The sequence below is a fragment of the Gossypium arboreum genome, chromosome 8 (genome assembly GCF_025698485.1).
Source record: "Gossypium arboreum isolate Shixiya-1 chromosome 8, ASM2569848v2, whole genome shotgun sequence".
Lineage (NCBI taxonomy): Eukaryota > Viridiplantae > Streptophyta > Magnoliopsida > Malvales > Malvaceae > Gossypium > Gossypium arboreum.
The window spans coordinates 77632215-77776393 of NC_069077.1; positions in this window are offsets into that span (position 1 = coordinate 77632215).

Consider the following 144179-nt stretch of genomic DNA (forward strand, 5'->3'; position numbering starts at 1 on the left):
GGGATACCTCAAAAAGGGATTTGGAATTAGCCTCTTGCAACGGATTAAGTGGGTGATCCTCAGTCGATCAATCTATGCATGTGTTAAGAAACCGTGTTAATGAATGTTATAGAAGGGATAGTTGAATCTAGTTGTCAAGGGAACTAATGGTGTATTGTGTTTAAATCTAGGTTTGAAGCGCTTGAGGTCCTTTAGCACATTTTCGTAAACAAGGTGTGTAAAACACTGCCTCTACTCGTAAATCGGCAAAAGCCAATAATTGTGACTATTATCGCTACATGGGTGTACGCTCGCTCGTGTGGTAAACTGAATGCATAAATGTGGTAGTTTGATCGTAGAGGCCACCATGAGCGATTTTATAAGCTTAGGCCGTTTTGAGCTACGTTGGGCCGAAATGGGCCGTGTGGGCCCTACATGGGTAAACCACACGAATGAATGGAAAAATATTAGGCCAGGCTATGTAGTTCACACGGCTAAGGCCAGATTTGGGCTTGTGGGCCACACAGGCGTATAGGCTCACATGGGCCCTCATTATAGGCCCTTGGGCCATTTTCACTGTTTGACTACTGAGGTTGCACGGGTCGCCCGAGATGACTGTGGACCTACTGTTGGGTCGGTAAGCATACCTCGGCCCTAAAATTGATAAATGACTTTTATGCTCCTATGAGGTAAAATGACTATTATGCCCTTATGAGATGTATGACTGTACTGAGCATGCCATTTTATATATCTTGCATACATACATGATATTATGATATGTTGCATGGGGATGGGTTATTATGAGTGGAGGAAGTGAATTGTTCTGGCAGTTTTGCTGCAATTTTTGTTTAGTGCTGCAACCAGTGCTATTTTTTATGTGTAGGGATGGGTGGGTTGATTTTATCCCCACATGGTATGTAGGGTTGGACAGAGTGGTGTGTAGAGGCTGGCTGGGTAGGATTTCTAATTGCATATCTGTACTGTGACCGGTACTGAATTAGGCTAAAGCCCACACTGATACTGATACTGTAATGGGCTAAAAGCCCTAACTTAAATTGAACTATTGCTGAGATGGGCTTAGGCCCAGACTGAAATTGCCTACTGTATGACTGACTGTTGCTAAGGGATTACACACTGAGTTTTCATAAACTCACCCTTTTTCTTTTCTGCGCAGGTAACCCTTAGGCGAATCGGTGCTGCGAGGGGCTCGAAGGTGGCCACACAACCTTTTTTGCGTCCATTTTTAATATTTAATTTATAAGTAAGTTAATTTGGCGTTTTTTTTTGTAATAAGGCCTCTTTAAGTGTTTATTTTAATTTGGGATTTATTTACCTTGATTCATATCTGTTAGTAGTAGGCCGCGGATTTTAAAAAAGAGACAATGTTTTTACAAAGTAAACGCAAGCACATAACTGTTTTAAAAAGCTTCCGCTATAAAATGATTTTGGAAACAAATAACGATTTTAAAGTAAATACCTTTTGATTGGGACGTAGGTTTTGAAATGAACAACATGTTTTAAAATCATCATTAAGATCACACAACGAAGATAAATATCGAACGGTTTTTTCAACGACATCACACTTTGTGAAAAACACTTCAATGTGACAACGCCAGATTCGGCCATAATGTCAAGGCTGGGTTTGGGGTGTTACATGAATAGGTTCGGGTATTATTTTCTCCTAGCATCCTCTAGTTCCTCGTAGCTTCTTCAACTCCGTGTCGATGCCACAATACTTTCACTAATGGTATTCTCTTATTTCTCAACTCTTTAATCTCACGAGCTAAAATTTGAATCGGTTCTTCAGCATATGACATATCAAACTGAATTTTAACCTCGTTCGGGGAAATGACATGTGAAGGGTCAGATCGGTATTGTTGAACCATCGATACATGAAACACATAATGTATTTTCTCTAACTCAGACGGTAAAGATAGCCATATGCCACTGGCCCAACTCGCTCAATAATCTCATACGGCCCGATGAATAGCGGGCTCAATTTCCCTTTTTGACCAAACTGTAATATCTTTTTCCACAGTTACACTTTCAAAAACACTTTATCCCCAGTCTAGAACTCAATATCTTTCTATTTCAGGTCCACATATGATTTCTGTCGATCTAAAGTTGCTTTCAAACTATCGCATATTACTTTCACTTTTTCTTCAGTCTATCTGATCAGATCAACCCCGCGAATCTTATTTTCGCTGAGCGCAGTCCAGTACAATGGTGTTCTACATTTACGACCATATAAGGCTTCGTACGGTGCCATTTTTATACTCGATTGGTAGCTATTATTGTAAGCAAATTCAGTCAGCGGTAGATATTTCTCACAGCTACCTTCAAGCTTAAGAATGCAACAACGCAACAACGCAACATATCCTTAAGTATCTAAATAACTCGTTCAGATTGACCATCCGTTTGTAGGTGAAACGCGATGCTGAAATGTAGCTTTGTACCTAAAGCTTCTTGCAATTTCTTCCAAAATCGTGAAGTGAATCTTAGATCTCTATCCGAAACAATAGATAGGGGAATACCATATAATCATACAATCTCTGAGATATACAACTCAGCCAATTTATCAAGTGAGAAATCTGTACGTACCGGAATGAAATGAGCTAATTTTGTCAATTGTCAACAACAACCCAGATTGCATATTTATTTTTTGGAGATAAGGGCAAACTTGATACGAAATCTATTGTTACTCTATCCCATTTCCACTCAGGAATCATAATAGGCTGTAATAAACCTAGCAACACCTGATGCTCACCTTTGACTTGCTGACAAATCAAACACTTCAAAACAAATTCTGAGATATCTCATTTCATGTCGTGCCACTAATAATGCTGTTTCAAATCATTATACATTTTTGTGCTTCTCGGATGAATTGATAAACAACTATTGTGTGCTTCGTTTAGAATCTTCTGAATGAGCTTAGAATTTCTTGGTATGCATATTCTGTCATGAAACATCAAACAGTCATCAGACCCTAACCGAAATTCTAAATTAGAAATTGACTCACACTGAGCTCGTTTTGCTTGCAATTCATTATCAATTTTTTGAGCCTCACAAATCTATTGTAGAAATAACGATCTTGCTTTCAACTTGGCTACTATTGAACCATCATCAGACAAAGCTAATTGTGTGTTTAAAGTACGTAAAGAAAATAAGGACTTAGAGCTCAAAGCATCAACAACTATGTTCACTTTCCTCGGATGATAGTCAATCATTAATTCATAATTTTTAACAATTCTAACATCTCCGCTATCTCAAATTCAGATCTTTTTGAGTCATCAGATATTTCAAGCTTTTGTGTTCGGTATAAATATGAAATATCTCACCAAACAAGTAATGACGCCAAATTTTCAATGCGAACACTATCGCGGCTAACTCTAGATCCTGCGTTGGATAATTCTTTTTGTGTGGCTTTAATTGTCTCGAGGCATAAGCTGCAACTTTACCTTCCTATATCAGGCCATTTAACGATGCATCATTGAAAACTATGAATTCTTTACCCGACTCAGGTTGAACTAACATTAGTGCCTCTGTCAATAATGCTTTCAATTGCTCGAATCTCTGCTGACACTTTTATGACCACTCAAATTTAACATCTTTTTGAAGCAATCGTGTAACTGGAGTTGCAATCGAAAAGTCTTTCACAAATTATCTATAATAGCTGACTAGTCCCAGAAAACTACAAACTTCGGATACATTTCTCGGAGGCTTTCAATCTATAATAGTAGAAATTTTGCTTGGGTCAACTCGGATACCCGTAGTTGAAACTATATGTCCTAGAAAACCAACCTCTTGTAGCCAAAACTCACATTTGCTGAACTTTGCAAACAACTGTTTATCTCTCAAAGTTTGTAGCATGATTCTCAAATGCTCAGATTCATCTCGAGAGAAAATTAAAATGTCATCAACAAACATAACTACGAATCAGTCTAAGTACGGCCTGAAAATCTAGTTCATCAAGTCCATAAAAACAATAGGTGCATTTGTTAGTCCTAAAAAAGAAATTTGTAGTGTCTGTACCTTGTTCTAAATGTAGTCTTTGGCACATCTGAGTCTTTAACTTGCAACTGGTAATAACCCAATCTCAGGTCAATTTTTGAAAACAATGTTGCCCCTTTTAACTGATCAAACAAATCATCTATTGGTGGAAAAGGGTATTTATTCTTAATTGTCACTTTGTTGAGATGTCGATAGTCTATACACATTCTCATCGTGCCATCTTTCTTTTTCACAAACAACACCGATGCACCCCAGGGAGAGAAACTCAGTCTAGCAAAACCTCTATCTGTCAACTCTTGCAACTGGGCTTTCAATTCTTTTAACTCTGTCGAAGCCATTTTGTACGGAGCTATTGATATCGGCGTTGTTCCTGGTACTAATTCAATACCAAACTCAACCTCTCTGATAGGTGGTAAACCCAGTAACTCTTCGGGAAATACATCTGGATACTCGCACACAACTGGTACTAATTCAATCTTTGTTTCAGTCACTTTTGTATCAAGTACATAAGCAAGATAAGCTTCACACCACTTTCTCACAAACTTATGAGCTAACATAGACGAGATCACAACTGGCAAACTATTCAGATCATCAGATTCAATTCTAATAATCTCATTATTCTGATATTTCGGTTCAATTGTCTTTCATCTACAATTCACTATAGCATCATCCATCGTTAGGCAATCCATACCCAAAATCACATCAAATTCATCGAATGGCAACAACAACAATTACCCAGAAAATAGAAATCCCGATTCATTAAAGAAAAATACTTGCAGACTTTGTCAACCAAAACACATTGGCCTAAAGGGTTCGATACTCTTATCACAAATTTAGTAGACTCTACAGGAAAAGTCTTAATAGATGCTAAATTCAACATATATAAGAATGAGTTGATCCTGGATCTATCAATGCAATCACATTAGTATCATAGAGAGAAAAAGTACTAGTGATAACATCTGGAGTTGACGCTTCTTCGCAGTGCAAATATCATAGGCTCTAGCAGGTGCTCTAGCTTCAGACCTCACAGCTGAATCCTTTTTTGCCCCTCTACTACCATTTATATTTCTAAAAACTCTAGGCAGTCTACCTCTATTCGACGTGTTACTTGGTCTCACATTCTGAACTTTATCTTTCTTATTCAGCTCAGAGTAATCTCGGATGAAGTGATCTAGCAAGCCACATTTGTAACAAGCTTTATTATTTTTATTCTAGCATTCTTAAAAATGTTGTCTCCCACACTACTGACACTCGGGTTTGTTGCCTCTCACGCTGCCAACACTCAAAGTCATGTAGCTTGAGCTTTAGAACCTGAGTATTGTTTTCTACAATCTCTATTTGAATATTTGTTTGAAGCATTTGGGCGAGCGTACGAATCACTGGATTTCTTTAATAAAGATTGATACGGCTTATCATCGATATTTTTCTCAAGTCTCTAGGTTCTGAATCTACTTTTCTTTTTTCTTTGCTAGGATCCTCTGCTTTAGAAGCCTTTTCAACCAGGATGACAACTTCTTTCAACTCTAGAATTCAAGCTAGAAGTTTTATAACTTCGTTTAGCCTATCAACAAATTGCTTGCAAATTATTTCTTTAGTAGACACATACTTTCGAGCATACTTGCTTAATCGTACGTATTCTCTTCCATACTCAGTGATAGTCATTCGGCCTTGTTTTAACTCTAGAAACTCTTTATGCTTTTGATCAAGGAATCGCTGACTTATATATTTCTTTCGAAACTCTATCTGAAAGAATTCCCAGGTAACCCATTCTTTCAGAACCACAGATATCAACGTGTTCTACCATTGATAAGCGGTGTCTCTCAGCAAAGATGCAAAACATTTAATACATTCATCAGTAGTACAAGACAATTCATCGAATACTCGAATTGTATTTTCGAGACAGAACTCAGCTTTTTCAGCATCATCATCAATAGTAGCCCAAAACTCTTCAGCCCCATGTTTATGAATCTTATCTACCGGTAGCTTGTTCGACCGTATCGGGTCTATAACTTGAGGAACAACAGGGATTTGTTGAGGAATAGGTGGTAGTGGAGGTTGTTGAGCAGCTGGATTCATTCGAACGAACTCCGTGAACCACTCATTCATCATTTGGAAAAAGGATTGTATGCCTCTCCCTCGTGGCTACTCATTACAGGCCTAGAATCTAATGGCGCTACCCCTTGAGCGGGAGCAGGCACATTACTCTCTATATCATCGTGTAACAGTCTGGTTTAGACCTAGTCAGAATAGTGGTTTTGGGACCACAAATCTACGTCAGAGAAATATTTAAATATTATCTCCTGTGTTTATGATGTGTGAATTAGCATGTGTGAAAGTCTCGAATGAAAATATGAATGTTTGTGTGCTAAATTTAATAAAAAAGACCTAATCGCGTAAAATGTAAAAGTTGTGTGCTAGATGTTAAAAGTGCCTATTTGATTTGGCTTTATAAATGAGGGGTCCTTATGATGTAATTTGACCATTGGAAGTTAATATGGACATAAATAGGCATTACTTAATGGATTTTAAATGATATTAATAAGGCCATTTTAGTAAAATGTATATTAATATGTGATTAATAAAAAAAAGCTTAAAATTTGTTCATCCATTATCATTGATAGCCAAAAATAGTAAAGAAAAAGAAAGAATAAAAGATCTTAGGGTTTCGACACTTATGGTTGTGATTAAGGTATGATTTTTGATCTGTTTTTCATAATTTCTACATTTTTGTAATTGTTGCTTTGTATACTATCAAACCTATGCCTCAATTTCTAATTTTGATGATGATTTTGAAATGTGCCATTGATGAAATTATGATCTTTGTAAAGTTATTTGTTGATAAATGAAAATTTGATTTTGGGTTTACATGTTTTGTCTTTGGATTTTTGATTATTTTGAGTAAAATAGACTAATTTGTGAAAATGAGATTTGAAGGACTAAAATGTGAAATGAAATGTGTCAACTAGTATGAGTACTAGGAGAATTTGCCTAAGCTTGTGTACAAGCAAATTATGTGTATTTTGTAATTTTGTGTTTTAGGGACTATGTGTCGAAATGTGAAAATGTGATGGTTAGTTTGCAAAATGCCATAATTGTGTGTATATGGATTGGTTTCAATGATTTAGTGAATAAAAGGATTAATTTTAAATACATATAGATTAAGAAAAGAGGAATTCGGACTTAGACTGAGGAAAGTCGAAGATTATAGAGTAAACAGTCCGAGTCGACAATTCTGAGTACGAGGTAAGTTTCGTACATAAAACATGATGTCACAAATATAGTTTTGATGCTTGGATTTTACATAAATTGTATATATAATTGATTATGGTTGAATACAATGATAAATCAATGGTATTAGGCACTAAGTATGCGATTCAAAATAGCTTCGGCTATGCGAGGCACTAAGTGTGCGATTCAAAATAGCTTCGGCTATCTGAGGCACTGAGTGTGTGATACCGAGATAGGTTCAGTTAATTGAAATGACACCAAGTGTGCGGAATCGTTCTAGCTTCGACTAACCCTTAAAGCACTAAGTGTGCGGATGTTGAAGCATGAATAATCTCCGGAAAGTCTTAAAATATCTGAATGAGAGGTGAGAATGAAAATGAATAAACACAGGAAGGTTCAGGTATGTATGATACTTATGTGACAGATGATGTTATGCATATGAAGTTCATAGAATTGATAGATGAATTGAGAATTAATAAGTACCCCGGTGTTGATGTTTTACAATTTATAAACTGTTGATGATTTTTGGTACAATCTTACTAAGCTTTTGAAAGCTTACTTTTATATGTTTGCATTATTCTTATAGATATCGAAGCTATTGTGAGATTGGGGATTGTTGAGGATTGTCACCACACTATCAAATCTCATTTTGGTACCTTTTGAAAATGTATCTATTAAAGTATGGCATGTATAGGTTAGAAGTACTTTGGATAGGTTTTGTAATGTTTATATTTAGCCATGTGATATGGTTTGATATGGTTGCGTTTATGTTTTGATTTTGGTATATGAAATGAGATGCAGAATGATCTATTTGATGTGTTCATGAATGGCTAAGAGAAATTGTAAATTTTGCAAGTTTTGGTATGAGATTTGGTCATGAGTCTAAATATTATGAGACCATATGTTTTGATATGATTTGGTTTTATATTTTGGCACAATTGAGTTGAGTTTATAAGCATGTAAATGGTAGATAATATTATGTCATGAATGTTGTATGGTTTGGTATAGAAATTGGCTGAAATTCTTATTTAGATATGCTTGGTCTGGTACTCGTAGGTTTGACCCATTTGGGGTGGAAAGTTGGCTATTCAAATGGCTTAATTTTTGTCCACACGGGCAGGGACACTGGCGTGTGTCTCAGCTGTGTGCGACATATGGCTATGTTGCACGGCCGTATGTCCCCTAGGGTACCCTACAATCGTAAGTCAGGCTTGAGCACAGCCAAGGCACATGGGTGTGTGGCTAGCCGTGTGGCCCAAGTTTGATTCGACCACGGCCAAAGCACATGGGCGTGTCTTGTGGCCGAGTGAACAAGTCAGTATGTATGCCCTGTTTTGACTCGGTCTAAACACACGAGCGTGTCTAAAGCCATGTGAGGCACATGGCTTGTTCACACGGGCGTGTGACCTGTAATTGTTTGAAAAATGTTTAAATTTTAGAGAAATTTTGTATGTGTTCGATTTAGTCCTGACCCCTTTCTAATACATGTTTAAGGTCCCGATGACCAATATAAGAGACTCTATATTGATTATTGATCTTTAATGCTTTGATGCTTATGAAATGAATGTTAATGTTTCGATTTTGTCCAGTAATGCCTATAACCCTAGTTCAGTAATGGATACAGGTTAGGGGTGTTACATTTTATTAGTATCAGAGCCATGATTTAGTTAGTTCTAGGACTACCATAGCGTACGTGAGTCTAGCTATACATGCCATATTTATGAACTGCGATAGTGTGATGAATCCTGACATTGAAATGTGCTTTTATTTAGCAAATAGATCTCAAACGAGCCTTAGCAGACGATGTTGAAAGCAATGCTCCTACTCCCGCACAAGGGACAGCACCATCTGATTCTAGACCTACTACGAGTAGCCGTAAAGGTGAGGCTAGACAAGCTTTCTATCAGATGATGAACGATTGGTTTAGCCAATATATTAGATCCAATCCAGCTGTTCAACAACCTCCACCCCCGGTTAATTCTCCTCAAACTCCTGTTATGCCATCAGTGAATCAGGTTCATTAAGTAGACCACCAGCCGATAAGATTAGAAAATATGGGGCTGAAGAGTTCTGAGCTACAACAAGCGATGATGCTGAAAAAGCTAAGTTTTGGCTAGAGAACAGGATAAGAGTGTTTGACGAATTATCATTAAATCCTGAAGAATGCATAAAATGTACTGTTTCCCTTCTGAGAGATACGACGTACCATTGGTGGAAGACTTTGACATCTGTGGTTCCGAGTGAATAGGTTACTTGGGATTTCTTCCAAGCTAAATTCTGGAAGAAATATATCAGTCAAAGATTCATCGATCAGAAACGTAAAGAGTCTCTTGAGCTTAAACAAGGCCATATGTTTATCACAGAATACAAATGAGAACTCGTAAGATTAAGTCAGTATGCTCTTGAATGTATATCTACAGAAGCAATAATGTGCAAAAGATTCAAGGATGGCTTAAACGAAGATACTCATCTGTTAGTCGAAATTCTGGAAATCAAAGAATTTTTTGTTCTTGTTGAACGAGCTTATAAAGCTGAAGATCTCAGGAAAGAGAAAAGAAAAGCTGATTTTGAAGCTAGAGAGGTACGAAAGAGATCATCGGGCAAGTCATTTCAGTCTGGAACAAAGAAATTCAGAGATGATAATAGCCGTTTAAAGGCTATTGTAGGACATACGAATAGAGATCATGCTAGATCGCAATCGAGCTTTAAAGCTCCAGCTATGTCTGTTGCCAGTGTTGGTAATACAAAAAATGAAAAACCTGAGTGTGATCAATGTGGAAGATGACATTTTGGAGAGTGTTGGGGAAAGAGTAATAACCGAGCTTGTTATAGTTGTGGTTCACAAAATCATTTTATAAAAGATTGCCCAGATTTAGCTGAAAAAGATTGTAACATCTCGAAATAGGGCGTAAACGGAATAGTGGTTGCGAAACCACAAATCTGAGATAGAAAAGTTTATTTCGATTAATTTTTATGATTTACCGAGTGATTAGATGCATGTGTTAGAGTATTGATAAGAAATTTTATAGATTGCATGTTTAATTTGCCTATTAGGGCTTATTTGCAGAATTGCTGTAATAGCCCGATTTAGGGCCTAAACGGAAAAATGGTTTTAGAACCACAAATTCAAAGTCAAAAAATTTATTTCGATTAAGTTTTAAGGTTTATTTATTGATTAAAACATTGTGTAAAAATATCGTTAAATAATTTTACTGATAAAGTGCTTAATTGGACTTTTAGGACTAAATTGCAAAAGTTGCAAAATATGTGTTCTAATTCATAAGTATTTGATTGAAATGGGGGATTAAAAATGAGGTCCTTAAATGGTAATTAGACCATTATATTTCGTTTGGACAAAAATGGGCATGAATAGGACAAAATTTTAAAGAAAGGCCTTAAGGGCATTTTAGTCATTTGGTAATTAAAAGAAATAAAATGGGAAAATAAAGCCAAAATTGACTCATCTTAAATGGAGGCCGAAATTATCATGGGGGAAGCCATGGCTAGGGTTATTAAGCTTTCTAAGCTCAATAGTAAGTCCGTTCTAGCCCCGTTTTTCAAGTTCTTTACGATTTTGGAATCCCGGTAACTTGATTAAGCTTATTCTAGCAATAATTTAAGCTAAGGTTCATATTTGGAAAAATACCGATAGGTGAAATGTGTTTATTTTGATGTTTTATGGTAGAATATGAAGGCTGAAATTATGTTAAACAACTTTTGCTAAGCGGTTGTAACGCCCCGTACCGGAGACCATTGCCGGAGTCGAACACGAGGTGTTAACAGACTTATTTCATTTATTTACACAGTTCATTTTAAAATTTCCAGACAAGCTGGTTAACTGCATCACAGTCACTTTAAAAATCATATCTCGAGTTCCAAAACTCGAAAACTGATTCCGTAAATTTTCCCTAGAACTAGACTCATATATCCATCTACAAGTTTTTTTCTAGAATTTTTGGTCAGGCCAATTAGTACAGTTTATTAGTTAAAGTCTCCCCTGTTACAGGGTTCGACTACTCTGACCTTCATGCATTACGACTTAGATATCTCCCTGTACAGGGCTTCAATACTTATGCCGTTTGTTTCTAAAGAAACTAGACTCGAAAAGGAATCTGTACATATAGGCCATGGCTTCAAATTATCTCTGGTTAATTTATAGTGAATTTCCAAATTCAGAACAGGGGATCCAGAAATCGCTCTGGCCCTATTTCACGAAAACTTAAATATCTCATAACATACGGCTCATATGATCATTTCGTTACTTTCATATGAAAATAGATACATCAAGGTTCGATTACATAATTTATTCACTATTTAATTACATTCCAACTATTTTTAGTGATTTTTCAAACATACTACACTGCTGCTGTCAGCATCTATTTTAAGGCAAATTTTACCTATTTCATAGTTTCCATGTCACTTAATAACCATACCATAAGACCATGATGTTATACTTCAAAATATACGAGCCATTTTTGCATGGCTATATGAATATACATTACAAATGGGTACTCAATTAACAGCAAGGGTCAGCCCTATACATGCCATTTTCAAACTGAACTAAAAGAGTACCAAAAGTGGTTTAGATAGTGTGGACGACTTCGACTTTGACACTCCGAGTCCGATAGTGACGAACCAAAATCTATAAAACAGAGAATCAAAGAAACGGAATAAGCATTTAATTCTTAGTAAGTCTTAAGCAAAACAACACTCTATATATTAACATAACTTTGAATATCTATCAACTCAAATATCCAACTTAATTCCATGCGTTCGTAATATTATACAAATACAATTTAATAACTTCCATTAATGTGTATATATATATATATATATATATATACACATCATGCCTTTATATTAAACACTTTCATTTCGGCCGAATATATTCATGTACATTATCAATAAACTTTCAATTTCAAAGTTATAAACTCTTGCATCACAAGTTATTTAATTACATTCCTACCATCGCCAAATTTACTTGTATAAAATATAACCATAATTCAATTAATCACATGCTCATAGACGTTTAAGACTTAATTCCGCAAATGTTACAATTTTTCTTTTCATCTCATGAAATTTGCACTATAATCACAATAACTAATTTACAGTATAACACAAACATGAACTTGCTAAAACATACCTGTTCCCTTTAGCTTATTGTTCATATTCATAAAGCACTTCAGCATCAAAACTCTTTAACGTCAATTCCTTATAACTCACCGGCGTTAAGCCTGTTAAGTATCAATCTGAATTCATAACAGCACACAGCCTACTGGCCTATAGTTTGAATTAATAATTTTAACATTTCAAAATAAACAGATTTTATCAATGACGTTATACTTTTACTCAATCATATACTATTATCGAATGTTCAATCCCCAACTTTACATCACATAAATGTTTACCTATGTAATCATTTATACCATCTCATTTATATCATCACATAAATGTTTACCTAGGGGCCAAATACAAAGAAATAGTAAACGTTCAATGTCATCTTTAGTTTAATTTTTATATAACATCCCATTAACTGAATTTGCACATATATAACTAAGACCGCATGTTCATGTGGCCAAAATTAACATATTATATTTTAACTTCTAAAGCCAAATAGTTATTAAATCTAGTTCACATACATTCAAGTATATAAATTCATGTAATACCATATATTTTCACATACATAAATTAGCTACATAACCAAATACACATTATTACATATGCATACAATTAAGACTCATTCAGTACTATTCACAAGGCCCAATATACTTAACTAGTTCACATAATAATCTTTACATTGAGTAAATATCAAACTGGTTCATACCTGCCATTCAGCTATATACATGCTAACTATATTACTTTCAATTTATACTTACCATTCGGCCATACAAACATATCTCGATCTTACTTTCATTTCATAGTAGCCAAATTAAACATTAACGACGTACTTTAATCCCATTGAGTTAACTTGACCGAGTACTCAAAGTCAATTATACCATCATATAATTACTTACATATGTGGCCAAGTATATACAATTCACCATATATATATACATATATGTGACAGCCCTAAAGTGACCCTAGTCGGAAAGCGGTTTCGGGACCGCTAAACCGAGTCACCAAATTATTTGGATGTGATATTTATGGTCTAAAATATGTGAATATGAATGTGCAAAAATTTGTAAGCTTCGATTTAGTTAATTGCATGTGAATGGAGTACATAGGACTTATGTGAGAAAATTTAGAAATGTGCTAGGCAAATGTAAAATGGCCTATCAATACATGTGGGAAAGTGTTTGTCCTTGCATGTCAAATTAGCCAAATTGAAGCATAGTGGCGGCCATGCTATGGGTGGAAACATGTCACAAACATGTTGGGTTAGTGATGTATGTAAGGAAAAATAAAGAAATGAATGGGAGGGTGATGAGAACAAAGTTGTCTCATCCATGTTCTCCCCTTTTTTGGTTTGACTTGAGAAAGAAAGAAAAGAAGAAATTGGTTCTTCTTGCCGTGAACTAAAGGAAGAAAAGGGGGGAAAAGAAGCTAGGCATTCGGTCTTCTACTTGCTTAATTAAGGTAAGTTTTAGGTAAATTCTTTGAGATTTTAAGAAATTTTAGTTGATGGATAGGTCTTGATTGAGCCCATGTGTGAATTTTGATCCTTGTGGTGATTTGGGCATTCGGTTAAGGTAGGAAACTTAGAAGATGATTTCTATTCCTTATGTTTTATGAGTTGGGAGCTTAAATTGAAGTTGAATAAGGGGAATATGTGTATTGAGGATTTTAGTAATATGGAAATTCGGTTATGAGAATGTGTGTGTGGTCACTTGCCGAATGTGGGTGTTAAGGTTAGTAGGTTGGCTTAATTCTTGTGTTAGAAATCTATTTGAGAAATTAGATAGGCTTTGAATGGTTGAAGTAACGAAATTAGAAACTCATGAACTTGATATGAATACTTTAAATTTATGGTAGTTAAATGGAATAGAAAGGATCTATTCGGCCAAATTATTGAATATATATGCTTTGGTTGTTAATGAATATTCGGGCTTGGTATGAATCTCATTAATAACATTTAGTTATTAGATTTGCTATAAAATACTTATTGAATTGGTGGAATTGGATGAATTTTGTTGTATGAGTGCTTGAACAAACTACGATTAAATGGATGCATAGATTCAAGGTGGGAAGAAATGGGCTATTATATTTGATGCTAATGCCGAAATTAATTGTACATGAAGGTTAAAGTTTTTGTATCCGATGCTTCAATCCAAGCTGAGTGATGGTGTTCGAAAGTGCTCTGCGGCTTTAGCTTAAGAGCAAAGAGGATCAAAGTCGGATAAGGGAAAAAGAGTATGTAAACGAATAGACGTGGATACCTAATCGTCGACCACTTTCGAGGTAAGTTTTAAGAGATTAATCGTTGAGTAAATTCAGTCATAATAGGACATAATGAGTTGATTTGATAAGATATGATGTGGCCATGATGTGTCTTAAACCCAACGGTAAGTTCATAAGTGTTGGGACTTAGAAAGTTAAGAGCAAATTGTAATAAATTGCTTGGACAGCAGCGGTAATGTGATTTTAGAAAATCACTATAAATTGTTGGTGTGGAATTATAGGCTGAATAAAATGTGCAATCAAGACTTAGTTGGTCTAGTTTCTTATAAAAGAGACCGTGGAAGCAAAGAAATTTCCTATAAAGAGATATTTAAAGTTGTGCGGGACAGTGTCGGAATGACTCCGAAATCCCCTATTCTGTTTTTGGAAAATCATTATAATTTGTACAAAAATGGTTATAAGATAAGATTTATATGCTTAGACTCCTTAATGAGTCTAGTTTCAAATGGAATCAAATAGAACCCATTATGAATTCTGTACAATGAAAAATTTGATTCGTAGCGAAGAGTGGTCAGATTAGTCAAACAGTGAAACAGGGGAAACTTTAAGAAAAATCTGGTATTGATTGGCCACACCTAAAATTCTGAAAATTTTATGGATGAAAGACGTATGAGTCTATATTCAGATAAAATTAACGTCGAGTGATTTGGAGTCTTGTAGCTCCGGTTATGAATAATTTAGTGACCATTGCTCAGGAAAACAGCTCGCAGCGAATATGTGATTTTGTTGCAAACATGGATAAAACTTGTTTTAGTTGCTCATAAGCTATTGATTGAACCCATACTTGGATTCTAAATCGTGATATTGTAAAATGATATATGAGTATTAGATGGATCCTTGATACTAAAATTTGTGAAAGTGTATGTATATGTGATGAGGCCTAATGGCCGATGTGGTGAATGTGAAAGTGTATGTATATGTGATGAGGCCTAATGGCCGATGTGGTGAATGTGAAAGTGTATGTATATGTGATAAGGCCTAATGGATAATGTAAAATATATGTGTGATATGCATATGTGGTAAAGCCGAATGGCTAATGTGAATGTTGTAACATGTGATTAAATGTACATGAAACTTGGAATATGTTCCGGGTGAGACCCGATGACTACGTGTGGAGATTATGACCGGGTAAGACCCGATGACTACGTGTGGAGATTATGACCGGGTAAGACCCGATGACTACGTGTGGAGATTGTGGAGATTATGTCCGGGTAAGACTTCTTTTATAAGAATTGCTTATAAAAATACACAATGCGAAAGGTTAAACAGGTATGTACTCCAAGTTTATATGTGAGCTTGATTTAAACTAAACCATAATGTAGTTATGTGATGTATACGAGAGCAATCCATGAGACTATTCCTATGATTATGATGAGATATGCATATTTGGATAAAAGGGTGGTATGCCCGAAAGAAGAGTGAAATAAAAATACGAACAACTATGTTATAACTTGATTGTTATCTGTTGACACTGCTTGAAACTTACTAAACATTGTAATGCTTACTCCGTGTACTTTGTTTCCTCTGCCTTATAGGTCTCATTCTTGAAGCTACAGGCTCGGGATCGTCAAGAACTAGTCACACTATCGCTATCCACCGCTTGGTACTGCTATGTTTGGAATATCTTATGGCATGTATAGAATAGGCTAGTAGCGGAGGATGTTTTGGTTAATGTATATAAGCCATGCGAAAATGGCTTTAAGTATACCTTGATCATAGCATTGTAATCATTTTGTATGTCGTCCATCAAGAGGTATGGAAATGTTGGTAACGGTTAGTCATGGGAATGGTTATTCATGATCATTTTTGGTATATGTATGACAAACTCTAGTTGATCCATGGAGGATCATGAAATAGGTAAAGTTTACCTTAAAAATAAATGCTGGCAGCAGCAGTGATGTGGATGTGAAAAATCTCTAAAAATATTAGGAATGGAATTAAATAGCAAATAAATTATGTAAATGAACCTTGATGAATCTAATTTCATATGGTAGAAACGAAACGGTCATATGAGTTGTATGTTAAGAGATATTTAGGTTTTCGTGAAACAGAGCCAGAACGGTTTCTGGATTCTCTGTTCCGACTTTGAGAATTCATTGTAAATTTTCCAGAGATAATTAGGATTCATGCCATATATGTATAGATTCCTATTTGAGTCTAGTTTCTATAGAAACAAACTGCATCAGTATTGAAGCCCTGTACAGGGAGATATCCAAATCGTAATGCATGAAGGTCAGTGTAGTCGCACCCTGTAACAGGGGAGGCTTTAACTAATAAAATGTACTAATTGGCCCGACCAAAAATTCTAGAAAAAATCTGTAGATAGATATATGAGTCTAGTTTAAGGGAAAAATTACGAATCTGATTTTCGAGTTGTGGAACTCGAGTTATGATTTTTATGGTGACAGTGATGCAGTTAGCCAGGCGTCTGAAAAAAAAATTTAATTGGACTGTGAGAGTAAATGGATTAAGTCGGTTAGCACCTCGTGTTCGACTCCGGCAACGGTCTCGGGTACGGGGTGTTACAATATATTTATACGATATATCCTTACATGAAATTCAATCCTTTAATTAAATGAAACACTTCATATGACCGAATATGCAATTTCTATTCAATTCCCCACATAAACAAATATATCAACTCAATATAGGCTTATATGTTTCACCAATTCAATATAACTTACCTTCAATTTGATATACCAAATCAATATCATTTAAATCATAGCCATCATTCAATCATAAATTACATACAAAAATTCTCATAACTATTCACATGCGTACCTTATTACGAATTAATAACAATTTAACTCATACTTGGCTTTACACTCATTTTTAACTTGTTCAATAACACATCAATTCTTAGTCACTAAAAATCATACCAGCATGTAGCCTGCTAGAATTATAACCTGAATCATATCACCGGCAATATGCCTGCTAGGCTTTTAGCCCGATGTTACTATCATTCACTACTTAGCTCATTGCTAAGATTACACATAGTATGAGTTGTGACAGTCCAAAATTGACCCTAGTCGGGAAGTGGTTTCGGGACCACTAAACCGAGTCACCGAAATGTTTGAACGTAATATTTATTGTCTAGAATATGTAATTATGAATGTGTGAAAATTTCAAGCTTCGATTTAGTCGATTGCATGTGAATTCGGTTAGTAGGACTTGTGTGACACTTTTGAAATGTGATAGGCTAATCTATAAGGATCTAATAGTGCATGTAATCCAAAGGGAGGACTTGCATGTCAAATTTCCCCCCCTAATTAGTAGTGGCCGGCCATGACAAAGAGTGATGGGCAAAACATGTCATAAAACATGTTGTGACAATGGTGTATGTAAGGAAAAATAAAATAATGAGCATGGTAATTGAATAATGAAAGGGAGGAGTGATGAAAAAAAAAATGGTCTCATCCATTTCCCCCCATTTTGCCGTGAGTTGAAGAAAAAGAAAAAAAAATTGTTCATCCTTTTTCATTTCTTTGAGCCGAAAATTCTAAGGAAGAAGGAAGGAGTTCTTGCTTCATGCTTGGTTTGGAAGAGGATTAGGAGGAGGTTTGGCCATACTTGTATCTAGATTAAGGTATGTTTGAGGTTGTGCCATGAGATTCATGCATGTTTTAGTTGCTAGCTTGAGTTCTAATTAGCCCATGGTTCAAATCTTTGCTATGTCATGGGGATGATATTCGCCAAGGTGGATTTTGTGTTAATGCCATTGCATGCTAAATATGAAGCTTGATAATGATACATGTGATGGTGGATTGAGGACTCTTGGATTTTCTTTTAGCATTTTTGAGTGAGACATTAAGTTCTTTGTTTAACCATGACCAAAATTGAAATGGTATGGTGTTGTGATGTATTCGGCCATGGTATACCCATAAGTATGATTTATACTTATTGCATGGTAGGTAAGATTTGTGTTTTGGATTTATGTTCATGTTTAGTTATAATCAACTTTGAGATTCGGCTCTTGCACATATATATATATATGTTTGCACATGACGTATTGGTATGACATATACAATATCTCAAGGTATATACTTACATATGATGGTGTTTCGGTTATGGAGTACATGATGGATGCGTATTGAGTTATAATATGTAATGCATTAGTTAGTAAAAGGTATGCCATTTGTGTGTGGTATTGAGTATATAATTGGCCTCAACATAGACATGCATAATCGGCCACATGAATGAGCACATAGGTTGATGTGTTGTTCGGCCATAGGTAAGCATGTTGAAGGCTTTATCTTGACTTAGAAAATTCGCTAAGGAGAGTACTAACTAATGTGTTGAGTTTGATTCATGATTCCGTACATATGTGACTTTAATGTCTAATGAATATATGTGGGCTAAGTACCTTGAGTTCCTCTTTTCGATGCTCAAATGATTAAATCAATTTATTTGTTAAATTAAGCTCAAGAGCAAAGGGAACTAAATCCGATAAAGGAAGGAAAAAGTGGTCGAATAGCCATCGAATCGCTCGACAACATCCGAGGTAAGTTCTTGAGTAATAGAACTTAGATTATGCTTTGATTAGATCATGTTTTAAGCAAACTAAAATCATGCTTTTTGTGTGTGGCTATTGAGCCGAAATTGCAAGTGTGAAAAGTGCCTTGTGTTTGAGTTTTGCCAATGAAAATGAAATACTGAATGTGTCATGATTTATTGATAAATGTGCATGGTTATTCAATGATGTCCGGCTAAGTCCCAAGGCTTTGTGCTAAGTGACTATATCCGGACTAAGATTCAAGGCATTTGTGCGAGTTACTAAATCCGGGTTAAGTCCGAAGGCATTTGTGCGAAGTTACTAAATCCGGTTAAGTCCCAAGGCATTTGTGCGAGTTACTATAACCGGCTATGTCCCAAGGCATTTGAACGAGTAGCTATATCCGTTAAACTCCGAAGGTACGTGATTCGGGAATGAATGAACTTGCTGTAAAAATTTCAGTTAATACGCTTGTGAAATCCCAACAATGAGATATGTTTCAGTATGTGCTTTGAATTAGTTGAGCCCTTACAAATAAGTATTCGCCGGTTGATAAACGAGCTACCGCCTTTAGCTAAGTTGATCTTTTGTATGAACATAAGGGTTGGTAATGTGAAGTAAGTATGATATTGAGAATTTGTGCATATGAAATTATCCGTTTAGCTATATGAATGCTATGCTTTTGTTGTGCTGGAATCCCTTGCTCAAAACTTACTAAGCATAAATTGCTTACTGCGTTTCTTTGTTTCTCTGTTTTATAGATTTTGGCTCGTTAGCTATCGGGCTCAGGATTTTTGGAAGTCGAAGTCTCCCACACTATCAAAGCCCCCTTTTGGTACAATTTTGGTTGAACTTTGAAATGGCATGTATAGGACTACCCTTTTGTTGTTGGTCATGTACCCATGGATTTTGTGTAAATTTGGATAGCCATGCGAAAATGGCTTATATACGTTTTTAACTTAGTACTATAATCGTTTTGTATGTTGATCACTAAGAGGTATGGAAATGTTTGGAAACGATTAGCCATTGGAATGGTTAATCATGATTATACTTTGTGCTATGTATGCAAAAAGGGCTAATTGAATCATGGAAACTATGAAATAGGTAAAGTCTACCTTAAAGGCAGATGCTGACAGCAGCAGCGATGTGGATGTGAAAAATCACTAAAAATAGTAGAAATGGAATTAAATAGTGAATAAATTATGTAAATGAACCTTGATGAATCTACTTTCATATGGAAGAAACGAAACCGTCATATGAGTTGTATGTTAAGAGATATTTGGGTTTTCGTGAAACAGGGCCAGAACGGTTTCTGGATTCCCTGTTCCGACTTTGGAAATTCATTATAAATTAACCAGAAATAATTAGGAGTCATGCCATATATGTATAGATTCCTATTTGAGTCTAGTTTCTATAGAAACAAACGGCATCAGTATTGAATCCATGTACAGGGAGATATCCAGGTCGTAATGCATGAAGGTCAGTGTAGTCACACCCTGTAACAGGGGAGACTTTAACTAATAAACTGTACTAATTGGCCTGACCAAAAATTCTAGAAAAAAAATTTTAGATGCATATATGAGTCTAGTTTCGGGGAAAAATTACAAAACTGATTTCCGAGTTTTGGAACTCAAGATATGATTTTTAAAGTGACAGTGACGCAGTTAGCCAACTGCCTGGAAAATTTTTAAAATGGACTGTGAAAATGAATGGTTTAAGCCGTTAACCCCTCGTGTCCGACTCCGGCAGCGGTCTCGGGTATGGGGTGTTACATAAGTCGTAACACAACTACTTTGATACACATCCATTTCATCAATCCTTTCATTTAAAAATACTTCGGCACCTTGTCTCAATGTCTATTTCAATTCAAAAAGTATAACTACATTCGGCTCAATTTATTTATTCAAACACACATGCAGCATATTATATTTCTATGTCTATTTCGGATTAATAATTTAGCCACATTCGGCTCTAATCATTTCTCCAAACATATATCCATCACATTATATTTATACATCTATATAATCAAGCATTTTACCTTACTATGTTTATTCAAATTCTAAGCATACCGAATTGAATTTAAATTACTTAAGAACTTACCTCGACAACTTCGTACAATAGTGTCGACTACTCGGCTAACTTCGCCTTTCCCGATCCAAATCTCGGTTCTTTGGGTCTTGAGCTTAAATTAAAGTAAAGCAACTATTTAATCGATCAATTGATCCACTTAACATTACCCTATAGATTATATATATATATATATATATATATATAAAATAACACAACTTAAAATTAATTCATAATGCCCTTTATAAAATTAGGACATTAACAATTAAGCCTTAACATCCTTAACATGTAATTACTCAACATTTTATCTATTTCACTTCATCCGAATATTCCTTAGTATTTTCAAGTCCTTACAAATTAATCTAAGTTCATGCAAAATAACAAGAACTAAATTTGTCAAAGATACTCTTAACTGAATGCCATCTCTTCACATACAAGTCCCTCCAACCCAATATTTTACCACTTAGTCACTTATAATTATAGATTCATAAATTTCTCTCCTTAATTAAGACAAACAACCAAATTTGATTCAATTTTCTCTATGACCGAATGCACATACCTCAACCGAAATCAAAATTTCAATATGGGCTTTAAGACTAATTAAACAAGGATCACACATCTATTAAAAATTAACAAAACTACATGAAATTTACCTTAAATTTTTAGCTTGCTATATTGCCAAATCCTCAAAGCATATTTCTTCTTTCTTTCTCAAAAATTCGGCAAGAACAAGGCAAGGATGTATGGCTTTCTTTTTTTTTTTCTAATACTTATTTCCTATTATAAAACCATGTAGTCATTATAATATTAATACAAAATGCATATATTTTGTATCCCATACCATCATGGCCGCCACTTCCTCTAAAGTGGGGAATTTGACATGCAAGTCTACATTTTTTCCACCATGCATTATTTTCCCACTACCATTTAACCTATCACATTTCCAAAGTTTCACACATAAGTCCTTTCTAATTAATTTCACATTTAAAAGACAAAATCAAAGCATGAAATTTTCACACATACACTTTCACTTATAGCAGGCATAAAATATAACATTTAATTATTCTTGTGACTCGATTTTGTGGTCCTGAAACCACTTCTCGACTAGAGTCAAATTAGGGCTGTCACAGCGGTTTTAAGCAAAAATGAGTAAAACGGCTTAATCGGTAAAAGTTGTTATTGTTCATAACTATGTATTAGAGGGAGAATTTGATGTTGCCATATAAGGAAAAAATGATCAGCATGTCATAAAACATAAGAATAAGGGATGAAGTTTAATTCCCGAGCCTAGGGGCAAAAGTGTAAATATGCAAAAGTTTAGGGGCAAAATTGTAATTTTTCCAAAGTTTGAGTTAAGGACTTTTTTGAATAGTACATTAATTATATAAGTAAAATATGATGTTTTAGATCCCGAAAAACAAGATTTGAATATAGAATGGAGAAATATTGAAAATCGAGAAAGTTGGTAAAATGGCCGTTTTAGTATCGAGGTAAGTTCATATGTATAATAAGCATTAATTTATGCATGTTTCAATGTAAAATTGATATATTTACTATGATTGCCGAGGTGTTGAAAGTAAGTATAATTATGATGATTTAAATGTTCAATATTAATTCGACATGGAAATGAGAAAGTATGTAAGTTTGTATGTAGATAATACATTATCTTTATTATGTTTTTGTATTTCAGCATATTTTATGTATTGTATCAAATTTTTGAATCATAATTGACTATTGGAAGTATGGAATCAATTATTAGAAAGAGAGAGAAATCCCGATTGAACCTTCGAAAAGATTGGATGATACAGATGGTATGTAGCTAGGTCACATGTATGCTGAGTGCACATCATGTGTACAAGAGAGCTACGAGACATTATGATGTAGCTAGGTCACATGGGTGATACTATGTGTACACCATGTAGACAAGTGAGCTACGGGATATATGTAGCTAGGTCGCATGCGTGGTTCCAGGTGAAGGACACCATGTAGATAAGAGAGCTATGAGATAAACTGGCTAGGTCACATGGGTGGTACTAAGTGTTCACCATGTGTACAAAAGAGCCAAAATTATGTGTACAATCGAGCTAGGTCACATGAGTGGTGCTAAGTGAAGGCCACTATGTGTGCAAGAGAGCTTCGATTTTAAAGGTGGGATGTGTGCGATACTATCGCGTATCTGTTTTTATTCCGAAGCGTTCAATTGGGAAATTGATTAAATGAAATTGTGTATGACTTTGTGATGATAAGTGTAAGTATATACGTGTGTAACATATGAGCAATATGCTCGATATGTGATTGGAAATTGGAAAGATTGTTATGGGAAAGTGATGAATACTATTGAAGTGTGAAAGATCAAAATTGACAATAAAATGTTCGGATAGTTGCGTTGGCGTGAATCTAAAAATTTACCAAAATAGTAGAAATTGAATCGAGACTGAATGAGATATCAAATTAGAGCTTAATGAGTCTATTTTCATATCGAAACAGAGCAAGCAACGAATTCTATATTATGAGATATTTAAGTTTTTGAGAGATCGGTTCGAATGACTACGTGATCCCCGCCTCGACTTGAAAAACATTAAAAATTGTACAAAAATAATTAGGTGATATAATTTATATTCTTGTAATCCTTAATTATTCTAGTTTAAAATGAAATAAACGACATCCTTTGAATTCTGTACGAGGAGAAAATTAATTTGTAGTGAAGAGTGGTCAGAACAGTTGAGTAGTGAAATAGGGGTAATTTCAATGAATAAAATGTATTAATTGGCTAGACCAAAAATTCTGAAAATTTTATGGTAAGAAAATATGTGAATCTAGTTTCAAGGAAAATTAACGGTCTATAATTTGGAGTTCTGTAGCTCCAGAAATAAATAATTTAGTTGCTGGTACTCTGCTAGATAGCTTATTTTGAACCTGTTTATGATTGTAACAGTGAAAGTATGTGTTTTTGTGATGTTAATATTCCGGGAATATATTGTGACTTTGTTTAAAGTATGATAATGTATTGTTTATTAATATTTACATACTTACTTACTAAGCTATAATGCTTACTCCCTTCCTTTCCTTTTTCCTATAGTGTTGCAGATGTTAGCTCGAGTTGGAGGTCGCCGGAGGTTAAATCACACTATCAAACTATTGATCGATATATAAAAGTTTTAAAGTATTTTAAGTCTTTGGCATGTATGGAGACTCGTTTAATTGTTATTAAGTTGCTAGGAATTGGCTTAAAATACTGATTCTATGTTATTTGAAGGTCTCTATTGTATAAATTCATTTAATGTAGATACTCTTGATTATGTTATTAATTAAATGATGCAATTTATGAATGTGCATGCTTGCCTATGTGTGTGGTTGAATTAAAGCACGATATGGGCCTTGTAAGCTCTTTTTAAGGGACAATTTGAATGTGTTTGAAAAAGTTTTAAATTAGAGTGTTTTTATTCAATGATTAGTGATTAAGTCTGGTAATGCTTCGTACCCTGTTCCAGCGTCAAACACGGGTAAGGGGTGTTACATTTAGTGGTATCAGAGCTATGGTTTAGTCGGTTCTCGGACTTACCTAGTATGTGTATGAGTTAAGCTATACATGCCATATTACTACCTGTGATAGTGTTATGCCTCCCGATCCCGATGAAATAGTTCTATTGAGACAGAAGTGTTTTCCAACCGAGCTACCATCGACAGTGTAAAAAGGTGTTAAGTAAGTTCGTATAATTTGGTGGATATATTGGTGTACTTAAATTGATCTTGGTGACTTGTGATGATATGTGTGAGGTCAAGTGTAAAATGAAATAGACATAAGTGGAGAAATATAGAAAAGTGAAATGAAATGAAAGTTTACCTCGTTATAATCTTATCCATGTTCGTTTGACATTGACATGATATTATGTGTCTAACTTATTTGACTAAGTGAATGTTATAAATAGATTTACTTAAATTTGTGGAATGTATGTTTGAGTGCATTTGTTTTAAAATATGAATATGTGTGTAAGTCTATCTAAAGTGAATTATATAACTGTGATAATATTAAGATGAAATGAGACTCGTAAAAGGTAAGAATACCAGTTCATGATTTTTATGTGATAATGAATGAGTCGTGAATAAGAATTTCTCTTGGAATATGAAAGATGAGATGAAAGAAAGTTTATATTATGATAAGTGTACATGTTGATTGGCAATTGTGTGATGCTATGAGTGTAACTTGTGAAATTAAATGAATGTTATGAGTAGTTCTATTTGAGAATTATGAATGCATGTATAAGTGTATTTGTTTGTATAAGATGATAGGAGGGTTGTGTAAAATGAATATGCATGTTGAGTTATTTGAAGCAAATTATATATATTGATGATTGTTAAGTTATATGCATGAATATATAAGAGGCAAGTTAGAAGTGTTATAGCCTCACCCCCTTCCAATAAGATTAATTGACAATGTGATAGCATTTGAGAATGGTTTAATAAATGAACTCAGTTGCAGAAAAGATGTCAGGTTAATATGAAGATTTTCTGAATTCTGAAATGTTACAGTTAAAGAAAGATTAGACTTAGTTAATTAACTCATCTAGGTATGATGCTTAAAATATATGATTGCTGGATTTTTTTTTTGAAAAAATAAATTTTGATTGTGAATGAGATAATGTGGATTCAGTATTGATAAAATTAGACAGAAGAATAATGATTAAGCTGTATTAATAGTTGAATGCAGAGTTTTTGGTTAAAAAAAAAGTGAAAGCAAATGTGAGAATTGGAAATAGTTTTCGATTAATATAGAGGTCATACGGAGTTGAAACTTAGTTATATTGGATTTCAATTTGATAGTGGGGTGATTTTGAAAGTACTGCTTTGAAGAAAATTTGTTTGGAGATGTTTAAGAAATTTTGAGAAAAGATTTTGAATCTTTTTACCGGTAAGATTTTTTGGGGACGAAAATCCCTAAATGGGGGGAGAAATGTAACATCTCGAAATAGTGCCTAAATGGAATAGTGGTTGAAATGGGGGTTTAAAGAGGAGGTCCTTAAATGGTAATTAGACCATTATATTTCGTTTGGACAAAAATTGGCATGAATAGGACAAAATTTTAAAGAAAGGCCATAAGGGCATTTTAGTTATTTGGTAATTAAAAGAAATAAAAAGGGAAAATAAAGCCAAAATTGACTCATCTTTCATGGAGGCCGAAATTAGCATGGGAGAAGCCATGGATAGGGTTTTCAAGCTTTCCAAGCTCAATAGTAAGTGCGTTCTAGCCCCGTTTTTCAAGTTCTTTACGATTTTGGAATCCTGGTAACTTGATTAAGCTCATTCTAGCAATAATTTAAGCTAGGGTTTATATTTGGAAAAATACTGATAGGTGAAATGTGTTTATTTTGATGTTTTATGGTAGAATATGAAGGCTGAAATTATGTTAAACAACTTTTGCTAAGCAGTTTTAAGCAAAAATGAGTAAAACAGCTTAATCGGTAAATGTTGTTATTGTTCATAACTATGTGTTAGAGTGAGAATTTGATGTTGCCATAGAAGGGGAAAATGATCAGCATGTCATAAAACATAGGAATAAGGGATGAAGTTTAATTCTGGAGCCTAGGGGAAAAAGTGTAAATATGTAAAAGTTTAGGAACAAAATTGTAATTTTGCCAAAGTTTGAGTTAAGGACTGTTTTGAATAGTACATTAATTAAATAAGTAAAATATGATGTTTTAGATCCCGGAAAACGAGATTTGAATATAGAATGGGAGAAAAATAAAAAATCGAGAAAGTTGGTAAAATGGCCGTTTTAGTATCGAGGTAAGTTCATATGTATAATAAGCATTAATTTATGCATGTTTCAATGTAAAATTGATATATTTACCATGATTGTCGAGGTGTTGAAAGTAAGTATAATTATGATGATTTAAATGTTCAATATTAATTCGACATGGAAATGAGAAAGTATGTAAATAATACATTATTTTTATTATGTTTTTGTATTTCAGCATATTTTATGTATTATAGCTGATTTTTAAATCATAATTAACTATTGGAAGTATGGAATCAAGTATTAGAAAGAGAGAGAAATCCCGGTTGAACCTTCGAAAAGATTGGATGATACAGATGGTATGTAGCTAGGTCACTTGTATGCTGAGTGCACATCATGTGTACAAGAGAGCTACGAGACATTATGATGTAGCTAGGTCACATGGGTGATAGTATGTGTACACCATGTGGACAAGTGAGCTACAGGATATATGTAGCTAGGTCGCATGCGTGGTTCCAGGTGAAGGACACCATGTAGACAAAAGAGCTACGAGATAAACTGGCTAGGTCACATGGGTGGTACTAAGTGTTCACCATGTGTACAAGAGAGCCAAAATTATGTGTACAATCGAGCTAGGTCACATGAGTGGTGCTAAGTGAAGGCCACTATGTGTACAAGCGAGCTTCGATTTTAAAGGTGGGCTGTGTGCGATACCATCGCGTATCTGTTATTATTCCGAAGCGTTCAACTGGGAAATTGATTAAATGAAATTGTGTATGACTTTTTGATGATAAGTGTAAGTATATATGTGTGTAATTTATGAGCAATATACTCGATATGTGATTGGAAATTGAAAAGATTGTTATGGGAAAGTGATGAATACAATTGAAGTGTGAAAGATCAAAATTGACAATAAAACTATTCTGGATAGTTGCAGTGATGTGAATATAAAAATTACCAAAAATAGTAGAAATTGAATCAGAGACTGAATGAGATATCAAATTAGATCTTAATGAGTCTATTTTCATATAACAGAAACAGAGCAATCAAAGGAATTCTATATTATGAGATATTTAAGTTTTTGAGAGACTGGTTTAGAATGACTACGTGATCCCCAGTTCTGACTTGGAAAAATCACTAAAAATTGTAAAAAAATAATTATGGGATATAATTTATATTATTGAAATCCTTAATTGGTCTAGTTTCAAATGAAATAAACGAGAACATCCTTTAAATTCTGTACGAGGAGAAAATTGATTCGTAGTGAAGAGTGGTCAGAACAATTAAGTAGTGAAATAGGGGTAATTTCAATGAATAAAATGTACTAATTGGCTAGACCAAAAATTCTGAAAATTTTATGGTAAGAAAATATGTGAATTTAGTTTCAAGGAAAATTAACGGTCTATAATTTGGAGTTCTGTAGCTCCAGAAATAAATAATTTAGTTGCTGGTACTCTGCTAGATAGCTTATTTTGAACCTGTTTATGATTGTAACAGTGAAAGTATGTGTTTTTGTAATGTTAATATTCCGGGAATATACTGTGACTTTGTTTAAAGTATGATAATGTATTGTTTATTAATATTTACATACTTACTTACTAAGCTATAATGCTTACTCCCTTCCTTTCCTTTTTCCTATAATGTCACAGATGTTAGCTCGAGTTGGAGGTCGCCGGAGGTTAAATCACACTATCAAACTATTGGTCAATATATAAAGGTTTTAAGGTATTTTAAGTCTTTGGCATGTATGGAGACTCGTTTAATTGTTATTAAGTTGCTAGGAATTGGCTTAAAATACTGACCTATGTTATTTAAAGGTCTATATTGTATAAAGTCATTTAATATAGATAGTCTTGATTATGTTATTAATTAAATGATGCAATTTATGAATGTGCATGCTTACCTATGTGTGTGGTTGAATTAAAGCATGATATGGGCCTTGTAAGCTTTTTTTAAGGGACAGCTTGAATGTGTTTGAAAAAATTTTAAATTAGAGTGAAATTATGAATCGGTTTTTATATGATGATTAGTGATTAAGTCCGGTAATGCCTTGTACCCTGTTTTGGCGTCAAACACGGGTAAAGGGTGTTACAAAATAATGTTCAGCATCCGAGGCCAAGTGGCAATGCTTCTCGTGGTAGACCTCTCAGAAATACGGGAAATATAAGTGGCAGTCAGAGAGGGACAAAAGATACAACTATTAGATCAGAGGCTCGTGCACCTGCTAGAGCCTATGCTCTTTGAGCTCGTGAGGAAGCTTCGTTGTCAGATGTGGTTACGGGTACATTCACTCTTTATGATACTTCTGTGAATGCTTTGATAGATCCTGGATCAAAAAATTCGTATATATGCATGAACTTAGTGAACAATAAGACTTTGCCTGTAGAGTCTACTAAATTTGTAATTAGAGTTTCGAACTCCTAGATAGATGTGTTTTGGTTGATAAAGTCTGCAAGAATTGTCCGTTAATGTTTCGAGATACATGTTTTTTGGCTAATCTGATGCTATTACCTTTTGATGAATTTGATATAATTCTGGGTATGGATTGGTTAACTTTGCATGATGCTGTTGTGAACTGAAAATGGAAAGCTATTGATTTGAGATGCAAAAATGATGAAATAGTTAGAATTGAATCTAGTGATTTGAATGGATTGCCTACTGTGATATCTTCAATGAAAACTTTGAGTATTAGAGAGGGTTGTGAAGCCTACTTTGCTTATGTGATTGATTCGAAAGTGTCAGAAAAGAAAGTTGAATCAGTGCCTATTGTATGTGAGTTCCCTAATGTATTTCCTGAAGAACTTCTGGGATTACCTCCGATTAGAGAAGTAGAATTTGGCATTGAATTGGTACCTGGTACTACTCCGATTACAATAGCTCTGACTGAACTGAAAGAATTAAAATCTCAGTTGCAAGAATTAACCGATAGAGGGTTTACTAGACCGGTTGGGGTGCTCCGGTTCTATTTGTGAAAAAGAAAGACGATACGATAAGAATGTGTATCGATTATCATCAGTTGAACAATGTGACTATCAAGAATAAGTATCCTTTGGCTCAAATTGATGATTTGTTTGATCAGTTGAAAGAAGCTGCTGTGTTTTCGAAAATAGATCTGATATCAGGATATTATCAGTTGCGAGTGAAAGACTCAAATATTCTGAAAACTGCTTTCAGAACGAGGTACGGCCACTATGAATTTTTGGTTTTGCCTTTCGGATTGACTAACTCACCTGTTATTTTTATGGATTTGATATATAGAATTTTTAGACCGTATCTGGATCAATTTGTTGTTGTATTCATTGATGACATATTGATTTATTCACGTGATGGATCCAAACATGTAACATTCCAAAATAGGGCCTAGTCGGAACAGTGGTTTCGAGATCACAAATCCAATATTGAAATAATTGTTTTATGATTATTAGGAGGTCTAGAATATGAAAATATACAAGTGTTAAAGTTTCATGAAGAAATTCTACGAGTAAGGAGTCCAATTGGAAAATAAGGACCAAATTGAATAAATTGCAAAACTTGGATTCTAAAACCAATTTGTATGAAATTGCTTTAGATTACTTAAGGAGTAGTTTTCCCAAATTCTAAGTTTTTTGAACTAAATGGGCATGTATGGATAAAATTTGAAAGAAAGGGCTTAAGGGCATTTTGGTTATTTGGCTAATTAATGAAATAAAATGGGAAAATAAAGGCAAAAATTAGCCCATTCTCTGCATGTTGCTGCCAAAAATTGGTGTTCTCCATAGCTAGGGTTTTCAAGCTTTCCAAGCTCAATAGTAAGTGTTCCCTAGCCCCGTTTTTAATGTTCTTCGTATTTTTAAAATTTCAGTAGCGTACTCTCTCCATTTCTACCCATATTTTGAGTTAGGGTTCATGTTGCAAAGTGACTCATGTGTGACATGTTTATTCTTTAATGTTTTATGGAGGAATATGAAAGTTGGATGTGTGTTAAACAACTTTTTTTAGGTGACTTTCATGAGAAACCCCTAAAAGGACCTTTTTGCAAAAGGTGTAAAATATGTGGTAGAAATGTGAAATAATGGAAAAATGTGGGCTTCCATAAGAGGAAAGAACATTCAGCTAGGCTTGGGTAATGTAGAAAATTCATGCATTTCATCATACGAGCGTAGGGACTAAATCGTAAATAATGTGAAAGGTTAGGGGCAAAACGGTCATTTTGTCCAGGGTGAAATTTAGACTCGAAAAAAATAATTTAAGATATAGATAATTCAGTTTTATTGTTATAGACCCCAAGGAATAAATTTCAGAGGTCGATCGAGCAAAACAAAAAGTTTCGAAATAACCGAGATGCAAAACCGAAACGAATACCAGGTAAGTTCAAATAACTTTAAGTAAACTATTAATATGTCTAATTGCATGCGTTATGAATGTATGATAATTGGTTATAATGTTGGCATGAAAATCCATGAAATATGTTAATTGTAATACCCCTCACCTGTACCCGACACCAGGATAGGGTTCGAGGCATTACCAGGACTTTACATTTCGAAATGTACCAAATTTGGTCATCAAGTTTTACTCAAATTTTAAGCTTTTCATCCATGAACAACTCGTCCATTATATAGGCCTTCGAGGCCTATAACATACCTAAAGGTAGTGTAGGGAAAATTCAGGTACGTTTGATAAACCTTGGGCTCCTTAGGAACTTTTTTTTCCTTATCATAAAATGTTACACGCCAGTGTAGGTGGGCCGTGTGGACTCACACACCCGTGTGACGTGGGACACGCCCATGCCTTTTAGCCGTGGCCAATACTGACTTATCAACACGGCCATGGCACACACCCGTGCTACCTACCCTTGGACGACACTGTCTTTTTAACACGGCCATGGTGCACGCCCGTGTGACTTACCCGTGTACAACTTTGAGCTAAAATTTTAAGTGCAGGGGACACACGGCCATAGCACACGCCCATGGGAGGGAACCGTGTGTCACACACAGCCTAGACACACGCCCGTGTTTCTAACCATGTGGACTCTAACAGGCTATTTTCCAAGCCTTTAGTCACCCCTTTCTACTACTTGTGCTTAGTGGTTACCAAATTCAAAGTAAAACACAATTATACACTTGTAAATGATCTTGATTAAACTAGATGTATGGAAACCTCATATCATTGGTTTCATACATGATAGGTTATTTCCCACTTAGTGTTCTTGGGTTCCCATGTCACTTAAATTCATCCGGAATTGGCTCGTTCATGTGACTCATTGCAAATTGGTAACGACCCATCACTTGTAAATAAAACCATGCATAAATTCGTAGGTCATAGCCTACTTCAATTAAGCCAATTTTCGTGGCCATATACAAAGATATAAACATATTTTTACATGCCTTCATTTGGAAAAGCAAATGACACATAACAAAATACTCAAAAATACTTTTCAAATAACCGAAAAGTAAACTTACCGAGTAATTAGCATACATCCATATTTAAATCATGACATCATCAATTATGAAACGATTCTCTATCACATGCACTCAATCAATGAGTTAGTTACATATCAAAGCATCATGTAATTTATGTAGATGAGCTCATCATTCATCATCTTATTGACAAACATCATATTTATCCCGTTGAGTTTCTAGGAAATCTCGATGGAATACCCATTATCCGTCAATTCTTACGAATGATCATTTCACATATATGCACTCTCGCGAACCTCACATCTCATGGTAGGATTACCAGTCTAGGCTAAATCCCTTATAACGACAAACACACTTAATGAGCTCGGATCTAAATTACCAATCCAGGCTAAATTCAGACCCTAATCGGATTATCCGTCCGGGTTAAATTCATAATGCACACATATTCTTCGGGAGGCTTGATCATTTAAGGAACACCCGTTCGGGCTAGATCCTTTTCATACTTGAGATCATGGATTACCCGTCTGGGCTAAATCCTTACTGTAACACATGCAGGATCTCTTTACACATATCAATGAGGGTTTATCCATCGAATTCCCTTTGTCAACCTCATCTGAGACATTTTTCACATGTTACCATCAAATATGCATTTCTATGATATTTCATGCTAATAATAAATGCAATCATCATGCATTCATAAATCATTCAATTATGCATATTAGGGGTTTACTTTAAGTTATCCGAACTTACCTAGTATTCTTTTCGGAGTTGTGTTTCGATTATTCTGAAACCTTGCTTTTACCTTGATCGACCTCTGAAATTTGTTCCTCGTGGTTTATAGCAACAAAATTTAACTCATTAATACACTACATTATACATTTCAAGTTTAATATCTACCCCGGTCCAAATGACCATTTTGCCCCTAACCTTTCACATTTTTACGATTTAGTCCCTAGGCTCGTATAATAAAACACATGCAATTTCTATCTTACCCAAGCCTAGCTGAACACATTTCCTTCTTATGGTAGCCCAGATTTTCCATTATTTTCTCATTTCTACCACACATTTACATCTTTTGCAAAATAGTCCCTATAAGGGTTTTTTATGAAAATTAACTAGGAAAAGATGTTTAATACATATTCATCTTTCATATTCCTCCATAATCCATCAAAATACAAGCAACTCATGCATGGGTAAATTTTTAAACATGAACCCTAGCATGAAATATGGGTAGAAATGGAGAGAGCAAGCTACCGGGATTTCAAAAATACAAAAAGCATGAAAAACGGGGCTTGGGAGCACTTACTATTGAGCTTGGAAAGCTTGAAAACCCTAGCTATGGAAGCCCTTGAAGTTTCGGCTGGACAAGAAAGAGAATGGGCTAATTTTGGTTCATTTTTCCCATTTTATATCATTAAAATACCAAATGACCAAAATGCCCTTAAGCCCTTTCCTTAAAATTCCATCCATGCAAGCCCATTTTTGTCCAAAAACTTAGAATTTGGGCAAATTTTTCTCCAAGACCTTCTAATTCATAACCCAAAGCAATTTCATTCAAATTTCTTCTAGAATTCAAGTTTTTCAATTTATTCAATTTAGTTCCTAATTTCCAATTGAACACCTTACTCAAAGAATTTCTTCATAAAACTATAACACATGCATATACTCATATTCTAAGCTTCATAATAATTATAAAGTAAATATTTTGACGTCAGATTTTTGGTCTCGAAACCACCATTCCGACTAGTCCCTATTTCCGGATGTTACATTTCTCCCCCCTTAGTGACTTTCGTCCTCGAAAGTCTTACCAGAAAATAGATTCGTATATTGACTTCTCATGGTTTCTTCCGGCTCCCATGTAGCCTCTTCTACACCATGTCAATGCCATAAAACTTTTACTAGAGCCACATCTTTATTTCTTAACTGTTTAAATTCACGAGCCAATATCTTAACCGGTTCCTCTCAATTAGTCATGTCCGGTAGAATTTCAATCTCAGTCGGTGAAATTACCTGAGAGGGGTCTGATCGGTATCTCCTTAACATGGATACATGAAACACGTCATGAATCTTTTCCAGTTCAGGTGGCAAAGCCAAACGATAGGCTAATGGTCTAACTCTTTCGGTGATCTCATACGGTCTGATAAATCGTGGACTCAGTTTACCTTTCTGACCAAATCTCAATACCCTTTTCCATGGAGATACTTTCAAGAATACTCTATCTCCAACTTGAAACTCAATTTTCTTTCTTTTCAGATCAACATAAGACTTTTGCCTATCTGATGCTACTTTTAAACAATCCCGTATCACTTTAACTTTTTCTTCAGTTTCTTTAATCAGATCAACTCCATGAATCCAATTTTCCTTGAGTTCTGTCCAGTACAATAGAGTTCGACACTTCCTGCCAAACAAGGCCTCATAAGGTGCCATCTTCAAACTTGTTTGGAAACCATTATTGTAGGCAAATTCTACCAATGGCAGGTATTTTTCCCAGCTACCCTGAAATTCGAGGATGCAACAGCGCAACATGTCCTTGAGAATCTAAATCATCCGCTCAGACTGGCCATCGGTCTAAGGGTGAAAAGCTGTGCTAAAGCTCAACTTTGTACCCAAGGCTTCTTGTAACTTCTTCCAAAATCTCAAAGTAAACCTCGGGTCTCTGTCCGAAATAATCGACAGTGGTACTCCATGCAATCTCACTATCTCAAAAATGTACAAATCGACCAATCTATCAAGAGAATAATCCATCCTTACCGGGATGAAATGAGCTGACTTTGTCAATTTGTCCACTATAACCGATATGGCATCTTTCTTTTTCGGAGTTAAAGGTAATCCCATCACGAAGTCCATGGTAACTTTGTCCCACTTCCATTCAGGGACCATTACAGGCTGTAACAAACTTGAAGGCACTTGATGTTCAACTTTAACTTGCTGACATACCAAGCATTTCGATACAAATTTAGAAACATCTTTTCTTATGCCGTTCCACCAGTACATCTACTTTAAATCGTTGTACATCTTGGTACTTCCCAGGTGAACAGACAAACGACTGTTATGTGCTTCTTGCAAAATCTTTCGAATAACTTTATTGTCTTTGGGTACACAAACCCTATCTCTAAACATTAAACATCCATCAGGACTAATTTGAAAATCTGACTCAACACTAGACTCACATTGAGCTTTTTTTGCTTGCAAGTCATCATCATTAAGCTGAGCATCATGAATTTCCTGTAGAAATGATGGCCTAGCCTCTAGCTCGACCAGAACTGAACCATCATCAAGCAATGTCAAATGAGTATCCATGGCTCTCAAAGCATATAGGGATTTTCTACTCAATGCATCAGCAACCACATTCACCTTTCCCAGGTGATAGTCGATAATCAGATCATAATCCTTAATTAATTCTAACCATCTCCGCTGTCTCAAATTTAATTTTTTCTAAGTCATCAAGTATTTCAAACTCTTGTGGTCCGTGAATATACGGCAAGTCTCTCCATACAAATAATGCCTCCAAATTTTCAAGGCAAAAACAATAGCAGCAAGCTCTAGGTCGTGGGTTGGATAATTCTTCTCGTGAGGCTTCAATTGCCGCGAAGCATAGGCTATCACCTTGCCATCTTGCATAAGTACACAACCCAATCCATTTAAGGATGCATCACTGTAAACCAAAAGCTCTTTTCTCGGTTTAGGTAGTACTAAAATAGGAGCTTCGGTCAGCAATGTCTTTAACTTCTCAAAATTTTCCTGACACTTCTCTGTCCATTCAAACTTAATGTCTTTCTGTAGCAGCCTCGTCATTGGAGTTGCTATCATGGAAAATCCTTTTACAAACCTTCGATAGTAACCGGCTAAGCCCAAAAAGCTTCTAACCTCGGTTACATTTTTAGGCGATATCCATTCAACAATTGCAGAAATCTTACTTGGATCAACTCGGATGCCTTCACCCGAAACTATATGACCCAAAAATCCAACTTTTTGGAGCCAAAACTCACTCTTACTAAACTTAGCATACAGCTGCTTTTCCCGCAAGGTCTGCAACACAATTCTCAGGTGCTTCGCATGCTCTGTCTCATCTTTAGAGTAGATCAAAATGTCATCAATAAATCAAAATGTAATCAATAAACACAACGACAAACTTATCCAAATATGGCTGAAAAATCCTATTCATTAGATCCATAAACACAACCGGTGCATTCGTCAGCCCAAATGGCATGACAAGAAACTCATAATGGCCATACCTCATTTTAAAAGCTGCCTTGGGTACATCTGAGTCTCTAACTCGCAGCTGATAATAGCCAGACCTCAAGTCTATCTTGGAAAATATGGTGGCTCCTCTCAACTGGTCAAACAAATCATCAATCCTGGGCAAATGATACTTATTCTTGATATTCACGTTGTTCAGTTGCCGATAATCGATACATAACCTCATCGAACCATCTTTTTTCTTTACGAACAACATGAGGGCACCCCAAGGTGAAAAACTTGGCCTAACGAATCCTTTATCCGTCAGCTCTTGCAACTGTGCTTTTAACTGCTTCAGCTCTGTAGGTGCCATTCTATCCGGGGCAATAGAAATGGGAGTCGTCCCTGGCACCAATTAAATACCAAACTCTATCTCCCTTTCAGAGGTAATCCGGGTAATTCCTTCGGAAACACATCTAGGTACTCACATACTATCGACACAGTCTCGATTTTCAGCATTGTTTCCTTAGTGTTCAGTAAAAATGCAAGGTAGGCTTCATATCCTTTCCTCATATATCTTTAGGCAACCATTGCTGTGATTACAACCAGCAACAAACCCAATTCTTTTGATTCGACCTGTAGAATCCTACCATCCGGGCATTTTAACTTAATATACTTACTACCACAATTCACCGTTACATCATGAAAGGCTAACCAATCCATACCAAGTATTACATCAAATTCACCAAATGGTAACAACATAAGGTTAGCCGGGAAACAACGACCTTGAATCGTCAAAGGACAATTCTTACAGACTTTATCAACTAGAACTGATCTGCCTAGTGGGTTCGACACTCTAATAATATCTTCTGTATGTTCAACAGGTATGTTCATACTAGATGCCAATCTCCTGTAGATATATGAATGCGTCGACCCTAGGTCAATTAAAGCAACAACACTTATATTAAAAAGAGAGAAAGTACCCGTAATAACATCAGGAGCAGCGGCTTCCTCTCGAGCACGTATTGCATACGTTCTTACCGGGCTCAAACCTCTGATTTTGCAGCATCTTTAGTCACGACTCGACTGCCACTAGCACTCCCAGGGTATCTTGGAGGTCTACCTCGTAGAATGGGAGCACTTGACTTTGGAGCTATTTTCACTTCTTTTTTAGCTCGTTCCGGGCAGTCTCTGAGAAAGTGATCAAGAGAACCACATCTGAAGCACACATCACTCTTTATTCGGCACTCTCCGAAGTGAAATTTGTTACAGCTCTTACACTTCAGTTTTTGATCATCTACACTCCCCACACTAATCACCATCGGGGAGGAAGACTTTTGACCTTGTCGTTTAGAGCTTCTCGATCAAACCGAATATTCTACTAACGAAGTGGAGTGTTCATGCAAGCTCCTGGCTTTCTTCATGGAGAACGAGAGTGTTTTACCCCTAGACCTCTTGCTCGCAACTAAAGCCTCTCTCTTAGCTTGTTTTCTTTCATTATTAAGTTCCTTGGCCTTCTTGGCTCGATTAGCCAATACGACAAACTCCCGTATTTCCAAGATCCCAATCAACAACTTGATATCCTCATTCAGACCTTCCTCGAAGCGTTTACACATTTTTGATTCAGTTCGGACCCATTCAATTGCGTATTGACTTAGTCGTATGAACTCTCTCTCGTATTCTGTTACAGTCTTGTTCCCTTGTTTAGGTTCCAGGAACTCCTTTCGCTTCGAGTCCAAAAACCGTTGGCTAATATATTTATTCCTAAACTCTGCTTGGAAGAAATCCCAAGTAATATTTTCTTTCGGCACTACCGAGGATACGGTCTTCCACCAATTGTATGCAGTGTCTTTCGAAAGGGACACAACACACTTCAAACATTCCTCGGGTGTGCATGACAAATATCTAGCACCCGTGTTGTATTTTCGAGCTAGAACTTGGCTCTTTTAGCGTCATCATCAACTTTAGCTCTAAATTCCTCAGCCCCATACTTTCTAAGCTTATCTACAGGGGCTTTACCGACTCTCATCGGTGCCATACCTCGTGACACATCCTCATCGGGTTGGTTAGGGGGCGGGGGAGGTCTTGGTATATTAGGGCGATTTCTCAGATAACCCCCAAACCATTCATCCATCATATCAAAGAAGGTAGCTTAGGCCTTTTCTCGACCTTTCGGCATCAGCCTTCCACTATTACTAGATACAGCTCGTTGCACGAAAGTTGAAGCATGGCTCTCAGCTCCCTCGGACTCATCTTGTGCTTGATTGGAAGACATTCACTATATTCAAAACAGTTTAAACAATTAGGAGATGTCACACTATCAACATTCGAATAATGGCATATATAGCGAACTTTAACACCCTCTACGGCAGTCCTAGAACTGACTAAATTGTAGCTCTGATACCAATAAAGGTAACACCCCTCACCCGTACCCGATGCCGGGATAAGGTTCGAGGCATTACTAGGACTTTACATTTCGAAACGTACCAAATTGGGTCACCAAGTTTTACTCAAATTTTAAGCTTTTCGTCCATGAACAACTCTTCCCTTATATAGGCCTTCGAGGCTTATAACATACCTAGAGGTAGTGCAGGACAAATTCGGGTATGTTCGATAAACCTTGGGCTCCTTAGGAAATTTTTTTTCCTTATCATAAAGTGTCACATGCCTGTGTAGGTGGGCCGTGTGGACTCACATGCCCATGTGACATAGGGCACGCCAATGCCCTTCAGCCATGGTCAACACTGACTTATCAACACGACCATGGCACACACCCGTGCTGCCTGCCCATGGACGACACTGTCTTTTTAACACAGCCATGGTGCACACCCGTGTGACTTACCCGTGCACAACTTTGAGCTAAAATTTTAAGTGCAGGAGACACACAGCCATAGCACACACCCATAGGAGGGAACTATGTGTCACACACAGCCTAGACACACGCCTTTGTGTCTAACCATGTGGACTCTAATAGGCTAATTTCCAAGCGTTTAGTCACCCCTTTCTACTACTGGTGCTTAGTGGTTACCAAATTCAAAGTAAAACACAATTATACACTTGTAAATAATCTTAATTAAACTAGATGTATGGAAACCTCATATCATTGGTTTCATACATGATAGGTTATTTCCCACTTAGTGTTTATAGGTTCCCATTTCACTTAAATTCATCCGAAATTGGCTCGTTCATGTGACTCATTGCCAATTGGTAACGACCCATCACTTGAAAATAAAACCATGCATAAATTCGTAAGTCATAGCCTACTTCAATTATGCCAATTTTCATGGCCATATACAAAGAAATAAACATATTTTTACATGCCTTCATTTGGAAAATCAAATGACACATATAAAAAAATACTTAAAAATACTATACATGCCATTGAACAAAACAAATAGTCTTTATACCAAAGCTTGTCTAGTTGATAGTGTGTTGACTCACCAATCGTCTTCCAATCCTTTCGAGTCCTCGAGCTTTGTGAGACAGGGAAAAAGAGAGGGGTAAGCATTTACATTCTTAGTAAGCTCGAATAACCGAAAAGTAAACTTACCGAGTAATTAGCATACATCCATATTGAAATCATGACATCATCATTTATGAAATGATTCTCTATCACATGCACTCAATCAATGAGTTAGTTACATATCAAAGCATCATGTAATTTATGTAGATGAGCTCATCATTCATCATCTTATTGACATGCATCATATTTATCCCGTTGAATTTCTAGGAAATCTTGATGGAATACCTATTATCCGTCAATTCTTACGAATGATCATTTCACATATATGCACTCCCCCGAACCTCACATCTCATGGCAGGATTACCAGTCCAGGCTAAATCCCTCATATCATGAACTCATAAGTTGATTTCGGGATTACCAGTCCAGGCTAAATCCTTTATAATGACAAACACCCTTAATGAGCTTGGATCTGAATTACCAGTCCAGGCTAAATTCAGACCCTAATCGGATTACCCGTCCAGGTTAAATCCATAATGCATACATATTCTTCGGGAGGCTTGATCATTTAAGGAACACCCGTTCAGGCTAGATCCTTTTTATACTTGAGATCACAGATTACCCGTCTAGGCTAAATCCTTACTGCAACACATGAAGGATCTCTTTACACATATCAATGAGGGATTATCCATCGAATTCCCTTTGTCAACCTCATCCGAGACATTTTCACATGTTACCATCAAATATGCATTTCTATGATATTTCATGCTAATAATAAATGCAATCATCATGCATTCATAAATCATTCAATTATGCATATTAGGGGTTTACTTTAAGTAATCCGAACTTACCTGGTATTCTTTTTGGAGTTGTGTTTCGGATATTCCAAAACCTTACGTTTACCTCGATCGACCTCCGAAATTTGTTCATCGGGGTCTATAACAACATAATTTAACTCACTAATACACTACATTATACATTTCAAGTTTAATATCTACCCCCAGTCCAAATGACCGTTTTGCCCCTAACCTTTCACATTTTTACGATTTAGTCCCTAGGCTCGTATAATGAAACACATGCACTTTCTATCTTACTCAAGCCTAGCCGAACACTTTTCCTTCTTATGGTAGCCCACATTTTCCATTATTTTCCAATTTATACCACACATTTACATCTTTTACAAAATAGTCCCTATAAGGGTTTTTTCATGAGAATCAACTAGGAAAAGATGTTTAATACACATTCATCTTTCATATTCCTCCATAATCCATCAAAATACAAGCTTCTCATGCATGCGTAAATTTTTAAACATGAACCCTAGCATGAAATATGGGTAGAAATGGAGAGAGCAAGCTACCCGGATTTCAAAAATACAAAGAGCATGAAAAGTGGGGTTTGGGAGCACTTACTATTGAGCTTGGAAAGCTTGAAAACCCTAGCTATGAAAACCCTTGAAGTTTTGGCTAGACAAGGAAGAGAATGGGCTAATTTTGGTTCCTTTTTCCCATTTTATTTCATTAAAATACCAAATGACCAAAATGCCTTTAAGCCTTTTCCTTAAAATTCCATCCATGCAAGCTCATTTTTGTCCAAAAACTTAGAATTTGGGAAAATTGCTCTCCAAAACCTTCTAATTCATAAGCCAAAGCAATTTAATACAAATTTCTTCTAGAATTCAAGTTTTGCAATTTATTCAATTTAGTTCCTAATTTCCAATTGAACACCTTCCTCAAAGAATTTCTTCATGAAACGTTAACACATGCATATACTCATATTCTAGGCCTCATAATAATTATAAATTAAATATTTTGATGTCAAATTTGTGGTCCCAAAACCACCATTCCGACTTGGCCCTATTTCAGGATGTTACATTAATAGTAATGATATGATAATAAATGTCCCGGTTGAAGCTAAAAAGGGAAATTCGATGGATAAACCATGGCTTTCATGACTTGAGATCTGCATGTGTTGCAGAAAAGGATTTATCGCGGAAAGGTAATCCGTTGATCTCAAATATAGAAAGGATCTAGCCCGGACGGGTGTTCCTTGAGTGATCGAGGCTCTCAAAGAATATATGTGCATAATGAATTTAGCTCGAACAGGTAATCTTACTAGGGTCTGAATTTAGCCTGGAATGGTAATTCAGATCTGAGCTCATTACGGGTGTTTATCGCTACAAGGGATTTAGCCTAGACTGGTAATCCCGCTATAAGATGTGAGGTTCGCGAGAGTGCGTTCTTAAGATGATCACTCTTATGACTTGACGGTAAATGGATAATGCATCAAGACTTCCGAGAAACCCAACGAGATTAACATGAGATATAAAAATGAAAATGTTGAATGATGAGCTCATCTAAGACAAATTTACATGGTGTATTGTTATGAGACTAACTTGTTAATTGAGTGCATGTGATAGGGAAAACTAATTCATATTTTTTTGTTTCATTGCCTGATATGGATGTATACTAACTAATAGGTAAGTTTACTTTCCAGTTATTCGGGTCTACTAAGCATGTAAATGCTTACCCCTCTCTTTTCCCTGTCTTACAGAGATCGAGGACTCATAGATGTTGGAAGACGGTTGGAGAATCAACACACTATCATCTTGTCTAGCTTTTGTATATAGATACTTTTATTTTGTTCAATGGCATGTATAGGGCTTTTGTGATTTTGATATATGTGTCATTTGATTAGCCAATATGAAGGCTTATAAAAGTATACATTTTTACTTGTATATGGCCATGTGAATTGGCACATTTTGGTGTAGGTTACAACCTACCAAATTGTGCATAATTATGTTCCAATGTTCTTGTGATGATTAAATATGGCATATCACAATTAAGTATATGTAATGTGACCAAATCACAAAGGATGACTAGGTTATAATTGGAAATGAGTTAAGATAATGAGCCACTCTTAAATGTGTTATAAGACATAGAAATCCCTAATACAAAAGGGAATAACCTAGCATGTATAAAACCGATGAGATGAGGTTTACATGCAATAAGATATATCAAGGTCATTTGGGATGTATAATTAGGCCTTTTATGTATTACAATAGTCTATAAGAGTATGGGGTGATATAGGGTGACCAAATGTAACGCCCCCACGCCCGAGACCATCACCGGAGTCGAGCTTGAGGGGTTACCGAACATAATTTATCAATTTAAGAACTTCAAATCATTTGTTTCTACATTCACAGCTTTCTAGCTACTCGCGTCACAGTTACAAGAAAAATCATATCTCGAGTAACAAAACTCGAAATCAAGATCCGTAAATTTTACCTGAATCTAGACTCATATATCTATTTAAAAAATTTTTTCTAGAATTTTTTATTGGGCCAATTAGTACAGTTTATTAATTAAAGTATCCCCTATTTTAGGGTTTGACTGCTCTGACCTCTGTGTATTACGAATTAGATATATCTCTATACAAAATTTCAATGACTATGAGGTTTGTTTCTATTAAAACTAGACTCAATAAGGAATCTGTAAATATAAATAAAAACTTATAATTATTTTAGTAAAATTTATTATGAATTTTTAAAGTCAGAACAGGGGATCCAGAAATCACTCTGGCCCTATTTCGCAAAAGTTTAAATATATCATAAAATATAATTTATATTCCTGTTTTGTTCAATCCATATGAAAATAGACTCATTAAGCTTAAATTTCATAACTTACTCATCATTTAGTTCCATTTATACTATTTTTAGTGATTTTTCAAATTCATTTCATTGCTGCAGCAATATTCTGTTTTAAGGCAAATTTCATCTTTTCATGAGTTGTTATGAACTACATAACCTATTAAACTTCCATGATATCAAACATGATCTAAATTTAACCATCACCATGACTTATCAATATCATACATTTTCTCAACCAAACATGGCCATATCATAAAATTATTTACACAAAATAGGTATATTGCTATACATGCCATACTTAAGTAGTTGTACAAGCCATTTACCAAGATAAAAGTCCTTTGGATAGTGTGATCGAACTTTCGACCTGTCCCGATTCCTGAGTCGGCTTGTTCAAAACTACAGTGAATGAAAAGGAAGGAGTAAGCATAAATGCTTAGTAAGTTCATATGTAAATAACAAGTAACATAACAATACAAATATACCAAACAACTTTAGCATGGTACCACCAAAACATATATCACATCTTTAAACATCATTCATCATCTTACCACCTTATCGTTGTTGTATCTATTTTCAACCCGAGGGTTGAGAACATACCTGTCCAAAGTGTCCATTTCACAACACTTACCCAAAACGTCACTTATATCTTAAGTGCTCTTCCATTAAACTAGAAATTTCACCCGTTGAACACATCGGAATATAACTCGGATACATGGATAATTTGCACATAAGTGCCACATATGTAATCAAGAAATCATGTAACCCGCCCCTAAGTGAACTAGGACTCAACTCAATGAGCTCGGGCGTTCGCATCCATAAATGAACTCGGATTCAACTCAACGAGTTCGGATGCCTAGTTACATCTCACGAACTCGGACTCAACTCAACGAGTTCGGACATTTGCATCCATAAGTGAACTCGGACTCAACTCAACGAGTTCGGATGCTCAACCATCCTAGTGACATGTTACTTGCATCCTAATATATTCCTAAGGTTCAAACGGGCTTTTTCCCTCGATCTCACATTTGCCGTCTTCCATGGAATATCGAAACCGATACTCGGTAGCAATTCATATTTATCAAGTAGTAAACATAATTTGCATATTACTCAACATTAACCACAAAGCATAATATTTCACGATTAAAAATCAGCATATCATATAATTAACATTAATAACTTAAAATAACATTTATGCTACATTATTTACACATGAACTTACCTTGGCACCAAAATATAAAGATTTTGCAATTTAGTCCACAATCTTTTCTTTTCCTCGATCACGACTTGAATCTCGTTTTCTTGATCTATAATACCAAATTAATCTTATTTAATAAATACATTTATCAAAACAGCATTTAATACTGAACTTTAAAAAATTACACTTTTGCCCTAAACTTTTGCATAATTACACTTTTGCCCCTAGGCTCGGGAATTAAACTTTATTCCTTATTCTTATGTTTTATAACATGCTGATCACTTTTCCCTTCTATGGCAACATCAAATTCTCTCTCTAACATATACTTGTGACTATTAGGTATTTTTGCCGATTCAAATTTTTACTCGCTTTTCACTAAAAACCGAGTAGCACAAGTTGTCTAACATAATTTAAAACCCCATATTCTATCATAAAACATCAAAATACACAAATTTCACCTATGGGTATTTTTCCAAATATAAACCCTAGGTTGAATTATTGCTAGCATAAGCTTAATCGAGCTTAGAGATTCCAAAAACGTAAAGAACATTAAAAGCGGGCTTGGAATCACTTACTATGGAGCTTGGAAGCTTGAAACAAACCCTAGCTATGGAGAACCCTTGAAATTTCAGCCTAATGAAGAAGATGGACAAAATTGGCTTTTAATTTTGTTTTTAATTCATTTTAATAACTAAATGACCAAAATACCCTTACTACTAAACTTTCCAAAAATTCCTTCCATGTCCTAATTTTTCCATGAACTTAAAATTGGTCAAATTGCTATTTAAGACCTCCTCATTAATATTCCAAAACAATTTCATACTAAAAACTTCTAGAATGCAAGTTTTGCAACTTATTCGATTTAGTCCCTACTTTCAATTTAAGCACTTTAGGCATAGAATTTCATCATGAAATTTTCACACAATCATGCAATCATATCATAAACATCAAAATCATTGTAAAATAATTATTTCTATCTCAAATTTGTGGTCACAAAACCACTATTTCAATTAAGCCCTAATTCAGGATATTACACTAAAGGCTTGGAAAATAGCCTAACAAGGTCCACATGGGTAGCCACACAGGCCAGTGTCTAGACCGTGTGTGACACACGAATAGCCCCATAGGTGTGTGATATGGCTGTGTGTCCCCTTTACCTAAAAATTTTAAGTCAGAATGCATGGTAGTAAACACAAGGGTAGAGACACAGCCATTGTCTCAACCGTGTGGAGGGCACGACCTAGTACACGAGCGTGTGTCTTGGCCATGTGCCCTTAAATGCTTGGTGATGTCATAAATAGAATACTCAAGCTTTTAGGCACGGGCGACCACACGGGTATGTCTAGGCCATGTGAAGGACACGGGCCAAGGACATGGGCGTGTGCTCGGCCGTATGAAAACCCCTGTAGGCTTGAAATAGGAAATAAATTCAATTAATTCTACACAGGTAAGGGACACTGGCATGTCCCAAAGCACACGAGTGTATGCATTGTCTCCACACGGGTGTGTGAGACATTAACCTAGAAATTTTCTTAAAATTTTCTTACGTCCTTGATGTAGTCCCGGACTATTTCAATGTATGTTTTGGGCTCGTAGGCCCATAATAGGGACATTAAGATGTTGTTTGATTGGGTTCAAATTGGAACAAAATTTTATAACCCGTATTGCCCGAAAATATCCGAGTATGTGTCTGGTAATGCCTCGTGCCTTGTCCCAGTCTCAAGAATAGGTAAGGGGTGTTACATTTAGTGATATTAGAGCTATGGTTTAGTCAGTTCTAGGGCTACTGTAGAGTGCATCGAGTTTAGCTATACATGCCATTATATGAATGTTGATAATGTGACATATCCTAACTGTTTAATCGTCTTTGAATATAGTAAATGTCTTCCAATCAAGCACAAGATGAGTCTGAGGGAGCCGAGAACCATGCTCCAACTTCCATACAACAAGCTGTTTCTAGTAGTAGTAGTAGAAGGCCTATGTCTGAAGGCCGAGAAGAGGCCAGAGCCTCCTTGTTTGACATGATGGATGAGTGGTTTGGGGATTATTTAAGGAATCACCCCAACATACCACGACCTCCCCCGACCCCTAACTGACCTTATGAGGAAGTACCATGAGGTATGGCACCTGTAAGAATTGGTAAAGCCTCTATAGATAAGCTTAGAAAGTACGAGGCTGAGGAATTTAAAGCTAAGATTGATGATAATGATAAACGAACCGAGTTCTGGCTCGAGAATACTACACGAGTATTGGACGAATTATCGTGTACGCTTGAGGAGTGTTTAAAATGTGCTGTATCTCTTTTAAAGGATACTACATACCACTGGTGGAAGACTGTATCTTCAATGGTGCCAAAGGAAAAAATCACTTGGGAATTTTTCCAAGCAAAGTTTAAGAAGAAATACATCAGTCAAAGATTCTTAGACTTGAAGTGAAAGGAGTTCTTGGAACTCAAATAAGGAAATAAGACGGTATTAGAATACGAAAGGGAGTTTGTAAGACTAAGCCAGTATGCGACTGAATAGGTCCAAACAGAGTTAGAAATGTGTAAATGCTTTGAGAAAGGTCTGAATGAGAAAATTAAACTGTTAATTGGGATCCTTGAGATACGAGAGTTTGTTGCATTAGCTTATCAGGCCAAGAAGGCCGAGGAACTCAATAATGAAAGGAAGCAAGCTAATAGGGAAGCTCGAGTGTCGAGCAAGAGATCTAGTGGTAAGACGCTCTTATTTCCCAAGAAGAAATCAAGGAGCCAACATGAACGCTCCACTTCATCAGTAGGATATTCGGGTAGAGCGAGAAGCTCCAAACAACATAACCAAAAGTCTTCCTCCCCAATAGTGACTAGTGTGGGGAGTGTAGATGACCAAAACCCAAAGTGTAAAAGCTGTAATAAATTTCACTTCAGAGAGTGCCGAATGAAGAGCGGTACATGCTATAGATGTGGTTCTCTTGACCACTTTCTCAGAGATTGCCCAGAGCAAACTGATAAAGAGATGAAACTAATCCCGAAGTCGAGTACTCCTATTCCATGAGGTAGACCTCCAAGATATCCTGAAAGTGCTAGTGGTAGTCGAGTTGTGGCCAAAGACACTGTGAAATCAGAGGCTCGAGCCCTGGCAAGAACATATACAATACGTGCTCGAGAGGAAGCCTTTACTCCTGACGTCATCACGGGTACCTTTTCTCTTTTTAATAGTTGTGTTGTAGCCTTAATTGATCTAGGATCGACGCATTCATACATTTCCATGAGATTGGTGTCTAGTATGAATATATCCATTGAACCTACAGAATTTATAATCAGAGTGTCGAACCCATTAGGTAAGTCAGTCTTGGTCGATAAAGTCTGTAAGAATTGTACTTTGATGGTTCAAGGTCATTGTTTTTCGGCTAACCATATGTTATTGCCATTTGATGAGTTTGATGTAATACTTGGCATGGATTGGTTAGCCCTGTATAATGTAATTGTAAACTATGGTAGTAAGTATACTGAATTGAAGTGCCTAGATGGTGAGATTCTACGGGTTGATTCAGGAGAATTGGATACACTACCGATTGTAATTATATCAATGATTGCTCAAAAATATATGAGAAAAGTGTATGAAGCCTACCTTGATATTGTATTGAACACTAAGGAAACGGAGTTGAAGATTGAGTCTGTACCAATAGTATGTGAATATCCAAACGTGTTCCCGGAAGAATTACCTAGACTACCTCCTAATACAGATATAGACTTTGGTATTGAATTGGTGCTAGCAACAGCCCCTATTTCTATTGCTCCATACAGGATGGCACCAACCGAGTTAATTAAAAGCACACTTGCAAGAACTGACGGATAAAGGTTTTGCAAGGCCAAGCTTTTTGCCTTGGGCTGCTCCCGTATTATTTGTAAAGAAGAAAGATGGTTCAATGAGGCTATGTATAGATTATCGGTAGCTGAACAAGGTAACTATCAAGAATAAGTATCCTTTTCCAAGGATCGATGATTTTTTTGACCAGTTGATGGGAGCCACTGTATTCTCTAAGATAGACCTGAGATTCGACTACTATCAGTTGCGAGTTAAGGAGTCAGACGTGCCAAAGACAGCTTTCAGAACAAGGTATGGCCACTATGAATTCCTTGTCATGCTGTTTGGTTTAACGAATGCACCGACCGTATTTATGGACATAATGAATAGGATATTTCGGCCATACTTGGACAAGTTCATCGTTGTGTTCATTGAAGACATTTTGATTTATTCCAAGGATGAGATAGAGCATGCGAAGCATCTGAGGACTATGTTGCAGACCTTACGGGAAAAGTAATTGTATGCTAAGTTTAGCAAGAGTGAATTTTGGCTCCAAAAAGTAGGGTTTTTGGGTCATATTGTTTCGGGTGATGGCATCCGAGTTGATCCCAGTAAGATCTCTGCAATCATTGAATGGAAACCACCTAAAAATGTAATCGAGGTTAGAAGCTTTTTGGGCTTAGCCGGTTACTACCGAAGATTTGTGAAAGGATTCTCCATGACAGCGACTCCAATGACGAGGTTGCTACAGAAAGACGTTAAGTTTGAATGGACAGAGAAGTGTCAGCAGAGTTTCTAGAAGTTGAAGACATTTCTGATTGAAGCTCCAATTTTAGTATTGTGACAGTCCTAAATTGACCCTAGTCGGAAAGTGGTTTCGGAACCACAAAATCGAGTTAAAAAAATAATTAACCGTTATATTTTATGCTTATTATATGTGAAAATGCATGTGTGAAAGTTTCATGCTTCAATTTTGTCATTTGTATGTGAAATTTATTAAATAGGACTTATATGAGACATTTTGAAATATGATAGGTTATTTTTGTAGAGGCAAAATAATTGATGGTGTAAATAAGTGGATTTGCATGTTAAATATCCCACTTTAGTTATAGTGGCCACCATGATAATGATGGTAAGTAAAATATGTGTTGTATAATAATATTATATGGTAATGGTTTAATTTATGAAATAAAAAAAATTAAGTAAATTAAGAAAGGATAATAGAAAAACAAAAGAAAAACAAAATGTTGGTTTCATCTTCTTCCTTAGTAGCCTAACTTTAAAGAAGAAAAGGGGATATAACATTCGGCCATCTTAAGCTTAAAACAAGGTTAGTAATTCATGCTAGATTTTGAAATTTTAGCTTATTTTAAGTTAGTAACTAAGTTTCTTACTTAGCCCATGTTAAAATTTTGGATTTGGGTGGTGAATGGAGCATTTAGCCATGGTTGTTAATGAAGAGATTTGATTATTTTCTTTATGTTTTGATGAATAAATGTTGATGAGTGAAGCTTGAACTAGTTAAAAAATTAATTTGATAGTATTTATATGTGTAATAGCCGAACTTGGACTTGTTTAGTTACTTGAATAAATGTTTTGTAGTTAAATGCTAAAATGTGAGTATTGTCGTTTAGATGATTTGAAAAGAATAGGGTAGATGTTTGAATGTCTAAACGTTTAGTATTGTACATGAATTCTAATGGTATGATTTTTGTAAATGCCGAATGAGCTATAGGAGTTCGAAAATGGCTTAATTTTCATGTTTAAATTCGGTTATATCCAATCATGGTTGGAGTTATTTTGATATCACTACAGGAAAATAGGGCTTTAGCGGCGTTTTTAGTGGCGTTTTACAAAAAAACGCCGCAAAAATTTTAAAATTGAGCAATAGCGTTCAAAAAAACGCCGGTAAAACGAGCATTAGCGGCGCTTTAGGTAAAACGCGCTAAAAACGAGCATTAGCGGCGCTTTAGGTAAAACGCTAAAAACGAGCCTTAGCGGCGCTTTAGGTAAACGCATTAAAACCCCATAACCCTAAACCTAAAAAAGAATCATAAACACTACTAATCTCTAACCTCTAAAACAATAATTATTAAAATTTATGATTATACAATATATTGAATATTTTCTTATATAATCATAAAAGAGATAGTATTGAATTTAAAATATTAAATTAATTATCATTATATTTTAAGGATTATGGTTTAAGATATATGGTTTAAGCGAGTTCAATTATGATCGTTAACTATGGTTTAAGGTTTAGGAGTTAACTAATATTTGAAGGTTTATGATGAATTCGGGTTTATGGATTATGATTTAGGGTTTAAAGGTTAATTAGGGTTAAAGTTTAGAGTGGGACAATTATTATTATCTTCTTAAGAGATAATTTCCTTTCGATTCTTACTTAGGATGCTATATATTAAGAAAGGGTGATTTTGAATGTGGAATTAGCATTTTTGTACTATGTATAAATTCCAAGCTTATATAACATAGAAATATCTTACAGAGTGGACATTATAACTAGAGTGTTCCAATAGAGAATTAATTGTTTTATTAAAGTTATGTAACTTAATTTGTATAAATAATAATGCTATTGTGTATTTTTAATTATCTATTTTTTTAAATATATTTAGATTAAATAGAATGTCTGAAATAAAATATGTTAAAAATTAAGTTTAGGTTAAGGGTTTAAGGAAATTATGATACTATTAGCTAGATATTAATCAAGAACATAATTTGGATTTTACTAAGATTCATGTTATTTTGTATATACGTACTCATAATATTATTTAATATAAGAATATAAACATATATATATATATGTGTGTGCGTGTTTTAATAATTTGTACTACATTAACATTGGCCACACGAATTCCCAAAAATATGTTTATTATGGTTTAGGGTTAACATTTTTTTAGAGTATATATACTTTATAGTTTGGGCTTTATGGTCCAGGAGTTATGGTTAGTTTAGGGGTTACCGAATGGTTTTGGGGTTTAAAGTTTGGGGTGATGGGTTTTTGTTTGTGGTCTAAGTTTAGGGTTTAGAGTATCAGGTTTAGGGTTTCAAATTTAGAGTATAATTTTGGATTTTATTTTAGAAGATAAATGTATATAAGATAAATATATATAAAATATTATTTTAAAATATATATAAATATATATATGGAAAGTGGTTTAGTGTGCAATTGTGTACATGAACTGTAATTTGATCTAGATCTTGTAAAATATTAATTTACACGTTATTGATATAATAAATGACATCATGTTTTTATTTAATTAATTAATTTATATGCATACATAATATGTATTTTAAAATGTGTATTAAATCAAAATTAAAGTTTCAACTATAGTTAGGGTTTTAGGGTTTATATATATTTTAAAAGAAATTCTAAATATATAGTTTTAAAATTTGATCAATTTCTATAAAATATTCAGTATTAGCGGCGTTTATACATAAAACGCATAAAAGATAGAAAATAGCAGTTTTTTAGAAAACGCCACAAAATTTCATTATACATTACAAGAAAAGCGCGTTTCCTCGTAATAGTAGTGGCTTTAGCGGCGTTTCTATAATAAACGCCACAACGCCTATTAGAACGGCGTCGTTTTATTGTGTATATAAATAGGTATTAGTGGCGCTTTCTTTGAAAACGCATAAAAGATAGAAAATAGCGGCATTTTTTTAGAAAACACCACAAAATTTCATTATACATTACAGTAAAACGGTGTCGTTTCCTCAGAATAGTAGTGGCTTTAGCGGCATTTCTATAATAAACGCCACAACGCGTATTAGAACGGCGTCGTTTTATTGTGTATATAAAATAGGTATTAGTGGCGCTTTGCTGAAAACGCCGCAAAAGGTCTTATTAGCGGCGCGTTGCTAAAAACGCCACAAATTTTGCTTATTTGAAACGGCGTCGTTTTTTCTCTCCTGAGGTTTATGCCCTTTACCCGAAATCAGTTTCATTTTTTTGCTAAGTCCTTTTCCCCCATCTCGTCTTCCTTCCCCAAATCCCTAAAACAAAACCTCTTTTTTTTTCCCCAAATCATCCCCTAATTCCCCAAACCCGAAATCCCTAACATTTTCCCCAATCCCCTTTTTTCCCTTAATCTATTCCCCCCATTCCCGAAATCCCTTACTTGCTTTCCCTTTCCTGTCGTCGACGGTCAGATGGTTCATGGGTTTTAAATGGTTAGTTTTTTAGTCCCCTTTAGATTAATGTGTAGTTACTGTTTTAGTTGGCTTTTATTTTTTTTGGGATTTTAGATTAATGATGTTGATACTGATGTTGATGTTGATCTCGATGATTATACCCTTGTTTTAAGTAAACCCAATACCGGTCCGTGTTTCGGTGTTTTTTTGAACTGAACCACCACAATTATTGGTGCTGGAATCATGGCTTTACCTGCTAATATGAAGGTTCTGGGGCTTGTTTTAAGGATTCTCGATCAGTGGTTAGGACTGGTTCGGTTCGTCATGTCTGGGTGATGTTATGTCTGGTTCGGTTCGTCATATTGGGGTTCTCGATCAGTGGTTAGGACTAGTTTTGGGGATCATAGGAAGTTATTTGTTTTGGTTGTTATGGTTGTTTTTCTTGCTCCACTTTGCATGTTAGATAGGATTGATTCATTGAGCATGACTTTTACTGCTTCGATAGTTCTCGCCGTTGTTTTAATTGTGGTTTGCTTTCTTTTTGCATTCATTAAGCTTATTGAAGGAAGATAGAGGCTCCAAGGAGGAGCCTAGATTTTGGATCGAAAATGGCAATTTTGGATTTACTAGTAGTTATCCCTATTATGACTAATGCATATGTTTGCCATTTCAATGTTCAACCTATATACAATGAGCTCGAATGTGATATTTTGACCAATTTTGATAGGAATCTGGGAATTCGTTTTAGCACTGCTTTGAATTATATTTGGTCTTCATTTGGTTCTGGTTTTCCCTGTTATTGACTTTTCTCTCTGGCAAACCGTGGATAACTTGGTGTTTGAGGGATCAGCTCCTCTCACGGAGAGTAAAAAACGGTCTTTGGCATTAACAGTAACAAGCTTATATATATTTGATCTACTATGTTCCCAAATATATGGACAGCTTTCAAATTCTTTCGAGCAACAACACTTCTTGTCTTTTAATATGTATACAATGTAACTTCTTCGTCTTTTAATGGTATTGAGCTTGGTCCTATTTCTTCTATTAATGTTATACCATATTGTCGGCTGTTTTTTTAATCATTTTATTTGTTTATTCCCACCTCTTATTATGCAATATAATTAATATTATACCAATCATTAAATGTTGTTTATTTTAGAACTCATTTGATTGTTTTGTCGACCGAAAATGACTTTTGTTCTTCAAATGCAATGAGTAGGAAGTCTCTCGACATTATTAGAGATCAATCCCAAGCATCTCTAAATAAACCCTCAAGAAAACATTTCCATTTCAATCAAGGTAACATTTTTTCCTAACATTTATGTTTCTTTCAACATGTTTTTCCTTTTTGTTTTCAATGTTTAATTAACATTTAATTACATTCCTAAAGTTTTAATGTTTTTCCTAACATTTAATTAACATTTTAATTACATTCCTAAATTTTAAGCTTATTTCATCCACTCTTTTTGTGTTTTGTCTCGATTTGGCTTCCTTCGTTAAGTTTCTGTAGAAGCTTACTTATCTTTTATTTTCAAGAAATGATTTAGGTAATGGAAGATGTATGCCTCTGTGTTTGTGTCTCTATATATGTATGTATTTGGTACTAGATGAAAGCTTTATTCCAGTTTTGAAATATAGACCAAGTTTTGCATACATTGATCAATTCTCGCTCTTTTCCTTTGAATACATGGTTCTCTTGATACTAAATACTCGGTACTTTCGCATATTCTGTGATTCTTATTAGATAAGTTATATATCAATGCTTATGTTAGTTTCCATCAAGGCCTCTGTAAATATAAAGTTGGTATTCGTTAGGAGAAGTTAATGTTTATGAGTTTTGTGGAGTATGATTACGCACATGCAAAGTTGGTTTGTTTCAATCATGCATTTTCATGTTTACATAATAATGGTGATTCCATCTTGGTTATTTAGACGTTATTTTGGTCTGTTTTCATGCTTCTATCCAACTTATGTGTTTAGTGTGGACTTAGATTGATTTAAGAGTTTATTGCTGTCTTGTTGCTCACGTTTTATATAATAAAATTGTTATATTTTGGTTATTCAGATGTTCTTTTGGTCTGCTTTTTCATGTTTCTATCCAACTTATGTGTTTAGTGTGGACTTAGATTGATTTAAGAGTTTATTGTTGTCTTGTTGCTCACGTTTTATATTGTTGAATCCTCTATTCATTTTCTTTCGCTTATGTGAAGAAATTGGTCGTGCTTTGACCGCTTTCTTATCCATTTGTTTATTATTTTTATTGTTTGAATTGGAATTGTCCTGGGTAGTTCTGCATTTATTTGCTCGGTATTGAATGTTAAAAGCGCATTTATCGCTCAAGCGTCCGGAAAGGGACCTTTTCGCTTTTGAGCTTCTTGGGTCATTGTTTGGTTTTTCAATCTCTCGCAGAAACCAGTTTATATGAATTTACGCTTTATTGACATTATGTTCTATTTCACCATTCTTGAAATTATGTGAAGATTTTTTCTAATTTTCTCCTCGGTGTCTCCGAGTCTAGCCTAATATTGATTTTTCCTTTTCATGCATTTTGAATCAAATAAAGAATTTTAGCATGCAAGAAAAAGACACTTTACTTGCTTAAGTAGAGTAATTTTTCATGTTCTTTTGGGAACCTACACATTGGGTTGTTAACTGTTCATGTCTAGTTCTGTGTCAATCATTTTATCCTTACTTGTTTCCTGTTGGATTCTTTTTAGTTTCATACCCTCCATAATACCAAAAGGAAGTGCTCGTGAGACAAAGTCAAAAGTTCTAAGATATTTTTTCATTATATTGTTTTGTTCACCAAACCTAGAACTTAATAAAAATGATGGTTGTGAAATTTTATAAATAATGCTCCTGAAATGTTGGTAATGAACCAAAAAAGAAGAGAATTGCCTGCCATGCTGAAAATTCTAGATGAGAGTCAAGAGAACAAGAGGTGCCTGTTGTCCTTAAACGAAATTGTTAGTATTGGAGTTTTTTCTTATGCTTTCTGTCTTTAGAATATTGATATTATTTCCTATGATGATCGATTCATGTGTGAGTGGGAATGAGCATGCTAGTATTTGCTTGTACTTATTCTCAAACCTGCTTTCGGATGTAGGATAATGTGTTCGATTTGGGCAGTTTAGGAAAGTCAAGGTTTGAAGAAACAGCTGACTGGATTTGCTAATTGTGTTATGTGCCTTGTATTTACAATTTTTTTGCAGAGGTGGAAGTCATTTGTATGCTCATAAAAGATTTTGTTTTTTTTTTGCAGAAATGGTTTGAAAAGATGTGCGCTTTGCGATTTTCTTTGAGGGTACAACTTCATTTATCGCTTCTGCTCCCTCCTGCAAGTATTGGTTCAATGAAGTTGCCATTTAATCTTCGAATTAAAATTTGGTACTGGTATAGGTAAAGTTTTTATATTTTCTTAAACTGAAATATATTTGGTGCTACTCTTATAATCTTACATCTGTTCTACGTACTATCGAGCACCTGAAATAATATTTGGTGCAACTAAATACACCACAGCCATTGACATTTGTTCTAGGTACGTACAGGCCGTTTAGTTGCTAAATTTTTTTTCCTTATTTCTATGCATTTTCACTTTAAATTACTTAACAAATATTACTTTTTTGACTCCAACCTCTGTTTGCTGGTGATAGTGGAGTAGACCAAGTACGTTTTATTAAGGTACGTTTTAAATATTTTAAAGATTCAAAGTATATAGGCTGGAAACCTGACCTTATAGTATTACTTATTTGAAGTATGAATAAGTATGAATTAATTTTATTACCATATATGTAGCTTGCTTGTCCATTATAATTACAACAATAGCTGACCTTCTCTCCAACCTTATTTTAAATATTTTAAAGATTCAAAGTATATAGGCTGGAAACCTGACGGGTTGCCTTATATCGAGCTGCAAGATATAATGGATCCTCCCTAGGTGTAACAACGCCACGTATGATGAATCTTAAAAAATTCAAAAAGAATTGAAAAAAGTTCTATCGCTATTGAATATTTATATAACCTTAATTTATTTCCACTTTAAAAGTAAACTACGATTCTTTCTTGATATTATTATATTCAAATTACTATTTTGTTATATTAAACATGTTTGATTTTAATATTTATTATTTTTAAATGTCTTTAAAATTTATAACTAATTTTTTCAAAATAGTATTATTAATTATTATTTGAAGTATGAATAAGTTTTTATATTTTGGTTCAACTTAAGTATGAATTAGTGAGTTTGTGTCTCTATATATGTATGTATTTGGTACTAGATGAAAGCTTTACTCCAGTTTTGAAATATAGACCAGGTTTTGCATACATTGATCATTTTCTGGCTCTTTTCCTTCGAATACATGGTTCTCTTGATACTAAATACTCAGGTACTTTCTGCATATTCTGTGATTCTTATTAGATAAGTTATAAATCAACAGTTATGTTAGTTTTGATCAAGGCCTCTGTAAACATAAAGTTGGTATTCTGGTTAGGAGAAGTTAATGTTTATGAGTTTTGTGGAGTATGATTCTGCACATGCAAAGTTGGTTTGTTTAAAGCTGTGCATTTTCATGTTTACATACTAATGGTGATTCCATTTTTGTTTTTTAGATGTTCTTTTGGTCTGTTTTCATGTTTCTATCCAACTTATGTGTTTACTGTGCAGTGTTGCCATATTTTGCTAAGGTGTATAGCTTCATTGGCAGTGTCTTTGATCCTGGTACAAGTGGGCACTTGCAAAATTGATATAGGTAAAGTTTCTATATTTGCTTAAACTGAAATATATTTGGTGCTACTCTTATAATCTTACATCTGTTCTAGGTACTATCGAGCACCTGAATTAATATTTGGTGCAACTAAATACACCACAGCCATTGACATTTGTTCTAGGTACGTACAGGCCGTTTAGTTGCTAATTTTTTTTCCTTCTTTCTATGCATTTTCACTTTAAATTACTTAACAAATATTACTTTTTTGACTCCAGCCTCTGTTTGCTGGTGAGAGTGGAGTAGACCAGGTACGTTTTATTAAGGTAGGCTTTATTTCAAAATCCTAATCAATAATAGTTTTATCATGATGATTTTGGAAAAATTAATATTTTGGGGTTGCGATTTTGTAAAGATTTAATTACTAGTTCTGTTTGGAGTAGAACTATTTTGTTTCCAAATTAATTTTAAATATTTGGTTCAACTTAATTATTATTTGATTCAACTTAAGTATGAATAGGTATGAATTAATTTTATTACCGTGTAGCTTGCTTGTCCATAAAAATTACAACAATAGTGACTTTCTCTCAACCTTATTTTAAATATTTTAAAGATTCAAAGTATATAGGTTTGGAAACCCGACGGGTTGCCTTATATCGAAATGAAGATATAATGGATCCTCCTAGGTGTAACAACGCCACGTATGATGAATCTTAAAAATTAAAAAGAATTGAAAAAGTTCTATCGCTATTGAATATTTATATAACCTTAATTTATTTCCAATTTACTTATAAAAATTAAACTACGATTCTTTTTGATATTATTATATTTAAATTACTATTTTTTATATTAATAATGTTTTATTTTAATATTTAATATTTTTAAATTTCTTTAAAAGTTATAACTACTTTTTATCAAAATTACATCAATAGTGACCTTCTCTCCAACCTTATTTTAAATATTTTAAAGATTCAAAGTATATAGGTCGAAACCCGACGGGTTGCCTTATATCGAAATGCAAGATATAATGGATCCTCCTAGGTGTAACAACGCCACATATGATGAATCTTAAAAATTAAAAAGAATTGAAAAAGTTCTATCGCTATTGAATATTTATATAACCTTAATTTATTTCCAATTTACTTATAAAAATTAAACTACGATTCTTTTTGATATTATTATATTCAAATTACTATTTTTTATATTAATAATGTTTTATTTTAATATTTAATATTTTTAAATTTCATTAAAAGTTATAACTACTTTTTATCAAAATTACATCAATAGTTGACCTTCTCTCAACCTTATTTTAAATATTTTAAAGATTCAAAGTATATCTACTGAAACCTGACGGGTTGTCTTATATCGAGTGCAAGATATAATGGATCCTCCTAGGTGTAACAACGCCACGTATGATGAATCTTAAAAATTCAAATGTTTCAATTTAATATGTCCCATCTAATATACAAATATGTATATTATTTAATTAAAATAATTTTTATAAATATTATTTAATTAAATATTATTTAATCCCGCTTACTTACACAGTAGATACTTGATATTTGATATGTATTATCCATGTGATTTTCCACATCGTGAAATAAAAACTTACATAATACATAAATATATTTGATATCATAATTTACATAACTTATATAACATATATAACTTACATAACTTATATAACATATATAACTTACATAACTTATATAACCTACATAACTTATATAACTTATATAACTTAGATAAATATATAACTTACATAACTTACATAATACTTAAATATATTTTATATCATAATTTACATAACTTACATAACTTATATAACTTAGATAAATATATAATTTACATAAATATATATCATATCATAAATTACATAACTTACATAATACTTAAATATATATCATATCATACATAACTAGTTTACAAAATTTACTTAACTTACATAATACATAAATCTATAGTCGAAAATCCTCGCAACTTGCCTAAATTAGTTTATACCCATTAGAGACTTGATATTTAGTATAATGATATGATTTAAATCAATTGAGAACATTTAAGTAATCGTAATATGTTGTCAACTTTAGATTTCAAGAACTACAAAATGGATAGGAGTTGGATGAAATTGTCAAGGGTAAGCAATGCCTATCAAAATGGAGTACAAACTTTTCTAAATTTTGCATTTCAAAATGCAAGCCAAGAGAATATGATTCTTTGCCCGTGTAAGAAGTGTGTCAACATCTCTGGCATTTTCGTGAAGTTGTCTACTTAACATCTAATTGTTGATGGCTTTATTCGGGGTATAAAAATGGATTTTCCATGGAGAGTGTACATCTAGTGGAACTTCTTCAACGATTAATCCGACTTATCCGACATCTTGATTACCATCAAGATGTTAGACAAGATGACATGGAAGATATGTTGCGGGATGCATTTAATATGCGTAGTCATGGTGAGCAATCGTTTCCACGACTTTATTATATCCGAGGATTGTAATATTGGTGGAAATGTTTTTTGAAAACGGGAACAAGTGCACCTAATGAGGAGCCAAATGAAGAAGCGGCTAAGTTCTACAATTTACTTAATGAAATGAATGAAGAACTTTACGAGGATCAAAATATTCAAATTGTCCTTCGCATTCGTCTATTTCATTTAAAATGTTTGGGAGGTGGACCGAAACTCTTTTACAATGTCGCTAGAGTTTCTAAGAGAGATGTTTCCGTTTGCAAAATTCCCGATCTTGTCAAGACATGAAGAGACTAATAAAAGATTTGGGCCTTGGGTACGATAAAATTCATAGTTGCCCAAATGATCGCATGTTGTATTGGGGTGATAAAAAACCAACAATCTTGTCATGTTTGCGATAAGTCTCGTTGGATGAATAGTAATACGAAGATGTGAATACGGATGAAGGTGGGGCACGATTAAGAAAGAAGCCACCAAGGTCTTGCGATATTTTCCCTAATACCAAGACTTCAAAGGCTTTTCATGTCTTCAAAGACAGCCGAATCTATGACGTGGCATAATGATCAACGGACCGATGATGGATTATTAAGACATCCTGCGGATTCTTTAGCTTGGAAATCATTTGACAGTAAATTTCCAAGCTTTGCAAGCAATCCTCGGAATGTGAGGCTTGAGCTAACAGCTGATGGCTTTAATCCATTTAAAATCATGAGTACTTCGTACAGTACTTGGCCTGTAGTGCTTGTTCCCTACAATTTGGCTCCATGGATTTGCATGAAGCAATCTTCATTTATTTTATCAATGATTATCCCTGGAGAGAAAGGTCCCGGAAATGATATTGACACCTATTTACAGCCACTTATTGAAGAGTTAAAACAATTATGGTCGGGTGTTGAGACATATGATGTATTGAGAAAGGAGAACTTTAATTTACGTGCAGCTTTATTGTGGACAATTAATGATTTCCCGGCTTATACTAATTTATCGGGTTGGAGTACTAAAGGACGTTATGCCTGTCCTTATTGTGCTGCGCAAACTTGTTCGAAGTGGTTGTATAATGGGAAGAAGTTCTCTTACATGGGCCATCGTCGGTGGTTAGATGAAAATCATAAATTTAGATTTCAGAGGACTCTATTTGACTGCATCAAGAGTGCAGGAGCTTCGAAAGGCACCGTTGGATCTGAAATCTTGTTTATGTTAAAAGATATCAACTTTAGTTACGGGAAGATGAATCAACCACCTATCACGCAAACGAGGAGAAGATCGAGGGATGAATCTGATGATGAATCTGACGAAGAGGATGATCCTAATGAGGCGGAGTTGTGGCAGAAAAGGAGTATTTTTTTTGAGTTGCCTTATTGGGAGCACAACATTTTACGCCACAATCTTGATGTCATGCATATTGAGAAGAATGTCTGCGAGAACATAATTGGGACAATTTTAAATGTCGATGGAAAATCAAAAGACAATCTTCAGAGCCGACTTGATTTAGTTGACATGAGAATCCGACGTGATCTTCATCCTCAAGTACTTCTGAATGGGAAATATCGGTTGCCACCTTCTATTTTTTCAATGTCAAAGAAAGAGAAAGAAGTTTTCTACATGGTGTTGAAGGATATAAAGGTCCCAGATGCGTATGCATCAAATATATCTCGATGTGTGAGTTTCAAAGATAGAAGATTATATTCATTAAAATCACATGATTACCACATCTTGATGCAAGATTTACTCCCAATTTCTTTACGGTGCTGTATGTCAAAAAATGTAACGTCTTGTATAATTGAACTATCCAATATAATGAAAGCTATCTGTGGCAAAGTTTTGAATGTCGAAGAACTTGAGAAAGTACAGGATCGAGCGGCTTTGACTTTATGCAATTTAGAGAAGATCTTTCCACCTTCCTTCTTCACTATTATGGTGCACTTGGTAATCCATCTCCCTCACGAAGCAATCCTTGGTGGACCGGTTTTTTATTGATGGATGTATCCTATAGAAAGGTGCTAATTTATTTCTCAAGTATTCAACCCTAAACCTCTATACATTTAGTTACAGCTTTTGATAAATATTGTATATCGTGTTTAGGTTCCTAAGCAAATTGAAGTCATATTGTCGCAATAAGCGTTATCCAGAAGGATCAATTGCTGAAGGCTACTTCGCAGAAGAGTGCATGACCTTCTGTTCTAGATATTTAGAAGATGCTGAAACACGATTGAATAGACCAAGTAGAAATGCTGGGCTCAATGATAATGACTTGGCCGAAACTTATTTATTTCAAAGTTATGGAGAACCAATCGGCAAAGTTGAAATTGTAGAATTAGATGATATATCGTGGATACAGGCACATCGATATGTACTTTTTAACCACGATTCAATTGAACCGCTATGCAAGTAAGTTATAAAATTGTCTTACATATTCGCTGCTTTTGATTTGTTTATCTTTTAACCAATTAAACAAACTTGTTTTTAATATAGTGAGTACAAACAAATTTTGAGATCTCGTGCACGCTCTCAAGATTACAACATCGAGAGATTAATAAGTTATTCACGTAATCTTTTCATGAATGGTTAAGTCAAGCGGTATGTAACTAAAGTTAATAAGTTACATATAATCGCTAAATTTAGTTAATCAAATAAGAATGTTTTTACATAATACATTTTAATTATTTAATTTACTTTCGATTCAATAGGTTTGGAGTGGGAAGGACGTCAATGATGAAGTTAAATGGCTTTCCCAAGGTCCGAACAGAGTAATAAAAAGATATAGTGCCTTCCTCATCAATGGATACAGATTTCATACAAAGTATCGCGAGAGAATGAGGAGAACTCAAAATTGTGGAGTTGTTGTTAATTCTTCAATTACAAGTTATGCTAGTGCTAGGGATAGTAATCCTGTTGAGGGTAATGTGGAGTATTACGGACTTCTTACCGACATTATTGAGTTGGATTACTATGGCGGATGGAAAGTTATCTTATTTCGTGTGATTGGGCGATGTTAATCTTGGTCAAGAATTAAAAAGATCAATTTGGTTTTACAATGGTGAATTTCTCTCGCTTGATTCACACTGGACAACAATTGATGGACGAGCCATATGTATTTTCCTCTCAAGTGAAACAAGTTTTTATTCGAAAGATCCAACTGATGAGGGTTGGTATGTTGTACTCCTAACACCCTAGAGACTTGTTTGACATGGGTAATGGAAGTAGAAATGACATCGTCGAAAGATCGAAACATTACCTTTTCCGAACAAAACTTAGATGAAAATATCCTAGTACTAATACACAACATCAATGGGTTCGACATGATGTGGATGAAGATATTTACTGAATAATGATGTAGTAAGATTTTACAATTTTTAATTATATGTGATATTATAATTTTAATCTTTGTCATGTTATATAATTTAACTATTTTATATGTACTACTATTGTTGTAATTTGTTACTAAAACTTTAATTATTTTATGTGTATTGCGGAAAAATGCGTAGAAGAAGAGTACGAGATTTAAGTATTGTCCGAATACTCCAAATTCGGAAGAAAGAAATAGTGAACAATGCAGACAGTTGTTGGATCTTGAATGTGCCGGAGACACTTGATGAGCTGAAGAATTTCAAAGTAATATTATGTTCATTTTACATGTGTTGACTTTTATTATTGAATTATTTGTCAATTTTACTATAATAATAGTATATCATTTTACAATTTGAAAGTGGTGGGACGCGCAGAGCTCGAGGACGACGCTACTTAGAGATTTATACGACTTAGATCCCGTCGAGCGTGTTAAAGTAAGTAGAAATACTCATGGTCACTGTTGGATCTGAAGCTCGACTTTTAGCGAGCTATTTGGGCATTTTAGCACGAAATGCAAATATGTTGCCCATCAACTACGAATCATGGCATCACATGCCTGATAGCAACAAAAACCAGGCTCTCGCTAATATTAAGGTAACAAAATGTGAATGCAATTTATAATACTTTGGTTTAAGTTTCATTTATATTTACATTCTAAACTTATGTTTTTTTAGGAGAGATTTGCTTTAGAAGTCTCCGATGATTATATCAAGAAGGCATTAGGTAAAAGATGGAGAGACAATAAAAGCACTTTAAAGAAACAATATTTTAAGAAAGACATAAGCCTCGAGGAAAAACTGAGAAATGTTCCGCCAGGAATGCTGAGGTAACAATGGGAAGATGCGGTTAGATTTTGGAATTCAAAGAAAGGAGAGGTATTGCGTATTTCCAAACTCTTATATATAGTGTTTACTATATACGTAATAATAATTTTATTATGTAGGACCGTGAGCGAGTTGGAACTAGCAATGAGCAAAAACAAAAATTCACGCTGCAGCGAGGTCGAGAAGTTTTGCTTCAGAATGAGGCCGAGGTATTATGAATTTATTAATTCTTTCAAATATTAATAACTTTCTATTATTAAATAATATTCTTACTACTATATTGTAGGAAGTCAAATCCGGACAAAAGTTGGATGCCTTCACTTTTTGAGATTACGATAGGAAGAAAGATGGATCTCCTATGACATCCAAGCTGGAGAAATTATGGTATATTCACTTAATAATATTTGATTTATTCTAAATATTTATAATCTTTAATTATAATTGTTTAATTCAATTCATCATTAGTATTTTTAAAAAATGTTAAGTTATGTTGCATTTCTTTTTATTATATATTTCGTTTCTAACTCTTTAATTGATTTTTTAGGAGAAACTAAAGGAGAAGAAGGTGGAATATGAAGCGATTTGTGACAGCCTTAAAACGACCCTAGTCGAAATGTGGTTTCGGGACCACAAAACCAAGGCATAAAAATAATTTAATATTTATTTTATTGCCTATAATGTGTGTTAACTCATGTGTGATATTTTTATGCTTTGATTTAGAATTATAGATGTGAATTTCACTAGAAAGGACCTAGTAATAAACTTTGAAAGTATGAGGGAAATGTGTGATGACTAATTAAAGGATGCATGCAAAACAATGGACTTGCATGTCAAATTCCCCCATAGCTAGTGGCCGGCCATGACAAGGATTTATGGGCAAAAATCATGTCATGAAACATGTTTGGTAAATGGGTTATGATGGAAAGAATAAAATAAGGGTATGGAATAAACAATTAATGTTAGTAGATGAGAAACAAAAAAAAAGTGTCCATCTTCCTCCATAGCTTGGCCGAATGTCCTAAAGAAAGAAAGAAAAAATTTTGTTCATCTCTTTTCACTCTCTTGTTGGTAGAAAATACTAAGGATAAGGAAGGAGTTTTGCTTCATATTTGGTTTGGAAGAGGATTAGGAAGAGGTTGGCTAAACTTGCATCAAGATTAAGGTATGTTTGAGGTTCATGCATGTTTTTAGTTGCTAGCTTAATGTTCTTGTTATCCCATGGTTCAAATCCTTGTTATGTCATGGGAATGAAATTCGCCAAAGTGAATGTGGTGTTAATGCCATTGCATGTTAAATAACAAGCTTGAAAGTGATACATGTGATGGAGGATTGAAGATTCTTAGATTTTCTTTTAGCATTTTTTTTTTGAATGAGATACTAAGTTCTTTGTTTCACCATGACCAAATTGAAATGGTGTGGTGTTGTGGTATTCGCCATGATATATCCATAAGTATAATTCATGCATGTTGCATGGTAAGTAAGATTTAAGCTTTGGAAATGTGTATATATTTGGATATAAGCCACTTGAGAATTCGCCCTTGCACCTACATGAATATATGTTTGCACATGATGGATTGGTATGACATATATACTAATTCAAAGTGTATATTTGCTTGTGATGATGTGTTGATTATGAAGTAAATAAGAGATGTGCAATGAATTACGATATGTAATGTGTTAGTAGTAAAATGTATGCTGTTTTTTTGTGTGGTATTAAGTGTATATTCGGCCACATGAGGGTAATTAGTGTGCATGCATTCGGTTTGAGGCAAGCATATTGATGCCTATTCTTGGCTTAGAAAATTCGACTAAGAGGAATATTAACTAATGTGTTGAGTTCGATTTATGATTTCGTACATATGCAACTTTGATGCCTAATGTATATAAGGGCCAAGTACTTTGAACTTCACGTTGATGTTTGAATGTATTGAATTGCTTGTTGTGATGTAAAATGTGCATGACCATTGTGTATTTGAGCTAAAGGATGGCCATATGACCATTTACACTCCTTGTCATATTCGCCATAAGCTATCATGATGAGATTTTAATAAGTTAAATTTGTGTGAATTAGCTCAAGAGCAAAGGGAGCTAAATCCGATAAAGGGAAGGAAAAAGTAGTTGAATAGCAGTCGAAATCGCTCGACAACATCCGAGGTAAGTCTTGAGTGATGACCCTACTTGAATTATATCAAAATTATGCTCCTTGTTTGTGTGGCCATTGAGCCGAAATAGTAAAGGTTGATAAATATTTTGTGTTAGAGCTTTAGTAACGAAAATGAACTATGGACGTGTCTTGAATATTGATATATGTGTAAGTGAACATTGGAAATATATCCGGGCTAAGACCAAGGCATTCGTATGCGAAGTTGATATATCCGGCTAAGACCAAGGCATTCGTGCGAGTTGAAATATCCGGGCTAAGACCAAGGCATTCGTGCGAGTTGATATATCCGGCTAAGACCAAGGCATTCGTGCGAGTTGATATATCCGGCTAAGACCAAGGCCTTTGTGCAAGTCACCAAATCCGGGTTATGACCAAGGCAATCGTCTGAAGTCGCTATATCCGGTTAAATCCAAAGTATGTGATTCGAAGTGAGCAATCTTGCTGTGAAAATTTCAGCTTATACACTTGTGAAAATTCCAGCAATGAGGTATGTTTGTATGTGCTTGTACTAATTGAATTCTTACGAGTAAGTATGCGCTAAGTTGATAAACGAGCTACCGGCCTTGGGCTAAGTTGTTCTTTTGTGTATGAACATAAGGGTCGGTGATGTGAAATAAGTATGAGTATGGGAATGTGAATTAGTAAAGTGGTTTAATTAGCCATGTGAATAAAATACCTTAGTCAAAGCTGATTTCATTGCATGAGACTTACTAAGCATTAAAATGCTTACCCGTTGCTTTGGCTCTCTGTTTTATAGGTTTCGCCGTTAGCTATCGGATTCGGGATCAAAGAAGTCAAGTCATCCACACTATCGAAGCCCCATTTTGGTACAAATTTTGGTTGAACTTTGAAATGGCATGTATAGGACCATCCTTTGTTGAAGGTCATGTACCTTCCGGTTTGTGTAAACTTGGATAGCCATGCGAAAATGGCTTATATACGTTTTAGCATAGAACTATAATCGTTTGTATGTTGACCCTTATGAGGTATGGAATTATTTTGAAACGATTAGCCATTGGAATGGTTAATCATGATCACGCTTTGTGCTATGTATGTAAAAGGGCCAATTGAATCATGGAAAGTATGAAATAGGTAAAGCCTACTAAAGGCAGATGCTGACAGCAGCAGTGACGTGGATGTGAAAAATCACTAAAAATAGTAGGAATGGTATTAAATAGCAAATAAATTATGTAAGTGTACCTTGATGAATCTACTTTCATATGGAAGAAACGAAATGGTCATATGAGTTATAAGTTAACAGATTTTAAAGTTCTTGTGAAATAGGGCCAGAACGGTTTCTGGATCCCCTGTTCCAACTTTGGAAAATCATTGTAAATTAACCAGAGATAATTAGGAGTCATTCCATATATGTGTAGATTCCTCTCTGAGTCTAGTTTCTATAGAAACAAACGGCATCAGTATTGAAGCCCTGTACAGGAGATATCCAATTCGTAACGCACAAAGGTCAGTGTAGTCGATCCCTACAACAGGCGAGACTTTAACTAATAAACTGTACTAATTGGCTCGACCAAAATTCTAGAAAAAATATGTAGATGGACATATGAGTCTAGTTTCAGGAAAAATTTACGGAACTGATTTTCGAGTTGTAAAACTCAAGTTATGAATTTTGGAGCGACTAGTACTCAGATTGGCAGCTTGTCTGAAAATTGTCAATAAGTGGGTTGAAGTCATTAACACCTCGCGTTCGACTCGTGACGGTCTCGGGTTCGGGTGTTACAATTTTATTGGTATCAGAGCTACGGTTTAGTCGATTCTAGGACTACCGTAATGCGTTTGGGTCTAGCTATACATGCCATTTTATGTGATTATATGATAGTGTGGTGATTTCGACGTTTGAACTTGTGTTTATTTATAGTAATGGATCCCGATCCCAACCGAAGCGATAGTGATGATGTGGAGAGTGTGGCGCTGCTCCCGCACAAGGGACAGCGCCAAGCGGACTCTCAACCTGTTGCTAGCAATCCGAATGACGAGGCTAGACAAGCCTTTTATAGCGTGATGAATGATTGGTTCAACCAATACATTCGAACTAATACTACTGCTCCACAACCTCCATTCCCAACAAACACACCCCGCACCTACAATGCCTCCGTAATTGACCAAATAAGGTCGAATAAGCCCCAGTTGATAGAATCCAAAACATGGGGCTACTGAATTTAAAGCTACGGATAGTGATGATGCCGAGCAAGCAATTTTGGTTGGACAACACGATCCGCACTCGATGAGCTATCTTGTACACCGATGAATGCCTAAAGTGTACCATCTCCTTGCTACGTGATTACGCCTACTATTGGTGGAGTACTCGACTTACAGCCCATGAACAAGTAACTTGGGAGTTCTTCCAAACCGAGTTTCGAAAAAGTATATCGATCGAGATTTATGGACCAAAAGCGAAAGGAATTTCTCGAACTTAAACAAGGTTCCATGTGGGTTACCGACTATGAACGAAAATTCGTGAGGCTTAGCCAGACGCAGCGAGAATGCATTTCTTGAAGTGTGATGTGTAAACGCTCAAGATGGACTGAATGATGAGATAAAGCGTATGTTGGCATTTTGGAAATCAGAGTTTGTGACTCTCGTCGAGCGCGATGCAAAGCCGAGGAGTTTAGTATGGAGAAAAGGAAAGTCAAGCGGAGCAAGGGAGTTTCAGAAGAGGTATTCGGGAAGCCCTTCCAACATCATCAAAGAAACTTAGAGATGGCTTAGGCCGATCTAGAGACACTTGGGCTTTTCTAGACGAGATCGCGATCGACCCTGTGACCACACGAATCACTTCGATCGCCAAGAGTGGGAATGATCGACGAGAGAGGACTGAGTGCCGATGTTGTGGCAAATGGCATTTTGGAAGCTGTAGATTCCGTGACCGCTCTGTTACAAGTGTGGATCGTTGACCACTTCATTAAAGATTGCCCGAGGTTGTCCGAATGAATGTAGATCGGAGTGGGAAACCGGGTACTACCACCGCCGAGGTAGACCATCCGGAAATACGGGCAAGGCTAGTGGTGGTCGAGAGGATCTAGAGATCTTGCGACCAGATCCGAGGCTCGCGCTCCAGCTAGGACTTATGCTATCTGGCGCGCGAGGATGCCTCCTCGCCGGATGTTATTACTGGTACTTTCACTCTCTTTGATACTAATGTGATTGCTTTGATTGACCCCGGTTCTACTCATTCTTATATATGCGAAACCTTAGCATCCAAGAAGACTTTACCTATTGAGTCTCTCGAGTTCGTAATTCGGTGTCAAATCCTTTGGGTCGTTATGTGCTGGTCGACAAAGTGTGTAAGAAATGCCCCTAGTAATTGAGGTACTGTTTTCCGGCGGACTTGATGCTTTTGCCGTTCGATGAATTTGATGTTATTCTTGGGTTGGATTGGTTGACCGTGCATGATGCGGTTGTGAATTGCAAAAGCAAGACTATTGATTTGAGATGCGCAAACAACGAGATGATCCGAGTTGAGTCTACGAACTTGAAGGGTTGCCACCGTAATATCATCAATGTTGGCCCGAAATATGTAAGAAAAGGGTGTGAAGCATACCTTGCGTATGTACTTGATGATAAGGAGTTAGAATAGAACCCAAATCATGTTGGTGGTTTGTGAATACCCGGACGTTTTCCCAAGAATTGCCGGGTTTGCCACTGTTCGGAGATAGAGTTTGGCATTGAGCTTGTACCGGACCACACCGATTTCGATAGCTCCATATCGTATGGCACCAACGGAATTAAAGGAGTTGAAAGCTCGGTTGCAAGAGTTGATGGATAGAGGTTTTGCTCGCCCGAAGTTTTTCACCTTGGGGTGCACCGGTGTTGTTTGTGAAAAGAAGGACGGAACCATGAGGTTGTGCATCGACTATCGTCGACTTAATAAAGTGACAATAAAGAACAAGTATCCGTTACCACGTATCGATGATTTGTTCGATCAAGCTGAAGAAGCCTCGGTGTTCTCAAAAATAGATTTGAGATCGGGCTATTATCGATTCTTGAATCCGAGATTCGGACATACCCAAAACCGCCTTGAGCGAGATATGGTCACTACGAGTTCTTAGTGATGCCGTTGGGCTCACTAATGCCCTACGGTATTTATGGATTTGATGAATCGGATCTTGGATCATATTTGGATCGGTTCGTAGTTGTGTTCATCGACGACATCTTGGTCTATTCAAGAGATGAGACCGAACATGCGAGCACCGAGATTAGTGTTGCAAATTTTACGGGATAAGCGGTTATATGCTAAGTTTAGCAAGTGTGAGTTACGGTTAAGAGAGGTTAGCTTCTTGGGTCACGTGGTATCTGCATCGGGTATTCGAGTCGACCCAAGCAAAATTTCAGCCATACTTAACTGAAACCTCCAAGAAATATTACTAAGGTTCGAGACTTTTTGGGACTTGCTTTACTATTACCGACGGTTTGTAAAAGGATTCTCGATGATAGCCACACCCATGACGCTTGCTTGAAAGATGTCAAGTTTGAATGGACGGAAAAGTGTCGAAAAGTTTTGACCAATTGAAAACTCATTTGACGGAAGCTCGAAGACTAATACGGCCGAATCGGCAAAGAGTTTGTCATCTATAGTGACGCCTCCTACTTGGGTTAGGTTGCGTATTGATGCAAGAAGGTCGAGTTGTGGCCTATCGTCGAGACAATTAAAGCCACATGAGAAAAATTATCCGACCCATGATCTCGAATTGGTCGCCATCGTATTCGCCTTAAAGATATGGCGACATTACTTATTTGGTGAGAAGTGCCATGTGTATTCGGATCACAAAAGTCTCAAATATTTGATGACTCAAAGAGACTTAAATCTGCGACAAAGACGTTGGCTCGAAATGTTAAAGGATTATGAGCTGGTCATTGACTATCACCCGGGAAAGGCTAATGTGGTTGCGGATGCCTTAAGCCGAAATCACCGCTTGTTTTACGAGACGATGAATGTACACTTGTCTATCCTACCCGACAATGTGTTAGTAGCGAATTAAAGGCCAAACCATTGTTGACTCATCAAATTCGTGAAGCTCGAAAGTTGATGAGGAGTTGCGTGCAAAACGGGCCGAGTGTGTTCGAACAAGGAATCGGAGTTTCAAATTGATGATGACGATTGTTTGAGGTTCGAAGTCGTTTGTGTGTTCCAAAGAATTGAACTTATTTCGATAATTCGAGCGAAGCTCATTGTAGCCGAATGGCAATCCACCCGGGAGTACGAAGATGTACAATGAGTTGAAACGTCGGTTTTGGTGGCATGGTATGAAACGAGACATCTTCGACTTTGTTGCAAGATGTTTAATATGTCAACAAGTGAAAGCGGAGCATCAAGTGCCTTGAGGTTACTTCACCGATCACGATACCCGAGTGGAAATGGGATCGAGTCACAATGGACTTTGTGTCCGGACCGCCGTTGTCGACAAGTAAGAAGGATGCAATTTGGGTTATTATTGATAGATGACTAAGTCGGCTCACTTTATCCACGTGCGTATGGATTTTCATTGGATAAACTAGCTGAATTGTACGTTTCTCGACAGTGAGATTACACGGGTACCGATTTACATTGTGTCGGATAGAGATCCGAGGTTCACCTCGCGATTTTGGAAGAAATTACAAGAAGCATTGGGCACCAAGTTGCATTTCAAGACCGCCTTTCACCCCAAACCGATGGTCAATCCGGCGATAATTCGGATACTTGAGGATATGTTGAGATGTTGCATCCTCGAGTTCGATGGTTCATGGGAACGGTACCTACCTTTGATTGAATTCGCCACAACAATAGTTTTCAATCAAGTATTAAGATGGCGCTTTACGAGGCTTTGTGCGGGCGTAAATGCCGTACACCATTGTTTTGGACCGAGCTCGGTGAGAACAAAATTTTGGAGTGGATTTGATTAAAGATCTTGAATGAAAGTAAAAGTAATCCGTGAAAATCAAGATAGCCTCCGATCGTCGAAATCGTATGCGGATTTGAAACGAAAGGACATTGAGTATCGGTGGGAGATAAAGTGTTTCTTAAAGTTTCGCCGTGGAAAAAGATACTCAGATTCGCCGTAAGGGCAAGTTGAGCCGAGATTCATTGGGCCGTCTGAAATCTCCGAACGAGTTGGCCCGATTCGTATCGTTTGATCTTGCCCCTGAACTTGAAAAGATTCACAACGTCTTCCATGTTTCAATGCTTGACGCTATAGATCTGATCCGTCGCACGTAATTAGTCCATCGAGGTTGAAATTCAAGCCGATATGAGTTATGAAGAAGAACCGATTCGTATCCTAGCTCGTGAAATGAAAGAGTTGCGAAACAAAAGGGTTCCGCTAGTGAAAGTGTTATGGCTCAAACACGGGATAGAAGAAGCTACTTGGGAACCCGAGAACTCTATGAAAGAGCAATATCCAAACCTATTTACGGTAAGATTTTCGGGACGAAAATTTCTAAAGTGGGGAGAGTTGTGACAGCCTTAAAACGACCCTAGTCGAAATGTGGTTTCGGGACCACAAAACCAAGGCATAAAAATAATTTAATATTTATTTTATTGCCTATAATGTGTGTTAACTCATGTGTGATATTTTTATGCTTTGATTTAGAATTATAGATGTGAATTTCACTAGAAAGGACCTAGTAATAAACTTTGAAAGTATGAGGGAAATGTGTGATGACTAATTAAAGGATGCATGCAAAACAATGGACTTGCATGTCAAATTCCCCCATAGCTAGTGGCCGCCATGACAAGGATTTATGGGCAAAAATCATGTCATGAAACATGTTTGGTAAATGGGTTATGATGGAAAGAATAAAATAAGGGTATGGAATAAACAATTAATGTTAGTAGATGAGAAACAAAAAAAAGTGTCCATCTTCCTCCATAGCTTGGCCGAATGTCCTAAAGAAAGAAAGAAAAAATTTTGTTCATCTCTTTTCACTCTCTTGTTGGCGAAAATACTAAGGATAAGGAAGGAGTTTTGCTTCATATTTGGTTTGGAAGAGGATTAGGAAGAGGTTGGCTAAACTTGCATCAAGATTAAGGTATGTTTGAGGTTCATGCATGTTTTTAGTTGCTAGCTTAATGTTCTTGTTAGCCCATGGTTCAAATCCTTGTTATGTCATGGGAATGAAATTCGGCCAAAGTGAATGTGGTGTTAATGCCATTGCATGTTAAATAACAAGCTTGAAAGTGATACATGTGATGGAGGATTGAAGATTCTTAGATTTTCTTTTAGCATTTTTTTTTTTTGAATGAGATACTAAGTTCTTTGTTTCACCATGACCAAATTGAAATGGTGTGGTGTTGTGGTATTCGGCCATGATATATCCATAAGTATAATTCATGCATGTTGCATGGTAAGTAAGATTTAAGCTTTGGAAATGTGTATATATTTGGATATAAGCCACTTGAGAATTCGCCCTTGCACCTACATGAATATATGTTTGCACATGATGGATTGGTATGACATATATACTAATTCAAAGTGTATATTTGCTTGTGATGATGTGTTGATTATGAAGTAAATAAGAGATGTGCAATGAATTACGATATGTAATGTGTTAGTAGTAAAATGTATGCTGTTTTTTTGTGTGGTATTAAGTGTATATTCGCCACATGAGGGGTAATTAGTGTGCATGCATTCGGTTTGAGGCAAGCATATTGATGCCTATTCTTGGCTTAGAAAATTGACTAAGAGGAATATTAACTAATGTGTTGAGTTCGATTTATGATTTCGTACATATGCAACTTTGATGCCTAATGTATATAAGGGCCAAGTACTTTGAACTTCACGTTGATGTTTGAATGTATTGAATTGCTTGTTGTGATGTAAAAATGTGCATGACCATTGTGTATTTGAGCTAAAGGATGGCCATATGACCATTTACACTCCTTGTCATATTCGCCATAAGCTATCATGATGAGATTTTAATAAGTTAAATTTGTGTGAATTAGCTCAAGAGCAAAGGGAGCTAAATCCGATAAAGGGAAGGAAAAAGTAGTTGAATAGCCGTCGAAATCGCCGACAACATCCGAGGTAAGTCTTGAGTGATGACCCTACTTGAATTATATCAAAATTATGCTCCTTGTTTGTGTGGCCATTGAGCCAAATAGTAAAGGTTGATAAATATTTTGTGTTAGAGCTTTAGTAACGAAAATGAACTATGGACGTGTCTTGAATATTGATATATGTGTAAGTGAACATTGGAAATATATCCGGCTAAGACCAAGGCATTCGTGCGAGTTGATATATCCGGCTAAGACCGAAGGCATTCGTATGAGTTGAAATATCCGGCTAAGACCAAGAAGCATTCGTGCGAGTTGATATATCCGGGCTAAGACCGAAGGCATTCGTGCGAGTTGATATATCCGGCTAAGACCAAGGCCTTTGTGCAAGTCACCAAATCCGGGTTATGACCAAGGCAATCGTCTGAAGTCGCTATATCCGGTTAAATCCGAAAGTATGTGATTCGAAGTGAGCAATCTTGCTGTGAAAATTTCAGCTTATACACTTGTGAAAATTCCAGCAATGAGGTATGTTTGTATGTGCTTGTACTAATTGAATTCTTACGAGTAAGTATCGCTAAGTTGATAAACGAGCTACCGCCTTGGGCTAAGTTGTTCTTTTGTGTATGAACATAAGGGTCGGTGATGTGAAATAAGTATGAGTATGGGAATGTGAATTAGTAAAGTGGTTTAATTAGCCATGTGAATAAAATACCTTAGTCAAAGCTGATTTCATTGCATGAGACTTACTAAGCATTAAAATGCTTACCCGTTGCTTTGGCTCTCTGTTTTATAGGTTTCGCTCGTTAGCTATCGGATTCGGGATCAAAGAAGTCAAGTCATCCACACTATCGAAGCCCCATTTTGGTACAAATTTTGGTTGAACTTTGAAATGGCATGTATAGGACCATCCTTTGTTGAAGGTCATGTACCTTCCGGTTTGTGTAAACTTGGATAGCCATGCGAAAATGGCTTATATACGTTTTAGCATAGAAATATAATCGTTTGTATGTTGACCCTTATGAGGTATGGAATTATTTTGAAACGATTAGCCATTGGAATGGTTAATCATGATCACGCTTTGTGCTATGTATGTAAAAAGGGCCAATTGAATCATGGAAAGTATGAAATAGGTAAAGCCTACTAAAGGCAGATGCTGACAGCAGCAGTGACGTGGATGTGAAAAATCACTAAAAATAGTAGGAATGGTATTAAATAGCAAATAAATTATGTAAGTGTACCTTGATGAATCTACTTTCATATGGAAGAAACGAAATGGTCATATGAGTTATAAGTTAACAGATTTTAAAGTTCTTGTGAAATAGGGCCAGAACGGTTTCTGGATCCCTGTTCCAACTTTGGAAAATCATTGTAAATTAACCAGAGATAATTAGGAGTCATTCCATATATGTGTAGATTCCTCTCTGAGTCTAGTTTCTATAGAAACAAACGGCATCAGTATTGAAGCCCTGTACAGGAGATATCCAATTCGTAACGCACAAAGGTCAGTGTAGTCGATCCCTACAACAGGCGAGACTTTAACTAATAAACTGTACTAATTGGCTCGACCAAAATTCTAGAAAAAATATGTAGATGGACATATGAGTCTAGTTTCAGGAAAAATTTACGGAACTGATTTTCGAGTTGTAAAACTCAAGTTATGAATTTTGGAGCGACTAGTACTCAGATTGGCAGCTTGTCTGAAAATTGTCAATAAGTGGGTTGAAGTCTGTTAACACCTCGCGTTCGACTCCGGCGACGGTCTCGGGTTCGGGGTGTTACACGATTGCTTCGAGTGATAGTTCTGTTAAACTTGAGAACATTGATAACAGAATTATCACTGAAGTTTTGGGTCCTGAAAGGTACGGTCGGGTTCGATTTCAAGGATTTGGTGTTACCCCGACCCAATATTTTGGATCCGGCTCCCAGCAATACATGCCTTCCGGAAGTCAAGCTCAAGCTGAAGTTCAGAGGTTAAGAGACCAGATAGCTCAGATGCAAGCGAACACAGTTGAGCAAATTGCCGAGGTTCAACGAAAATATGAAGAACTCCAGCAACAACTTAGAGCAGAGGCAGCAGAGAGGGCGGCAACATGCGCAGCGAGAGAGGCAGAGGCACGAGCGATGGTAGCAGAACAGAGCAAAAAGAACGATGACCTCCAGCTACAGCTTCAGCAGATGATGCATATGTTTCAACAATCGCAAAAGCCACCGTCTTAGACATTAGTTTTCTTATTGTAAGAATGTTTTTAAGTTTTGTCACGTTTAACATTATTGTAAAAATATTTTAAATTATACTTTATTATTAATTATATCATATATCTTTAGTTAAATTTGAAGTATCATTTAGAATTAATATTTTTGGTTGTATTTTTTATGTTAAATTTGCTGTTTTTGGCTGCATTTTATATTATATTTGTTGTATTTGGTTGGATTTTAATGCAGGAAGGGCTGGATATTGGTGAAAAAAAATACTACAAATTTGCCAAATTTAGCGGCGTTTGTAAAAAAAGCGCCGCTAAAAGCCTTGACCTTTAGCGGCGTTTGTGGGAAGAGCGCCGCTAAAAGCCTTAACCTTTAGCATCGCTTTCACTACAAACGCCGCTAAAAGCATTGACCTTTAGCGGCGTTTGTGGGAAAAGTGCCGCTAAAAGCCTTAACCTTTAGCGGCGCTTTTCCGACAAACGCCGCTAAAAGCCTTGACCTTTAACGGCGTTTTTCCAATAAACGCCACAAATTTTGTGGCTACATATAGCAGCGTTTTTATGGCGTTTAGAAAGCGCCGCTAAAAGTTTTAGTGGCGCCTAAAAGCGCCGCTAAAGGCTAAAAAAGCGCCGCTAAAAGTCTATTTTCCTGTAGTGTATGCATAGTATAAGGTATGTATGATTTGTGTTTTGGTTGCATAACTATATTTGGTTAATGATATGAATAAATTATAAATAGCTTTAAGCAAGCTTGATATATGGACAATGGATATATTTGGATTGAGATTATGCTTAAGTGAAATTATAGATATGTGATGAAATTGATTGGTGATATACATGTTTAAATAATATGAATGCAAAGAGTTGTGAAATAGTAAACTGTAGTAAATCTGCTTGGGACAGCAGCTGTAATGTGATTTTGGAAAATCACCATAAATTGTGACAGTGAAGTTAGAAGCTGAATAAACTATGTAATTAAAGCTTAATGAGTCTAGTTTCAAATGAAATCAACGAGAACATATTTTGACTTCTGTACAATTGGAAATTTGATTCGTAGTAAAGGGTGGTCAGATTAGTCAAAAAGTGAAACAGGGGAAACTTTAAGAAAAATCTGGTATTGATTGGCCAAACTAAAATTCTTAAAATTTTATGGATAAAAGATATATGAGTTTATTTTCAGGGAAATTTTACGGTAATTGATTTGGAGTTTCGTAGCTCCAGTTATAAATAATTTGGTTACTATTGTTCAGGAAGATAGCTTATTGTGAATTTGTGATTATGTGGTAAACATTGATAAAAATTTGTTAATGAGTTGCTTAATGTTTTCTTATAAACTTACTATGATCTATATGTGTGAAATTCGAATATATATATTATATTTCTGAAGTAATGCTTGAATAGTCGAATAATGACTAGTTTAAAATTTTTGAATTTAAGCTCAAGAGCAAAGAGGGTCGAAGTTGGATAGGGGAAAAGAGAAACTAATTGAGTAGCCTTTCTGCAACCGTTCAAGTATATCAGAGGTAACTTGAATAGTCACATTTAGTACGTAATTGATAATGTCTTGATATGTGTATGATAACTGTATTGCGATTTATTGAATCTATGTGAATATAGTTGATTGACAAATAATTTATGTTTAAGGCTTAAAGCCGAGTAGACATTAGAAGTTAAGCTTGGAAAGTAAAATGGACATATATTCTTATGTATGTTATTGAGCCAAAAGTCATATGAATGGTGCCCATGTTATGCTATTATTCGAAGGGAATAAATGAACTAGGATTGTGAGATGTTATGTGAATTGAATTTTCTTGCGAATAAGTATGTATGATATTCAGTGATGTTTATCCGGACTTAGGGTCCGCAGGCTATGTGTTGGAATTACATCCAGACTTAAGGTCCACAGGCTATGTGCTGGAATTATAACCGGACTTAAGGTCCGCAGGCTACGTGCTAGAAATATGTCCGGGCTAAGTCCCGCAACCTTCGAGCTGGTATTATACCGGGTTTAAATTTCCATAGGCTTGTGCTGGTAATTAGTTTCAAGTCCTAAGACCTGACAGGCTTAATGCCAGTAAGTTAAGTAAGATTACGATATTGAATGTTCGCAGTAAACCATCGTCGAGTAAGTACTATACATTTAAGATGTTCAGGTACGTATTACTTACTCATCGGTGAATTGATTTCGAAGTGAATCATTAGCATCAAAGAAGAATATATATATAAATATGATTGATGGTTATATTTGCAAATATGAGAATGATTTAATCGGTCATGGTATATTTGTATATGAATTATATGTTAAAATTTCTTTATGTACTCATGTACATTCAGTCAATGATTTTGGTATTAAAGAATGATACTTAAGTGTGAATGATTGTTATATCTACGAGTAAAACAATGACCTATTCGGTCAAATGTTGTTAATATATGAGATTATTTGATTTAAATGCATCGTATGAACTTTAAGTAGAAGAAAAATATGTGCTAAGAAATCTATGTTTATGTTTATGTGTATTCATCTATGACGTAATTTGAATTGAGAATAAGTATGTTTAAACAAATGTTTCGATTTTCGATAAGTCTTTAATTGTTTGTGATGCTTAAAACTTACTAAGCTTTGAAAGCTTATTCTGTTCTTTATTTTTCTGTTTTATAGATTGTTGCTTTTAGCCACTGACTCGGGGATCATCAGCAGTTCATCACACTATCGATCTTTTTGGTATAGTTATATTTTGGACTCGATATGGCATGTATAGGTTAGGCTGATGATAACGATGTTTTGAAATTGTAAATATTTTGGGCCATACGAAAATGGCGTATAACTTAAATATCAGTATGTATTTCAGTTCGATCTCTGTTTATGTTTATTGACAATATGAATGAGATAAATAAATGTTTAGTTAGTTAATACATCTTAGCCTTAATCAGGCGATCGGATTCGGGTTAGGGGTGTTATAAGTATTGCCTAAGCCGGGAAAAGAGTTTGTGGTCTATAGTGATGCGTCCTTAAATGGACTAGGTTGTGTGATTATGTAAGATGGCAAGGTGATATCTTATGCTTCACGACAATTGAAGCCACATGAGAACAAAACGCATGACTTAGAGCTTGCCGCCATCATTTTTACCTTGAAAATCTGGAGGCATTACTTATATGGTGAGACTTGTCGTATATTCACAGCCACAAGATTTTGAAGTATTTGATGACTTAAAAAGAATTGCATCTGAGACAACGGAGATGGTTAGAACTGATTAAAGATTACAAGCTGATCATCGATTATCATTCAAGAAAGGCGAATGTGGTCGCTGACGCGTTAAGCAGAAAATTTTTGTTTGCATTGAGGGCCATGAACGCTCAATTGGCGTTGTTTGATGATGGTTAGCTAAGGGTTAGGCCGACATTTCTTCAGGAAATTTATGATGCTCAGACTAATGATAGTGACCTGCAAGCCAAAAGAACTCAATGTGAGGCGGGTATCGAATCAGATTTTCAGATCGGTTCTGATGGATGTTTAATGTTGAGAGATAGAGTTTGTGTACTGAGGAACAATGAAATTATTCGAAAAATCTTGCAAGAGGCTCATGATAGCGATTGTCTATTCATCCTGGAAGTACCAAAATGTACAATGATTTAAAGAAAATGTACTGGTGGAACAGCATGAAAAGAGACCTCTCCGAATTTGTATCGAAATGCTTGATATGCCAGCAAGTCAAGGCAGAACATCAAGTACCTTCAGGTTTACTACCGCCTGTGATGGTCCCCGAATGGAAGTGGGACATAATTATTATGAACTTCGTGACTGGATTACTATTGACCCCGAAAAAGAAATATGCTATATGGGTTGTGATGGATAAGTTAACGAAGTCGGCTCATTTTATCCAGGTGAGGATAGATTACTCCCTTGACAAGTTGGTCGACTTGTATATATCTGAGATTGTGAGATTACACGGGGTACCACTATCAATTATTTCAGACAGAGATCTGAGATTCACTTCAAGATTCTGGAAGAAGTTACAAGAAACCCTGGGTACTAAGTTGAGCTTTAGTACAACTTTTCACCCGAGACCGATGGTCAGTCTGAGCGGATGATTCAAATTCTTGAGGATATGTTGTGATGCTGCATCCTCAAATTTTAGGGTAGCTGGGAAGAATACTTGCCATTGGTAAAGTTCGCCTACAACATCAGTTTTCAGACGAGTTTGAAAATGGTGCCTTATGAGGCCTTGTATGGCAAGAAGTGCCAAACTCCATTATACTGGACAGAACTCAAGGAGAGTCAGATCCACGGAGTTGATCTAATTAAGGAAACTGAAGAAAAGGTTAAAGTGATATGTGACTGCTTAAAAGCGGCATCAGATAGACAAAAGTCATATGCTAATTTGAAAAGAAAAGAGATCGAATTTCAAGTTGGAGATAGGGTATTCTTGAAAGTATATCCATGGAGAAAAGTATTGAGATTTGGCTGGAAAGGTAAATTGAGTTTACGATTTATCGGACCATACGAGATCACTGAAAGAGTTGGACCTTTGGCATACCCGTTAGCCTTACCATCCAAATTGGTCGGATGTATTCCGTGTGTATTCCATGTGTCCATTTTACAGAGATATAGGTCGGATCCTTCACATGTGATTTCACTGACGTAGATTGAAATTAGATCGGACATGACTTATGGTGAGGAACTGTCAAGATTTTGGGTTGTGAGGTTGAACAGCTAAAAAATAAAGATGTGGCTTTGGTAAAAGTCTTATTGCATCGACATGGTGTGGAAAAGGCTACTTGGGACTAAGAAGAAACCATGAGAAGCCAATATCCGAGCCTGTTTACTGGTAAGACTTTCGAGGATGAAAGTCCCTAAGGGGGCAAGAAATGTAAAAACTTAAAATAGGGCCTAGTTGAAATAGTGGTTTTGGTACCACAAATATGACATTGAAATAATTGTTTTATGATTATTAGGAGGTCTAGAATCTGAAAATATGCATGTGTTAAAGTTTCATGAAGAAATTCTACGAGTAAGGTGTCCAATTGGATAATAAGGACCAAATGAATAAATTGCAAAACTTGGATTCTAGAAGCAATTTGTATGAAATTACTTTAGATTATTAATTAGAAGTCCTTAAGGAGAAATTTGCCCAATTTCTAAGTTTTTGGACAAAAATGGGCATGTATGGATAAAATTTGAAAGAAAGGGCTTAAGGGCATTTTGCTCATTTGGCTAATTAATGAAATAAAATGGGAAAATGAAGGCAAAAATCAACCCATTCTCTCTGTGTTGCTGCCAAAAATTGGGGTTCTCCATGGCTAGGGTTTTCAAGCTTTTCAAGCTCAATAGTAAGTGCTCCCTAGCCCCGTTTTTAATATTCTTCGTATTTTTTAAAATTATGGTAGCTTACTCTCTCCATTTCTACCCATATTTTGAGTTATGGTTCATGTTGAAAAGTGACCCATGTGTGACATGGTTATTCTTTGATGTTTAATGGAGGAATATGAAAGTTGGATGTGTGTTAAACGTCTTTTTCTAGGTGACTTTCATGAAAAACCCTTAAAAGGACCTTTTTTGTAAAAGGTGTAAAATATGTGGTGGAAATGTGAAATAATGGAAAAATGTGGGCTTCCATAAGAGTAAAGAACATTCAGATAGGCTTGGGTAATGTAGAAAATTCATGCATTTCATCATACGTGCCTAGGGACTAAATCATAAATAATGTGGAAGGTTAGGGGCAAAACGGTCATTTTGTCTGAGGGTGAAATTTAGACTTGAAAAGAATAATGTTAGATATTGATAATTCATTTTTATTATTATAGACCCCGAGGAATAAATTTCAGAGGTCGATTGAGGAAAACGAAAGGTTTCGGAATAACCGAGAAGTAAAATCGAAACGAATACCAGGTAAGTTTGAATAACTTTAAGTAAACTATTAATATGCCTGATTGCATGTGTTAAGAATGTATGATAATTGGTTATAATGATGGCATGAAAATCCATGAAATATGTTAATAATAATGATATGATAATAAATGTCCCGGTTGAAGTTAAAAAGGGAAATTCGATGGATAAACCATGGCTTACATGACTTGAGATCCTGCATGTGTTGCAGAAAAGAATTTAGCCTCTAGCCCGGACGGGTGTTCCTTGAGTGATCAAGCCTCCCGAAGAATATGTGTGCATAATGGATTTATCCCGAACGGGTAATTCGATTAGGGTCTGAATTTAGCCTGGACTTGTAATTCAGATCCGGGCTCATTATGGGTGTTTGTCGCTATAAAGGATTTAGCCTGAACTGGTAATCTCGCCGTAAGATGTGAGGTTCGCAAGAGTGCGTACTTGAGATGGTCACTCTTATGACTAGACGGTAAATAGATTGTCCATCGAGCCTTCCGAGAAACTCAACGGGATTAACATGAGATATAAAAAAGAAAATGTGGAATGATGAGCTCTTCTAACATAAATTTACATGGTGTATTGTTATGAGACTAACTTGTTAATTGAGTGCATGTGATAGGGAAAACTAATTCATGCTTGTTGGTTTCATTGCCTAATATGGATGTACAATAACTAATTGGTAAGTTTACTTTCTAGTTATTCAGGCTTACTAAGCATGTAAATGCTTAACCCTCTCTTTTCCCTGTCGTACAGAGCTCGATGACTCGTAGAGGTTGGAAGACGGTTGGAGAATCAACACACTATCATCTTGCCTAGCTTTGATAGATAGATACTTTTATTTTGTTCAGTGGCATGTATAGGGCTTTTGTTATTTTGATATATGTGTCATTTGATTAGCCAACATGAAGGCTTATAAAAGTATACATTTTCACTTGTATATGGCCATAGGAATTGACTCATTTTGGTGTATGTTACGACCTACCAAATTGTTCATAATTATGTTCCAATGTTCTTGTGATGATTAAATATGGCATATCATAATTAAGTATATGTAATGTGACCAAATCACAAAGGATGGCTAGGTTATAATTGGCAATGAGTTAAGATAATGAGCCAATCTTAATTGTGTTATAAGACATAGAAATCTCTAATACAAAAGGGAATAACCTAACATGTTTAAAACTGATGAGATGAGGTTTACATGCAATGAGATATATCAAGGTCATTTGGGATGTATAATTAGGCCTTGTTATGTATTATGGTAGTCTATAAGAGTATGGGGATGATAGAGGGTGACCAAAGGCTTGGAAAATAGCCTAACAAGGTCCACACGGGTAGCCACACGGGCATGTGTCTAGGCCGTGTGTGACACACGGACAGCCCTATGGGCGTGTGATATGGCTGTGTGTCTCTTGCACCTAAAAATTTTAAGTCAGAATGCATGGTAGTAAACACACGGGTAGAGACACAACCGTGTGTCTCAACCGTGTGAAGGGTACGACCTAGCACACGGGCGTGTCTTAGTCGTGTGCCCCTAAATGCATGGTGACGTCATAAACAGAATGCTCAAGCTTTTGGACACGGACAACCACACGGGCGTGTGTAGGCCGTGTGATGGACACGGGCCAGGGACATGGTCGTGTGCTTGGCCGTGTGAAAACTCCTGTAGGTTTTAAATAGAAAATAAATTCAATTAATTCCACTCGGGTAGGGGACACGAGTGTGTCCCAAAGCACACGGGCGTGTGAGACATTAACCTAAAAATTTTCTTCGGTCCTCAGTTTAGTCTCGAACCATTTCAATATATGTTTTGGGCCTCGTAAGCCCATAATAGGGACATTAAGATGTTGTTTGATTGGGTGCAAATTGGAACAAAATTTCGTAACCCGTATTTCCTGAAAATATCTGAGTATGTGTCTGGTAATGCCTCGTGCCTGGTCCAAGTCTCGGGAATGGGTAAGGGGTGTTACAAAACATGCCGAGCATTTGAGGATAGTGCTATATATTCTGCAAGATAAGCAATTGTATGCGAAGTTCAGTAAATGTGAATTCACAAGAAGTTGGTTTTCTAGGTCATATTGTATCAGCATCTTGTATTCAAGTTGATCCGAGCAAAATTTTAGCTATTTTGGATTGAAAACCTCTGAGGAACGTCTCTGAAGTTCGTAATTTTTTGTGACTTTCTGGTTATTATAGAAGATCTGTAAAAGGTTTTTCAATGGTTGCGTCTTCGTTGACAAAACTGCTTCAAAAAGATGTGAAATTTGTGTGGTTTGAAAAGTGTCAGAATAGTTTTGATCAGTTGAAAACTTTGTTAACTGAAGCTCCAGTATTAGTAAAACCTAAATCAGGTTAAGAATTTGTGATATACAGTGATGCTTCATTGATTAGTTTGAGATGTGTTTTAATGCAAGAAGACAAAGTTATTGCTTATGCTTCGAGACAGTTGAAGCCGCACGAAAAGAACTATTCGACACACGATCTTGAGTTAGCCGCAATTGTGTTTGCTCTAAAGATTTGGCGTCACTACCTGTTCGGTGAGAAATTTCATGTATATTTTGATCATAAGAGTTTGAAATATTTGATGACTCAGAAATATCTGAATCTGCGACAAAGAAGATGGTTAGAACTGCTAAAAGACTACGAACTTGTGATTGATTATCATCCGGGAAAAGCAAATGTTGTTGTTGATGCCTTAAATCGAAAATCGTTGTTTGCTTTGTGTACGATAAATGCTCATTTGGTTCTGTCTGATGATGGTTCAGTTTTAGCTGAATTGAAAGCAAGACCTTTGTTCTTACAGTGGATTATCGAAGCTCAAAAGATTGATAATGAGATTTTGGCTAAAAGAGCTCAGTGTGATTTAGAGTCTAATTTAGAATTCAAAGTTGATAAAGATGATTGTCTAAGATTCTGAGATCAAATTTGTGTTCCGAGAAATACGGAGTTAATTAAGATAATTTTGAGTGAAGCTCACAATAGTCGATTATCTAGGCATTCGGGTAGTACGAAAATGTATAATGATCTAAAACAGTATTACTGATGGTTTGGAATGAAAAGAGATGTCTCTGAATTTGTTTCTAAATGTTTGATCGTCAGCAAGTTAAAGTTGAACATCAGGTGCCATCTGGTTTGTTACAACCAATTATGGTCCCGAAGTGGGAAGGATCGAGTGACAATGGATTTTGTTTCAGGGTTACCCTTGTTTCCAAGAAAGAAAGATGCTATCTGGGTTGTAGTTGATCGATTGACGAAATCACCCCATTTTATTCCGGTGCTATTTGATTACTCGCTAGATAAGTTGGCTAAGTTATACATTTCCGATATTGTGAGATTGCAAGGTGTGCCATTGTCTATTGTATCAGACAGAGATCCGAGATTTATATCACGATTCTGGAAGAAGTTGTAAGATGCTCTAGGTACTAAATTGCATTTCAGTACTGCTTTTCATCCATAAACGGACGGTCAATCCAAGCGGATTATTCAGATACTCGAAGACATGTTAAGATGTTATATTCATGAGTTTGAAGGTACGTGGGAACAGTATTTGCCTTTGATCGAATTTTCTTATAATAACAGTTTGCAGTCGAGCATTAAAATGAAACCCTACGAAGCTTTATATGGTCGCTGTAGAACCCATATTTTGCCCGGGCTTACAAAAATTAAAAAATGAAATTAAACGAAAAATAAAATTAAACAGTCCATTTAAGTCCTTTTACAGAACCCAAATGCCATAGCCTAATAACCCGTAGGCTAAAGATTAAATGCCTAACCCAATAATCCATTACACCCATAACCCAGCTAAACACTAACCCAATAAGCCGCTTAAACCAGCAGCCCATTTACAATCAAATACCCAATACCCCTGATACCCTAAACTAGTCCAGTAACCCAAGACTTAATTGGCCCAATTGGCCCAACCTATCTTCAGCTCCGGGAAACCCTAGCTAGGGTTTGCGTCCCAGCTTCCAAGCCATACCAAATGTCAGAAGATCTCGCCATAAGCACCAAGTCGCAATAATGCTCGTCCATCGCCGCCATCGTCAAGACTTCATCACCGCCGTGATTTTTGCACTTACCTGCACACAAATGGAAAGAAAAGCAGCATAGCAGCACAAAAATAGGAAAAAACCAAAGGAAATTATTCTTACCAAATGTAAACAATGGCTATAAATGTGATAGCCCTATTTTGACCCTAGTCGGGAAGTGGTTTCGGGACCGCTAAACCGAATTACCGAAATATTTGGATATAATATTTTATATCTAAAATATATGTTTATGCCTGTGTGAATTTTTAAATGCTTTAATTTTTACCAATTGATGTGAAATTAATTGAAAATGGACTTATGTGAAAATTTTGAGAATTGTGTTAGGTAAATTTTGAAAGGACCTTGTATTATGTGACTTTAAAACCCAAGGACTTGCATGTCAAATTAACATTTTATATATATAGTGGCCGGCCATGTGGGATAATCAATGAAAATGTATGTATTTTATACATATATTAGTATTATTATATTATTATAATAATATATGTTATTAGTGTTATAATAAAATAAATAGAATAGTGAAAGGTGAAAAGAACAAGGCTTAGTTCATTTTCTTTGTTCTTCAATTGCCGAATATAGGAGGGGAAAAGTTAGGCTTTCGGTCACTCTTGGATTTTTGCTAGATTAAGGTAAAATCTCGTTATTTCCTTTGAATTTTTTTAAGTGTGGTTGATAACTAAGTATTTGACTTAGCCCATTTTGAAATTTTGAATTCTATGGTAAATTGGGCATTCGGCCATGATATGGATGGTAAGAGATGGTGGTTGTTTTATGCTTTTATGAGTAAAGGTGGATAAGTGAGGTTTAAACTTGTTAGATATGCATAGTAGTGGTTTAGGTGCTTTGGGGAATTTTGGCTAACATGTTGGAGCTACCAAATGGAATTTGAGGTTTTGAGCATAGTTTATATAATTTGTGAATGAAATACTTGAAATTATGAATTGGGAACATGAATTTAGTCGGCCACTTAAGACAAATTGTCAAATAATGCTCAACATTAGTGCTGTTACTTAATTGGTAAATTGAGCTTAGAATAGGTGAATTCGTGGTATGGGGAAAGTATTTATATTTGGTCATTAGTTAGATATTGTTAAAATCATTGAAATAGGGAATGGTAGGTTTAATTGAAGAAGTCATGCTTTGTGTGCCTTATTTGCTTATTGAACATTCGGCTTTGTCCCTAGAGAAATGAGTGAATTGATGATAATAGTTTATGAGGATTAGCTTTGCCAGTTTATGTTTAACAAGATGAGAGATAAATTAAGATGAACTTAGTGTGCCGATTGGGAGCTAGGAAGTTGAGTTGAAGATAGAAAATAGTGAGTAAATATTTCATAGACATTTTTTTTAACATTAAAGTTCACATGAATTTAAGCTTACTAAGCGATCACGTATTCGGCTCTTGGTAATTATTATGTCATGAATAATGAGTTTGATTAAAAGGTTTTGCAAACGTGATCTAATCAATAATTTAGTTATGATTTGTAACATAGTTGTATTTGGCCGAATGTGTTTGTAATGGAAAATTTTGTGTATGTGAGTGTGTGGCATTAGTAGTTAATGGCATTCGGCATTGTTTAATTAAAAATTTGAAATGAAAGCTTGAAAGTTAAATAGGTCGCTCTAATGACCAAATATGCTAAAAGCTAATATATGGACAAATGATACGAATGAATTGGTTTTGAAATGCATATGGTTGCCGTATTTAATGTGTTTGATTGAGAAGTAAATTTTGTTTGATTTAGCTCAAGAGCTTAAAGGATCAAAGTTGGATAAGGGAAAGAAAAGTAATTGAATAGCCGTGGACATCTAATCGTCAACCACTTCCGAGGTAAGTTTTAAGTGATTAAACGTTGAGTGAATTCAATCATAATAGGATATAATGAGCTGAATTAGTAAGATATGATGTGGCCATGATATGTTCTAAACACAAATCGTAAGTTCTCAATTGTTTGAACTTGGAAATTTTAAGAACAAAAATTTTAATAATCTGCTTAGGACAGCAGGAGTAACGTGATTTTAAAAAATCACCATAAATTGTTGGCATTGAATTAGAGGCTGAATAAAATGTGTAATCAAAGCTTAATGAGTCTAGTTTCTTATAAAAGAAACTGTGTAAACAAAGAAATCTCCTATAAAGAGATAATTAAAGTTGTGTGAGACGGTGTTGAAATGACTCGGAAATCCCCTGTTCCATTTTTAGAAAATCATTATAAATTGTACAAAAATGTTTATAAGATAAAATTTATATGCTTAGACTCCTTAATGAGTCTAGTTTCAAATGAAATCAAATAGAACACATTTTGAATTTTTTTTCAATGAGAAATTTGATTCGTAGTGAAGAGTGGTCAGATTAGTCAAACAGTGAAACAGGGGAAACTTTAAGAAAAATCTGGTATTGATTGGCCAAACATAAAATTTTTAAAATTTTATGGATAGAAGATATATGAGTCTATATTCAGGGAAAATTAACGGCAATTGATTTTGAGTTTTGTAGCTCCAGTTATAAATAATTTAGTGACTATTGCTCAAGAAAACAGTTTGTAGTGAATATGTGAATTTGTTGTAAACATTGATGAAACTATTTGAGTTGCTTATAAGCTATTGCTGAAATTGATGTATAAGATATGTATATGTGGTAAAGCCGAATGGCCAATGTGATGAATGTGAATGTGTATATATGTGATAAGGCCGAATGGCCAATGTGACGAATGTGAATATGTATATATGTGATAAGGCCGAATGGCCAATGTGATGAATGTGAATGTGTATATATGTGATAAGGCCGAATGGCCAATGTGATGAATGTGAATGTGTATATATGTGATACGGCTGAATGGCCAATGTGATGAATGTGAATGTGTATATATGTGATAAGGCCAAATGGCCAATGTGATGGATGTGAAAGTGTATAAATGTGATAAGTCCCGAAGGGCATTTGTGTCAGTACTATATCCGGGTTAAAACCCCACAGGCTTTATGCGAGAATATTATCTTGATTAATGTCCATAGGCTTCGTGCTTGTACTATATCCGAGCTTTAAAGACCCGACGGATAAATGCTAGGATTCAAAGAAGACTTTGATATTGAGTATCTGCAATAAGTTACCATCAAATATGTGTTATGTATTTAAGATGTTCAGGTACGTATTACTTACTCATCGGTGGAGTGATTTCGAGGTGAATTATCAGTATCGAAGAGGTAGGTAATGTGATTAATATTATGACTCCAAATATGTGAATGATCTAATTGGTAATGGTATGCCTGTATAATGAAGTATGTGATGAAATGTTCTTATGTATTAGAGCATATTCTCGCCCAAAAGCCTTATGGTTTGAGTATGGGTTGGGCTAAATGTACCAAAGACAAGGTAAGGATTATGTTTTGCACATTTACGATATGTGATAAGGAATATGTTTGTTTCTTTATGTGCCTACGGTAATTTAGTATTTGTCATGTTGAAATACTTAAAAATAAGGGTGTGATTATGAATAAGTGGAAAGGAACATGGAAAGTTGAAAATTGATGAAGAATGTGCTTTGGAAATATTTGACCATCTAGGTCATTATTATTCAAAGTATATATGTGACAGCCAAGTGCTGCGTTTAATGATATTATAGTTCGAGATGAAGCTCTAGATTAACTTCATCGAATAGTTGAAATGAATGACCAACGATAGTGATTGAGAACACTTTGTTTTGCTTAAAACTTACTAAGCATTAAATGCTTACTCCGTTCTTTGAATCTCTGCTTTATAGATTTTGGTTCGTCACCATCGGACTCGGGATTATTGAAGTCAAAGTCGCCCACACTATCAAAGCCCTTTTGGTACACTTTTGGTTGAACTTTGAAATGGCATGTATAGGACTACCCATTTTGTTGTGGGTCATGTACCCTTTGGTTTTGTATATATTTGGATAGCCATGCGAAAATGGCTTATATACACTTTGAGCATAGTATTATAATCGTTTTGTATGTTGTTCATTAAGAGGTATGGAAATGTTTGGAAACGATTAGCCATTGGAATGGTTAATCATGAACATATTTTGTGCTATATATGCTAAAAGGGTTAGTTGAATCATGGAAACTATGAAATAGGTAAAGTCTACCTTAAAGGCAGATGCTGACAGCAGCAGTGATGTAAATTTGAAAACTCACTAAAAATAGTAGGAATGGAATTAAATAGTGAATAAATTATGTAATCAAACCTTGATGAGTCTACTTTCATATGGAAGTAACGAAATGATCATATCAGCCGTATCTTATGAGGTGTTTAAGTTTTCGTGGAACAGGGCCAGAGCGATTTCTGGATCCCCTGTTCCGACTTTGAAAATTTACTATAAATTAACCAGAGATAATTAGAAGTCATTCCTTATATGTAAAGATTCCTTTTTGAGTCTAGTTTCTTTAGAAACAAATGGCATAAGTGTTGAAGCCCTGTACAGGGAGATATTCAAGTCGCAATGCATGAAGATCAGAGTAGTCGAACCCTGAAACGGGGGAGACTTTAACTAATAAACTGTACTAATTGGATTGACCAAAAATTCTAGAAAAAAATGTGTAGATGGACTTATGAGTCTAGTTTCAGATGAAATTTACGGAACTGGTTTTCGAGTTCTGGAACTCGAGATATAATTTTTAAGGTAACAGTGACGCAGTTAGCCAGCTTGTCTGGAAATGTTAAAATGGGCTGTGCAAGAAATGAATTTTGTCTGTGAACCCCTCGTGTCCGACTCCGGCAACGGCCTCGGGTACGGGGTGTTACAATAAATCCCGAGTGCTATCGTTGTAATAGGGACCACAGGAACCTCATACGCAAACAGTTGTACGATTTACTACGAAACAGAAACACAAACAGTGTTTTTTTTTAAAGAAAGGTGATATTTTGTTTATTGTTATTTTTTCGTTTCTGTTTTTTTTTTCAATACATACAAAACATCATTTTTTAAAGAATATTACTAAAAAGTAGGAAAGAGGGTTACCTTTGACGCACTTAGAAAACGGAAGATTTTAGACTCTCCGACTGCCGCGTACAATGGCGCGTGTGGTGGCGAGTGTAGCGGTCAACCGTCAGAGCTTTCGCCGGATTCCGGGCTGAGGAGAAGAACCCCGAGAGAGTTTTAGAAAAAGGGCAGGGTTTAAATGAATTTGGGTGTAAAATTTTGTTTTTATAATAGTACAAACTGACACTGTTTTGGCTTAAAACAATAAGCCTTAAAACGGCACCGTTTAAGCATATAACCCGTGTGTCAACCTGACTCGGCCAAGGGATCTGCTTGTTTTCTGTTATTGGAATAATTGTCCAATTGGTCCTTCCACACTTCTATCCTTTAAAATTAAATTTCTTTCATATTTAAATTTTTCCCAATAACTTTATTTTTAATTTCAATTTAGTCTCGAGCCTGTGATACCGAGCTACCGAAACGGTGACGCTTTTAGGATTAGGGTCATTTACCCAAAGGAGTCCTCTCTTTAAACGCAGCACTCTAATTAGGCCCCAAATTCAGTTTTGATATTTTAAAATTAACCCTACAGCTTTTATTAATCATTAAATTTAATCCTTTATTATATATTTCTAAATTTTTATTTATTTATTTTAAATATTTTAAATATTATTTATTTTACTATAAACATTATTCATATATAAAAAATTAGTTATCGTATATTATTTTATTATATATTTATATTATTATGTTATGTTGTCTAACATATATATTATCTATTATTTATTTATATTTTATCATATATTATTTATTATGTTGTTTATCTTTATCTTTATTATTATAATTTTAACACTTGTAAATTATTATTAAAAATTACATATTATTGAATATTTAGTATGATAAATAATCTTCTAAACTTATTACAAAATTTTGTTCCTATTTAACATATTATTGTAAGTATATATTAGGTTATTATACCATATAGTATATTTTTGTATATATATTAACCATTTTTTAAAAAAATCTCTTTTCACTATTTATATATCTGCTTTTAAATATTTGTTATAATGCATTTATTTCCTTTTGACTTATTTTATATATGTTCATAAATTTTTGATTTATTTTCATATGTTTTTATTTAGTGTTTTAGTATGTTAATTTTATCTTAATTTTTTATGTTATTTATTGTTTTTATATATTTGCATAAAAATTGATTATTTATGTTGTTATTTTAAGCTATGTTTGCATATATGTTATGAAATTTAGGGTTTCCCACGTTGTGTTGTGCATGAAAGGTTAATGTATGTTGTTTTTAAGTATATTTGCATGAATTGCTAAAATATGTACCATGTAGTTTATGTTATTATTGATATCTTGAAATATGTTAAATGCATCATCGTTAATTTTTTGTTAAAACCCCAAAAGAGTTTTAAAAATGAGGCAATGTTTTTTCGTATTTAGGAATTCGAGAAATGGTGCCCTAACATGCTGGGTTGCGATTTCCCGTTTGTCTGACTGCCTAAAATACCCTTCTAAATGATTTTATAAATTACAAGGTGATTTCAGTTACAAGAATTTTAGAATATCATGTCCTATCATGTTGGATGTGATATTTATATTTTTGGAATGAAGGAATCTCGATTTTAAACTCAAACTATTCTGACTTTTAAAAGGGATCCTATTTTTAAACTCTTTCAAAATTTTGACATTAAGATAGAAAACTATTCAATTTGGTACCGATTTTGGGCGTTGCGAGGGTGCTAATCCTTCCTTGTACGTAACCGACTCCCGACCCTGTTTACTCAAATTTTCGTAGACCAAAATGTTTAAAGGTGATCCAATCGCACCTAAAAAGATTGGTGGCGACTCCCGTTTTCATTTTTTTAAAGTCGAATCCCGTTTTTCAAACCCCGTTAAAAATGAGTTCGACAGCTTGGCGACTCCACTGGGGACAATAAGAGAGTCAAGTCAAAAATTGATAACTTTCTGTCTTAATCCTAAAATTTGAAACCATTTAAAGATAAAGATCCCTTTTCATGTGTTCGTTGCATATGTTTGTTATATTATTTGCACGCATTGCATTTGCATGACCGTTGGTCACACCTTTAAGTGGGAGTAAGAAACTAAGCTTTTGTGAGGTTTTCACCTCTGCATGAGTTAGTGGATTGCTTCTGGGATACTGTACCTATGTCTTCATGAGATTTTCATCTCCGCATGGCCATAGGGAAATGTGTCCCCTTGAACTGAACTTGGTCTATATGAGCCTATAATGGGTGAGGACATAGAAATCTGCTGGTTCAGGTACCCTCGCTTTAGAACTGGAACTTATATAGTGAACTTTAAGCACTTACCCTAGTGTTTATGGGGATAACTTTTAGTAAACTACCATTATAAGTGTTTGTTTGTTATACTTTTTTACGATACTAATTTATTTTGTTTTGCTATCATTGCATGTCATTCAAACATTCAAAGGTATCGATTCACGGTTCGATTTCTGGGTTAGAAAGTTTTGTAATGATTAACAAATATCTTGATAAAGTGGAGGAAAATGCCTCTGTCTGTACCTGGTCAGAGAAAACCCAGTTAGAGAAAGGAGATAGTATCACTGAGGGGCATACAACATAGTTATGGGCTTCACCCGTATTAATTTGATGCGGAATGAGTTTCAGGAGCTGAGAGACATTTAGGCCCAATGGGATGACGAGGCTAAGCAGCTTTTCTATCAGAATTATGGAGACCTTCCCTATTTGCTAGACGCCAAAGTAGATAGGCACTTGTTTCGAGCTATGGTACAGTTCTGGAACCCTGCTTATAGTTGTTTTACATTTGGTAATGTTGATCTTGTACCTATTTTGGACGAGTATACGACTTTACTGTGTTGCCCGAGGATTCAGGGTCACAAGGCTTATGTTAGGCCTGCTAGCCTTCCAACTTTTGCGAAGAAGTTGGTGATAATTATTGGGATGAGTGAGCAGTGGGCTATTGTTCGTGTGCAGCAAAAGGGTGATAGTAAGTGCGTTCCATGGACCGTTTTGAGGGATTTAATATCGACACATCCAGACGTAAAGAAAAGGGTCTACGTCCTAGCTTTGAGTATTACGGCATGGTGATTTTCCTAAAGGCGTTGGAGCACATAGATGAGGCAGTCACGAATTTGTTCGATCGCGTTGGTAAACAGAATACACCGGTACCAGCAATCCTAGCTGAGACATTTAGATCTTTGAGTGCATGTCGGAGGGCCGACGAGGGAAGATTTATTGGATGTGCGCAATTGTTGCTAGTCTGGCTCCATAGCCACTTCTGGAAGCTTGATAAGGTTCCTTGCCGAGTATTCTTTGAGGGTTATTCTCCCTTAAAGGAAGTAGTAGACATGCCTAGGAGAGATGACATTTCAGAGGAGAGGTGGATAGATATTCTTCAGAATCTTCGAGAGGAAGATGTTATGTGGAAGGCTCCTTGGTTGGTTCCTAGTGAAGTCCTTTACCGCTGTGGCAGTTTTGATTGGGTCCCTTTGCCAGGAATTTGGGGAGTTGTTGGATATGCACCATTGCTTGTTCTAAGGCAATATCGAGTGAGGCAGCTCATATTGGCTACACAGGGTTTAGCTCAGAGTGATTCTCTTATAAAGAAGATCACTATAAGAACAGGATGCAAGAGATTTCTGAAGCTTGGAAGAAGCCTTTCTATATGAAGATCTTGACCGAAGGCTCGACGTCAACTCTTGAGTATAAAGGGTGGTTTAATAGGAGAGTTAACGATAATGTCCCTAGGCCGATTTTGGGGGTGACTCGATCATTAGAGGAGAGCTTACGAGTGATTCCATCAGAGTTGGAGGTTATGAAGCAAGAGTTCGAGAGAAAGAATTCGGAGCTTGAAAAGAGGATTGAGAAGCTCGAAGAGGAAAACATGTGCTTGAGTCTCGACGTCGATGTTCAAAAGATAGAAGTCGAGAAGGTGAAAAATGAAAAGAGAAAGATCGAGGAAGATCGAGTGATTTAAAGACGCACTACAAGAAGGCCCAGGTAACGTTGAAAAGGGTCGGATTAGGGAGATCTTCAAAGCAGTGGCAGCAATAGATTCAAGAAGAAAGAGCCAAAGCCAAGTATTGGAAGAAGAAGTTCCAAAAGATGCAGTCGCGTAATCAGGCCCTAGAGAAGGAAAATCAAGGATTAAAAACTAAGGTGGCTGAGCTTGGACGATCTCTTCATTATCACCGAAGTCATAACTCTGCGATAGAGTTAAAGGCAAGCTTGGAAAAGATCGAGGAAATGAAGCACAATATTGGAGGGTTGGAAACAGCACTACAGGACTATGAGCTACGGATTGAGCAGCTCGGGGCAAGAGAAGAACAGTAGAAGGGAGAACTTCACCATCTTCAGGATCAAGTTCGAGATAGGGATTATGGGAGAAGCTATAGTCCAGATTCGAGAAGTTGCTGATCATTTACAAGACCTAGCGGCACAAGCTAATGTATTAAGTACAAAATATTAGTGTCAGATAGAGGTCTAGAGTTAGCTTTGTTGTTGGATAGGGTTAAAACCTTGGGCCTGAGGGCAAAGGCATATTTGTAATCCATTTTGTTTAAAGATTTTTGTTTCTTAAATAACATTTTCTAAAAAGAAACTGAATTAGAATCGATATCTTTTAGCATTCATGCATTTTCATCTCATCACATCATATGCATAGAAAGACCCTAATTAGTTAAAATTAATAGGGAGAAAGAGAGTAAGAGAAAGAAAATCTAGAAGCAACACATCCTTACGGTACACGCGCTAAGTCAAAGAATATGGATCAAAGACTTGATCAGATTCAGAAAGAAATGCAAGAGCAGTTACAGGAGTAATTGGCAAAAATCCAACAAGAGATGAAGGATCAAATGTTGGAGGCTCAAAGGAATATGATGGCTGAGATGGCTCAGCTGTTGAGGGGAACAACAGATAAAGGAAAAGCCCTTATGACTACTATTGAAGAGTATAACGAGGGTCATCCTCCTAGTTTCACTCCACCTCACGTACAGACCCAACCTGAGGCATATCCCCGAGGGCCGTCTGTCACAATAAGGCCTCAACAGGGTCAAGTCAATGCTGGAATACCCATGAACTTTCAAACTAGTTCGGGATTCAATCCTAGAGACAAGCCTGCCAATTCGTGTAACACCCCGAACCCGAGACCATCGCCGGTGTCGGACACGAGGGGTTAGCAAGCCAAGTTCACTTGTTTTGCCCATCCATTGGACATTTCCAATCAGCTGGAAAACTGCGCCATCTGCCGCTTTAAAAATCATATCTCGAGTTTCAAAACTCTAAACTGGTTTCAGAATTTTCCTGAATTTAGACTCATATATCCATCCATGGATTTATTTCTAGAATTTTTGTTGGGCCAATTGGTACAGTTTATTAGTTAAAGTCACCCATGTTACGTGGATCGATCGCTCCGACCTTCCCGCAGTATAACTTGAATATCTCTTTGTACAGGGCTTTAATGTTGGTGCCGTTTGTTTCTAATGAAACTAAAATGGAATCTTTACATATAAGGTATGTCTCCTAATTCTTTCTGGATAATTTATAGTAAATTTTAAAGTTATGACAGGAACCCAAAAACCGTTCTCGCCCTGTCTCACAATAGCTTTAATATCTCTTAACATGTAACTCGATGACCATTTCGCTTTCTTCCATATGAAAATAGACTCATCAATGTTCATTTACATAGCTGATTCACTATTTAATACCATTCCTACAAATTTTGGTGATTTTTCACATTCACGCTATGCAACCGGCAAGATCTGCTTTTAAGGTAGGTCTTACCTATTTTGTAGTCTCCATGAACCAACTAGTCTTGCCTTACATAGGTCCACATATGATCATTTTAACCATGCCAATGGCTGATCATGTGACCAACATTCCCATTTCCAATTCATAGTCACATCATGACACCATATATATATATACAAACCGCAAATAGTTTAAGTTGATGCTTCACTATTACGAGCCATTTTCGCATGGCCGCATACATATACATCATAACATATTTAAACCAACAAGGGCAGTCCTATACATGCCATTTCAAGTTCAACCAAGAATTTATACCAAAATGGGGGCTTGATAGTGTGGATGACTTCGACTTCAACGATCCCGAATCCGATTGCTATCGAGCGAAATCTAGAAAACCGAGAGCCAAAGCAATGAGTAAGCATTTTTATGCTTAGTAAGTCTCAAGGAATATAATCAACTCTAATTACAGCAATACATTCACATAGTTAAATGCATCATTTCATTAATGCACATTCACATAATCATACTTACTTCACCATCCCAACTCTTATGTTCATACACAAATAACGGCTTCATTAAGGCCGATAACTCGTTCCATCATAGGAGCGGATATTCACACGCTCTACTCCTAGCGCAAGCAGCACACACCGCACTTACCTTGTCATTGGGAAATTTCACAAGTGCATTAGCTGAAATTTTCCGTAAAGCTTATAATTTTCAAATCACATACCTTCGAGTTTAACCGGATGTCGCTACTCGATCAATCGCCGGACATAGCCCGTTATGGTAACCCGCACCAAGGCCTCACGGACTTAACCCGGATATCACGATTTGCACAAATGCCTTCGGTCTTAGCCCGGATAGAATGACTCGCATACGAATGCCTTCGAGTCTTAGCCCGATGTAGCCACTAGCACAATTGCCTTCGGTCTTAACCCGTTATAATTTCCAAGATAATTGTCTTCGGCTTAGCCCGATATCATTCAATTTCTCATGCACACATACATCAATAATCATTGGACATACATATTTATTTTCGCTACTAAGGCTCAAACACAATTATAATCACTAACATAATCGCCTTCGGACTTAGCCCGGTATCATTCAATACTCATACACACATAGATCAATAATCAATACATCCATATTTCATTCCACATAATTCAAGTAAGGTCACTTCTTGAGGACTTACCTCGGATGTTGTCGAACGGCTTTTACGACTATTCGATTACTTTTTCCTTCCCCTTGTCCAATTGTGGCCCTCTTAGCTCTTGAGCTAATTCAAACAAATTCAATTTATCAAAACCTCATTGTGCTAGCTTATGGCCGAATATGACAAGGAATTTAAATGGTCATATGGCCACCCTTTAGCTTGAATACACAATGGTCATGCACATTTTATACTACATCAAGCAATTCAATACAATTTATTCGAGCATCAAGGAAAAGCTAAGGCCTTCAATAGGCTACCCAAGGCCAATATACTTGTCCATGTGGAGGCCAATTATGCACTTAATACCACACAAAAACAGCATGCATTTTACTAGTTAATGCTTTGCATATTGTAGCTCAAAACTTACAATATAGCATCAAGCACTCATATGTGTGCTAGGCCTAATGTGCTTACAATTTCACAATTATTCTTCAACATCTTCTTCTTTAAACAAACTTATTCATCACTTCCTTCATAACCAAAACATCATGTGCAAACATATATATACATATATGAGCATGGTCAATTTCAAGGTGTCCATAGCCATCCAAAACACAAATTTTAACTAACATGCAAGAAGCATGAACCATGCTCATGAATGCATCATGGCTTAATATGACAATCATGCTCCTTTTAACTTCAATCATGATAAAACAAAAGAAAGCTCAAAATCTTACTCAAGAGTAGACAATCCATAATTGCATGCATCATCATCAAGCTTCACACTTAGCATGCAATGGCTTTATCACCATAACAACTTTGGCCAAATACCATTTCCATGGCTTAACAAAGATTTGAGCCATGGCTAACATGCACATCAAGTTAGCAACCAAAACATGCATGAAACTCCTAACACAACCTCATACATACCTTAATCTTGATGCAAACTTAGCCAAATCTCCTTCTAGATCTCTTCCAAACCAAGCATGAAGCAAAAATCCTCCTTCTTCCTTAGTTTTGGCTCAAAGAAAGGATGAACAAAATTTTTTCTTTCCTTCTCTACAACTCACGGCAATGGGGGGATTACCACACTCACACACATTTTTTTCATTTTTTATCACCCATACACCTTTGTTTATTATTTCACCCTAATGCACCAACAAAACATGTTTCATGACATGTTTAGCCCATCCTCCCTTGTCATGGCCGGCCACCACCTATAAAGGGGGAATTTGACATGCAAGTCCATTATTTTGCATGCATGCTTTAATTAGTCATCACACATTTCCTATCATACTTTCAAAGTTCATTACTAAGTCCTTTCTTGTGGAATTCACCCTTATAACACTAAATCAATCATCATAAAATGTCATACATGAGCACACACATATTATAGGCATCAAAATAAATTTTAATTATTTTTATGCCTCGGTTTTGTGGTCCCGAGACCACCTTCCGACTAGGGTCAATTTTGGGTTGTCACAACTCTCCCCACTTAAGAAATTTTCGTCCCAAAATCTTACCGTAAATAGGTTTGATATCGCTCTTTCATAGAGTTCTCGGTCTCCCAAGTAGCTTCTTCTATCCCGTGCTTGAGCCATAACACTTTTACTAGCGGAACCCGCTTGTTTCACAACTCTTTCACTTCTCGTGATAGGATACGAATCGGTTCTTCCTCATAACTCATATTAGCTTGAATTTCAATTTCGATGGACTAATCACGCATGATGGATCGGATCTATAGCGTCAAGCATCAAACGTGAAAGACATCGTGAACCTTTTCGAGTTCGGGGGCAAAATCAAACGATATGCCACCGGATCGACTAGCTCGGATATCTCATATGGCCCAACGAACCTCGGCTCAACTTGCCCTTACGGCCGAATCGAGTATCTTTTTCCAAGGCGATACCTTGAGAAACACTTTATCACCCACCGATACTCGATATCCTTACGCTTCAGTCCGCTGCGACTTCCGACGATCGGAGGCTATCTTCAGACTTTCACGGATTACTTTCACTTTCTGCTCAAAGATCCCTAATCAAATCCACCCCAAAATCTTGCTTTCACCGAGCTCACCAAAACAATGGTGTACGGCATTTACGAATCGCATAAGGCCTTGTAGGTGCCATCTTAATACTTGATTGAAAGTCGTTGTTGTGTTTAATTCAATCAAAGGCAAATACCGCTCCCATAAACCACTAAACTCGAGGACGCAACATCTTAACATATCCTCAAGTATCTGAATTATCCGCCGGATTGACCATCGGTTTGGGGGTGAAAGGCGGTCTGAAATGCAACTTGGTACCCAAAGCTTCTTGCAACTTTTTCCAAAATCGCGAGGTAAATCTCGAATCTCTATCCGACACGATGGAAATAGGCACCCGTGTAATCTCACAACTGAGAAACGTACAATTCAAATTTAATTTGTCAATTGAAAAATCCGTGCGACGGGGGGACAAAGTGGGCCGACTTAGTCAATCGATCTACCACGACCCAAACCGCATCCTTCTTACTTGGTCGACAATGGCGATGCGGATACAAAGTCCATTGTGACTCGATCCCATTTCCACTCGGGTATCGTGATTGGTCAAGTAATCTCAAGGCACCGATGTTCCGCTTTCACTTGTTGACATATTAAACATCTCAAACAAAGTCGAGATGTCTCGCTTCATACCATGCCACCAAAACCGACGCTTCAAATCATTGTACATCTTCGTACTCCCGTGGATTGCCATTCGCTACAATGGGCTTCATTCAGAATTATCGAAATGAGTTCAATTCTTTGGAACACAGACGACTTTTGAACCTCAAACAATCGCCATCATCGATTTGAAACTCAATCCTTGTTCGAACACACTCAGCCCGTTTTGCACCAACTCGTCGTCGACCGTCTCGAGCTTCTCGAATTTGATGTATCAATAGTGGTTTGGCTTTCAATTCAGCTACTAACACACTATCGGATCGAATAGACAAGTGCACGCTCATCGCTCAGAAGCGAATAATGATTTACGACTCAAGGCATCCGCAACCACATTCGCCTTTCCCGGTGATAGTCAATGACCAGCTCAGAATCCTTTAACACTCGAGCCAACGCCTTTGTCGCAGATTTAAGTCTCTTTGGATCATCAAATATTTGAGACTTTTGTGATCCGAGTATACATGGCACCTTTCACCAAATAAGTAATGTCGCCAAATCTTTAAGGCGAATACGATGGCGGCCAATTCGAGATCATGAGTCGGATAATTTTTCTCATGTGGCTTTAATTGCCTCGACGACAGGCCACAACTCGACCTTCTTGCATTAATACGCAACCTAACCCAAGTAAAGAGGCGTCGCTATAGATGACAAACTCTTTGCTTGACTCGGTTGCACTAGAATTGGGGCTTCACCAAATAAGTTTTCAGTTGATCGAAACTTTTTGGCATTTCTCCGTCCATTCAACTTAACATCCTTTTGGAGTAGCCATCATCGGCGTAGGCTACCGCTGAGAAGCCTTTACAAATCGTCGGTAATAATCGGCAAGCCCCAAAAGCTCGAACCTCGAGAATATTTCTGAGGCTTCCAATTAAGTATGGCTGAAATTTTATTCGGTCGACTCGAATACCCGATGCAGATACCACATGACCCAAGAAGCTAACCTCTTAACCTAACTCACACTTGTGAACTTAGCATATAATTGCTTATCCCGTAAAATTTGCAAAGACTAACCGCAGTGTTCAAAGATGTTCGGTCTCATTTCTTGAATAGACCAAGATGTCATCAATGAACACGACTACTTAATCGATCCAAATATGGTCTAAAGATCCGATTCATTAAATCCATAAATACCGTAGGGCATTAGTGAGCCCAAACGGCATCACTAGGAACTCATAGTGACCATATCTCGCTCAAGGCGCCTTGGGTACGTCCAATCTCGATTCGCAATTGATAATAGCCCGATCTCAAATCTATTTTGAGAACACCGAGGCTCCTTTAGTTGATCGAACAAGTAATCGATACGTGGCAACGGATATTTGTTCTTTATTGTCGCTTATTGTCGACGATAATCGATGCACACCGCATGGTTCCATCCTTCTTTTCACGAACAACACCGGCGCACCCAAGGCGAAAAACTCTCAAGGCGAGCAAAACCTCTATCCACCAATTCTTGCAATCGAAGCTTCCAACTCCTTTAATTTCGTTGGTGCCATACGATACGGAGCTATCGAAATTGGAGTGGTACCAAGTACCAATTCGATGCCAAATTTTATTTCCGAGCATGTGGTAAACCCGCAATTCTTCGGAAAACATCCGGTATTCACAAACCACGCACAGATTCGTGTTTCTTTTCTAATTCCTTGTCATCGAAAGCACGACGCAAGGTACGCTTCGCACTCTTTTCTTACATATTTTCGGGCCAACATTGCCGATATTACACCGGCAACCCCTTTAAGTCCGTAGACTTAACCCGAATTATCTCGTTATTCGCAAGACCTCAAATCGATAGTCTTGCTTTTGCAATTTACGACCGCATCGCATGGTCAACCCATCCAAACCAAGAATAACGTCAATTCATCGAACGGCAAAAGCATCAAGTCCGCCGAAACAAGAACCTCTAACACTAGGGGACTTTTCTTGCACACTTTGTTGACAAGCACGTAATGACCCAAGGGTTTGACACCGAATTACAAACTCAAGAGACTCAATAGGCAAAGTCTTATCGGATGCTAAGGTTTCACATATATAAGATTGAGTAGAACCAGGTCAATCAAAGCAATCACATTAGTATTGAAAAGAGTGAAAGCACCGGAATGACATCCGAGAGGCAAGATCCTCGCGTCGCGCGTGGGCATAAGTCCTCGCAGAGCACGAGCCTCGGATCCGATGGTAGCATCTCTAGATCCTCTCGACCGCCACCGACATTGCCCATATTTCTAGGTGGCCTACCTCGAGCAATGGTAGCACCCGAGTTTCCACTCGACTCACATTCTGCTCAAGCATCCTCGGGCAATCCTTCCTAAAGTGGTCGGCCGATCCACACTTATAGCAGGAGCGATCACGAAACCAACAGCTCCCGAATGCCATTTGCCACAATGTTGACACTCGCCTCTCTCTACGATCATTTCCACCATCATGCGATCGAAGTGACTCGTGGTCACAGGGGTCGATCGCGTCCTCATCTAGAAAAGCCCAAAGCGCCTCTAGACCGGTTCACATCATCTCGAAATCTCTTCGCACTGCTGAAGAGACTTTCCGAGGACCTCTTTCGAATTCTCCAGCTCCCACATCAGCTTTTTGTTTCTCCTTTCTAAGCTCTTCGACTTTACAAGCTCGCTCAACAAGTACTACGATCTCTCGATTTCGAGAATGCCAACGAACATCCTTATATCATCATTCAGCCCATCCTCAAGCGTTTACACATAATAGCTTGGACGAAATGCATTCTCGCGTGTATCGCTAAGCCTCACAAATTTTCGCTCATAGTCAGTAACCGACATAGAACCTTGCTTAAGATCAAGAAATTCCTTCGCTTTTGGTCGATGAATCTCGATCGATATACTTTTTTTTTTTTTTCGAACTTGGTTTGAAAGAATTCCCAAGTCACTTGCTCTCTAGGTACCACGAAGTCGAGTACTCCACCAATAGTAGGTGGAATCACGTAGCAAGGAGATGGTACACTTTAAGCACTCATCGGTGTACAAGATAGCTCATCGAGCACCTTGATAGTGTTGTCCAACCAAAATTCAGCTCGTTCGCATCATCATCATCCGTAGCTTTAAATTCAAGTGGCCCCATGTTTTCAATCCTATCGATCGGGGCTTACTTGACCTTATTTGGTCGATTCGGAGGTATTGTAGGTGCGGGGTTGCATTTGTCGGGAATGGAGGTTGTGGGACAGCCGTGTTAGTTCGAATGTATTGATTAAACCATTCGCTCATCACACTATAAAAGGCTTGCCTAGCCTCATCATTCGGATTGTCGGCCATAGGTTGAGAGTCCGCGGCCATTGTCCTCAAAGGAGAGCAGCGCCACACTCTCCACATCATCGCTATTGCTCGGTTGGGATCGGATCCATTGCTATAAACAAACTCAAAGTCAAATTGTCGTAAATCACCACACTATCGATTCATCATTAAATGGCATGTATAGCTAGACCCCAAACACCTCACGGTAGTCCTAGAATCGACTAAACCGTGGCTCGATACCAATAAAATTGTAACACCCGAACCCGAGACCATCGCGGTGTCGGACACGAGGGTTAGCAAGCCAAGTTCACTTGTTTTGCCCATCCATTGGACATTTCAAATCAGTTGGAAAACTGCGTCACTGTCGCCTTAAAAATCATATCTCGAGTTTCAAAACTCGGAAACTGGTTTCAGAAATTTTCCTGAATTTAGACTCATATATCCATCCATGGATTTATTTCTAGAATTTTTGTTGGGCCAATTGGTACAGTTTATTAGTTAAAGTCACCCATGTTACGAGGATCGATCGCTCCGACCTTCCCGCGTATAACTTGAATATCTCTCTGACAGGCTTTAATGTTGGTGCCGTTTGTTTCTAATGAAACTAAAATGGAATCTTTACATATAAGGTATGTCTCCTAATTCTTTCTGGATAATTTATAGTAAATTTTAAAGTTATGACAGGAACCCGTAAACCGCTTCGCCCTGTCTCACAATAGCTTTAATATCTCTTAACATGTAACTCCGATGACCATTTCGTTTCTTCCATATGAAAATAGACTCATCAATGTTCATTTACATAGCTGATTCACTATTTAATACCATTCCTACAAATTTTGGTGATTTTTCACATTCACGTTATGCAATGACAACATCTGCTTTTAAGGTAGGTCTTACCTATTTTGTAGTCTCCATGAACCAACTAGTCTTGCCTTACATAGTTCCACATATGATCATTTTAACCATGCCAATGGCTGATCATGTGACCAACATTCCCATTTCCAATTCATAGTCACATCATGACACCATATATATATATACAAACCGCAAATAGTTTAAGTTGATACTTCACTATTACGAGCCATTTTCGCATGGCCGTACACATATACATCATAACATATTTAAACCAACAAGGGTAGTCCTATACATGCCATTTCAAGTTCAACCAAGAATTTATACCAAAATGGGGGCTTGATAGTGTGGATGACTTCGACTTCAACGATCCCGAATCCGATTGCTATCGAGCGAAATCTAGAAAACCGAGAGCCAAAGCAATGAGTAAGCATTTTTATGCTTAGTAAGTCTCAAGGAATATAATCAACTCTAATTACAGCAATACATTCACATAGTTAAATGCATCATTTCATTAATGCACATTCACATAATCATACTTACTTCACCATCCCAACTCTTATGTTCATACACAAATAACGGCTTCATTAAGGCCGATAACTCGTTCCATCATAGGAGCGGATATTCACACGCCTTACTCCTAGCGCAAAGCAAGCACACACCGCACTTACCTTGTCATTGGGAAATTTCACAAGTGCATTAGCTGAAATTTTCCAGCAAGCTTATAATTTTCAAATCACATACCTTCGAGTTTAACCGGATGTCGCTACTCGATCAATCGCCTTGGGACATAGCCCTGTTATGGTAACCCGCACCAAGGCCTCACGGACTTAACCCGGATATCACGATTTGCACAAATGCCTTCGTCTTAGCCCGGATAGAATGACTTCATACGAATGCCTTCGGGCTTAGCCCGGATGTAGCCACTAGCACAATTGCCTTCGGTCTTAACCCGGTTATAATTTCCAAAGATAATTGTCTTCGGGCTTAGCCCGGATATCATTCAATTTCTCATGCACACATACATCAATAATCATTGGACATACATATTTATTTTCGTTACTAAGGCTCAAACACAATTATAATCACTAACATAATCGCCTTGGGACTTAGCCCGTATCATTTGAATACTCATACACACATAGATCAATAATCAATACATCCATATTTCATTCCACATAATTCAAGTAAGGTCACTTCTTGAGGACTTACCTCGGATGTTGTCGAACGGCTTTTACGACTACTCGATTACTTTTCCTTCCCTTGTCCAATTGTGGCCCTCTTAGCTCTTGAGCTAATTCAAACAAATTCAATTTATCAAAACCTCATTGTGCTAGCTTATGGCCGAATATGACAAGGAATTTAAATGGTCATATGGCCACCCTTTAGCTTGAATACACAATGGTCATGCACATTTTATACTACATCAAGCAATTCAATACAATTTATTCGAGCATCAAGGAAAAGCTAAGGCCTTCAATAGGCTACCCAAGGCCAATATACTTGTCCATGTGGAGGCCAATTATGCACTTAATACCACACAAAAACAGCATGCATTTTACTAGTTAATGCTTTGCATATTGTAGCTCAAAACTTACAATATAGCATCAAGCACTCATATGTGTGCTAGGCCGAATGTGCTTACAATTTCACAATTATTCTTCAACATCTTCTTCTTTAAACAAACTTATTCATCACTTCCTTCATAACCAAAACATCATGTGCAAACATATATATACATATATGAGCATGGTCAATTTCAAGGTGTCCATAGCCATCCAAAACACAAATTTTAACTAACATGCAAGAAGATGAACCATGCCCATGAATGCATCATGGCGAATATGACAATCATGCTCCTTTTAACTTCAATCATGATAAAACAAAAAGAAAGCTCAAAATCTTACTCAAGAGTAGACAATCCATCATTGCATGCATCATCATCAAGCTTCACACTTAGCATGCAATGGCTTTATCACCATAACAACTTTGGCCAAATACCATTTCCATGGCTTAACAAAGATTTGAGCCATGGCTAACATGCACATCAAGTTAGCAACCAAAACATGCATGAAACTCCTAACACAACCTCATACATACCTTAATCTTGATGCAAACTTAGCCAAATCTCCTTCTAGATCTCTTCCAAACCAAGCATGAAGCAAAAATCCTCCTTCTTCCTTAGTTTTGGCTCAAAGAAAGGATGAACAAAATTTTTTCTTTCCTTCTCTACAACTCACGGCAATGGGGGGATTACCACACTCACACACATTTTTTTCATTTTTTATCACCCATACACCTTTGTTTATTATTTCACCCTAATGCACCAACAAAACATGTTTCATGACATGTTTAGCCCATCCTCCCTTGTCATGGCCGGCCACCATCTATAAAAGGGGAATTTGACATGCAAGTCCATTATTTTGCATGCATGCTTTAATTAGTCATCACACATTTCCTATCATACTTTCAAAGTTCATTACTAAGTCCTTTCTTGTGGAATTCACCCTTATAACACTAAATCAATCATCATAAAATGTCATACATGAGCACATTATATTATAGGCATCAAAATAAATTTTTAATTATTTTTATGCCTCGGTTTTGTGGTCCCGAGACCACCTTCCGACTAGGGTCAATTTTGGGCTGTCACAATTCGGTTATACCCGATCTAGATACAGCTGAGAGAGAAGAAATGAGACTCGAATCATCAAGGCAATTAGAGGAACGTTACAGATGGTTAGAGGAGAAATTTAGGGCACTAGAAAACGCTGATAATCATCAGGGAATGGATGCTAAGGACTTAACTTTAGTCCCAGATTTGGTGCTTCCCCATAAGTTTAAAATACCGGAATTGGAGAAGTACAATGGGACTACTTGCCCGGAAGCCCATATTACCATGTTCTGCAGACGGATGACTAGTTATGTAAACAATGATCAATTATTGATCCATTATTTTTAGGATAGTTTGGCTGGGGCAGCGGCCAAGTGGTATAATCAACTGAGCCAGGCCAAAATAAGTTCATGGAAGGATCTTGCACAAGCCTTAATGTAGCAATACAATTATGTGACTAACATGACTCCGGATAGGATCACGCTGCAAAACATGGAGAAAAAGCCTAATAAGAATTTTAGGCAATATGCACAGAGATGGAGAGAGGTGGCAATGCAAGTTCAACCATCGTTGTTGGAGAAGGAGACTACTATATTGTTCATCAACACTCTAAAGGCTCCATTCATCACTCACATGATTGGGAGCACCACTAAAAGCTTTACGGATATAGTCATGGCGGGAGAGATTATCGAGAATGCCATAAGGGGTGGCAAAATCGAGGGGGAAGCGACCAAAAGATTGGCCCCAAGGAGAAAGGATAGTGAAGTGAATAACACAAGCACCTTCAACACGAAGGCAATCACAGTTGGTTAACCTAAAACAGCTGCGGTTGAGCAACAGAGTTCTCAAAGGTAGGAGTCGGGTACAAGGAAGAATTCTGAAAGGATGCAGTTCACACCTATCCCTGTGACGTATCATTAACTTTATCAAAGATTATACAATGCACATGCTATGTTCCTTTTCACTTGAAACCACTGCAGCCTCCATATCACAAATGGTATGACGCAAATGCCAGATGCGAATACCATGCTGGAATACCGGGGCATTCGATCAAAAACTGTACCAGTTTTAAGAAGGCCGTAGAGAGGCTTATTAAGATGGGGGTAGTGAAGTTCGACAATACCCCTAATACTGAAAACCCGTTGCCAAATCATAGTGATCAAGGAGTGAATGCCATTGGCAAAGCCAGTGAGAGGAGAATGAAGGAAGATGTTGCTGAGGTGAGGATGCCTATGAAGGTGATTTGGGAGGAGATGATGAAGAGAGGTATGTTAACCTCTAAAAACAAGAGAAGAGAAACAAGGAACTATGGTGAGTTCCATGAGAAAGAAGGACATGAAATTCAAGATTGTGAAGAATTCAAGGCCTTGGTGCAAGGCTTTATAGACAACAAAGAGCTACAAAATTTTGAAGGTCGCTCTTGTGAAAAACAAGTATGTGTGCTGGAGGATGAACAGAAAGGAACTAGCCAACCAAGGATTATTATTTCCTTGCTGGGGAATGACGAAGTGGGGGCACAAACGGTGGCTAAGGTCATTATCCATAAGGCTACGCTTTTCCCTTATAAGGATAGCAAGAGGGTACCATGGAGTAATAACTGCAGTGTGACAGTGCTGGAGGAGAAGAGTATAACCAGTACGTCTAAGGATGTACAAGTTGAGGGTTCCCATACACGAAGTGGGAAGCAGTATGATATGGTGGGCGTCAGAGAAGAGCCCACAAAAATAAAAAATGTTAGTGCGAAGAAGGAGAAAGAGGCTGAAGTGCCTGTCAAGGAGCCAGTAAAGGAGGAGGAGGCTAAGGAATTTCTAAAGTTCCTTAAGCATAGCGAGTATAGCGTGGTCGAGCAGTTGCTTAGGCAGCCGGCTCACATATCAATATTGGCTCTACTTTTGAGTTCTGAGGTGCATCGGGATGCATTTATGAAGGTGCTCAATGAAACATATGTCATCTATGACATATCCGTTAACAAGCTGGACTGGTTGGTGAATAACATAAGTGTGGATAATTTCATCTACTTTAATAATGATGAAATCCCGGAGGGCAGGGGGTCAACTAAGGCCTTGCATTTCACCACTCGATGCAAGGGGTACACACTCCCAAGTGTGCTCGTCGATAATGGATCGGCCTTGAATGTTCTACCGTTGTCAACATTGAACAGATTACCCATTGATGGTTGTCACATGAAGACATGTCAAAATATGGTAAGAGTCTTCGATGGTTCAGAAAGGAAGGTGATGGGAAGGATTGACATCCCCTTGGAAATTGGGCCGAGTATATACGAAGTATACTTCTTGGTGATGGATATCAAGCCTTCCTACAATTGCTTATTAGGGAAGCCATGGATACACTCAGCAGGAGCGATGCCCTCATCGTTGCACCAAAAATTAAAGTTAGTGACGGATGGATAGTTAGTAACCATCAATGCAGAGGAGTACATTATAGCCACAGTCACTAGCAAGGCCCCTTATGTCGAGACAAGCAAAGAGTCTATTGAGTGTTCCTTTCGCTCTTTAGAATTTGTGAATGCAACCTTCATTTCAGAAGGGAGTGAGCTACCGGTGCCAAAGATAGCAAGAGCCACGAGGATGGCTTTACAAATGATGATGGGAAAGGGAGCCTTACCAGGAAGAGGGTTAGGAGAATACCTGCAATGAGGGACTCAAATTCCAAAACTGAAAGAGAAGAGAGATCGCTTTGGTCTGGGCTTTAAGGCAGACTGTAAGCAAAGGAGGAAGGAAGTTGAGAAGCGCTAAGAGGGAAGAAGGGCGCGCCTTAATGGAAGGGAAGTGGAGTAGGAGCCGATGACATTCCCTCCAATATACCAAACCTTCATACCGGGAGGGTTACTTATAGAAGAAAGTCATCAAATTAATGCTATACACGATGAAGGATCAAAGTAAGGAAACCTTGAGGGCATTCGCCCTTACGAACCGGGAAGCTCTCTGAACAATTGGACTGCGGAGGAACTTCCTATAGTCTTTAGGAATTTTTCAGAGTAATTCTCAAAATATTCTTGTTACTCTAGGGCCTAGGAGTAATAGGATTACATTCATGGAATGGGCTTACGATCATCTATTATTTTTTAATGAAACATAACTTTTATTAATTTGAGCGAGTATTGTTTCATTTTTATCAACCAATATTCCGTTAAACTTTTGTAATTCTTATTCTTTCATTCATAGCACATAAATAAGCATTCTTAAATTCATTCATTCTTTGTATATTCTTTATACTTCACAGGTCCCTAGATATCAATGACATGAGCACTGATATTACAAATCCTGATTTCTTTTGCGAGCAAGACATGTGTTTAGAGGAATCTCAGGATTTAAAAGATGTCTAGGATTGTGATGTATCTCCAGATCTGTTGAGGATGGTAAAACAGAAGGAGAAACAAATCATGCCCCTGAAAAAGAGGCAATAGAAAATGTAACCCTAGAGGAAAGGAAAGAGGTGAAAATAGACACACATATTGCCGAGGACACAAGCCAAGGACTGATTGAGTTGCTACGTGAGTTCAATGATATCTTTGCATGGTCCTATCAAGATATGCTAGGGTTAAATATCGATATTGTGGTGCATCGTCTTCCAATAAGACAAGAGTGTAAGCTAGTCCAACAGAAGTTGCGAAGAATGAGGCCAGATATCGTATTGAAGATAAAGTACGAAGTCAAGAAGCAGTTCGATGCAGGATTCTTACAAGAGGTGAAGTACTCTGAATAGGTAGCTAACATTGTACCAGTCCCTAAGAAGGATGGGAAGGAAAGAATGTGCGTTGATTACAGAGATCTGAAAAAAGCTAGCCCAAAAGATAATTTCCCTCTGCCACACATAGACACTTTGGTAGACAACACAGCAGGATATTCGTTGTTCTCCTTCATGGATGGTTTTTTGGGGGACAACCAGATAAAGACGCATCCGAAAGACATGGATAAAGCCACTTTCATAACATTGTGGGCCACCTTTTGTTACAAAGTAATGCCGTTTGGATTAAAGAATGCAGGGGCAACATACCAAAGGGCTATAGTGACTTTATTCCACGATATGATGCACAGAGAAATTTAGGTGTATGTTGATGACATGATTGCTAAATCTCAAACAAAGAAGGAACATATTGAAGTTTTGAAGAAGTTGTTCCTGAGATTAAGGAAATTTCAGTTGAAACTTAATCCGGCAAAGTGCATCTTCGGAGCTAGGCCGGGGAAGTTATTGGGCTTTGTGGTCGGTGAAAAGGGAATAGAAGTTGACTCAGACAAAGTTAGAGCCATACAAGAATTGCCTCTACCATGTACTCAGAAGGAAGTTCGGGGTTTTCTTGGAGATTGAATTATATTGCTTGGTTTATTTCACAATTAACCGATAAATGTGATCCTATATTTCGCCTCCTTAGAAAACACAACCAAGGTACTTGGGATGAGGAATGCCAGGATGCTTTTGATAAGGTTAAGCAATACTTGTTAAATGCTCCAGTGTTATCTCCGCCTAGTCCAGATAGACCATTAATTATGTACTTATCAGTGTTTAGTAATTCTATGGGATGTGTGCTTGGTCAACATGACGAGTCGGGAAGAAAGGAGAAAGCGATATACTACCTCAGCAAGAAATTCACAGAGTGTGAGATGAGATATTCGCCAATTGAGAAATTGTGTTGTGCTTTAATCTGGACGAATCGAAGGTTAAGACAGTATGCGCTATATCATACTACTTGGCTTATTTCAAAACTTGATCCTTTGAAGTATATGATAGAGTCAACAGCTTTGAATGGAAGAATAGCAAGATGGCAAATATTGCTCTCAGAGTTCGATATAGACTATGTAAGTCAAAAAGCTATAAAAGGAAGTGCAATAGCAGAATTTTTGGCTAGCAGAGCTCTAGAAGATTACGAGCCATTAAACTTTGACTTCTCTAATGAGGAGTTGATGTATGTGGAAACTATTGAAGAACGTCTATGGAAGATGAACTTCGACGGTGCATCCAATGCGGTAGGAAATGGAATTGGGGCAATCTTGGTATCCCCAAATGGCGATTATTATCCATTCACGTGCAAGTTGGATTTTGATTGCACAAACAATATGGCCGAGTATAAAGCGTGAATCATGGGACTCCGAGCAGCTATAGAGCGAGGAATAAGAACCTTGGAAGTATATGGAGACTCTGCGTTGGTAATTTACCAGGTTAGAGGTGAAGGAGAGACAAAGGATCCTAAATTGATCAATTATCGAAAGGTAGTTTTGGGGTTACTTGAGAAGTTCGATGACATCACTTTCAATTATATCCCACGAGACGAAAACCAGATGGAAGATGCTCTAGCAACCATGGCTTCAATGATTAAAGCAAATAAAGAGGAGGAGATGAGACCCATTCAGATGAGTATCTTTGAGGCTCCAGCTCGCTATTGTAACATTGAGGAAGAAGGAAAGGATGATAACCCTTGGTATCAGGATATATTGCGATATGTGAGAAATCATAAATACCCAGAACAGGCAACTGAAAATGATAAGCGAACTTTAAGGAGATTAGCCTGCGACTACGCTTTGGATGGGGACATCTTGTACAAAAGAAGAAAGGACCAAGTACTGTTGAGATGTGTTGACACCGTGGAAGCTAAGTTAATCTTGGAAGAAGTTCACGAGGGTGTATGTGGGACGCATGCTAATGGTTTCACGATGGCTAGACAAATCATGAGGTTTGGATATTATTGGTCTACTATGGAAGGGGATTGTATCAATTACGCCAATAAATGCCATAAATGTCAGATTTATGGGGACAAGATTCATGTGCCACCTTAACCTCTACATGTTATGACTTCTCCATGGCTTTTTTCCATGTGGGGCATGGATGTGATTGGGCCAATATCACCAAAAGCTTCAAATGGGCGTCATTTTATTTTTGTGCTCATTGATTACTTTACGAAGTGGGTAGAGGCTGCTTCTTATGTGAATGTTACTAAGTCGGCTGTGAGTCGATTCTTGAAGAAAGAGATCATTTGTTGGTATGGGATGCCTGAAAGGATCATATCAGACAACGCATTGAACTTGAACAACAAAACGATACCAGAAGTTTGCAGTCAGTTCAAGATTAAGCATCATAACTCTTCTCCGTATCACCCAAAAATGAATGGGGTAGTAGAAGCAGCCAACAAGAACATCAAGAGGATAGTGGGGAAAATGACTGAAACCTACAGAGATTGGCATGAGAAATTACCATTTGCACTCTTAGCCTACCGAACGTCCATCAAAACCTCAATTGGGGCAACTCATTTCTCATTGGTTTATGGGATGGAGGCAGTGTTACCCATTGAAGTTGAAATACCGTCTCTCTGAGTCTTGTCAGAGATAAAGTTGGATGAAGCTGAATGGATACAATCGCGATATGATCAGTTGAACTTGATTGAGGAAAAGAGGCTAAGGGCCATTCGTCATGGTCAGATGTATCAGAAGTGAATGATGCGAGCTTACGACGAGAATGTGTGACCAAGAGAATTCCACGAAGGGGATCTTGTGCTGAAAAAGATCCTTCCAATTCAGAAGGACTTTAGAGGAAAATGGATGCCGAATTGAGAAGGGCCGTATGTCGTAAAGAAGGTTTTCTCTGGGGGTGCATTGATCTTAACAAAAATAGATGGGAAGAGTTTACCCAATCTAGTGAATTCAGACTCAGTAAAAAAATACTTTGTCTAAAGGAGAGGAGAATCCAGGGTGAAAACCCGCAAAGGGTGCCTTGAGTTTTCGAGAAGAAAAAATGGAGAGGCCAAGGTGAAAACCCGCAAAGGGTGCCTTGTGACCAAAGGGGTTTTGAGTTGAAAACCCGAAAGGGCAGCTCAAATTTTGAAGAGCACACAGTAATCTTGCTATGTCTAATTCAACAAAGAGCGAAGTGCGTTGCATATCGGGGCATCAACAAAGTACTTTGGATCTTTTAAACACATGTTGAACTCAAGAAAGTCTTCATGGAGCTGGTGTATAGACGCTCAAGCGGCGATATCTAGGGCATCTAACTTTTGTCCTGTTTGCTATCTTTAGATTCTCTTTCTTCTCAAAGATAGGCTATCAGATTAATTTCCTTTGTATTTTTGACAAATTCATTCAAATCTAATTATTCTCAAAATTAAATTCATCTTCCATTATTCTTAAAGTGTGTTGCATTAAAATAATGATAAATGAACTAAATAATTTTCACAAATGAAGTTTTGGTCATTGCTCTGGAAATTTCTAGATAATACAAGAAACTAAAACAGAACAATTATTCGAGGAATTCACGTAGGTAAAGTTTGAAAGAACTCGAGGAAATTCTTTCATTTGTCCAAAATGATGATTGGACAAATCAAACGATTCGATCCTAAGAGAGGATCATCTTACAGACATTTTTGGTGGGTCATAGCATTTGAAGAATGGTACAAACCCATAGGCTGAGTAGGAATAATACTTCGAGAGAAATAAAGACAAACTTCGACGAAGGAATGAGTGCTGACGTCTGGAATAGGGGTCATATTCATAAACATTTTGCATTATAACAGGTTTAATTAGGAGCATTTGACTCACTTCGATCACAACATCCTAATCATTAGGCAGGAACTCATACACATTGTACAGGTTATGTCCTTCAAGGGACAATGAAGACTGATGCGCCTTAACCCCCTAAGCAGCAGGGTAACAGGCTAAAGCATAGCAGATCTGACCTTCAGGTGTTTACGCTGAAACAGATCCAAGATGATTTGGCATCTCTGTATTGTCAGAGAACAAATCGAAGAAACAGATTTGGCATCTCCATATTCGACTGAGAGCAGATCGAAGACATAGCAGATCTAACCTTCAGATGTTTTTGCATCGAAACAGATCCAAGATGATTTGGCATCCTTGTGTTTACAAGGAGCAGATCGAAGATAGCAGATTTGGCATCTTTGTTTTGTTAGAGAGCGAATCGAAGATAGCAGATTTGGCATCTCTGTATTGTCAGAGAGCAGATCGAAGATAGAAGATCTGGCATCTCTGTATTGTCAAAGAACAGATCGAAGATAACAGATTCGGCATCTCTGTATTGTTAGAGAGCAGATCGAAGATAGCAGATTTGGCATCTCTGTATTGTCAGAGAGCAGATCCAAGATGACAGATTTGGCATCTCCATATTTGACAGGGAGCAAAACCAAGAAGATGATTTGGCATCTCTGTATTTGACGGGGAGCAAATCAAAGACATAGCAGATCTGACCTTTGTCGAGGCAGAACCAAGATGATTTGGGCATCTCTATAATGGACGGAGAGCAAATCGAAGACATTAGTAGATCTGACCTTCATCAAGGCTGATTCAAGATGATTTGGGCGTCTCTGTATTCAACGGGGAGCAGATCGAAGAACTCAAGACTTAGCAAGCCGGGCAAAATTGGTTCTTTTATATCTTTGCTCTATTCTTGTTACACAGCAATGAGCAAAGAGGGGCAGCTGTAGAACCCATATTTTGCCCGGGCTTACAAAAATTAAAAAATTAAATTAAATGAAAAATAAAATTAAACAGTCCATTTAAGTCCTTTTACAGAACCCAAATACCATAACCCACTAACCCGTAGGCCCAAAATTAAATGCCTAACCCAATAACCCGTTACACCCATAACCCAGCTAAACACTAACCCAATAACCCGCTTAACCCAGCAGCCCATTTACAATCAAATACCCAATACCCCTGATACCCTAAACTAGTCCAGACCCAAGACTTAAATGGCCCAATTGTCCCAACCTATCTTCAGCTTCGGGAAACCCTAGCTAGGGTTTGCACCACAGCTCCCAAGCCATACCAAACATAAAAAGATCTCACGCCGCAAGCACTAGTGCGCAGTCAATGTCTGGTCCATTGCCGCCATCGTCAAGCCTTCATCACCATCGTGATTTTTGCACTCACCTACACACAAATGGCGCGTGTGGTGGCACATGTAGCGGTAGACCGTCGGAGCTTTCGCCGGATTCCGGGCTAAGGAGAAGAACCGCGAGAGAGTTTTAGAAAAAGGGCAGGGTTTAAATGAATTTGGGTGTAAAATTTTGTTTTTATAATAGTATAAAACGTCACCGTTTTGGCTTAAAACAATAAGCCCTAAAACAGTGCCATTTAAGCATATAACCCGTGTGTCAACCCGACTCGGCCAAGGGATCCGCGTGATTTCTATTATTGGAATAATTGTCCAATTGGTCCTTCCACACTTCTATCCTTTAAAATTAAATTTCTTTCATATTTAAATTTTTCCCAATAACTTTATTTTTAATTTCAATTTAGTCTCGAGCCTGTGATACCTGAACGCTGGAAACGATGACGTTTTAGGGATTAGGGTCATTTACCTAGTGAGTCCCTCTCTTTAAACGCGCACTCTAATTAGGCCCCAAATTCAGTTTTGATATTTTAAAAATTAACCCTACAGTTTCATTGATCATTAATTTTAATCCTTTATTATATATTTCTAAATTTTTTTATTTATTTATTTTAAATATTTTAAATATTTTTTATTTTACTATAAACATTATTCATATATAAAAATTATTTATCGTATATTATTTTATTATATATTTATATTATTATGTTATGTTGTCTAACATATATATTATCTATTATTTATTTATATTTTATCATATATTATTTATTATGTTGTTTATCTTTATCTTTATTATTATAATTTTAACACTTGTAAATTATTATTAAAATTACATATTATTGAATATTTAGTATGATATATAATCTTCTAAACTTATTACAAAATTTTGTTCCTATTTAACATATTATTGTAAGTATCTATATTAGGTTATTATACCATATAGTATAATTTTTGTATATATATTAACCTTTTTAAAAAAAAATCTCTTTTGACTATTTATATATTGTTTTAAATATCATTATCTTGCATTTATTTCCTTTTGACTTATTTTATATATGTTCATAAATTTGTTGATTTATTTTCATATGTTTTTTATTTAGTGTTTTTAGTATGTTAATTTTATCTTAATTTTTTATGTTATTTATTGTTTTATATATTTGCATAAAATTGATTATTTATGTTGTTATTTTAAGCTATGTTTGCATAAATGTTATGAAATTTAGGGTTTCCCACGTTGTGTTGTGCATGAAAGGTTAATGTATGTTGTTTTTAAGTATATTTGCATGAATTGCTAAAATATGTACCATGTAGTTTATGTTAGTATTGATATCTTGAAATATGTTAAATGCATCATCGTTTAATTTTTTTTAAAACCCCAAAAGAGTTTTAAAAATGAGGCAATGTTTTTTCATATTTAGGAATTCGGGAAATGATGCCCTAACATGCTGGGTTGCGATTTCCCATTTGTTTAAATGCCTAAAATACCCTTCTAAATGATTTTATAAATTACGAGGTGATTTCAGTTACAAGAATTTTAGAATATCATGTCCTATCATGCTGGATGTGATATTTATATTTTTGGAATGAAGGAATATCGATTTTAAACTCAAACTGTTCTAACTTTTAAAAGGGATCCTATTTTTAAACTCTTTCAAAATTTTGACATTAAGATAGAAAACTATTCAATTTGGTATCGATTTTGGGCATTGCGAGGGTGCTAATCCTTCCTTGTACGTAACTGACTCCCGACCCTGTTTACTCAAATTTTCGTAGACCAAAATGTTTAAAGGTGATCCAATCGCACCTAAAAAGATTGGTGGCGACTCCCGTTTTCATTTTTTTAAGGTCGAACCCCGTTTTTCAAACCCCGTTAAAAATGAGTTCGACAGTCGCAAATGCCATACACCTTTGTATTGGACGGAGCTCAGTGAAAATAAAATTCATGGGGCTGATTTGATAAAAAAAAACTGAACAGAAAGTGAAAGCGGTCCGAGATAGTCTGAAAATAGCTTTTGATCGTCAGAAATCATATACAGATTTGAAAAGAAAAGACATTGAATTTGAGATCGGTGATAAAGTGTTTTTGAAAGTGTCTCCGTGGAAGAAAGTGCTTCGGTTCAGTATAAAAGGCAAATTGAGTCCGAGGTTCATCGGGTCGTATAAGATTATCGAGCGTATTGGGCAGGTAGCATATAGATTTTTGTTACCACCAGAGTTAGAAAAGATTCATGATGTGTTTCACGTATTGATGCTTCGACAATACAGATCTGATCCGACGCATATAATTTCCCCGTTTGAGATTGAAATTCAGTCTGATATGACTTACGAAGAAAAGTCAATCCGTATATTAGCTCCCGAGTTTAAAGAACTGTGAAATAAGAAAATTTTGTTAGTAAAAGTTATGTGGCATCGACACGGTATTGAAGAGGCCACGTGGGAGCTTGAAGATGCTATGAGACAGAAATATCTGAATCTGTTTTAACGGTAAGATTTTTGGGGACGAAAATCCCTAAGGGGGAGAATTGTAACAGTCTGGTGTAGACCCTAGTCGGAATAGTGGTTTCGAGACCACAAATCCACGTCAGAGAAATGTTTAAATATTATTTCCTGTGTTTATGATGTGTGAATTAGCATGTGTGAAAGTCTCGTATGAAAATTTAAATGTTTGTGTGCTTAATTTAATAAAAAGGACCTAATCGCGTAAAATGTAAAAGCTATGTTCTAGATGTTAAAAGTGCCTATTTGATTTGGCTTTATAAATGAGGGTCCTTATGATGTAATTTGACCATTGGAAGTTTGGATGGGCATAGCATTACTTAATGGATTTTAAATGATATTAATAAGGCCGTTTTAGTAAAATGTATATTAATATGTGATTAATAAAAAAAAAAGCTTAAAATTTGTTCATCTATTATCATTGATAGCCGAAATTAGCAAAGAAAAAGAAATAATAAAAGCTCTTAGAGTTTCAACACTTGTGGTTGTGATTACGGTATGGTTTTTGATCTGTTCTTCATAATTTCTACATTTTTGTAATCGTTGCTTCGTATGCTATCAAACCCATGCCTCAATTTCTAATTTTGATGATGATTTTAAAATGTGCCATTGATGAAATTATGAGCTTTGTAAAGTTAGTTGTTGATAAATGAAAATTTGATGTTGGGTTTACATGTTTTGTCTTTGGATTTTTGATGAATTTAAGTAAAAAGGACTAAATTGTAAAAATGAGAAATTAAGGGACTAAAATTTAAAATAAATGAAATCTGTGGACTAGTATGAGTACTAGGAGAATTCGGCTAAGCTTGTGTACAAGCAAATTATGTGTATTTTGTGATTTTGTGATTTAGGGACTAAAGTGTCGAAATGTGAAAATGTGATGGTTAGTTTGCAAAATGCCCTAATTGTGTGTATATGGATTGGTTTCAATGATTTAGTGAATAAAAGGATTAATTTTGAATACATATAGATCAAGAAAAGAGGAATTCAGACTTAGACCAAGGGAAGTCAAAGATTATAGAGTAAACAGTCGGAGTCAACAATTCCGAGTACAAGGTAAGTTCGTACGTAAAATGTAACATCCTGGTTTTGGGCTTAGTCGGAACAGTGGTTTCGGGACCACAAATTCGATGAGGAAAATTTTATTTTTATTATTTTTTTATGGTTCACGATTTCACAGAATGATTTCGTGAAAATTTCGTTTAAAAATTTCAACGTTTGGGCAGTCAATTTCGTCAAAAGGACTAAACTGTAAAAAGTGCAAAAGTTGAGTTTTTCATGTTAGAAGTGTTTAATTGTTATGAGTTTTTTAATCGAAGGTCCTTAAATGGTAATTAGACCATTTTGAAGTTTGTGGACAAAAATTGGACATGGATGGAATTTTTTTGAAAGTTTAGTAGTAAGGGCATTTTAGTCATTTGTATATTAAATGAAATAAAATGGGAAAAATAACACAAAATGGTCATCTTCTCCATATGGAGGCCGAAATTAGAATGGGGGAAGCCATGGCTAGGGTTTTCAAGCTTTCCAAGCTCAATAGTAAGTCCATTCTAGCCCCGTTTTTCAAGTTCTTTACGTTTTTGGAATCCCAGTAACTTGATTAAGCTTATGCTAGCAATAATTCAACCTAGGGTTCGTATTTGGAAAAATACTCATAGGTGAAATTTGTGTATTTTGGTGTTTTATGATTGAATATAAGGTTTTAAATTATGTTAGACAACTTGTGCTACTCAGTTTTAAGTGAAAACGAGTAAAAGGGCTTAATCGGTAAAAATACCTAATAGTCATAAGTGCATGTTAGAGTGAGAATTTGATGTTGTCATAGAAGGGGAAAATGATCAGCATGTCATAAAACATAAGAATAAGGTATGAAGTTTAATTCTCGAGCCTAGGGGCAAAAGTGTAATTATGCAAAAGTTTAGGGCAAAATGGTAATTTTGCCAAAGTTCGTATTAAAGGCTGTTTTGATGAATGTATGTATTAAATAAATTAATTTGGTATTATAGATCAAGAGAAACGAGATTTAAGTCGTGATCAAGGGAAAAACAAAGTTTACAAGGAATAGGCTCAATTGCTAATATTTTGTATCGAGGTAAGTTCGTATGATAATAATAATGCAATGTTATGTTTGAATTATATTTCTTACTATTATTGCATATATTGTATGATTTAATATATTGGAAAAGTTGATGGAATGGTGTTTATGATGTGGAAATATGACATGAAAGAATGTTACATTGAATGCAAGAAAATGATGATACATGACAAGTGATATATGAAATATGTGATTTATGTTATGTAAATTCTTAAAAGCTGATTTGCTATTTGAGTTGTGTCTTATTATACTATGAATGGACAATTGGTACTATGGATAATGAGATCGACACTTCGAGTAAGTTCGTATATAAATAATCTATCGATTCTTTTTATGTTAATATATTTTGATATCATATGAAATGTGGCTACCTATCAAATGGTTATTTGATGTAAATTACGAATTTAAATTGATTACGGACAATTTAATAAAATGTTGAAAAGTGAGGAATTTCCTGATTTAACTTTCAGAATAGAAACGATACAAATGAGCTATTGTGAGGTCACGTGTGTAGTACTAAGTGCAGGCTACTACGTGTACCAGATTGTTGGTCGCATGTGTAGTACTAAGTTCAGGCTACTATGCGTACCTGATAACTTCGATCACGTGTGTAGTACTAAGTGCAGGCTACTACGTGTACCTGATAATTGGTTGCATGTGTAGTACTAAGTGCAGGGTACTATGCTTACTAGATAGCTTCGGCTACAAGTGTGGAAATGAGAAAATGTGTAGGCAATTGTGTATCTGTTATTATTCCGATGAGTTCAATGGGAAATCGATTAAGTGAAAATAAATGTGAAAGTGATTATGTGATGAACAAGTGCAAGTATATGTTTATTTAAATTTATGAGCAATATGCTCGATATTTGAGCGAACCTTGGTAAAATGGAATGGATTGAGTGAAATTGTGCAAAAGTGAACTTTAGTAGTAAAACAGTGTTGGACAGCAGCAGTGCATGAATTTGAAAATTTACCAAAAATTTTGGAAGCTGAATTAAATTTCAAATAAAATATGTAATTAAAGTTTATTGAGTCTATTTTCACATAAAAGAAACAGGGGAAGCAAAATAATTCCATATTATGTGATATTTGAATTCTTGTGAGACAGTGTCTGAATGAATTCGAGATCCCCTGTTTTGACTTGGAAAAATTGTTAAAAATAATATAAAAATAATTTTGGGGTATAATTTATATGTATAGAATCTTGGATGAGTCTAATTTTAATAAAAACAAACGAGAACATTATACGAGTTTTGTACTATGAGATAAATAAATTTTAGTGAAGAAAGGTCGAAGCTGTTAAACAGCAAAATAGGGGAGAGTTTGAATAATAAACTGTACTTATTGGCTCGACCAAAAATTATAAAAATTTTATGGTGGAAAGATATATGAGTCTTGTTTTTGGGAAAATTTACGGATCTTAATTTGGAGTTCTGTAGCTCTAATTATAAATGATTTAGTAACTGTTACTCAAGAAAACAACTTAACCAGAACATGTGTAAATGTACAAATGAGTTAGTTTTATTGTGGGAAGCATGTTAGTAAATTGCTTATTATTATTTCATGTGAGCTTAGTAAGCATAAAGCTTACCCCCTCCTTTTCATTTCTTTTAGTGTTGTCGTTAGCTCGGGGTTGGAGACCGTTGAGCCAAGATCACACTATCAAGCCAACACCTTGACAAGATAAACACATATGCTAGAATTATCAAGTGAGTGGCATGTATAGGGACCTAATTTTATAACATGTGTTATTATAATTTGGCCAAATATATTGGTCTTTAGTGAGCTAATGATTCTGACTTATAAATCTAGTTATTTATGTTATGTTTGATATTGGTGATGTGCATATGCTTGGTTGTCATGCATGGTTGCTAATAAGTTGTTTAAGTTGTTTAATTGATGAATTAAGTTTAGTAACACTTCGTGCTCGACTCTGGCGATGGTCTCGGGTACAGGGGCGTTACATAAAACATGATGCTACAAATACATTTTTGATGCTTGGATTATACATAGATTGTATATATAATTGATTATGGTTGAATACGATGATAAAACAATTGTATTAGGCACTAAATGTATGATTCAAAATAGTTTCGGCTATCTGAGGCACTAAGTGTGCGATTCAAAATGGCTTCGGCTATCTGAGGCACTAAGTGTGTGATACAGAGATAGGTTCGGTTAATTGAAATGGCACAGAGTGTGTGGAATCGTTCTAGCTTCGGCTAACCCTTAAAGCACTAAGTGTACGGATGTTAAAGCATGAATAATCTCCGGAAAGTCTTAAAATATTTGAACGAGAGGTAAGAATAAATACGGGAAGGTTCAGGTATGTATGATACTTATGTGACAGTTGATGTTATGCATATGAAGTTCATAGAATTTATAGATGAATTGAGAATTAATAAGTACCTCGGTGCTGATGTTTTACATTTTATAAACAGTTGATGATTTTTTGTACTAGCTTACTAAGCTTTTGAAAGCTTACTTTGTGTATGTTTGCATTGTTCTTATAGATATCGAAGCTACTGTGAGCTCGGGGATCATCGAGGATTGTCACCACACTATCGGATCTCATTTTGGTACCTTTGAAAATGTATCTATTAAAGTATGTTTGGATCGGTTTTGTAATGTTTATATTTAGCCATGTGATATGGTTTGATATGGTTGTGTTTATGTTTTGATTTTGGTATATGAAATGTGATGCAAAACAATCTATTTGATGTGTTAATGAATGGCTAAGAGAAATGGTAAATTTAGCAAGTTTTGGTATGAGATTTGGTCATGAGTCTAAAGATTGTGAGACCATATGTTTTGATATGATTTGGTCTTATATTTTGGCACAATTGAGTTGAGTTTATAAGCATGTAAATGGTTGATAATATTATGTCATGAATGTTGAAGGGTTTGGTATAGAAATTAGCTGAAATTGTTGTGTAGTTATGCTTGGTTTGGTACTTGTAGGTTTGACCAATTTGGGGTGGCAAGTTGGCTATTCAAATGGCTTAATTTTTGTCCATACGGGCAGAAACACGGGCGTGTGTCTCAGCCGTGTACAACACATGGCTATGTTGCACAGCCATGTGTCCCTTGGGGGACTCTACAATTGTAAGTCAGGCTTGAGCACTGGCAAGGCACATGGGCGTGTGGCTAGCCGTGTGGCCCAAGTCAGATTTGACCATGGCCAAAGCACATGGGCGTGTCTTGTGGCCGTGTGAACAAATCAGTATGTATGCCCTGTTTTGACACGGTCTAGACACACAGGTGTGTCTAAAGCCGTGTGAGGCACACGTCCTGTTCACAAGGGCATGTGACCTATACTTGTTTGAAAAATATTTAAATTTTAGAGAAATTTTGTATGTGTTTGGTTCAGTCCTGACCCATTTCTAATACATGTTTAAGGTCTCGATGACCTATATAAGGGACTCTATATTGATGATTGATCTTTAATGCTTCGATGCTTATGAAATGAATGTTAATGTTCTGATTTTGTCTGGTAAAGCCTTTAACCCTAGTTCGGAAATGGATACGGGTTAGGGGTGTTACACATCAGCTACAGCTCGTTCGAGATCCATTACTATACGAAAACACAATTTAAGTTGTCAAGAATCATCACACTATTACAGAGTATATATGGCATGTATAGATAGACTCACACACACACCATGTTAGTCATAAAATCGACTAAAATGTAGCTCTGATACCAATAAATGTAACACCTCTAATCCGTATCCATCACTGGAGTAGGGTTACGAGGTATTACCAATCAATTCATAACGTATGGCATACATTTATCAATAATAAAGCATTCATTCTCATAAATCATTCAATACAATCACATTGTCCCTTATAAGCGCCTACGAGGCCTTAAACATGCTTTAGAAATGGTTCGGGACTAAACTGATATCATACGAAAATTTTGAAAAATTAGAAAAAAATTTAACCATACAGGGGTCACACGCCCGTGTGAACAGGCCGTGTACCTCACATGGCTCCAGACATGCCCGTGTCTCAGGCCGTGTGGAAATAGGGTATACATACTGACTTGTATCACACGAATAGTCACATGCCCGTGTGTGAAACCGCATGGGGCATACTGACATCATTTTAATAACAACACCAGGGGACACACAACCGTGTAACATGATCGTGTGTCACACACGGCCAAGACACACGCCCGTATCTCTGCCCGTCTAGACAAAAATAGGCCATTCGCAAGGCCAACTTAACACCCTAAACTCATTCTCGCCTAAACAACCAAAATGATACCATTTCATCATTCAATTAGGCAGCCAAAATCATCAACCAAAAGTACAATTCATATAATATCCATTTCAATCAAATTCAATACTCAATTCAATGTCATTTACCTAATCAATTACTTATCAACTCAACTTCTAAAATCATACTTCATCAAAGAATTTCTCAAGCATTTAAACTCCACATTTCAATTAACCATACTCATACCAATCGTGCCAAAGTAAGCCCTCACTCATGACTATATATGTAAACTACAAGCCATTTTCTATTAGTCAAACACACATCAACGTTAACATTATTTACAAGCCAACTCTCATGGCTATAATCGTAACCAAAATACCACATTTAGCCTATACATGTCATATACCATATATACACAACTCAAAAGTACCAAATAGATGTTCGATAGTGTAATGATGTTCTCGAAAACTTCTAGATCCGAGCTAGCCTTGATTCACTATAAAACATAGAAAAATAACACAAAGTAAGCTTCACAGCTTAGTAAGCTCTTATGTAAATAAATAATTCATTGAATAAAAGTAAATCAACCAATTTCACATTAATTACAAACCTTTCTCATGTCTTAAAACATGATTAAATACCATCTCATTGAACTTTCTCTATTTAATACTCGGATAGGTTCTGTACATACATGTATCGCCTCATACTAACCTCTTTCTCAACCACATCATTCATTTACCCATTGAACCATTCAGAATAGAAATTGGATACTCAATAGCCTCATACGATAAGTACCTATACCATTGCCAGTAAGCAAATCAAGGTAACTTACCCGAAGAACAATTATCATGGTCCGTAGCTAAATCATCGGATATGCATGGCCCGAAGCCAAATCGGTATAACTCGCACCCGAAGTGCTAATATCATGGCCTAAAGCCAACTCAACTTATCATCTAATAACATGACACTAGTATCCAAATCTATTCCTAAAATTCAACTGAACTTTCATATTTTCCGTTTCTATTATCAAATGCATTCGTAGAGTCGTTTTCACAATTTGAACATTATCCATGTGACAGCCCAAAATTGACCCTAGTCGGGAAGTTGTTTCGGGACTGCTAAACCGAGTCACCGAAATGTTTGAACGTAATATTTATTGTCTAGAATATGTATTTATGAATGTGTGAAAATTTCAAGCTTCGATTTAGTCGATTGCATGTGAATTCAGTTATTAGGACTTGTGTGACACTTTTGAAATGTGATAGGCTAATCTATAAGGACCTAATAGTGCATGTAATCAAAGGGGGACTTGCATGTCAAATTTCCCCCTAATAGCTAGTGGCCGCCATGACAAGGATTATGGGTAAAAACATGTCATAAAACATGTTGGGACAATGGTGTATATAAGAACAAAATAAAATAATGAGCATGGGAATTTAATAATGAAAGGGAACAAAAAAAAAAAAGAGAATGGTGAGTGTCCCCCCCTTTGTCGTGAGTTGAAGAAAAGAGAAGAAAAAAAAATTGTTGTTCATCTTTTTTTTCATTTCTTTGAGCTGAAATTCTAAGGAAGAAGGAAGGGGTTCTTGCTTCATGCTTGGTTTGGAAGAGGATTAGGAGGAGGTTTGGCCATACTTGTGTCTAGATTAAGGTATGTTTGAGGTTGTGCCATGAGATTCATGCATGTTCTTAGTTGCTAGCTTGAGTTCTAATTAGTCCATGGTTCAAAACTTTGCTATATCATGGGGATGATATTCGCCAAGGTAGATTTTGTGTTAATGTCATTGCATGCTAAATATGAAGCTTGTTAATGATACATGTGATGGTGGATTGATGACTCTTGGATTTTCTTTTTAGCATTTTGAGTAAGACATTAAGTTTTGGAATTGATGGAATGGAGAGTATGCTTAAGTTGTGTTATGAACAACTATGTGTTAAATCGAGGTTTGCTAAGCTAGCTATTAAGGTGAAGTGCAATGTTAGTGATTGATTGATAGTGTATATACATGTATGCATATTCGCCATCAAATTAAGAGCATAGGTGATGATGAGTCTATGCTTTGTACATTCGCCATATATATATATATATATGCATGTGTGATTGGATTATTGATAGTAGGGCTATAGCATATGGTTATGAGCCGAATAGCTAAGAGCATGAGGTAGCAAGATAAAATTTTACCATGCAGTTCCGTATGTCATAAAATCATTAAATTGTGAATATCAATATGTATAGCAAAGCGGTTGAATGAGTTAATTTATTTGTTTAAGCTCAAGATCCTAAAGGAGAGGCGTCCAACAAGGGAAATCAAGGTCATCGAGTAGCCGACTTGGAATTATTTTACACCACACAAGGTAGGTCACTAAGCATATATTTTGTATTGATTTAAATAGACATAATGTCTATGTAATTATGCCGAAAGGAATGATAAATTTATATACATGTATGTATGTGGTGATGAAAGTATTGAATGAAAAGAAAAGAGGTGAGATGTATTGAGTTGTTGATTTCGGCACTAAGTGTGCGGGTATAAACATTTGTGATCATGAGAATGGCACTAAGTGTGCGGGTATAAACATTTGTGATCATGAGAATGGCACTAAGTGTGCGGGTTTAAGATTTGTACAGCACTAAGTGTGCGAGTTTGATTATATAGCACTAAGTGTGCGAGTTGATTATATAGCACTAAGTGTGCGGACTCACTATATGCTTTTGAATCACTATTGACACTGAGTGTGCGACATTATTGAGTCGATCACGGACAGCGGATCGGGTAAGTACCTTGAGTTCATGGCTAATAGGCGCTATGTTTATATTTGGAGTTGAGCTTGGTAAGTTTCGAACCTATGTGACAATTTAAATTGAAGTCACGTACATAAGAATTATCGTGGAATAAGTGAAAAGTCATGTAGATGTATGAATGTAACGAAAACAAAATGGTGTATAAAAATGCTTCAAATATCCTATTGATTAGTATATGGAATGTGAATGTGTAACTTGGTATGAGATTGAATCGAAAGGTCTAAGGAACTATGGTATAGTTCGGTTTGAATGGAGTAATTAGCCTCGTTCCATTTTGTTTCCTCTTGCGATAATGTTATTAATGGTTGGTAGTGCATTGCTTATGACTTCTGAGTTATATACTCATTCGGTGTTTGCTTGTCACCTATTTTAGGTTTCTTGGACTCGACTTTTTGCGTATTCGGGACCGTCATCGAAGTCATCACACGGCTAACAACTTTTGGTATTTTCTTCGTAGTTGGTCTAGGAGTACATTTCGCATGTATAGGCTGTTACGCTTTGTTGAAATTTGGTATGTAAACTTTTAGCCATGCGAAAATGGCGTAAATGTTCGGTTGGAATTGGTTTTGTGATGTTTGGACACAAATCATGGTTATAATTTGGGACATGCATGATGAATTATTAGTTAAATCAAGGAAAAGTCATGAAATAGGCATAGTTTATTTTAGTAATAGATGCTGACAGCAGCAGTGATGTGGATGTGAAAAATCACTAAAAATAGAAAGAGTGGAATTAAATAGCAAATAAATTATGTAAATGAGCCTTGATGAATCTACTTTCATATGGAAGAAACGAAACGGTCATATGAGTTGTATAATGAGAGATATTTATGTATTCGTGAAACAGGGCCAGAATGGTTTCTGGATTCCCTGTTCCGACTTTGGAAATTCATTATAAATTAACCAGAGATAATTAGGAGTCATACCATATATGTATAGATTCCTCTTTGAGTCTAGTTTCTATAAAAATAAACGGCATCAGTATTGAAGCCCTGAACAGGGAGATATTCAAGTTGTAACACACGAAGGTCAGTGTAGTCGACCCCTGTAACATGGGAGACTTTAACTAATAAACTGTACTAATTGGCTTGACCAAAAATTCTAGAAAAAAATATGTAGATGGAAATATGAGTCTAGTTTCATGGAAAAATTACGAAACTTATTTTCGAGTTTTGAAACTCCAGATATGATTTTTAAGGCGACAGTGATGCAGTAACCAGCTTGTCTGGAAATTTTTTTTTATGGACTGTGAAAACAATTAAGTTAAGTCTGTGTGCACCTTGTATTCGACTCCGGTAATGGACTCGGGTATGGGGTGTTACAATTTTATTGGTATCAGAGCTATGGTTTAGTCGGTTCTAGGACTACCATAGCACGTATGATTCTAGCTATACATGCCTTAATGTTAATGTTTAAATGTGTGATGACTTCTGACGGTTAAAATTTTTGTTTTGATTAGTAAATGGATCCCGGTGTAGAGAGAACCTTGGCGGATGATGTTGAAAGTGTAGCGGCTGCTCTTGCACAGGGGACATCGCCTGTTGAACCTCAGTCATCTGCGAATAATCAAGGCGAGGGGGCTAAACAAGCCTTCTTTACCATGATGAATGAGTGGGTCGCACAATATGCCCGAACCAATCCGGCTGTCCAACAAATCCCGAATTTGAATAATCCACCCCAAGAGCACAGTAATGCCATCGATTCGACCACGTGAGGCTGAGTAAGCCACCAGAGACTTGATTAGGAAGCGGGGGCTGAGGAGTTCAGGCCATAGTTACTTGATGATGCCGAAAGGGCCGAAGTTACGCTTGATAACACCATTCGGGTGTTTGATGAACTGTCATGCACACCCGATGAATGTCTAAAGTGTGCTATATCCTTGTTGTGGGACTCAGCCTACTATTGGTGGAGGACCTTGATTTCCATAGTCCCAAACGAACGAGTTACTTGGGATTTCTTTCAAACGGAATTTCGAAAGAAGTATATTAGTCAACGGTTCATCGATCAAAACGTAAGGAATTCTTGGAACTCAAGCAAGGCCGTATGACAAGATCTGAATATGAACATGAGTTCGTAAGACTCAGTCGGTATGCTCGGGAGTGTGTGGCCGATGAGGTTGCTATGTGCAAAAGATTTGAAGAAGGATTGAATGAAGATTTAAAGCTACTAGTGGGTATTTTGGAGATAAAGGAGTTCGTAACACTAGTCGAACGAGCCTGCAAGGCGGAAGAACTTGGAAAGGAGAAGAAGAAGGCTGAATTTGAAGCTAAAGACTATCGTAAGAGATCGACGGGTAAAGCTCCGTTCTCTGCTGTAAAGAAGTTCAGGGAGGACACTAATAAATCGAGGAGGACTGCGGGAATTTCCATTAGAGCACGACCATCGAAGGACTCTCGAGCTACTTCGGTAGCTAGTGTGGGCAATAACCGTCAAGAGAAACCTGAATGCCCCCAATGTGGAAGAAGACACATAGGTGAATGTTGGGGTAAGTCTACTAACAGGGCCTGTTACGGATGCGGTTCGAAGGACCACTTCATTAGAGATTGCACGGAGCTTGAAGAGAAGAATAGGATGCAAGGTGCAAGACCTAGTGGAATGACAGCTAGAGGTAGACCACCGAGAATTTCAGGAGGTAGGGTGGTAGTCGAGAGGGGCCACCGACACGGCTGTTCGATCCGAGACCAGATACTCTACTAGGGCATATGCCATCCGTGCACGAGAGGAAGCATCCTCCCCGATGTTATCACCGGTACTTTCACTCTTTTGATACTAATGTAATTGCATTAATCGACCACGCTCTACTCATTCTTATGTATGTGAGACTTTAGCATCCAAGAAGACTTTGCCTATTGAGTCTCTTCGAGTTCGTAATTCGAGTGTCAAATCCCTTGGGTCAATATGCGCTTGTTGACAAAGTGTGTAAGAGATGCCCTCGATGATCCGAGAATCCTATTTTCCTACGATTTGATGCTTTTACCATTTGATGAATTCGATGTTATTCTTGGTATGGACCGGTTGACCGTATATGATGCAAAGGTGAGTTGCAAAAGAAAACCATTGATTTGAGGTGCGCAAATAACGAGATAATCCGAGTTGAGTCTACCGACTTAAAGGGGTTGCCAGCTGTAATATCGTCAATGTTAGGTCAGAAATATGTAAGAAAGGGGTGCGAAGCGTACCTTGCGTATGTACTTGGTGACAAAGAGTTAGAAAAGAAACCCAAATCATGCGGTGGTTAGCGAATACCCGGACGTTTTCCCAAGAATTACCGGGTTTGCCACTGCTCGGAGATAGAGTTTGGTATTGAGCTTGTACACGGACTACGCCAATTTTGATAGCTCCGTGTCGTATGGCACCAACCGAGTTAAAGGAGTTGAAAGCTTAGTTCCAAGAATTGACGGATAGAGGTTTCGCTCGACCAAGTTTCTCACCTTGGGGTGCACCAGTATTGTTTGTGAAAAAGAAGGACGGAACTATGAGATTGTGTATTGACTATCGTCAGCTGAACAAAGTGATGATAAAGAATAAATATCCGTTACCGCGTATTGATGACTTGTTTGATCAACTAAAGGGAGCCTCAGTGTTTTCGAAGATAGATTTGAGATCGGGTTATTATCAGTTGCGGATTCAAATTCGGACGTACCCAAAACTGCTTTCAAAACGAGGTACGATCACTACGAGTTCTTAGTGATGCCGTTCGGGCTCACTAATGCCCCTGCGGTATTTATGGATTTGATGAATCGGATCTTCAGACAGTATTTGGACCGGTTCGTAGTTGTGTTTGTTGATGACATCTTGGTCTATTCAAGAAATGAGACCAAACATGCTGAACACCTGAGACTAGTGTTGCAAATTTTACGGGATAAGCAGTTATATGCTAAGTTCAGCAAGTGTGAGTTCTGGTTAAGAGAGGTTAGCTTCTTGGGTCATGTGGTATCGGCATCGGGTATTCGAGTCGACCCGAGCAAAATTTCAGCCATACTTAACTGGAAGCCTCCAGAAATATTACCGAGGTTCAAGCTTTTGGGACTTGCTTTACTACCGACGGTTTGTGAAAGGTTTCGATGATAGCCACACCCATGACGGTTACTTCAAAAGATGTTAAGTTCGAATGGACGGAAAAATGTCGAAAAGTTTTGATCAATCGAAAACTTATTTGACTGGAAGCTCAATTTTAGTGCAAACGAACCGTGCAAAGAGTTTGTCATCTATAGTGGCGCCTCCCTACTTGGGTTGGGTTGCATATTGATGCAAGAAGGTCGAGTTGTGGCCTATGCGTCGAGACAATTAAAGCCACATGAGAAAAATTATCCGACCCATGATCTCGAATTAGCTGCCATCGTATTCGCCTTGAAAATATGGCGACATTACTTATTTGGTGAAAAGTGCCATGTGTATTCGGATCACAAAAGTCTCAAATATTTGATGACTCAAAGAGACTTAAATCTGCGACAAAGACGTTGGCTCGAGTTGTTAAAAGATTATGAGCTTGTCATTGATTATCACCCGAAAGGCTAATGTGGTTGCGGACGCCTTAAGCGAAATCACCGCTTGCTTTACGAGCGATGAATGTACACTTGTCTATTCTACCCAACAATGTGTTAGTAGTCGAATTAAAGGCCAAACCATCATTGATTCATCAAATTCGTGAAGCTCAAAAAGTCGACGATGAGTTGGTTGCAAGACGGCTGAATGTGTGCGAATGTGGAATCGAATTTCAAGTTGATGATGACGATTGTTTGAGGTTCGAAATCGTTTGTGTATTCCAAGAAATTCGAACTTATTTCGATAATTCGAACGAAGCTCATTGTAGACGAATGTCAGTCCACCCGGGGAGTACGAAAATGTACAACGACCTAAGACGTCAGTTTTGGTGGTATGGTATGAAACGAGACATTTCCGATTTTGTTTTGAAGTGTTTAATATGTCAGCAAGTGAAGGCGGAACATCAAGTGCCTACGGGTCTACTCCAACCGATCATGATACCTGAATGGAAATGGGATCGAGTAACGATGGATTTTGTATCTGGGTTTCCAGTGTCGGCAAGTAAGAAAGATGCGATTTGGGTCATTGTTGATAGATTGACTAAGTCGGCTCACTTTATCCCCGTGTGTACGGATTTTTCAATGGATAAATTAGCTGAATTGTATGTTTCTCAAATTGTGAGATTACACGGGGTACCTATTTCTATCATGTCGGATAGAGATCCGAGATTCACCTCACGATTTTGGAAGAAATTGCAAGAAGCTTTGGGTACCAAGTTGCATTTCAGCATCGCCTTTCACCCCCAAACCGATGGTCAATCCGAGCGGACAATTCAGATACTTGAGGATATGTTGAGATGTTGCATCCTCGAGTTTAGTGGTTCATGGGAACGGTATTTACCTTTGATTGAATTTGCTTACAACAATAGTTTTCAATCAAGTATTAAGATGGCGCCTTACGAGGCCTTGTACGGGCGTAAATGCCGTACACCATTGTTTTGGACCGAGCTCGGCGAAAGCAAAATTTTCGGGGTGGATTTGATTAAAGATGCTGAACAGAAAGTAAAGGTAATCCGTGAAAATCTGAAGATAGCCTCCGATCGTCAAAAGTCGTACGCGGATCTGAAACGAAAAGACATTGAGTATTAGGTGGGAGACAAAGTGTTTCTTAAAGTTTCACCTTGGAAAAAGATACTCAGATTTTGCCGTAAAGGCAAATTGAGTCCGAGGTTCATCGAGCCATATGAGATAACCGAACGAGTCGGTCTAGTTGCGTATCGTTTGATTTTGCCCCCTGAACTTGAAAAGATTCACAACGTCTTCTATGTTTCGATGCTTCGACGTTATAGATCTGATCCGTCACACGGAATTAGTCCATCAGAGGTTGAAATTCAAGCCGATATGAGTTATGAAGAAGGACCGATTCGTATCTTAGCTCGTGAAGTGAAGGAGTTACGAAACAAAAGGGTTCCGTTAGTAAAAGTGTTATGGCTCAAACACGGGATGGAAGAAGCTACTTGGGAACCCGAGAACTCTATGAAAGAGCGATACCCAAACCTATTTACGGTAAGATTTTCGGGACGAAAATTTCTTAAGTGGGGAGAGTTGTGACAGCCCAAAATTGACCTTAGTCGGAAGTGGTTTCGGACCGCTAAACCGAGTCACGAAATGTTTGAACGTAATATTTATTGTCTAGAATATGTATTTATGAATGTGTGAAAATTTCAAGCTTGATTTAGTCGATTGCATGTGAATTCAATTATTAGGACTTGTGTGACACTTTTGAAATGTGATAGGCTAATCTATAAGGACCTAATAGTGCATGTAATCAAAAGGGGACTTGCATGTCAAATTTCCCCCTAATAGCTAGTGGCCGCCATGACAAGGATTATGGGTAAAAACATGTCATAAAACATGTTGGGACAATGGTGTATGTAAGAAAAAAATAAAATAATGAGCATGGGAATTTAATAATGAAAGGGAACAAAAAAAAAAAAGAGAATGGTGAGTGTCCCCCCTTTGCCGTGAGTTGAAGAAAAGAGAAGAAAAAAATTTGTTGTTCATCTTTTTTTCATTTCTTTGAGCTGAAATTCTAAGGAAGAAGGAAGGGGTTCTTGCTTCATGCTTGGTTTGGAAGAGGATTAGGAGGAGGTTTGGCCATACTTGTGTCTAGATTAAGGTATGTTTGAGGTTGTGCCATGAGATTCATGCATGTTCTTAGTTGCTAGCTTGAGTTCTAATTAGTCCATGGTTCAAAACTTTGCTATATCATGGGGATGATATTCGGCCAAGGTAGATTTTGTGTTAATGTCATTGCATGCTAAATATGAAGCTTGTTAATGATACATGTGATGGTGGATTGATGACTCTTGGATTTTCTTTTTAGCATTTTTGAGTAAGACATTAAGTTTTGGAATTGATGGAATGGAGAGTATGCTTAAGTTGTGTTATGAACAACTATGTGTTAAATCGAGGTTTGCTAAGCTAGCTATTAAGGTGAAGTGCAATGTTAGTGATTGATTGATAGTGTATATACATGTATGCATATTCGGCCATCAAATTAAGAGCGTAGGTGATGATGAGTCTATGCTTTGTACATTCGGCCATATATATATATGCATGTGTGATTGGATTATTGATAGTAGGGCTATAGCATATGGTTATGAGCCGAATAGCTAAGAGCATGAGGTAGCAAGATAAAAAATTTTACCATGCCGATCCGTATGTCATAAAATCATTAAATTGTGAATATCAATATGTGTAGCAAAGCGGTTGAATGAGTTAATTTATTTGTTTAAGCTCAAGATCCTAAAAGAGAGGCGTCCAACAAGGGGAAATCGAAGGTCATCGAGTAGCCGACTTGGAATTATTTTACACCACACAAGGTAGGTCACTAAGCATATATTTTGTATTGATTTAAATAGACATAATGTCTATGTAATTATGCCGAAAGGAATGATAAATTTATATACATGTATGTATGTGGTGATGAAAGTATTGAATGAAAAGAAAAGAGGTGAGATGTATTGAGTTGTTGATTTCGGCACTAAGTGTGCGGGTATAAACATTTGTGATCATGAGAATGGCACTAAGTGTGCGGGTTTAAAATTTGTACAGCACTAAGTGTGCGAGTTTGATTATATAGCACTAAGTGTGCGAGTTGATTATATAGCACTAAGTGTGCGGACTCACTATATGCTTTTGAATCACTATTGACACCGAGTGTGCGACATTATTGAGTCGATCACGGACAGCGGATCGGGTAAGTACCTTGAGTTCATGGCTAATAGGCGCTATGTTTATATTTGGAGTTGAGCTTGGTAAGTTTGAACCTATGTGACAATTTAAATTGAAGTCACGTACATAAGAATTATCGTGGAATAAGTGAAAAGTCATGTAGATGTATGAATGTAACGAAAACAAAATGGTGTATAAAATGCTTCAAATATCCTATTGATTAGTATATGGAATGTGAATGTGTAACTTGGTATGAGATTGAATCGAAGGTCTAAGGAACTATGGTATAGTTCGGTTTGAATGGAGTAATTAGCCTCGTTCCATTTTGTTTCCTCTTGCGATAATGTTATTAATGGTTGGTAGTGCATTGCTTATGACTTCTTGAGTTATATACTCATTCGGTGTTTGCTTGTCACCTATTTTAGGTTTCTTGGACTCGACTTTTTGCGTATTCGGGACCGTCATCGAAGTCATCACACCGGCTAACAACTTTTGGTATTTTCTTCGTAGTTGGTCTAGGAGTACATTTCGGCATGTATAGGCTGTTACGCTTTGTTGAAATTTGGTATGTAAACTTTTAGCCATGCGAAAATGGCGTAAATGTTCGGTTGGAATTGGTTTTGTGATGTTTGGACACAAATCATGGTTATAATTTGGGACATGCATGATGAATTATTAGTTAAATCAAGGAAAAGTCATGAAATAGGCATAGTTTATTTTAGTAATAGATGCTGACAGCAGCAGTGATGTGGATGTGAAAAATCACTAAAAATAGCAAGAGTGGAATTAAATAGAAAATAAATTATGTAAATGAGCCTTGATGAATCTACTTTCATATGGAAGAAACGAAACGGTCATATGAGTTGTATAATGAGAGATATTTATGTATTCGTGAAACAGGCCAGAACGGTTTCTGGATTCCTGTTCGACTTTGGAAATTCATTATAAATTAACCAGAGATAATTAGGAGTCATACCATATATGTATATTCCTCTTTGAGTCTAGTTTCTATAAAAATAAACGGCATCGATGATTGAAGCCCTTCACGGGAGATATTCAAGTTGTAACGCACGAAGGTCGATAGTCGACCCACAGTAACATGGGAGACTTTAACTAATAAACTGTACTAATTGGCTTGACCAAAAATTCTAGAAAAAAATCTATAGATGGACATATGAGTCTAGTTTTAGGGAAAAATCACGAAACTGATTTTCGAGTTTTGAAACTCCAGATATGATTTTTAAGGTGACAGTGATGCAGTAACCAGCTTGTCTGGAATTTTTTTTTTTATGGACTGTGAAAACAATTAAGTTTAGTCTGTGTGCACCTTGTATTCAACTCCGGTAACGGACTCGGGTACGGGGTGTTACAATCCATAACTTCATAATCACAGTTTATGCAATATGAAAGCTTTTAAAGTACTTTTATAATGAAATTACCACATATGAACTTACCTTATATTCAGAATTGACAGATGGATCGACTACTCGATAACCTTGTTTTCCCCTGATCTAATTCTGGATTCCATTTTTTTTGATCTAAATATATTCAAAATTAACTTATTAAATCAACCATTCATTCAATTTAGTCCAAGACATACATTTAGGCTTATTCGCACATTAGCCCTTAAAGTTTCACATTTAATCAATTTAGTCCCTAATTCACAAATACAAAAAATTCACATAATTTCACTAAACCCAAGCTTGGCCGAATTACCATAGTACCCGTAGCAGCCCAAAACTTTCATTTATTACACATTTCAACCACTCAATTTGCATATTTCACAATTTAATCCCTTTTTGACTTTTTTGTCAAAAATCACTTAACAAAACATGTAAAACTGTCATCAAGCTTTCATATTTCAACATTAAACATCAAAGAACACATAGATTCAATAATGGCAACTCTCAAAATCTTTAACAGTTTTAAAATTAAAGATACGGGCTAGCTAGATTAAGCTGCAACGATTACAAAAACATAGAAATCATCAAAAACTGAGCAAAAACAGACTTACAATTAGATCTTGAAGTGGCCAAATATTTCAAGACCTAAAATGGATTTCTTCTCCTTCAAATTTAGCAATGGCTAAAGGATGAAGCAAAAATCATGTTTTGTTATATTTTTATAAACTTAATTTATCAATTTACTTATTTACCCTTAATGAATAAACATAAAATTTATAATGCTTTAATGTCCATTAACACTTCCAATGGTCTAATATCATCATAAGGACTTTTAATTTAATTAATCATAGCAATTAAGCACTTTAAACAAATAGTATGCAACTTTTGTATTTTACGCGATTAAGTCCTTTTTATCAAATTAACCCACCAATCGATAAAATTACTTCATGAAATTTTCACACCAACACAATATCATATTGTAAACATTAAAATAATAATAAAATAAATATTTTAACATCAGATTTGTGGTCCCGAAACAACTATTTTGATTTTACTAAAAATGGGCTGTTACATTGATCATCTATGATTAAGGACTATTATATGTGATTACTTGGCTAACATGATGAAGATATGTGTTTAGGACTTGTGATAAAATTGGTTGATAGTGCCTTGCATGTTTATTTTGAACATAAATATATGGTAAGTTATTTACCATGTTATACGAACTTACTAAGCATTTCATGGTTATTCTGTTTTATTTTCCCTTGTTCTTTAGTAATTCAAAATCTCGTTGGATTGAAAGCATTGGTAGAGATCACTCACACTATCCATTGGCCCATCTTGGTATATACGGTAAATTAATTATGGTTATAATGTCATGTATAGGTTAATTAGCTAGTGTTGGCATGTAAATGTTTGGGTTATAGCTAGCCATTAGAATGGCTTGTGATGAACATGTTTTGATATAAATAAATGAGGCTATAACATGTTTGGTGTGCGCCTAAATGATTGATTGATATAAATCATGTTGGCATATTGAAAATTAATTCTAACATATTTGATACAATATGCATATAGGTGAATTCGATAAGTTAAGTAAGTTTGTATATTTAATTACATTATGGTAAAGTGTCATCTGAGGTGTTTGAGAGCACATTAGTTGTATGTGATGATATGTCATGCATGAGGCTTGGTTTTAACTTGAATTAATTGTTTTAAAATGGCCTATAAATATGTTTTAAGTATTCGTTTAAGAGGAAGACCAATTGGGTGAGAAATGTGGCTTGGAAAATAGCCTATTGTTGTCCACACGGGTAGAGATATAGGCGTGTGTCTCAGCCGTGTTTGACACATGACCTAGAACATGGTCGTGTGATCTAGCTATGTATCCCCTGCATCTTTAAAATGCCAAAACAGAATATTCAGAATTGATCACATGGCCTAGCACACAAGTGTGTGGATTGGCCGTGCGACCCAAGTCAGAGAGTTACACGGCCTGAGACACGGGCGTGTTCCTAGTCGTGTGAGCCACATAGCCTGACCATATGGGCGTGTGACCCCTGCACATAGGAAAAATTTTGAGATTTTGTGAAAATTTTTTGAGGACCCGGTTTAGTCTTGACTCATTTCTAATGCACATTTTGGACCTGGAGGGTTCATAAAAGGGACTTTATGTTTGATTTCTAACATGAATACTGTATAAAATGAAATATTTGTTTACTTGATCTGCATATTATGGTAATACTTCGTAACCCTATTTCGGCGACGGATATGGGTTAGGGGTGTTACACAACAATCTCTTGAATAGGTCTGTCTCTATCATCCATCACATGAGGGATAGGCAAAGCAACAACCTAACCATTCGAATGTAGTGGATCTTCCCTACTTGGATCATTTGCAATCCTATCCATATCCTGCAACTCTAGTCTCCTTCTTCTCAAAGTTCTCTCAATCTCTGGGTCAAAAGGATATTCTTCATTAGTAAGAATGCCTCTATTCATACACTAACAACAAACTTGTAGAAATTAAAAACAATAAAGTTAAATAAAACTAATGGAATTATATAAGAAAATACCAAAACCAAATTTCACCAAATTGTCTATCCCTGGCTGCGGCGCCAAAAACTTTTCCTGTGTGAATATAATATACGATTGTGCATGTGTACAAGTCGAATCAAGTACTAAATTAGTATGTAAGATCATCTCCTTAGGGGTCGAATATGATTAATTTTGTTAAGCTACTACTATAAACTATATGAATCAAGTTGTGGTAGAACAAAATAACAATTTGTAAAGGAATAATCATGTCTTCAATATTAAAATCAAATAACTAACTCAAAGACAAAGTTAAAAGGATCTACGCTATTGAATGGGAAGGCTAGGATTACTAAGATTCTTTCTTCACAACACCATAATGCTATGCCAAAATCTTAACCAATCTACTATTCAGATTAAATCTAAGGTAGTCTGCTTCTTTCGAGAGATAGACTTCAAGCTACCCCACCTAAGGCTTTTCATGTCTACAATCCTTAAGAAGGATACCCAATAGCGTTTCTTCCTTTATCTGTACAAAGCATAGTTCTATGTCTAGAGTGCTATGAGTATTATATTGAATACTTGCTTGTATCATTTGATCACAATCCAACTCTTCTGTAACGCCACAATTTTCGGGAATTGTAACACCCCTAACTCGTGACCGACGCCGGTGACGGACACGAGGGGTTAACGGCCAAATCCTCTCAAGATACCCACCAATTTGACATTTCCAGTCAGGCTGGAAAACTGCATCACCGTCGCCTTAAAAATCATATCTCGAGTTTCAAAACTCGGAAACTGGTTTCGTAAATTTTCCCTGAATTTAGACTCATATACCCATCCATGGATTTATTTTTAGAATTTTTTGGTTGGGCCAATTGGTACAGTTTATTAGTTAAAGTCACCCATGTTACAGGGATCGACTGCTCTGACCTTCGCGCGTTACAACTTGGATATCTCTCTGTACAGGGCTTTAATACTGGTGCCGTTTGTTTGTAATGAAACTAGACTCAAAATGGAATCTGTGCATACAAGGCATGACTCCTAATTCTTTCTGGATAATTTATGGTAAATTTTCAAAGTCGCGACAGGGGACCCAGAAACCGTTCTGGCCCTGTCTCACGAGAACTTTAATATTTCTCAGTATACTGCTCATATGGTCGTTTCGTTTCATCCCTATAAAAATAGATTCATCAAGGTTCAGTTCCATAATTTACTCACTATTTAACTCTACTTCTACTATTTTTAGTGATTTTTCAATCTCATCTCACTGCTGCTGTCCGCAACAGTTACTGCAGTAGACTATGCCAATTTCATGAATTTTCCCTTGGCCTTAATCATCCATCATACATGACACAAATTATGGCCACCTTATCAAAATTAGAGTTTCTAAGCCTCGTGGCTATAGGCTCTAGCATCCCACTCGACGACCACATAGGCCATTTTCGCATGGCTTAAAGTTTACAACCCACAATCCGACAAAATATAATAGCCTATACATGCCAAATGTTCTACAACAACAAAAACAATACCACAAGATTTCAGCCGTTGTGATGACTTCAGCGACGGTCCCGATCACGCAAACAATACGAGTCCGAGAGACCTAAAATGGGTGACAAGAAAAACACCGAGTGAGTTTACAACTCAGTAAGTCATAAGCATTAATCAATCCACTGATAAAGTTACTACTACATGTACAACAAATGAGGCTAGCTACTCGTCCATATCGAATCTATACCATAATACCTCGGACCTTTCGGTCCAATCTGCACCAATTCATACATCCACATTTCATATTCTACACAACAAGATAATCAAGCATTTTTACACATTAACTCATTTTCCAGCACAACCATACACATTTCAATCATCACATAGATTTAAGGCTTACCAATTTCAATCCCCAAGCATGAACGAATTCTCTATTCGTCATGAGCTCGAGGTACTTACCGATCCGCTGTCCATACTCAATTCAATGGAGACACACCTCCATATATATAGAATACGCACACACAGTGCTTACCACTCGATTTCGCACACTTAGTGCCACGTAATTTAAGCTCGCACACACAATTGCCATACCCTCCGAACTCGCACACCCAAAGGTCAGTATTTTTCCAGCTTGCACACTTAGTGCCAAATATTTCCAGCACGCACACTTAGTGCCATATATTTCCAGCACGCACACTTAGTGCCATATATTTCCAGCACGCACACTTAGTGCCAATCTCGTCACCATACACACGTATTGCCCAAGACACATAGTGCCGAAAGCAAACTTTCTACACATTCCACTATTTCTTTTACATTCAACAATTATCCTCATTCCATACACATACAATTTCATTTATACATATATATAGCATTCCATTAAACACAATTGCATAGATTTTCCAATCATTTAAGCAATATCAAACATATGTGCTAATGACTTACCTTGTCTTTGGGTAAATAATTCCAAGTCGGCTACTCGATGATCTTGATTTCCCTTGTTGGGCGCCTCTCCTTTAGGATCTTGAGCTTAAACAAATAAATTAACTCATTCAACCGCTTTGGTACATATATTGGTATCCACATTTTAATGATCTTATGACATACGAACGACATGGTAAAATTTTTATCTTACTACCTTACGTTCTTAGCTATTCAGCTAATAGCCTTATGCAATTACCATACTATCAATAATCCAATCATACATACACATATACATATTCGTATATTAGGTAACCACCCTTACTAATTACCCATTTTAGTCAATTTTATACAATCGAAGGCAATATCATAAATGGGTATACTTATATAGCCGAATGTGCTAAATTTGATCTAACATCACCTATACACTTGATTGAATGGCGAATACCTATACTATCAATTATAGTGTCACTTTTATTCTTTCAAGCACATAGTTTCCTCCCATGAACACTTGGTGAATTTTCTTTTCTCTTCTAGCATAGCTTCACATCTCAAAATTAAGAGTTGCAAATTACAATTAGGTTACAACAATGCCCATAATTGACCGAATGCTTAAGCTCAACTAAGCCAAAATTCATTCAACATCTTTTTAATTTGCCCTTCACTATTTTCTTCAATTCATCAAATACAAAGTGGTTTACATCTAGTATTAAACCAAACTTGCTAGTACACAACATTCCTTAACCGAATGTTATAAACCCAAGCTACATATAGTGTTCATTAAGACCCTTCGATGGCCACATTCGCACCCCCTTATGAACAAACCAATTTCAACCTTCAAAAGAAAAAAACATATGCACCAAGAGCTTCAACTACTTGGCGAATATCAAACCTCCAAACAACAAAATTTAATCCATGAAATGAGTAGAACTTGAACTAATCACCTCATTTATACCTAAATTTCCAAGGATTTCAAAGTGCTTACCTCTTCCTAAGCATCATCCAAGCCAAATCATGAACCAAAGAATTCCATTCTTCCTCCTCCTTCAAGTCACGGCAATGGAGAAAAGATGAGCATTCTTTTTTTTCTTTTCTTTTTCTTCTTTTACTAACATTATTTTATCTCCAATGACCCATTCCTTATTATTAAAATCTAATTAAACATATATATTGCCCATCAATATCCCATCTTGGCCGCCACCATTAATAAATTGGGCAATTTGACATGCAAGTCCACCTTTGTGTTAACATGCACTAATAAGCCATTTAAAATTAGCCTATCATATTTCACCATGTCTCACATTGATCCCTATTTAATAATTTCTCATACAATTGGTACAATTAGAGAATGAAACTTCCACATGTGCATGTACACACACAATAAGCATAGAATATAACAATTAATTATTTTTATGACTCGGTTTTGTGGTCCCGAAACCACTTTCCGACTAGGGTCAATTTTGGGCTGTCACAGGAATTCTGTGTATGTTGGCAAATTTAAAATTTCTGTGTTCTGTCTGCTTGGAATAGGTTTAATTATGTTAGTGGGCCTCTAGAAGGCCCAAGCGTAAGTTAAAACTCGGCAACTTTAGTTAATTTTAGTTCCATAAGAAAAAGGGGTTCTGGTTAACTCAGCTTTTAAGTATTAATTGGGTAAAATAAAACACAAGGAAACAGGTGGCAGAGTCGCATGTGATACCACTGGGAAGGCTATAAAAGTGGCGTGTGGATGCTAGGGAGATCCAAGGATCAAGTCACAATGGGAGCATATTAAGGGAATTATTTTTTATGTTTAGAAAGGGTAAGTAATGGAACTCAAGTAAAAGACTGTCAGGAGGAGTTTGAGTTGTTCAGGGGATTGGGTAAAGGAGGGATAAGGGGAGGAAATCAAGGAATCTAAGTAGGAAGTAGGAGTTGGCCGTGTAGGGGACTCTGCAAGTGCATATTCGGCTAGGGCACCTTATGTTGGGAATTTCAGCATTTGGTCGAGGGCGACCGAATTCTTTTG